Source organism: Hydra vulgaris, chromosome 10, assembly GCF_038396675.1.
Source record: "Hydra vulgaris chromosome 10, alternate assembly HydraT2T_AEP".
In the NCBI taxonomy this organism is placed as follows: Eukaryota; Metazoa; Cnidaria; class Hydrozoa; order Anthoathecata; family Hydridae; genus Hydra; species Hydra vulgaris.
In genome coordinates this window covers 31011330-31155091 of record NC_088929.1, presented here as the reverse complement: position 1 = coordinate 31155091, position 143762 = coordinate 31011330, and the positions used below count along the sequence as shown (strand labels likewise).

General features: G+C 27.7%; 4 protein-coding genes across 4 annotated transcripts; all 4 read left to right on the top strand.

Moving 5' to 3' along the window:
* Positions 1-12840: 12840 nt before the first annotated feature.
* LOC100200872 (uncharacterized) lies at positions 12841-40802 on the top strand. Its single transcript, XM_065807767.1, has 5 exons — positions 12841-13097; positions 19480-20216; positions 38737-39024; positions 40082-40186; positions 40324-40802. Exons 2-5 carry the CDS (start codon positions 19493-19495, stop codon positions 40767-40769), a joined length of 1563 nt encoding a protein of 520 aa, XP_065663839.1. The 5' UTR covers positions 12841-13097; positions 19480-19492; the 3' UTR covers positions 40770-40802.
* A 33857-nt stretch (positions 40803-74659) lies between these two features.
* LOC136086274 (zinc finger MYM-type protein 5-like) lies at positions 74660-75331 on the top strand. The gene has a single exon (XM_065808565.1). The coding sequence runs from the start codon at positions 74660-74662 to the stop codon at positions 75329-75331; it is 672 nt and encodes a 223-aa protein (XP_065664637.1).
* Positions 75332-102385: 27054 nt separating this feature from the next.
* LOC100202023 (elongation factor Tu) lies at positions 102386-122890 on the top strand. The gene is made up of 11 exons (XM_065807766.1): positions 102386-102750; positions 103209-103252; positions 106582-106615; positions 109304-109438; positions 109835-110001; positions 111302-111406; positions 111553-111624; positions 111711-111851; positions 117439-117631; positions 122185-122336; positions 122511-122890. The coding sequence occupies exons 1-11, from the start codon at positions 102717-102719 to the stop codon at positions 122769-122771; spliced, it is 1338 nt and encodes a 445-aa protein (XP_065663838.1). The 5' UTR covers positions 102386-102716; the 3' UTR covers positions 122772-122890.
* Positions 122891-123112: 222 nt separating this feature from the next.
* On the top strand, positions 123113-140177 carry LOC100203277 (probable tRNA (uracil-O(2)-)-methyltransferase). Its single transcript, XM_065807765.1, has 12 exons — positions 123113-123498; positions 129364-129469; positions 129556-129793; positions 130024-130092; positions 130188-130295; positions 131197-131268; positions 131821-131921; positions 133782-133842; positions 134328-134450; positions 135825-136110; positions 137743-137859; positions 139201-140177. The coding sequence occupies exons 1-12, from the start codon at positions 123159-123161 to the stop codon at positions 139401-139403; spliced, it is 1824 nt and encodes a 607-aa protein (XP_065663837.1). The 5' UTR covers positions 123113-123158; the 3' UTR covers positions 139404-140177.
* The last annotated feature ends 3585 nt before the right edge of the window (positions 140178-143762 follow it).

Below are 143762 nucleotides of genomic sequence, written 5' to 3'. Positions count from 1 at the left end.
AAATATAAACCTTCTGCGGCATTTTTGGGCGTTAATATGAAAGCAATTCCAATACCTAGTGTAAAGAGAAAATCTAGACGAGATTGCACTTTTTGTTTTATGTCTTTATCGTCCATATATGAATTATACATTTGATCAAAGAAATCATACACAAGAGACAATGGAGCTTCATTACTTTCTAGCTTTCCGATCACGTTGGAAGGAAATTTAATGCTTTTGACAAGCTTAGAGAGACGGTTCCAAATTGGGTTAGATTTTATCAACGCCATAACATCAGCAGATGTATTCTTTGGTTGAATTTCCTTCAGTAATGTACTTTCTTCGTCTACCAACTTAATAAGAACGTTTTTTGATAGCTGGAGACTGCTCGTTGATTTATAATAACTAAACCATCGTGTAGATACAGGCATGGACAATGAGAGATAAATAATTGCTGCAATTCATCTTTCATCAAACTTTGCTTTCACGATGTGATGATTTTTTACATACTTGATGATTTTCTCTGCATCTTTGACTGTTTTTGTGGCCTCAGTTGTAGAAACTATGTCCTTCACTAGCAAGCGTAGTAGAAATTATGTCCTTCACTGTGAGCTAATCTTCTCAATAACTTGAAAGGTTGCCGCGGCAACTGCAGATGAATTTCGAATGATTCCGGATGTATTTATTGAGGTGTAAAATTTCATTTATAAATTTAATTTATATTTATCGAGGTGTAAAATTACATTTACAGAAGTAGAACATTTTGTGTATTGATTGTCGAGCAGAGATCCTGATAAGGCTTTAGCATTCGGGATGACAGATGCGTACAATGGATTGAGCGACTTAACGAAATCCTTAAAGACCTCCAATTCGATTAAACGAAATGATATACCCGTACGGTAAAAGAAATTAGTAATCTTCGTGTCGCTAACATTTTTGAGCTCTTAATTATTTGTTGGATGTACACGCTGCGTAGTTGAATCAGACGTAGACAAAAATTGCTGAGAATCATTGATTAGATGTGACGATTCGTAATCACGCTTAGAAAACAATCTTTTTTCCTTGACACTGGCGTTTGGACACGTTGATCTTTTTTGCGCTACAAGGTATTCCTTCGACCATTGAACATATTTGCTACATGCTAAACAAGTGCCAGAACGCTTCTCTTGATCAAGGTTTGTCAAATAATTCAAAATCTTGTTGTTTTACATTTTAAAGATTTTGAATGAAAAAAATGCACAATTTCTTAATTCTAAATTACCTTAAATTGTAGTAAGAAACAAACGTTTATATTGATTGATCATATGTAGCTCAGACCAAAAAGAAACAGATAAGTAATGAAAAACTCGTAAAAGTAGATAATTATCTACTTTTTACGAGTTTTTCCAATTGTCTGAAATTATTTTTGCATAATTAAATTATGCAAAAATAATTTCAGACATTTAATTTAGATAATTTAAATTTTTCGTTTCCGTTAAAGTGTCTGCGCAGACGTCGGCGCCGACGTCTGCGCAGATATACGCATATTTTGTCTGCACAGATCTGCGCAGACACATTTTTTATGTGAATATACAAAGATCTGCGCAGACACCCTAATTTTATGTGAATATACAAAAATATTTTTCCAATTTTTACCAAATTTGATTACAAAAAGTAACACTTTTTCGTTTAGGGTTAGAATTAAATACTAGTTACTTGCCATTATAAATAATAAAAGGTTATCAGTAAAAAATAATATAAATGTACATAAACATATCAACATTAGCCCTTTAATGCATAGGTGCCTTAACCATAATCTATTTTTACAATTTTTTATATAATCATATCAACATTAACGATTTGTACTGTTATTATATAGCTAAGAAACGCTCTTTTTCAAATTATTTTTTTAGCTTTGATAATATTCTTCAATAATACGTCAAATAGTAAACAGTTTTTATTTATTTTTATCTAAAAATTTAAACAAACCGCATTAATTCATAAATAATAAAATAATATACAGTTTTATTAGGTGACAAACATGATGTCGTATTGTTTTAATGCAAAGTATGATTATTCAGCTATTTTAATAAAACTAAATTACTAATTAGTAAATAAGGTTAGTGGGTTTAGTAAATACCAGGGCCGTAACAACAAAAAATATATGGGGGGGGGGGGGCAGAACTACCCCAAATTAGTTATAAGGACTTTTTTTTTATATAGTCATTTTTTCAGTCAATTTCTTCAAAATTAATTATTTGAAAAATTATTGGGGGGGGGGGGGGGACAAATACCTCTTCTGCCCACCCGGTTGCTACTGGCCTGCATACATCGACTGATTTAAGCAGACCATACCAAAAAAAGGGTTAGAGTTTGGAGGAATTTTCCGCACTTTGTTCCCGCATCTTACACGTTGAAATATTGCATTTTACCCGTGTTCTCAATAATATTGTTATATAAGTTGCTCAATCAGTAATATAACCGCAGTACTTATGCGATAGTTGTCGTTACACGTTAGCGTGGTACTGCAATAAGAACCTTCAGCACATTAAAAAGAATTGAAACACATTTAGGGACAACGATGGTGCAAGACCGTTTGTCCAAAGCATTTGACACCGTTAATTATGAAATCCCTATTAAAAAAATTAGAACTCGTGGAGAAAACAACCTAAACAAGCTTTGGTTTAAAGACTACTTGACAAACAGGAGACAATTCATAACCTGCGAAACAAATGAAACCAAAAAAAACCTTTTGAATTACAAGGTTTCCAAAGGTTCTATCCTAGGACTATTAATATTTCTAGTGTATAAAAAACACACATTATTAAATCTCCTCAAGGCCATAAATATTTATAAACTAAAAATTTACCAAATATTGTTTTTTGTGTTTAAAATACGCATGGAAATGCATAAAAGACGCATGGAATATCTCCACTTGTGTATACCAAGGAGGCATAATAGACTGGAGAGAGAACGAAGTTAAATACACAATTTTTCAAGAAACAAGGCCGGGTGAATAAAAAAAGCAATTGCTTTAACTCAGTATTTGGTTAGTTTTACGTGAATAAAAACTTCAGGAGTTTTGCACAAATATTTATTCACATAAAGTTAAGCTATTTACTCAGTAACTGCTCAGCTTTACGTAAATGAAAACTTAAGCAAAATTGCTAAAGTTTTTATTCACATAAAGCTGACCAATTACTGAGTAAAAGCAATTGAGGCCTGTCCATAAATTACGTCAACAAAATAGGGGAAGGGGATCTGAATTTTTTTGACATTTGTTGACAGGGGGAGGGGGAAAGGTCAAGACAAGTTAACGTCAACTATGTTACTTTTTTCATAAATTTAGTAACTTAAAAAAGGAAAATTAGGCAGCGTTTGTAGTCCTGTGTTACATACTCGCTACACCTTCAGTATTTTAATAAAGCTATTTATGTTCCTGCTTTTTAAAAACCGTGTTGTGCTTCAAAAAGACCCGACACTTACAGAACTAAATAAGCACGCACAAGATGTTTACTCGTAGCACTATTTTTTTTTCAAAGTTGTTTTTGATTAGTCTGCAATGCAAACAAAAAAGATTTATGCAAGTACTTGGTCTGCACTATATTATTTAAACGTTTATACCAAATGTCGGCAACCTGTGGTTGATGCGGCTCTTTAGCTCCATGCACAAATATTATTATAATATTGAAATAAAGACTTGGTAGATGATTTGAAAAAAGATTTGAAATGAAGATGTTGGTAGCTCTTATAATATTATTTGAGCATGGAGCTAAAGAGGTGCATCTTGACATCGAACAAACCACACGAGGCTTGCAAGCCGCGGGTTGCCGACACCTGGTAATAACGTTTTTTTTTTGTTTTTTTTTTTTTAAATATTTTGCCGTTTAAAAATATTACAATAACCAATTATATTTTACAATTTTTACATTAGTAACGACAGGACTTCTAGAAGATCATGTGGATCTTGTCATGAAGCCCTTTACAATATATGGTTAATTTTTGATAAAAATACAATGTCTTAAGTGAAATAATCATAATAATACAACTTTATGCAAAAACATGTAAAAACCAAGATAAAATTTTAAAAAGCCAAGATTAAAAAATAAATAAAATATACAAAATAGAACAACAACGAATAAACAAACAAACAAAACAAAAAAACAATTAAAAGTAAATCAAAATATTTTCAATTAAAAATATAATTCTTTTAAGTTTTTGTTTGAATGAGGCAAAAGTCAGTTGGGTAGAAAAATCAAAATTTGGTAAGACTATTTTGTTCCAGAGATAAGGACCTCGATAAGAAACAAAAAACTGGACTTTGCTTTTATGGCAAAAAGGGGCAATAAGATTGTTATTAATTCGAAGATTATATTTGTTTTTAGGTTTCATACAATAAAGATTTTGTAATACGTTTGGCAACAAATTTTCTCTACATTTAAACATGAAACATAAAATGTTAAAGACATTTTGTTGATATACATTTAAAATATTCATTTCTTTAAAAAGTTGTTTCGTATGAAAAAACCAATTTTTAAAATTTATTGCGCGAGCTGCGTGTTTCTGATGAAGGTAAAGAGATTTTAGTTTTGTTCTATGAGTGCTTCCCCATATAATATTCGCGTAGTTTATATGACAATGTATAAATGAATAATATAATTGTGTTAACTGGTGTTTACATAATACATTTCTTGCTTTATAGAGAATTCCAATGCATTTAGCGATTTTATTGGAGGTATTATCAATATGATTTCTCCAAGATAGATTCTCATCAATATATACTCCAAGAAACTTAGTAACTTTTTCTCTTTTTATTATTATATTATCAATTAAAAGGTCTGGCATGATATGAGGCAGTTTCTGTTTTTTTGAAGATGAATAAAAAAGTGTCCATTTAGTTTTTTCTATATTTAGAGACAATCTCTTTTGTTTGAACCAAACAGATACTTTTTTTAATTCATTTGTCATATTAATAAAAAGCATATTAATATCTTTATGAGACAAAAACAAGTTAGTGTCATCTGCAAAATTTATTGTTGTTAAGTTTGATGATTTATGAAGATCATTTATGTATATTAAAAAAATAAGTGGACCAAGTATGGATCCTTGTGGAACACCACATGTTATATTCATTAATAGATGAGATATAGAATCTTTATTGTAAACAAACTGTTTACGGTTAGTAAGATAACTTTCAAACCATAATAGGGTTTTATCTTTAATACCATATGAAATACCATATGATATTAGTTTTTTTAACAGAATTTGATGATTGACAGTATCAAATGCCTTAGACAAATCAATAAACACTCCTAGTGTAAAACAAGAGTCTTTAAAAGAGTCAGTTATATTGCGCGTTAGTTGAAGAATGGCATGCTCGGTTGAATTATTTTTTTTGAAACCAAATTGGTTTTCGTATAGAATTTTATTTTCAACAAGATATGAGTAGATTCGGTTGTACATTATTCTTTCTAAAATTTTTGAAAAAACTGGAAGAACTGAAATAGGGCGATAATTTGTTATATTTGTACGATCCCCTGTCTTAAAGATTGGAGTTACTTTTGCTATTTTTAGTTTATCTGGAAAAGACCCTTGTGCAATGGATGCTCTGAAGATTTTATAAAGAATATCTTTTATAACATCGTAGGAATCAATCACAATATTTGTGTTAATATCATCATACCCAGTAGCTTTATTACGTTTTAATGACTTAAAAGCAACCTCAAATTCATTAAAAGTTAACTCAGTATAATTTAGATTAGAGCTTATTGATGTTTCGAACTCATCAACAGATTTATCTTTAACGAATGAAATACTATCGCTTAATTTTGTACCGATAGTGGTGAAAAGCTTATTAAATTCAAATGCAATATCATTTGAGTCATTTATTAATTTGTTATCAATTTGTATAAAATTTGGAAGTAAATTTTTATTTGGTTTAAGTTTTCCAAACACCTCCTTCATGATTTGCCAGACGCGTTTTGAGTTGTACTTATATTTATTAAGCAAGTTTGAATAGTAGTTTTTTTTTGCACTTTTGCGAAGCTTTTCAAATAAGTTTGTATAAGTTTTATAATTTTGTTTATGTTTTTCAGATTTTGATTTTAGGTATTTTATGTAAAGCTTCTGCTTAATTTTTGACGATTTTCTGAGACCTTTAGTAATCCAAGGAGATGATATTTCTTTATCGCTTAAAACTATTTCAATTAACGGAAAATTGGAATCATACACTTGGTGAAAAGTTTTGAAAAAATTGTCGTAGATTATGTTGATATTATCATTAAAGTTAATATAACCCCAATCTACAAGTGATAGTTGTTCTCTGAAAGAATTTAAATTATTATTATTAATAAGCCGTTTTTTTATAAAAACTTTTCCCTGCTTTTCTTTTTTTAAATTAACACATATAGAAAAAAAAATCGGGAAGTGATCGGAAACGTCGGTTTTTATAATTCCTTTTTTTAGCGACTTATTAAAAAAATCGGTTGTTAAAATGTTATCAATTAATGATGATGAATGACTTGTGATTCTAGTCGGGCGATTAATTAAAGGTATTGTTCCAGTTTCAAATAAACCATTAAAAAATTTTCTCGAACTTTGATTTTCATAATAATCAAAGGAGTTTATGTTGAAATCCCCTATCGAGTAATTTTTTTTCTTTTCAAGATCAGTTTGCTTTATGTTTTTTAGTAAAAATTTGCCAAAGTTTTCAATTCTTCCAGCTGGTGGCCTGTAACAACAGCTTATTAGTATATTTTTTGAACGCTTATTGATAAGTTCTATTGTTAAAATCTCTTTGTTTTCGTCAGAAACGCACATTTCGCTTCGAACTTTATACAGACGGTTATTTTTAACAAAAAATAAAACTCCTCCTCCTCGCTTATTAGTACTTCGTTCTAAAATTACTGGATCAAAAATTTTAAATAATATAATGTAGTTTAAATAATATAATGTAGACCATGTACTTACATATATCTTTTTTGTTTGCACAGTAGACTAAAACTTTGTAAACTACTAATTTTGGCTCTTCTGTCTCATTAGGTTGCTGACCCTTGGTTTATACAATTTGTTAAATGCATTTTTCATTTTACTAAACTCTATTAGAAATAATTGACTTTTACTGTAAAATTGAACTAGTTATCAAGTGAGGAGGATTGAAGGAGGAGGATTGACACATTGAAGTGTTGCATTAATTAAAAGTGTTGCTCTAATTTAAACGTGTAACGTGTATACATTTTTGTGAACACTTAAATCTTTATTTTTTTGTTCGGAGTAAGTTTTTGTAGTTATAAACTGGAAATATCTTCTTAAGTTAAAAGTTTAATAACTTTTTTTCTACACCTTTTACTTTTATTCACTTTTTTCCAGAGCAAGCATTTGCAATTTTAAATAGTTCTCTAAATAGCTTACTATTAATCTCTTTGTGTTTTAGTTGTAAACTATTCTATTCAAAATATAGTTGTTATTTTTTTTTTCCATTTGAATTTTTATTTTTTTGTTTGGAAGGGAGGGAAATTAACAAGATTTAAAAACAAACAGGAAAACATCACGTTGAAACTTTTTTCGTAATTCGTTTAAGTGGATGTTCCAAGGAAGTTAAAATATTATGGGGAGTTTATTTGTTTCGCCGACAGAGGTTAATTTATTTCAAGGGGAATTAATCTATTTTGAAATATATTAACTCCCCGGGTAATTTTTTACGCCACGGTTGTTAATTTATTATGGGGGTTAATTTATTTCATGACACCGGCCTACAGTCTTAATTGTAACATTTTCTTAATTGTAACAATTATTACACCGCGTAATTACCATAATTTTAGTTAACCAATCGCATTCTACTTTAAATAAAAATTATCCAATGATATTGTTTTAAAACGACATAAGCAATTGAAGCATTGCAAATAAAAAATGGAAGTTTAAAAAATTTAATGTTATTTTTTTATGTCGTGTGTTTTCAACGACTAATAATAAACTAGCAGAAAGCAACCCGTAATACGGGTTATTAGTAATTAAATCATTAATAACAATATGACTTGATATTTCATCTAAAAATATAACTAAGTACAAATTTATCTTTAAATAATATTTTAAATTGACTAGTAATCTCAATTAAATTGTCTTAACTTCTAAACAAAGTTAAAATAAATATAAAATAAAAAAATTATTAAAATATAAAATAAAAAAATTATTTAAAAATATAATTAAAATAAATATAAAATATTAAAAAAAATACTTTCAAAAATGGGTATATGGAAAATACAAATCATAGTACAAAAAAAGTCTGCTTTTTTTGTCACTAGTAAAAAATCCAGCTATTTTTGTAGCCATGTATCCTTATAAAATATTATTTGAAATAAATTAAGTATTGGAGTTCATTGTATTTTTAAGTTGGGTTCAGATATATGATTGTTCATGACACCAACAACACCAACTTAGTGTTATCATTCTTTATATTACGATGCAATGTTATTAAATGCTTTTATTTTTTGAATTAACTTTTTTTGTATTTTATGTATTTATCAGGTAGATTTAATAAAATAAAGATTTTATTATTTACTTTTTCCTAACAAAATGGGGCATTAAGGTTGCATTTCTGAATATCTCTTTATTTAATTTAATATAGCATATTATATTATAATATAAAAATATTTTGTTATAATTTGTGTTATTTTATTATATATTTGTTACAATATAATATATTTGTATTATATATATATTGTTATAATATAATTGTTACAATACATATTATAAAACTTTACAACATGTAAGTTTAATTTAATTATGGTAATGTGTAATATGGGCTAATAGGTTGATTAATACACTTCCCTATCCTCTCTTAAAGAGGAAGAAGGTTAAAAGTTGCTTGTGGAAAAAACAAATATATTCAAATAATTTCCTTGATCTGTCCCTGTTAGGAACATAGAAAAAAAGTGTTAATCTTACTTTAATTAGTATAGTCATTAGTCTAATATATTATAAATACTTAAGCCTAATTTAAAAATACTTTAATGTTACATTATTTTTTTTTTTAATTTATGCATTTTTTACTATGTGTTTATGTTTTTGATTTCTTTTGATCTACATAAACTAGTATTGATTCTTTTATATTTTAATTTAAAAGATTATATAATTTATATTAATTAAAAAAAAAAATTTTGTTATGTTTGTTTGACCATTAGGTTCTGCACTACTTCATTATTTATATTTAATTTGACTACTGTTGAAATATGGTTTTAATTTAGTAATTTTTCATGAATTGAAATTTACTTTATTGATCATTAGCCAACAATTTAGGTAATAAAATTAAATTCAAAACCATTAAGGTAAGAATAACTTTGTTTTCTGGAAACACCATTAAACAGTTTATTACGATTATTATCATGTAGTTGCTATTTTGAGTAAATTTTTTTTATGTATTTGTCATGGCAACAATAGTTTATATTATACTTAAAGTAAAATTAGGATTATAATAAGAATTATAATTTTTTTTGCTTTTAGATAACATCTCTTGTTAACACTGCTCTCAAAAAAAGTTGGATATTCTTCTTTTCGAGGGGTATTATACTAATACCAAGAAACTTTAAAATTAAAACTATTCGTAGCCTTTAAAAAGTTTATTACGTTAACTCATAAATTTTATAATTACTTATTTTTAAACAGATGTTTTAAATTAGGATGTAATTTTAAAATGCGTAAAAGAATAAGCATAAAGTCAAGTCTTTCAAGTAAAATTCATTTAAATGACTTATTGTCAGTATGAAATACACACAATAGTAATGCAATATTTTGGACTGAGACTCTTACTATTATTCCAAATCCATGGTTAATTTTATCACTTTGGGTTATATTAATTATTTATTATATTCATATTACGTAACAAGTAAGTTACGTCTTGTTACGTAATAATCATATTACGTAACAAGACTTTAGAAAAAAAAAATAATGATGAACCAAGCAGAGTATGATTTTTTCCTTGTGCAAAATCTCATGAAATGTTAGACTAATAACTATACTAGTTATATTTTTACTATTATTCAATACCAGTGTCATATATCTTATATTGCACGATTTACTATAGGAAATGGGATATGTGGTAGATGATTCCTTTCGGCTGATTTATTCTATCCCACTGCGTATTACTCACATTTATTTGATTCATGTGAACGAAAAATTTGTAAACGACATTTATATAACCATTATCTTTATAACATTAACATGAAAACAAAACAAAAAGTAGATGTAAAATTAGTTTCACTTTGATGTTTTATACATTGGGACGGAATAATCTGCTACAACAGTCTTCTCCGTTTGAAATTTACCGCCAGCGCACAAAAAAGCGCTGGCCGGACAGTAATTATTTGTCTGGCGTGCGTGATTTAAAAAAAAATTTGTTTTTTGTACCTCTTTAATTAGAATTTGATTAAGAAAAAAGATTTATTGCAATTTAAAAACGCGCTTGAAATTTTTTGGCGAGCGCTTAAAAAAGCGCCACCCGTAGTATTGGCGGGCGTGTTGGGCGAGCGTAAAACTGCAAGAGCGCGAAAACGCTCGTCAAACGGAGAAGACTGCTACAATAGTAGATTATTCCACCAGCCTGATTTGTTCTATCCCACTGCGTATTAATCACATTTATTTGATTAATGCGAATGAAATATTTGTAAACGAGTTATTGATCATTATCTTTACTAAATAAAAATGTAAAAAAGAAAAAAAATTCCAAACTTAGTTTCAATTTGATGTTTTACAAATTGGGATGGAATAATCTACTACTTTAATAGATTGAATAATCTACTACTTTAAATGACTATTATCTTTTAAGTTTTAAAATTTGTTTCAATTTGATATTTTACGCATTGGGATAGAAAATTCTATTACTATAGCAGATTATTTCATCTGCCTAATTTATTCCATCTCACTGCATAAAAAACTATTTTCTAACTACGTTCGGTCATTTCTAACGGCTATTACTTAAAAACGCATTCTCGTTTTAAGTTTTACGCAGTGGGATGGAATAAATTAGGTGGATGGAATAAACTACCACAGAGCACATTGGATGCAAGTTTGATGTTGCAATACGTAGTTTTCTGGTACAATATTTTCACGGACAATAAGTTTATTGTACGAAATATAGGGTAGATTAGGGTAATATGAGCACCTAAGGGGAGAATAGGAATATTTTAAAAAATAATTATGTTAGATTTAAAATTGTTGCGAATAAACAATTTTAAGGGATCCCTACTCATGATCCACTTAGATATTTGACCAACCGAAATTTTTTTTTGAAAACACAAAGGTTTTTAAAAAGTAGCAAAAGTGCTCATATTACCTACTTTAAATTGGCTCAAATTGACAATTAGAACTAATTTTTGGAATATAATGATTCGTTATTAACAAAATTTATCATTAAAAGATCAAATTTTAAGCCACTTTTTGTTGAAACAATACTACTACGTTTTCCGCAAAAAAAAATAAAAAAAAATCAGTTAGCTATTTTTTCAATTTTATTAACTCAAACCTTTGAACAATAAAAATTCAAATTTTTTGAATATAAATTACCGAAAAATATTTAATATTGTTGAAATATAATAATTTTTTACTGTGTTTTTTTTGTTTCTATTCATAAAGAAATTAAAACCACTGCTATTTTAGGACTTTAAACAAGGTAATTTCAATTAAAAACACTGGGTAATTTGAGCACGCTCATATTACACAAAAATGGCATCTTTAAATGAAGTCAAAACTAATTGTTTCCATGCATTGTTTTTTAGACTAATATGGATTGGATTTTTAGCTAACATATTTCTCTTTATAAAAAATTTTTTTTTTTAATTTTGGCACCAAAATTTTGCGCTACAGATTTATTCAAGCGTGATGATATTTTTTTAACAACGCCAAAAATTAAATATTGTTTTAATTATTAGATTCAAAAAATACAAAACAACTTTAACTTCACTGCTTACATCTAAGAAATCTTTAAGTATGCTCATATTACCAAGGTGCTCATATTACCCTAATCTACCCTAAGCGTATTTACCAGCTTGTCGTTTGACTGTCGCGTAGTTCCTTTCGTATTATGTTTGTTTCCATACAGTTGTCTTCGAATATGTAGATGTTTTTGCATTTTAGTTTGAAAGAATTCTTTAGAATTTTGTCTTTAAAATCTAAAAGTTTCAGGACGATTGTTCGGTGTTTTATTTTCAATTTACCCTGTCCTATGCGCTCTTTCAATTTTAACAATATGAATCCCTAAGTAATCGTTAAATATTTTTTTAACTTTTAGTTCTCAATCATTCCAGCTTTCGTTGTCTTTTTTGGGAATACCATCAATCCTAAGGTTGTTCCACCTCGGTTGATCTTCGATCTCTCTAAGTTTGTTGTTTATTTTTGAAAGCTCATCGCCGTTGTTATTTGATTTGATATTCGATAAGTTATCTTTTGTAATAGAATCAATCGCTGTTTTAATTTTTTTAATGTTAAAATAGGTGTTCATGAAAGTTTATTTTAATTTCATCAACTTCCTTCATGATCAATGCTATTTTGTTTGAGTTCTCTAAAATGTTACGTTCCACTTTATCCAGGCGATCGTTTATTATTTTAGTGTTTGAACTAACGATGTTAACAAAAGTGTTTTCCTGGTGTTTCAGCATTTCTTCAGTCTCACTTTTGAACTTCTTAATCATTTCCTTGATCAACTTTTTGACTTCCTCAAGCGTAACAGACATGATTAAAAAAACTTTTTACAAATATATATACTTTTTTTTATTCGTTAAATAAAAGAACTAAGAAGCGATTTTTTTTTTTAATTACAAGCTGTTAAAGTGCGTCTGTTCACTTAAAAATCCAAAACGCAAAAAAAAAAACTATACTTCAGAACTTGCCGACTCGAGTCGCATTAGCGATGGCGGTGCATACAGCTTTGGCGATGGCGATACACACAGCTTTGGCGAGTTGCTCCTTACACAGTTACACAGCTTTACACAGCTACACAGCTTTACACAGCATTACACAGCTTTACACAGTTACACAGCTTTACACAGTTACACAGCTTTACACAGTTACACAGCTTTACACAGTTACACAGTTACACAGCTTTGGAGAGTTGCTGCGAGCCCGAAGCACTCTCCGTTCAGAACGTCCTGGTAAGTAAATAAAACGTTGCTGGCAAAATTGTTCTTAATTTTTTAATTAATTGCTTATGGTTGTCAAATTGACGTCTACGGTGGAGTTTTATTTTTCCCCGAAATGTTCCTCTTAATTCTAGTCAAATATAAGTATTATTTAACTTTCGGCATATTAAGTGTGGTATCTTCTGTCGCTCGAGCAAGTCTATTTGGTTTCTTAAAAAAGCGTAGTTTATGTAATCCGTTACTTTTAACGTAACAAAAATTGACAAACTGTATCATATTCAAAGTACTATAGTATGTTTTTATGTATATTCTATATACGTATTGTATATATGCATTATATATATATATATATATATATATATATATATATATATATATATATATATATATATATATATATATATATATATATATATATATATATATATATATATATTTATTAGCCAAACGGAAACTTATAACGATAAAAAGTATTAACTTGCTAATGAGATCATGATCGGATGATCTTCATCTGTCAAACTATTTAACTTATAACTTAAGAACCTCTAATATCAAATGGAATGAATTTTTTTATAGCTTTTTTATATTAACATGTATATATACATACATGTTATTTTTTATTGCTTTTGTTAAAAATGTATTTCAGACAACAGGCATTTACCGTTTAAGTGCCGGGTCCATAGTTTTTAAAAGAAAAATATTATTTTAAAATTTGATGCATAGAATTATTTACTAAGGTATAAGCCATCAACTGATTACAAAAAGTTTGTCTGTAGTTTAAGATAATTGTATTAAAAGATAGTAATCTGTGCTCTAAAAGCATAAGAGATATACTATCATAATTGTTCTAACCAAAAAATACTTTAGCACATTTGTTGAAGCAATACTGAAAGCTTGCCATTATTTTATCATTATAATTTTGCCACAGAGGAGCACCATATAAACAAATACAATATGATTTAAATAATTTAGCCTTTACTCTGGTAGAGTATAAATGAAAGCATCTAATTAGAATATTTGTACGCGTGTAAAGATGCTTCACCTCTTTGGTTATACCAAGATCATCAGTTTAATCATTTTTTATTATATGACCAAGGTATTTAAAAGATTCAACAAAAGCAATTTTACAGCCTGGTACACATAATTCTGGGAAAGATTTTGATATAATTTTTGATATTAAAAAACATGTTAATTAAAAAAGATTTCTTATTTGTAAAGCTAATTAGTTTAAATAAATCTTGGTATTAAAAGACATGTTAATTAAAAAAGATTTCTTATTTGTAAAGCTAATTAGTTTTTAAAGAGAAAACCAAGAAGATGCAATTAGAACTATATCATCGGTGTAAGCAAACACATTCATGAATATGCCACCTATATTACATCTAATACACATGTTTGAGATTGATAAAGTAAAATAAAAAAAAGATGCTGTTTAATCCTTTTTGTCATGAAATTTTAAAATCTTTAATGTTACTGTAAAGGAAAATTTTTTTTTTTACAGTACAAATAAAAAAAATTTTTACAGATAATTTTTTACCAAATTTTAAATTAAAAACACTAAAGATTCTCCATAAGAACAATTTCTCTTTATCTTAACCAAAATAGTGATAGCTTGTACAATATTTTTTGAATAATTCCTGGAGGTCAAAATAAGTTTGATGGTTATTGAGATCATTACTTGATCGATAAAATATGTTAACACATAATGCTTTTATTGGCTTTTTATTTCCATCTAAATTTATACAAAAATATACTTTGTGTAGTGTGGGAGTCTGATTTGTAATTGCTGCTTGTAGACTAGCGTTTGCTCTTTTTATAGTTCCTCCTATTCCATCACATAGACTTAAGTATGAGACATTGTGAAGAGTTGATACTCAGCATTTATTTTGTGATCTTTCTTTAACGATATAGTAAATTTGCAAGACATGGCATTAAACACGTGTATTACAAGACTCTATTCAATTTTTGACAGTGTTTCTGATTTATTATTTAGTTTTTAGTTTATTGTTTTGCACTAAGATCTCTTGCAATTTTATCAATTATGAATATTATAGGATAGCTTTGTTAATATTGATGATTTTAATTGAACGAATAAAGAGATAATAATAACAACGAAAAGACTATAAGTTTTAAAATTTTAAAAGTCAAAATTTTTTGTAAATTAGTAATTTTATACAAGTTTTAAATTTTAAATATGCAATATAAAAAATAGCTGTAACAGACTATTTGCTTACTATAGATGTATAGAAATAGCTAACTCTCTCTCTCATTTGTATATATATATATATATATATATATATATATATATATATATATATATATATATATATATATATATATATATATATATATATATATATATATATATATATATATATATATAGTATATATATATATATATATATGTATATATATATATATATATATATATATATATATATATATATATATATATATATGTATATATATTTATATATATATATATATATATATATATATATATATATATATATATATATATATATATATATATATGTATATATATATATATATATATATATATATATATATATATATATATATATATATATATATATATATATATATATATATATATATATATATATGTATAATATGTGTGTTTAGATAACATGTCTGATATATTACTTTAATAGCCTGCTGCCAGGGGCTTCAGTACATACATAAACTATCTAAAGACTTTGGATTATATTGACTAGGGGTTTTTGTAGAAAATTATATATATATATATATATATATATATATATATATATATATATATATATATATATATATATATATATATATATATATATAATTTTGAGTTGCGTAATGTTGCAGTTACTGTGTCTAGAAATGAGGTTTTGCCAAATCTCAAGTATCTGGTTTAAAATGTACCTGGTTTAAAAATGACGGATTTACATTTCAAGTCTTAATTTTGGACTAGTTAGATAGTGAATTTGTAACATTAAAATATTTTATTTTAAGTCTAGTAATCTTGTTTTAAAATATCTCATTTTAAATTTATAAAGTAACCAATAAACAATGTTTTAAGAAGGTAATATATTTTTGCTAAATCGTTTACACATATTTAAATTTAAATTTTGCAAATCTTTTTTGTATTTAAAAGTTCTTTTTCGTATTTAAAAGTATTGTATCTTGTTTGTATGTAAAAGTTGGTTTTAAAATTAAATATAAAGTATTTAAAAGTTGGTTCAAAAATAAAATTGCAATTTAAAGAAATCATTTAATATCAAAGGTAAATACTTATGATTATTATATTTAGAGTAATGTTTTTACCTATTTAATATTACCTAAGTTTTGTTTTGCAACTTCTGAATTAGATTAAAATATAAAATTTTTTGAAGGAACTAATGGTTTTACTTAATTCCTGAGGTGACCATGGCTTTTCGAAAGGGATTTTTTTTTTACAAAGCAGGGTTTTTTTAATAGTAATTTTTGATATTTTAGGGTTTTTTGGTGCTTTAGCCCCCACTAAAAAGTCACACCATGGTCCATGACTCTAAGTGTTATACTTTAATACAGTTTACATATATTATTAGTCTACGAAAATGCTGAAAGTTAAGGCTACAATTACAGGGATGAAAAGTGAAAAAAAAAAGTTTGTGGTGGCCCATGTAAATAATCAATGACAGATCCAAGCAAAAAACTAGTGGTTCATCCAATACGGAGGTAAATATTTTATAAATAAATGAAATGTTTGTAGTAGATAAAACAGAAAGCATTTTATTGTATCAACTTTTTTAGGATGAAGGCAAATTGCAATTGAACTAATCAGAAACAAGTGTTTGACAGATGTAGGTGCAGCCCTTGCAAATGCTTTACTACATGACATTAAACATCTTCTGAAAAATGACGTTGGTATAAAAGATATTTTATTTGACAAATGCAAATTAGATAGGGCCAAGTCAAAAGTAAATTGTTAGTGGACTCAGAACAAAAAAAAACAATAAAAAACAATTAATTTGTTTTGGGGTTGATAGCAAATTCGATCAGGTAACTAAAACAAGTAAAATAAAAAACTCACCTCAAGGAGAAGTACTAAAGAAATGCATTGAACCTGAACGTCACATTTGCTTAAGAAGATGGAAAATCAAGTGGAAATAATTTGACTCATTAGACGATTCCTGTTTCTGGTGCTACAGACTTAGTTCTTGCTATTGAAATGTTCAGTGTTTTACAAGAATATAACAGTTTGGAGAGTATACAAGCTGTTCTTCTTGATAATACTGCTACCAATACTGGACCAATAAGTGGCTTAGTGGTAAAACTAGCAGAGTTTTTAAAAAGAAAACTACATCTAATTGGATGCACCTTACATCAAAATGAACTTCCATGGATATATTCGAGAAGAAATACTAATAGACCTTAGTTGCAATCAAAGACTTTTATTTAAATGCTGCAAAGGAATAGGCTTTGATAAAGTTTCTGATAAATGGGCAACCGTTTCTTTAAACTGTTTCTATTGTTCAGGTTTGCGCTCCAGCGTGGTTCGAAATAAAAAAATCTTCAAAATTTCACGAATCCCTGCGCGTTATTTTTTTTACTATTACTAGAATAAATAATCTTCTGTTTGATGGTGTTAAAATTATTGTTAAAAAAACATAAACAATCCATTTTGTTAAACCTAAAAATATTCTTTATGCCATGCTAAAAGATAATGACAGCAAGATATGAAACTTTGGTTTTCAAATCCTACTGGCTCTAAGACAAAGGTATTTTTTTATAGTTAACTAAAAGAAAGTTTTGAAAAAAATGATTCATTAAATTTGGTAATTGGCTTCAGTTTGTATTTATAAAATAGTTAACGAAAGTTTGAAAAAAAATTCTGTAAATTAGTTTTAATGCTAATCATTGGTATGAGTTGGTTGACATCAGTATTACAAAAGTTACGGAGCAAATCCAATATATGATTGGCAATAATGTTAAACCTGAAATTGCAGATTTTTAGCTAAGCTACTAAGCAGGAAGATGCGTAAACCATATATTTCAAAAAGGCATTATTACCATTCTTATGATGGTATTTTTTAATTAAAAATATTTTCCTAAAAATGTATATACGTGTGTGTGTATATATATATATATATATATATATATATATATATATATATATATATATATATATATATATATATATATATATATACACACACACGTATATATATATATATATATATAAATATATATATATATATATATACACACACACGTGTATTTAAATATATATATATATATATATATATATATATATATATATATATATATATATATATATATGTATATATATATATATATATATATATATATATATATATATATATATATATATATATATATATATATATATATATATATATATATTGAAATGTTTTACATTTAATAGGTTAGTATAATTTAGTCAGTACATTATATAATATTCTGTATTTATTACTGTATTTATAAAACTATTATTACTTTTATTTTCTATATATCTACTATAGCATATTTATGTAAGCATTTTCTTGCTTTTTTTTGCTTATCTTAATCAATGCAGTTTTTTTTAAAAAAAAAAGAAGAAAAAAACGAAGAATAATAAATGAAAATATTGCTGCCCCATGCCAAACCCTCAGCCGATGTAGCAGCATTTCGCTGCGAGTCAGGCTATTTATTAATCAATGTATGTACTGAAGCTCCCAATAGCAGGCTATTTCATTATGACATCACACTGCTCACCTAAATCAGAAGTATAAGATATATATTAACTTTTTTTTCAACTTTACTACTATTATCATTAATTTATCTTTGTTTTAAAAGTCTTTTTAATATTATTTATAATCATAGTGATAGTGATTCTATTGTAGTAATGGTTTTATGGTTATTGTCATAAATTTTGCAAATGTTATGTTTATTTTTATAATTTCTGTCATAGTTATAAACTTTACTATAATATTTTTTACCATATTTTTTATCATTAGTTATAGTTTTTTATTAAAGTTATCATAATATAGTTACTATTTGCAATGTTATTTTATTCATATTATTATTTTTATTGTTATTATTATTGTTATTATTATTATTTTTATTATGTTATTATTACAATTATTAATATTATCTTTATTTATTAGTGCTTTATTTTATTTTATTTCTTTTTATTTCTTTTTTTATTTCTTTTATTTTAAATTCTTTTTATGTTTTATATATAGAATTTTTTTTTTGTGTGTGTCACTCCATTGACTAGTTTTTAACTATATGAGTGATACCTAAACTTATTTATGTGAGTTTATAATATATTGTTGTAAATTTGTCATATTTTATAGTTAAATAAATGGAAATATATATAATGCATTGATTATTCATTCAAAGTGTTTTTTTTTAGTTTAAAATATACAATGAGTTTAATAAGTTTGAAAGATGAACCTATTCCGATTTCATCTTCAAAGTCTAACACACAGTATGATGTTCAAGATATAATTGACAAAGAGCCTATAAAAATAACAGATGAAGACTTTGATTTTTTGTTTGGTGGTTTAAATACTTCAAAGTTAAAAGTAGAAGATTCAACAAACTCTTTCTCAAAGAAGTTGGTGGATAACACTAAATTTAATAATGATCAATTAAGCATTTCTGATGCTCTTAACAAAGCTAATAAAAAAATAAAAGATCTTTGTGAGCAGCGTAGTAAGGATTGCAAGAAGATAAGTACTTTAATGAATCAAGTATCTAATCATACGCGATTAATCTCAAATCTTCAAAATAACATCTCCGTGTTAAAAAATGTGAATGGCATTACGCAAAATGAAATTTCATCAGATAAATTAATAAATAAAGTAGCTAATCATTTTCAAAGGCAACTGAACATTGAAAGAGCAAAAAGAGAGCTTTTAGAAATGAGATTGGTTAAAGTTGAAAGTTTACTTCTTGGTTTATCATCAGGCTGTACTGACATATTACAGCAGTCTGAGATTTCAAATGATAATTGTTCAAGTTTTAGTGGAAGTTGTGGAGCAATTTCTGCTGAAAGCAGTTCAGTATCAGAACCTTCGAAGCATAAAAGAAGAAGACCAAGGCGTGCTCCAAAAAATAAGGAAGGGAGAAATGATTTTTCTTCTAAAGGTAACTTTTTTTTTAATGAATTGATTTTCACTTTAGCTTGTAATGTTGATTTAGTTGTAAGTTTATTTAGTTTGTAAGTTTATATAATTTGTAAGTTTATTTGATTTGTAATGTCGATTTAGTTGAAAATTTAGTTTTATCATTGAAAGATTAGTTTTAATGTTAAAAATACAATATAACAAAAATTTAATTGTTTATATTGAAAAACCAAATAAATTTTATAAATCCAGTTGTGGTGAATAAGTTAAATTTGTTTAATTCAATGCTTATAGTCCTAAATTTTTATATTTTACTTTTAGTACAGTACTTAATTTGTTTCTTGTGAAGTGGCTCTTAGTGCACTCAATTAGTGAAAAATTTATATGTTTTGTGCTATTTGGGGTAAAAGCATGAAACTTGGCCTACATGTTAATTATACAGACCCACTTCCAAAATAGCTCATTAAAAGCGCAGCAAAAAATACAAAAACAGAATATGTTAAAAATAAATAGGTAACCAGAGGCAGGGCTTTAAAAACCTAAAAGTCAGGGAGTAAAACTTAAATTTTTGTACCAAATTGTATTTTTCAATTATAACTAAATGTTCTTATGACCTAGTTAAACCTTAATAAAAATTAAAAAAAACAAATTTATAAGTAATACTAAAATATTTAAAAATATAAAATAAATAATAAAATATTAAATAATTATTCAAAGTATTAAATAAATATTAAAAACACAATGTTATCAAAATTTACCCCTTAAAATTTTAAATAAACTTTAAAACCCATTATTTAAATATTTTGGTAAATTATGAATTTATCACTGCCATATTTGCAATGTGCAGTACATGGAAGTAATACTTTTACACATTTACAAAGATCTCTACAACCTTTCTCTATTTTGCAGCCACATTGTATAAGTTCACAGCATAATTTTGGAATCTTCCTGAATTGTCGTCCAAACAATTTCGTAAATATTGTCTTTCATAATCCAACCCCACTCACATGGATTAAGCAATGATGGCATCTTATACAATGATTGTATATGAAGCTTAGTAAACAGCTCTAGAGATATGCAGTATGTATATTGTATGGCGTCTGGTAAATGTCCTTTTTTTTGAAATTAAATCTTTTCTGCATTCATTTACACTACTGTAAAAGCTTGTTGGGTCATATAGTAGCACAAAAAGGTTTTCAATTAGGTGTTAAATACTGATGATATCTTCCTTTGGACAATCAGAAATTGATTGCAAGGCATTAGTGAGATCTTCAAAATTTCCCAAGTTTTCCAGGAAAGTTTTTTTCTTTTTTCCAGCAAAAAATGAAACTTGATTGCAACCTGTTATTGGGTGAAAAAGAGGTAAAAATTTCTGTTTTGGATCAAGACATTTTACAAGATTGTGCAGTGAAATGAAGCATTGGTTTTTGCCCGTACTAAACCATATCCATCATTTTTCTAAATGAAGCTTATGAAAAAGTCCTAAACCTAAAATTAGAAAACTATGATTATGTGATTTTTAATAAAAACTATTTTCATGACATGAAATATTTCCTAACTTAAAGATAATCTAAAGTACAAATAATAAGTTTTACCAATGACAGCAACATCAGTGGTAACTAAAAAGTGGTAGCTTATTTCATTTTATTGGATTGAAGATAGACTCCTTACACTCCTTTATTCTGGTTTGGAAAAAATGGTTAAATATTTTTCTCCAAAACTCACAATTGAATAAACAGTATTTACCACTTCTTTGTCTTTGATATCATGGGTATCAAGCACCAGAAGATCTAGGCTTTCTTCTTTAAATGGATTACCCATGTTTGAAATTGATGACTTTTATTTTGCTCATGATATTTGAAACTTTTATGCTGGAATAATGATATTCCTGTACCGTGAAAAGAGTCTTAAGCTGTTGTGGAACTTGGATTGTGGTCTATATTATCCAAAGTAGCAGTTGTGAAAATGTTAGGATCAACCATGGTGGGCAAACCAGTTTATTTTCTGTGAAGTAGTTCAAAACTCTGTTACCCATTTGTGTTGATAATTCCCTAACCCGGTTTTAAGATATTGATATCCCAAGTTTATAAGGTTTATCAACAAGTGTTTTTTTGCGAGTTTTCATATATGAATCATTATGCCTACATAAATACTTATGGGACTTTATCAAGATTTTTATCTCTTTTGAATCTTGGTTTTTTGTTGATTTTGACAAACACCTTTCATACACTGCAAAAAATGAGTTCTTGTTTTAAGCAAAAAAAAACAACTTGTTTTAAGCAATTTTTTACTTAAAACAAGCAATTTTTTACTTGTCAGTATGGTAAGCAATTTTTTACTAAGGAAGAATTTTTTTACTAAGCAAGATTTTTTTTATTAAGCAAGTTTTTTTTTAAGGGTCATTTCATATAAGATTGCCATAATTCAAAAATATTTTAACTGAATATAAGAAATAGACTTTTTTTAAATTAAATTAACAGACATTACATTAGTGTATCTAATGCATTAGTGCATCTAGCGCAAACAAACATTAGTGCATCTAAAAAAAATTTCTCCACTTTGTCATTTGTTTTTATGCATGTGTAGGAGATGTTTTAAAATTTGGTAGCCATTTTTAATATTTTATGATGTAAAATACATGGATTTCTTAACATGGAGTTGTGTTAAACATTGTTTTTTTTTTTTCAATTTTTAATTCTCAGAATAAACATTATTGATTAAATAAGTTTGTTATTAGTATTATTAAGTGATATTATTATTATCTCAATTATTAGTTGGTATGTTACTAAAAAGAAACAAAGTGTTTTTCATTGTCATGACCGTGACTATTATAACAAATTTAGTTTTTTTATACAACCTAAATTTAATTTTTTTTTAATTATAAAATATTTAGCAAAAGCATTTTAGTTGAAATGAATATATATGTAAAAACAAATTTATAATATCCTTTTCTTGAAAAAAGTAAAATGCAATATCTTTTTTGTCACGACTGCGACATAATGGATGCTTAGATGTTTAAATGCGTCGTTTTGATGTTTAAATGTGTCATTTCAATGTTTAAATGCAATATATAGATGTTCAAATGCATCAAAGAAGATTAAATTCAAAAAACTTTAATTAAAACGCATGTTATAAAGAGTAATATAAACAATTAATATAACTGTGTATTTAAAGGTTATGAACTAATTTAAAATATAACTTATTTGACATATTTTACATAAAAGTACAGGAAACATAAGTATTAAAACAATGCCCAAGTCTCACAAACAAGTTTGTAAAGATTATAGAGAAAGGAAGAAAACTTAATTAAAAGAAAATAGAAAAAGAACAAAGTTATATTCGTCGCCAACAATCAATTCCAGAGCAAGAATTGAAAAATAACAAGCTTGCTAAATTAAGATAGCGTAAACACAGAGATCTTCAAAAAGCTCAAGGTATCATTGATATTCCTTGTTCTTCTTCTAGTCAAATGAAAGAACCTGTCTATCATTCAAGTTTGTCAGAAGCACGTGCTATGAAACGCATTAAATTGGCTTTACCAAAGTCGCCACGAAAAGCAGGTTATGTCATTAAACAGATAGCAATAGAAATAAACATCTCTTTACCAGATATATCAAAGATAAAAAAGCGCATCCGTTTATCTTCTAATGTATTTAATCATGTTTTACAACCGCGAAGAAATATCTCGATGGACTCCAGGTATAAAGTTTTATTTTATACCTGGAGTATAAACTTTATAAAAATTAATGGTGAAAAATTTCAAAAACATTACTTGTTACTTAAATTAAGGGAATGTTATACCCTGTATGCAGAAGAATTTGGTAGCGAGATAAAATTTTCCAAACTTTGTGCACTTCATCCAGCTCAAATGCTCACATATTCAGAGACGCCTCTTGAAATCTGCTGTTGTCTAATTCTTGAAAATTTTATTAGTATATGCAATGCTTTATCCTCAAACCTTAAGTTTGAACTTAATAATACAAACTGGGTAAACAAATGGATTCTTTGCAGCCCTCTCACTCCAGGTTGCCTTTTACTGTCATGTAGTTTTTGTGCTAACTGTTCTTACAACCACCATTCAAATAGCAAAATGAAGAATGCATTGAAGTCAGTTACATAAGTTGGTAAGGTTACAAATTGTCTACAGCAGGGATTGATCAAACAGTCTTTGTATGCAACATATACAGAGTTTTTGAAAATGCTACCTTAGTTTTGGATTCACCATTTAATTAAACGTCACAAAGCGTCTGTTTATCGTCACCAAAAAGATAATATTATGGATGGCGAATTATTAGTACACTTTGATTTTAGCCAAAACAATTGCTGTACTCATCAAGAATAAGTTTAAAGTGCTTATTGGAGTCAATCTTAAATAACAATCTTCACTGTTGCTGTTTATGGTAAAAATTTGAAAAATATGGTTGCTTATTTGACCGATAAAAATGATTACAGCAAAACATGCACCAGTGTTTTCCTTGAATTAACTTTAAAAGTATTTTTCTTAAACAGTTCAATTTTTATATCTTTTATTTTTATCTTTGACGGATGCATAACATTTGTAATATATTTTTTAAAGGCTTATGCAACCAATTCAGTTATACACAAAGTAGCATTGTGGAGTGATGATCCATCTTCTCAATTTGAAAACTACTTCATGGTAAAATTCTTGAAGTATTGTCAAGGAACATTTAATATTCCAACTTTCGAGTGGAATTTTTTTGCTAAAGCCCACGGAAAAGGACCCATTAATGAAGTAGGAGGAACTTTAAAAAGAATAACATGGCAAAAGGTTAAAGCAAGACAAGTTGTTATTCAAAATGTGTGGTTTTATGAAGCTATATGCAAAGATTCGACGGTAAATTTAATATATTTGAATGAAGATAGAATCGATCAACATTATAATCAGCTAAGCGATACTTTACTGCTAGCAGAAAAGGTTGAAGATATTCAACTTTACCATTACTGGAAAGTTAAGAATAAAATTTTTAGCATGAAACAAGTATCACAACTATCAGACAAATAACACAGCAAAAACCGTTATTTAGTGTATTGATTTGTTTAGTTTATTTAAGTGTCTTTAATATTGCAATTTAATAAAATGATTTGTTACGTTTTTTTTTATTGAAAACTTGTTTGTGTTTCTTTTATTTTTCTAAGAATAAATATAAACATTGTTTAAATTGTTTATATATTTTTAAAAACTTTGGCAATGCTAAAATATACCTTTAAAATACCTAAAATGTAATGTCATCTGATAGTACAATATTTTGTCACAATTGCGATGTCATGACCACGACTTTTTGACCATTTTATGTAAAACATGAACAAACAAAAAATTGTATTATAATCAATATAACATCCTATAAAAAATAATTAAGAAGATTAAATGTTAAATTTGTTGAAAGTTTTCTAGGAATAAACAAAATTACTTAAACAAGTCCTGTTTCTGTTTTTGTAGCTGTCACAATCGCAACTGATTTGATTTTGCAATATTTTTTTACTAAGCAATATTTTTTTACTAAGATTTTTTTTTAATTCTTGGTTAATAAAAAAATCGTTGCTTAGTAAAAAATTGCTTACCATACTGACAAGTAAAAAATTGCTTGTTTTGAGTAAAAAATAGCTTAAAACAAGTTTTTTTTTTGCTTAAAATAAGAGTTCATATTTTGCAGTGTAGTATTGTAAATTATCAGTTGACTGAATTCAGAATCATGTATGTACACAAAAGAATTTTGTGACATATTTCAAATAAATAAAATCTTTCAAAATTTTGTACATTGTCATTTCTTAAAAAGAATTTATTTTTGCACATCATACTTTATATTTATTTTACCCCCTGGATTTAGAGCGTTTTAAAGCCCTCTAACTTTTAACAATTAACTTTTTCTACATAGTGTTTTTATATTTTTTGCTTCATTTTTATTGAGCTTTCAATTGGTGTATAAATTATAAGATTTAAAAAAAAAAAAAAATTTATTATTATGGACAGGTGGTAGTTGGAGACCATCTATGGTCATTTTGAAAGTGGGTCTGATTCTTAAAAAGAATATTTTAACCTTATCATCATTTCCACCAAGTTTCATGCTTTTACCCTAAATAGCACAAAGTTTGCACCAATTGACTGCACTATCTCTGAAGTTAAGATTTTAAAAAACTGCAGAGCCATGTAAAATGATAAAAAAAAAATCTGTAAGTTTTAATAGCTTGGAACCTATTTTTTTTTCCCAAAGTTAATGTTCTATACTTTGAAAACTCTTATTGTAATCTTCTAATATTAAAAGTAAAAGGACGCATAATAATTTTTTTTCTCTTTTTTGCATACTTGAAGCTTATATGAACCTGTTTTAAAACTGTAATAGTATTTTGACTTTTATCAAATATATTGTTAAACACAATTTAAGAACTACAAGATGGATTATATAACATATTAATTATCTATAATTAAATAACTCCAGTTCATATAACCGTATTATTTCAAATGATGGGAAGTGGCGTCAATTACTTAGTTCACGATACAAGTTAAAATATAACAGTCTTCTCTGTCTTAAGAAAGTTTTAGTACAAGGTGTAATGACTTACTTGGATTACAATCTATGAAAGAAAGTAGTCATCAAGATACTTTCACCTTTCAATTGTGAGACCTGTTCTTGAGGAGATATTAGGCTGTGTTTCAGGAGTAACTTTTTGTTTACAATGTTGGCTAGGTATTTTTGTTGTAGGTGATTGTTTATAAGAGATGCTATCCTTTATTGGATTCCCAGTTGAATTCTGTGGGTTTGAAGCTACTTTGTTAGTGTCCTTTAATTTGTCTTGTTTTCTATTTCCAGAATTGTGGATATTGTTACTTATAACAATTTTGTCATTGTTCAAGTCATCGGAGTTGGACTGGTTGTTGTTGTTGTTGTTGGATTGGTTCTGTTATTGGATTTCGATCTTGTAACAGAGTGAGATCTTTTGTTGAAACCATATCATTTTTTCCATTTTGAAAATTGACATGTGCGAAGTAACTTGTCAATAATAACTTGTTGAACTCTGTCAACAAGTGGATCTCATTTTATTCATATGTAACATCTGTATTGGATTTTGGAATCCTGTTCTGTTAGGAAGTTTGGTAAAACCATACCTGTTATTAATGAGCATTGAAAATTCATCATCCTCTGATGGAGTGTTTTGTAAGTAGCAGTACGCAGAAGTCCTCTCACAGAGGATAGAGCCATTTGCAATGTTACCTCCTGTCAATCTTTTCCTTGACTTAATGTTTTCAGGACCAGACTAACAGCTTTAAGTATTGTTCTATTTGTTCATTCACATTGACCATTGCCTTGTGGGTTATATGGAGTAGTTTGGGTTTTAATGACACTGTTTCTTTCTAGGAATACTTTGAGTTTTATACTTTCAAATTGTGTCCCTCGATCTGTGTGTATAAATGATGGTGCATCAAATAAGGAAAGGAGACTGAGAAGGTGTCGTATCACAGTGTCAGCTGTTATATCCTTACATGGGAATGCAAATGGGTAGCACAAATATTCGTCTACTACCACGAGGATGTATTTATTAGCTATGGTAGATTGTAAAGCCCTGATTAAATCAATAGATAAGCTTTCCAAGTTCTCGTTGCCTGAATAAGATGACCAGTGGGAGGTTTGTCGACACTTGGTTTGAGTTCTATGCAGATTGTACATTGGCTTGTTAGTTGTTTGATTTTATTGGTTGAGTAAGTTAGATTTTGGTTTTTGCAATTATGTACTATTCTTTTAACTCCAGGATGGAATAGTTGGGAATGAATATTGTAGAAAATTTTGTTGGTATTAAAATGTTGAGTAGAGCAACATTGAGAAAGGTATTGGCTACAGTATTTTGGTTTCCTAGTCTGTATGAAATTATATAGTTAATGTCTGCTAATTCTAAACACCAGCGAGTTAGTTTTTCATTTTTAATTTTTGTTTAACTCTGTTTATTGGAAATAAGGGTAATACAAGAGTTGAATTAAGCGATCATGAAATGAAAAATCCGGAAAAATATCTGGTCTTCAAAATTTTAGTTTATGCAAAACTGTGTTCTTTGTTTTAAGGGTCGAATCAACTTAAATTTGTTAGTGAAAAAGTTTTAAAAAATAAAATAATAACCTTACGACTACAAAAGTAATAACACTCTATTAACTAATGACATTATAAAAGTAATAAATATAATAGTGTTACTCTTATAACTTTTAACTATTTATCTTATAACGCACTTTTAATTTTTATAATTCATTCACAAGCAACATAAGTAATCCCAAATTTTAATTGAAGTAGAAAAGCATCCAGAGAAATAAATTGGATATTCAAATAATATTTAAAACTTATTAAGGAACTTAAGCAACTTTATAAAAATCTAGTGTATAAAAAGTTTAGCATTATAAAAAGCGTTACTAATGGTCCATAAAAACGTGCGTGAATTTTAAAATCAACTAATGAAAACTTTTTGTTGGTTGATTTTAAAATTAACGTGCGTTTTTACGGACTATTAGTAACATTTTTTATAATGATAAACTTTTTATTAAACACGCTTTTATAAAGTTGTTAAGGTGTATTTGTTCCTGAGGTTTTTAATAACATTTGAATATCCACATTATTTTTTCTAGATGATTTTTTACTTTGATTAAAATTTGGAATTACTAATTTTGTTTAAACAAAAAAATAAACTTTAATAGTTATAAGTGCTTTATAAAAGTAATAACACTATTGTAATTTTATTACTTTTATAATGCAGTTAGTGACTAGAGTGTTATTCCTTTTGTAGTGGCAAATTTATTATTTCGCTTTGTTTTTTATAACTTTTGCGCTAAAAAACTAATAATAATTTGCTCCTTGAAAACAAAGTACACGACTTTGCATGAACTAAAATTTTGAAGGCCAGATATTTTTCCAGATTTTGTAAATTGCAATCACTTAATTCAACCCTTTTAATAGATATTTGGTCTATAATTATAGTAATATATGAGCCCATGAGATGCATAGTGGTATAAGTCACATTTTTCAATATTTTGAGTTAGTGCCACCAATGGTTAGCGTTTTGTTTATTCTATTACATGACAGAGTGGTATAAGTCTAATGATATAGATAATGATGCTATTTTTAATTACTTCCTCTAAAACAGTTTGATGATTTATGATATGATGCACTAAATGCCTCTGTATCTCAAAACTAGATAGGAGTGACTTATACCACTATGCATCTCAGGGGCCCATATGGTACTAAATTGTTTCCAACTTCTACAGTATTCTACTATGGCAGCCGCTTCTTTCTCAATAGTTGCGTATTTTCTTTCAGCGTTTGTTAGTGTTTTTGAGAAGAAGGCCATGGGTAGGCTGCCTAGCTGTAGTAATCTTTAAAAAAAGAGCAAATTAAAAAAACTTTAATTTTTTTAATAATTTGCTCTTTTCTTTATTTACTTCTCATTTGGCAATTTTAACTGCATGTAGAAAGTTAAAATTTTTGTCATGCTTTTGGGCATCTTTTCCAATAATATTTATATTGTCAAGATAAGCATTAGTGTTTTCAAGTTTATTTGTCTAAATAAATTCATCCATTACCTGCTGAAAAATTCGAACAGCATTTTTATCATTTGGTGCAACCAATAGGTAAAAATGCTGTACATGTTTACCTTTGGGTGCAACCAAAAAGTAAAGTTTGATCTTGTGTAATCTGCCATTAGCTTCAAATGTGGCTTATAATCTTCAGGTTGTATTTTCACCTGATTATAAGTCGATTTGAGGTCAATTGTGCTGAAGACTTTATGAGCTGCTATCTTAAGTATCACATTGTTGATTTAGGGTGTTGGATATGAATCAAGTGGAGTGTGCAGATTGATTGTATTGAATAATCAATCACAAAACAATTTTTGTTTTCTGTTGATACTACAAAACATTGCACATGCAAAAGGCCATGACTCACTTGATTTATCTCTTGTATTAACATACAGTTTATCTCATCTGTGAAGAAGTTATTTACGGAAACTCATTGTGATGTTGTAGTGACCGGATTAATTTTATTGATATCAACTCCAGGTATCAATGCGCAAGTAATACACTTCATACTTTTTATTGCAAGACAATTTTATGGGCTCTTTGTTTCCATTAAAATTGATAGTAATTGAGGTATGTTGTGTTAAGAGGTCCATTCTGATAGTTACTAATGCCACCAAGTTGGCTACAACAAGCAATTGCATGTTCAATTTTTTGCAAGCTAATGACAATGAGTGTTGGAAGTTTCCTTTAACTTTTAATGTCAAATTATCTGCCAATAATAATTTCAATATAGGTTGAGTATCATAAGAAAAGTTCCATGAGAAGTTCTGATACAATAAATGTTTTATCGGAACCAATATCTATCAGTGCATGTGTTATATTTTTATTTATAGTGACATTAGTTAGTCTACCAGGTGAGTTGATAGCTGCTATAACCATAGATCTTATTGTGTTATCATTTTTCTTCATTATATTCTTTAACAACTGTTGCATTAGTGTAGATTTTATTTTGCTTCTTTAAGAGGCAGGCAGTTACCCAGTGGTCCCTTATTTGACAATGTGTACAGGTGGAAAATTGTGCTGTCCATTTAATTTTAGGATGTGGATCATTACCGCACCAGTAACAATAAGATTTTGCGAGGCTATAACTTGCGAAAAAAGTTGGTAGCATGTTGTTAGCTGTGGTTGTTGTTGTCAAATTAAGAGCATCTTTGATGGTTGATTCTATTGTAAGCGTTGTTTTATAAAGTGCCTCTACGTTGTCTTCTGTAGCTTTGTCACATATTAGTAAATTATTATATTGTTCTGCTGATAGAGGTTCTGTTGGACATTTTCCATTTGGCATCCATACTAACTTTATATTTGATAAAAATTGATTTTTTGCTTACCTAAAGCTTATTTGAACCATACTAAGTTTATTTATTTCAAAAGAAGAAGTTTGAATATCACATCTCCCTACTTGACGAAGAAAATTGTTTCTTTATTGTGTTAAATGCCCAGGTTTACCTAATTAATTACATAAATATGTTAATAATAGAAGAAATTCTAACAACTACCAAAATGTTAACCCCTTCTCCAGCTTTCTTATTTTATTGGCAGATGAAAAGAAATATTTTAATTAAAAGTAATCAAGATTTTAAGTTAAGAGAAGCTTCTGCCAAAATAAGGAGATACGAAACAAAAGTATATAATATATATAAGTATATATATTTACAATTAGCCAAACATCAGTTGTTAAAAAGGAACAAAATATATCTTTTAAGAAAATTTAATTACAAACAAAACAACAAAAAACAAACAAATAAACAAAAAAAAACATAACAAAAATTCTTATTTACAAAAAAGAACAAAAAATATTTTTTTCAAAACAAATCAAATTTATATTATTTACAATTACAAATATCTACAAAATAATAAAACAAAACAAAAAAAATGTAATATAAGCAAAAAGTTAAAAATTAAAAAACATTCAACTACATCTAGAAGTAGATTAACAAACTGCAAAAAATACTAATTGTAGATGTAATTAAATTGTTTACCATCACTCCTATTTTGCCTTCTAAAAAAGCCACTCCACCGATAAAAAGAGGGGCAGACTTTGTCCCCATTTATTTTGGGCCCACACCCTAAGAGATGTGGGTCCTTTATTTGTTCTACAAAATGCTAAAAAACCATTGCAAGATAAATCTAAAATGAAAAAATGCAATTATAATATGTAAAAGAAGTATAAAAGAAGCAATGAAACAAATCTATTTATTTGTTGCCGCTATTATTGGTGATGACAGGATTGGTTTACCAGCTAATGTTGAACTTAATTAAAAAAATATCATTAACACAATTACCTTTAGAAGCTGTTTTTGTAATGTTAACAGGAAACACAATTAGTTTTACCTTAAATGTGTAGATTTCCAGTTTCTCCTCAACTCTTGACTTATCTTGATTAATCAAGTAAACTTCAAATCATAAAAATTTACTAAATTTAAACCATGTTTAAACAGCAAACAAACAAAAGAAAATAGAACTAAAGAAATGCAAAATATACATAACACAGCCCTCGGAATTAGAAAAAATGAGGTCAGCAATTTTTTGCCAACTTAGAGGTTAAACTATTAGAGGTCGGCAAAAAAAAATTCACACAAAAGTTTTACCGTAAACATAGAAATGAGGTCAGCAAATTTTTGCTGACCTCAAATACTTTTAGGTTGGTATTGCCAAATGCTGCCCCCAATTCCAAGGGCTGCATAACATCAAATAGTATAACGCATCATGATTTAATATTTTTAATGACTTATCTGGTAATGTATGATTGCCAACTTTAAAAACACTTAAATGCAAGGAGGAGATAAACAGTAACTTATCAAAATTTTTAAAATAAACATTATTGCATAATATTAAATAAAAATAGAGCTAATTGAAAATCAGGAAACACCCTCATATAAATAAAAATGTATGTGCATTGCACAAACTATCAATCAAGTTTTATTGGACAACACATTTCTCTTTTTATAAATATTGCATTATATACAGTAAATTCCCATTAAATTGAACCTCCAAAGGACCAGGGAAAATGGTTTGATTAAACGAATGTTCAACTTGAGTGGAAACAATTGTTCTTGCTTTCAAAGGACTTTAAAAAACAGTTCGAGATAACGAAAGCTTGTGTTCAGTGTTCTACTTACTGGGAATCAACCGTAATTATATTGCAACAAATATGAAATGTATATAAATGTCCTATACTTCTTAAGGTTGTAATAAACTGATGAAAATTTATATATCGCTTAGCAAAATGCTTAAGATATTTGCTTTTATTCTCAAACAAAGTATAATAAAACTTGATCCTTCTAATTAAGACATTAAAAAGTCTAATTAAGTAAATTTTGCTTTATCTAAAATTATTTGCTCATGTGTTTTTCAAACATTCAAAATATTTATTGATGAAAAATATGATATATGGAGAAATGTTTATAGGGTTAATTATATATTTCAAAAAATGAAACGAGCATTACACTTAAATTTCTTAATGACACTAAACTTGATGCTGTAGACATTTATCTATTATAAACTATTATTTGTACTAACTTTATGTGATATTCATAAGTCTTTGTTCTAATGTTTATAAATAGAGAGGAAATATAAGTATATATATATATATATATATATATATATATATATATATATATATATATATATATATATATATATATGCAGTGCTTTTTTTCTCCTAGAACGCACCGGCACCTTTTTTTTTACATATATGTTAACTTTTTTTTTCCCCCATTTTTATATAATAAACTTTTTTTTTTAAAAAAAAAAAAAATTAAGGGAAAAGACTACAGTTAAATGAAAGAGAAATGATTCATGGATTCCATGAATAACTTGTAGAAAAAACGTATCTTAAAAATTTAGTTCATTTGGTACATGCTCTTCATACTATCCCCGTTTCCTCAAGTGAATGCGAACAAGGATTTTCATAGATAAATCTAATTATCACACCAACCAAGGCTTCATTAATGACCTAAACAGTTTCAACGCTTTTGTTCATCAAATTAGACCACTACATACAAGCTTTTATCTTTTAAAGTATGTTGATTTGTGGTTGTTTAATAGAAGGCATTCAGCTGTAGACATTAAGAGCCAGGAAAGGAGACGATGATTTGTCCAGCAAAAATTGAAAAAAACTCGGCTATAGAAGTTTATAGTTTTGGATAGTTTGATTTTATTTGATTATAGCTGATTTGTGCTTCATTTTTGACATGTTCAAAATAAAACAGGTGAGTCCTTGCACCTTTTTCTCCAGAAAAAAAGTACTGTTTATATGTATATATATGAATATATATATATTTTTTTGTTAAGTGATTTTCTACTAATTTATTATTGCTCTGTTTTTTAAGAACATTGAACATTCTATTTTGTAGAATTATTTTAAAAATTATATATATATATACATATATATATATATATATATATATATATATATATATATATATATATATATATATATATATATATATATATATATATATATATATATATATATATGTATGTAATTTTTAAAATGTATTCTACAAAATAAATGTTCTTAAAAGAACAGAGCAATAATAAATTAGTAGAAAATCACTTAACAAAAATTTTTCATTTAACGCTGTTTCATCAATAAAGACCAATCAGAAAAAGTTTTCTGATGAGTCTTTATTGATGAAACACAGTGTTAAACAATGTTGATGAAACACAGTGTTAATATATATATATATATATATATATATATATATATATATATATCTGTGTGTGTGTGTGTTTAAATATCTGAACTTCAAGAACATTTCAACTTCAAGATAAAAATTTATCTTAGTTCTTGAAGAATCATTAGAATTATGCATAAACTTAATTAAAAATTGAAATGAAAACTGAAAAAGATGAATTTTAAAAAGTCACAAATAAAATAGGTAATACAAAAAAGTTGACTAACTGATGATGCCTCCAATTAAATATCTAAAATATTCAAGTTTAACTTGTAATCAGCATCTTTTTTATAAATTATAAAGACTAACAAATCTTTTATAATAAATAATAAAATTGTATGAAATTTTCATATTATCAAACGAAGTTTAAAAACTTTATTGATAATTGCTTTGAAAATAATAATTTAAAAAATTATGGTACATTTAAATATTGTCATCAACTGCAACTAATTAAACATATTTTATTTTTAAACACTGGAAAAGTAAGTACATAATATTAAGATAAATACAAAATATTAAACTAAAAGTAAAGATAAACTATAAATTAATTAAAACCTAGGATTAGTGATTATCTGTGACATTAAAAAAAAATATATACAAATTAAAACACTTTTATTCATTTCAAAACATTCTCAACAAAAAAGTTTGTAATAGTATTTAAACTGTAGCTGCGTTAACAGCGAATGAGTTAAAATCAATTTAACTGCTTTCAACAATTTAGAAATATACAATAGTTTTCTAAAAAAAATAATGACAATTTAAAAATATACAATAATTTACTAAAAAAATAATGACAATTTAGAAATATACAATAATTTATTAAGAAAATAACAAAAAATTAAAAAAAAAAGTTAGTTCCAAGTTGTTGTTTTTATTGCTAAATGTTTTTCTAATTCGATACTATTTACTTTTCTTGAATTGGAAGATTTCCAATGTGTTCCATAAATTTGCTATTCTGTTTATAATAAATTCATGGTTTGGTATAAGCTTAGTTTGTTATCTGCTCTATTTTATATTGTGACCTCTGCATGATTTTGTGAATTTTTCTTATAACTCATTCAAATACTTTACATGCTATCAATGTGATTGATACAGGCCTGTAGTTCAATGTGTTTAGCTTACGTCCCTTTTTAAAAATTGGAGTCACATTTGTTGCGTATCATTGTAGAGGTAGGTTACTTGTGTTGTAAGTCTCTATTTAGTCTTTCAAGTCGGTTTAGAATATCTATGTAGTCAATAAAATTGTTGTTTAGATCAAGTGTGTTTAGATCAAGTGTAGTGTATTTGCTATTTCTGGCAGAATGCTGCTTTCGTTTACAAAGGCGCTATGAAATTGGTTGTTTAAAATATCTGCTATCTTGCTTTAGTTATTTGTTTCAGTACCATTAGTATTCAAAATGGCTTTTATCAATTGCTTAGTATTCCTTTGACTGTTAACATTTTTATAAATAAGTTTTGGATTTGATTTTGATTTTATTATCAGGTTTCTTTCATAATCTTTTCTAGCTAATATGGCTTTTTTTTCGATACTTGGTTATTATTTTGTATCCATTGACTTTTTCTGCATCTTTCCATTTGTTTGCTAGATTTATGTGCGTTAGATTTTTTTCATTTGTACTAGTGCTCAAAAGCCATTGCTAAACCATGGATTTCTTTTACGTTTTGCATTAACATCTATCTTGTTTTTTCATATATATATATATTCAATTTTATTATAGTTAATATTTCTTTATATTTAATCTAAAAAAAAACTGTAGTGCAAAAGTTTTTTTAAATATCATAACTATAGTGTAACTATAGTAACTATAGTGTAACTATAGTAACTATAGTGGCCATTAAAATTGTTTTGGTTTGCAAAAAAGATTGCATTTTATCAACTACCTCTAGATCGTAGTAAGGTTTACCTTGTTTCAGAAAGAATTGTTGCTTCATTGGGAGAAAAGCTTTAATGTAATCAGATGCAATTATTAAGCCCAAGAAAGATCTCCAGGGAATTGTTTGATTGTGAGGGCAACAAACAAGCTATCAATCAACATTAAGCATCTCTCACACAAGAAAAATGATGCAGAAGCTGTTACTGTTAAAAAGAAGATATAAACAATCGAGTTATTGTTAAAACTTATTCATTTTATAACAATTTTGTTTGTTTTCTACTAGAAAACTCAACCCCACTTGTTGTTTTATTTACCAGCAACAGATTACATATGAATTTTTATTTGTAGGTCTTACGGCAAAGGCGTTGTCTTTAAAGTCATTTTGATTGCTACAATGTCAGTTTTTATACAGTTGGCTATACATTTTAGACTATAAAAGAAAAACTAGGATTCTTATTTCCAAGAACCCAAAAAGTGATGTTAATTTTGGACTATTTCAAACTCTGATGGTTGAAGAATATTATTATGGTTTGAGTATTATTTTTTTGTCTGAAAAGAAAAGTCTTTTTGAAAATAGGGAGAACACAGGACATTCTTCAGTTAAGTACTGAATGTCATACCATAGTTTAAGTCACTATAAGCTGCATCAGGTATAATAGATGAATAATTTTCGATTTAGATAAGTTCACATATTGTTTTCAGCTTTGTGATAATGTTCTATTCATTTTCTGCTTAAGAACTGAAAGCCAAAATATTTGCAATATACAAAAATGAAAGGCATTCATTGAGCATGATGATATCTTGGTTTCACCCAACCTTCTTATTTCCGATCTATTCAGCACACTCCTGATAGTCAGTATGAGGTAGCAAGTTCTTTTTATTTTTGTTAGAAACTATTCTCTTCAGTGACTGTATAGGTGGTTTCATAAGAGCTTGCAAACTTCTGTCTTTGCATTTTAGGCTCTTAAAACTAGCTTCTGTGTTAGTTAATTATAATAATAATGTAATAGTTAACCATCTTGAATCATTGAATTTTTCTGGACTTGATGCTGCACCAGTAGTTAGCCAAATTGAATCTTTGAATAATATTAAGTTGGTGTTTTTTGTACGTGATGTTGCACTGAACTTATATTTTCATTTATGTGATTTTAAAAAGCAAAATTAATTTTTACTCAACAGCTTTTCCTTTTGATGACAAGTTTCACTTTTATACCCAGAGTTACTAACTGTAGTGTCAAAAACAAGGTTCTTTCATAAAATGTCTTATTTGTGAAGTTAAAGTAGCTTTTGCTTGCTCTTTACTTGTTGTACTTGTGATAACTGGAATCCCAAAAGCGTCTTCATCAAAATCTGGCATGCCAGACACCAGAATCACTGATCTTTTCTTGTTTTTGAAGTCTGAAACTAGTTTACCATCCCAATGTAGAGTTTAATTTTTAGTGTTGTAAATTTAACTTCAAAATTGCTTCCATAAATGCTGATTGTTAGCCAGATTAGATTGAGTCTCTGATGGTTGATATTATTTTGCTTTTAACTGGATTTCTAGGTAGATTTAAAGTAAGTGTAGTTTAGAAAGATTAATTTCTTGTAAGATTTAAAGTGAGTTTTTGTATGGATTACTGTACTTGTTGTACTATGGTCAAAAGAATTATAAAGGATCTTTAGTTAAATCAGGTTCAATCTTAACAACTTTAGTATCGAACCCGTTCTAGTTACTCAAATCAGAAGTATACCATGTTTATCAAATTTTTTAAAGAGTCATCCATAAATTATGTCATACAATTTTCGACCGTTTTTGGCTCCTTGACCGTTTTTGACATTTACCATAATTGTTTTTTTAATCCTACATCTGTCTTTTTTTCTAGAATAACATCTACCTTCATCATCAATATCATCCTACGTCTGTCTTGTTTTCTGATCCAACATATGTCTTCATCATCAACATTATCTTACATAAATTATATTGTTCTTAATTATATATGGCATAATGATGTAAAGTTACAGTTAAATTTATAATAATTATTGCCTAGCAAAAGATTTGGTGGTAGGGGCCATCTTGTTTGAGGGGTCTTTTATACTCCACATTTTTTCTTCTAATATTTAGTTATTTTTTAATAAAAATAAAATTTTATTTTTAAACATTTTTCAAGTGTTCTTTTGATATAATAAAAAAGTTCTAAAATATTTCTTAATTTATTAAAAAACATTTATAAGGATTAAAAATTTTCACGAATTACATAAATCAATATTAGTTGAATTAATATTTAAAAACAAATTGATTTAATACAAACAAAATATTTGTAGCATTATTTGTTTATTATTTAATAATATTTGTTTTATCATGTAGTTACATATTTTAGTTATATGTAAAGTATCTGTAGTCTGTTTTGTTATGTAATTACATATTTTTGTTTTAATAAGGTAGTCTCCAAAGTTTGCAAAATGACATGTCTTATTATTCTAATGATATCAATACTGGAAATGAAAGTTCTCAAATTTTTTCTCAAAACTATCTCAGCAATCCAAACCAAAAAAGAGATAAAAAAGAAAACAAGCCTGCTGTCAGCTCAAACCAAATGAACCTGCATCCTCGAAATTTAAAGAAAAAGTCAAGTCAACATTCAACATCAGATGATGGTAATTCAAATTACATGGATGAACTTATGCTACTACAAGACTTTCAAATCAGTAGCAATTCAATTGGTCATGGTAACCTTTTCATTCAATATTCGAATTACTTTTGATTTGTGTGAGATATTATTGATGAATGAAAAACAACTAAATAATCTTATATAAAATTTTAATACTACAGGGTGGGGTATATAAGACCTACTAATTAACTTTTTTTTTATTTTGTTTATATTTTATACATTAAATATATTTAATGTATAAAATATAAACATATAATATTAAATATATCATTCTCAGAGAAATATGGGCTGATAACTTTATTGGCCTTAACACCGCATTAAACAGTATATTTGGATGGGTGCAACTGGTGCTGGTGTGTTGCTCTTGGGTTTTCAGAACCTCAAAATCTACAATTTTGTTTGTTAACATAACCATTTAAATGGAAAAGTGCTTCACCCGATATCAAAACATTTAAAAAATCAATTTGTATGATTCATTGTGTAAAACGAATGGCGTATTGTCGTTGGTGGTCTTGCGGTAGTGTTTGCACAATTTAAATTTTGTATTGGTACATCTTAAGATCCAATTTTAAATTTTTACGCAATGTCCTGGAAATGCCTATTTGGCTGGAACGATGACTAGTTGATAAAGATGGATTACATGCACACTCTGCTTCACAGTTCTCACGTTGTTTTTAGTACAAATATTTTGATTGGCACCTCTACCAGGACGGTAAGACCACTTTAACCGATTTTCAAAACGACCGATCAAACTCCTGATCACGAAGACTGTGGGAGCTGGTCTTGAATTAAAATGTTGCCGATATTTACGCTGCGTCATAACAATTGTTCATTGACAAAAATAGAAAAGTCGATAATTTTAACGCATTTAATGAAAATGTGTACTGCATGGTTTCATAATGAGCTCCCAAACAATCAATTGTAACCTAAAAAAAGCTAGAAAAAATAGTTAAATCAAAAATAAAAATGTTATTTGTGTTTGTATGTTATTGGTAGGTCTTACTTGATCCTCCCTGTTTAATTGAAATTTTTATTAAATTTGGTTTTTTGCTTAGTTAAAATATTTTAGTAAATAATTTTTATTGTTTTAGTTGATTTTATAAATTTTGTTTTAGCTAAAAAGGATAAAAATTTAAGTGAAAAAGAAGTTGCAAAAGGCTACTTTGAGAAAGCTCAACAGTACTTGTCTGAACAAGCAAACTTTAATAACAGAATTGCAGGTTTTAAATTTTATAACAATGATCTTTAAGTAGCTTATAAGTAAATTTAGATGCCTTAAAAAGCAGCCACTTTTATAGTTTGGATTAGGCTGATTATATGAAAGGAACAAATACTCTTTCTTGTGTAATTTCTCCAGGTAACATTGGGTTGAAACTGAACGATCGTGTTCTTGGAAATATACCGATTGAATGGAGGATAAAAAAGCGTGATATAACCAAAACTGAAATCATTCAACACAGTGGAACCTTTTACACAGACAATCGAGGTTATCGAGTTCAATTGAAGTCACAGTTAGATCGCTTACATGGAGATATTTATTTTAGTGTTCGAATTCTGCAGGGTTTGTTTGATGAAAATCTTGATTGGCCGTTTCAAAAAAAATTTTGCATATCGGTATCAGATAAGATGAAATCTAGTAACAGGGAGTCATGGATAATTCCGCAAAATGGCGTTTGGATAAAAGCATTAAATAAAGCAACTGTAAAAAAAGATTGTGTTGTAAGTGAATGGAAAGGACCTTTCAACGTAAGTCAATATTTAGAAGCGAGAACTATTATTTTAAATGTATCAATGAGTGAATGATATTATGAATATAAGGGTGTTTAGTTAATAAAATTTTAAATTAACACATAAGATAACTTCAAAAATATTTTTAAAACATAACGCGTCATTTATTCGCAATTTTTAAATTTAAAGTAGCATTTTTTGTTTTTGCTAAAACTACAAACATTGTATTGATTATTTTCCCAAACAATGTCGTAAATGAGGAGTTGAGTCCGATAACGATGTCTACAACGATGAGTCAGCATAAAACAGGTTAAACGATCAGGACGCTTCTACGAATAAAATAAAGGGAGTGGGGTGAATCCTTAAAAGTCCCCAACTGGTACCTAAAAAAAAAAGTCCCTAAAACCAAAATTCACCCGACTGAAACGCGTCAAATATACCACTATATTCGTCAAAAACTGACTATAACTTAAAAATCACCTTTTTTTTAAGGAAGAGGGGGGGGGGGGGTTGGAACACACCTAAAATCGCCTCTGTAAACGATGATTCGACATAAAACAGCACTCTTTAAACTTGAAAAAGAGGAGTTAATTTCTAAAATCGACTAAGTAATTCTAAAAATTTACTAGTATAGTTAATCTTACAGGTAAGATAAAATGTTTAAGTTCCGTATTAGCATTTTTAAACAGACCATGCAAACATGTTTTATTACGAAGCTGTTTCAATATATTTTAAATAGGATTTCGATGAGGTGATTAAGCAGGTCATTAGGGGTAAGTTGACGAACTGCGGTTATCTTCAGAGCCTTTCATCAGAAAGTGAAAAAATTACACAGAACCTTCCTAATTGACCATTTCATCATTCACTATTGTTAGGATTCGCGCATGGGAGATGTTAAGATTTATGTGTTTTTTGGACAAAAATGTAACTTTTCAAACATCGCTTCCTTTTTACTTTTCAAAGAAAACAGTGAGTGGTATGAAAAAAAATTGTAAAAGTTCCAGTCACAATTGGTTTACTATTTCCAGTCAGACTTTTTTTCAAAGTTGCCACTTTTTCAGGATCTAAAGACTGTTTATTGAAAAAAAACGCTTTCGGGGTAAGTTGGCTCATAGCATTTACTCATAAATTTAATAGTAAAAATATTTCTATTAATTTTGCTCTTAATAGTACATTAATAATCATTTTGTTTAAACACGTGTTTCCTTAATTTCATTCCGAAAATAAGGAAACACGTGTATGGTATGCAAGTTACTATTTCATTTTTAATACAAAAAAAGTATTTCTATAGTTTAACTTCTCTATGTAAAGTAAATATATACTAATACATCAGTATATCATAAAAACTGCGGAAAGTAAAAATATTTCAACTCCAAAAAAAAGAAACCTTTTAGAGTATACCATAAAAAGCATATCAGATTAGTAATTAATGACATATTCATTGTTCCTAATAACTAAAGTATATCTTTAAGGGAAATTTATTTGTGACCAGGCAAATTTAAGTTCCACAGTTCTTCAGCATTTCTTATATGAAAAGTTTTTTTGCTGCACGGTAGCTATACGAGCCTGCATCATCCAAACGTCGCTGTAGAGTGATTTCTGAAATATCAAGTTCCAATTCGCAATTTGTATCTCTGGCGCAAGCAAATAAACTTTTATCACGTAATACAACGATCAATACGAAGAGTGATTTTCTTTGGTCATTTCCCAAAATGCTTAATTTCAACAGTTCCTTTGGTTTTATATTTGTTAACTAATGGACTCATAACTGCTATTTTATACATTTTGCATAAATCACTCTGTATAGCTCCGCCATTATAATCATTAATAATTTTTGTATATAATAGTGTTTAAAAATACTATTTTATTTATTATGTGCCATTCTGTAGTCTTGCAAAAATAATTTTACTTTAAGTTTCTACTAAATAAGATTAGTAGTGTTTTATGTTACACAAAAGACTGGTTATAAACATATAATTTTTTTCTTTATTAAAACCACTATTTAAAATGAACAAATCGTTCGTATTAAGATTACGGTGTTTTGAAATGTTTCAATTTTTATACTAACTTGTATCTATATAAAAAAAATAGTTAAAACAATAAAGAGTAATATTTTCTTGTTTGTTGTCATAAAGTGACAACAAACAAGAGAATATTTCACAATTTTAGCAAACAGTAGAAAAAATTCAAAAGACTTTTAAAATAAAATTTGATTTATAAATATTTTAAACGCTTTTATTTCACGGAAGCATTTTCTGTTGTAGTTTCCTAAGTTTCGGAGGACAGTGTATGTCTCTGTCTAAATAGTGAAAACATTATTTCTGCAATTGACAATGATTTTGCAATGATGTGTTGATAATTACTAATATGAGGAAGACTAATTAGAAGATGAACTTATTTTTTAATAAGGTGCTCCAAGAAGACCTAACAATTATGTCATAGAGCACCGCAAGTATTCAAAAAAAAAAGCTAACACCTCTTTACTTAACGATGTTAAGAATCTCGAGCTTTTTGATTCTAATGCCAGAGCTTTACCCGCCGCGCCAAGGCTGCACGTTAGCTGCTGCTATTTGAATAGACCAAATTGATTAGTTTTAAAAAATAAGTTTTTATTTGTTATATTACATATAGCTTAAAACACTTATTAAAAGAAAACCAGGTTGTAAAATATCATTTTATTGTTTAAATCAGTTTTAATCAATAAAGTCGATTTTCAAACGATAATAGCGATAGTAAATACGATATCCTATTTAGCGCTTTAATAATTACTATCTTTTTATTTTAAAACCTTTTTTTTGTTTTTTTATTTATTTGAATTTTTTTGGTATATAGTTAACACTAAAAATTTTTAAAAATTGATAAATCATAAATGATAAATTTTCAAAGCACTGGAAACTTTGAATTGAGAAATTTTTAGTTCAAAATCTCCACACCCTAAAGTGTAAAATTTTTTAAACTTTACGATTGCACAACAAAAGCTCCTTTTAGAGCATATTTTTATGTTTTGGCCCATGTTCTAGATAATTGTATTCCAGATGTTGTTTGATGTATTAGTAAAGTTTTACTCGTAAATGCGCACTGAAGTCACTGATATGCACATGTGCTTGCGCGCTAAAATACCAAGCTTTGGTTAACTTGGTACTATCTTACCAAAACTCTAAGATATTTTCGTTGACAGTCATCCACGTATCCAAATTCTTTGTCGGTTGTGCACAGCAATGCCAGTTCATTAAATATATTCTTATTTGGTAAGTTTGTTTCTAACTAAATCCGCGCTTGCTTGAGCGTCAACTTTTCTGTTACTACCTTAATCTTTCCCTCTATACTGGCATAACAAAAGAGTTTTATTTTCAACTCTGATGGTAGAATATGTTTCATTGTATATAACTTCATATTTTTGATCAGAAAACATACTTGTTATCTGCTTCATTGGTTTCAGGTACAGTATAATGGCTTGCGCCAACAACTGGTTTTCATCTGTCATTTGCACTTCTTTTTTTGTAAAAAGAGTTGACGCATTTCGGTCAGACAGCTCGGCCCTAATCACCCAACATAGCTTCACTAATCGTTCTAACATGTTTAACGTAGAACTCTATCGAGTAGAGCAGTCTTTGATGACTTACAATGATTTTTCATCATCACAAAATTTTGATGCAGTTTCTTTGCTACTCAATTCCTGCATTGCTAACGTACTTCACTTAAAAAGTGCCGTTAATCGCCCTGCAGCTCGACGCAAATTTACAATTTCCGAAAGATTTAGATAAGGTTCAATTACTAATTTTATCGTGAAAGCAAAACGCCGCTGACCCGATCATTCATTAATAAAATCCTTTGCTAAATATATTTCAGCTTTGATTTGTATTTATTATATTGAGATTTATACTTGAACTTGAGATTCTTTATCAGTATTTTGGTAGTTGAACGTGCTTTAATAACATAGTCTAAATCTGTGTATTTCAACAAGCTAAGAAAACTAAACTTAAACTTGGGCGTGTATCACGAGTAATGAAGTCTTCTATTTTCTTATCCATTACTAGTTTTCTTTCTTTAGTCATTTTAGGTCGCAAAACTTTAACGAAAAGGATATGTTTGGTCGATTTGGTCTGCATAAGACCCCACACATTCGATACTTATTATACAAAGTTAGTAATAAGTTTTTATTGCAATTATTTTAAAGGTAAAGTATAAAGCAAGAATAAAATTGATGAATAAAGTTTTCTTAAAACATTTTTATTTTATTTTTTTTTTCAAATCCCTTTTTTTTTTAAACAAAACGGGTATCTTTTTAAAAAGAAACTGAAAATATGTTTTGTTTAAATGAAACTTGGGTACTTTGAAAGAGCTTCAAAATAATTATATTTTCAATTGTTCAAGTCTTAAAAGAGTTTTGTCCAACTAATGATATATAATACATCATTGTGTCTAAGAGACAAGTTTATAAACGAGTTGGAGGAGTTCTGATTTACGTTATGGAAAATGTTGTACATTACTTGAGGCTTATTGTACGTAACATTGTACATAAGTTTGTTTCTGAACCAGAAACTTAAATAACTATCCGATTATTATATATTTTTAGAAATTTTGATGGTAGTAAATAAATCATAACTTCAAACAAAATCTTCAAGATCTTCTTTTACATGCTAGTTTCACTTCTTTTACATGCTAGCTTCACTCTATTGCCTTTCTCTTTGTTCTATATCGCTCTCCTTCATCTCAAGACTGCACACTTTTTGACGTTATTTCTGATCATATTGATCAAGCCCTCTCTCTTTATCCATCAGCTAATATAGTTGTTGTTGGTGACTTTAATGCTCACCACTCTGAATGGCTTGGCTCTAGTGTCAGTGATTCGGCAGGCATTAAAGCCCACAACTTTTGCCTTTCTCAATCCCTAACTCAAATAGTCAACTTTCTAACTCGCTTTCCAGACAACCCGAATCATTTACCTTCTCTACTCGACTTATGTCTTGTTTCTGATCCTAGTCAGTGCTCAGTTTCTCCACATTTACCCTTAGGTGCTTCTGATCACAGTTTGATCTCTCTAAAACTAATATCTCATTCTTCTTCATTACCTGAATCCCCCTATTATCGAACCTCTTACAACTACAGTAAAGCTGATTGGGATTCTTTCCGTGATTTTCTTCATGATGGCCCTTGGGTAGAAATCTTTCGTCTTCCTGTCGACAAATGTGCTTCTTACATAACTTCGTGGATTCAGGCTGGCATGGAATCTTTGTTCCCTCTCGACGATTCCAGGTCAAGCCTCAATCTCCTCCATGGTTTTCTTCACACTGTGCTGCTGCAATTGCCAATCGAAACCGTGACTTCCATATTTATCAGCAAAATAATTCTCCAGAAAACAGGCGTCTGTTTATTACTGCTAGAAACAATTGTAAAATGGTTTTGTCTAACGCCAAAACCCGCTATTTTCAGGTCATGAAATCTCGTATCTCATCTCAAAAATTAGGCTCTCTTGACTTCTGGAAAAGCTTTAATAATATCAATAATAAGGGCAAATCTATAATTCCACCTCAGAATTTGTCACTTCACCTAAAGACAAAGCTGAATTGTTTGCTAAAAACTTTTCATCAATATCATCTCTTGATTCAACTAGTTGCTTTCTACCTGATATTGCCAACAAACAGGTTGATCTATTGCTTTACATTCATATCACTCCAGCATCTGTATCTAAAGTGATTTCCTGCCTAGACTCTTCTACAGCTTGTGGCCCGGACAACATACCTGTTATTGTCTTGCAGAAGTGTTCTCCGGAGCTGTCGTCTATACTCTCAAAACTATTTAACAAGTGCTTATCAGAGTCTTGCTTTCCAGCCTGCTGGAAAGCGGCATCTGTTATCCCTATCTTCAAAAATTCTGGAGAGCGATCTGATTCGTCTAACTACCGTCCTATTAGTCTTCTTCCTATCATAAGCAAGGTTTTTGAATCTTTAATTAACAAACACTTAATCTCTCATCTTGAATCTAATCACTTACTTTCTGACCATCAATATGGATTTCGATCTTCTCGTTCTACAGCTGATTTGTTAACAGTAATAACTGACAGGTTTTCTCGTGCATTAGATAAAGGTGGAGAGGTTAAGGCCATCGCTCTCGACATTTCAAAAGCTTTTGATAAAGTTTAGCATGCTGGTCTTCTCCATAAGCTTTCTTCTTATGGTGTATCTGGCAACATCTTTAAGATCATCGAATCCTTCCTTTCCAATCGTAGCATAAAAGTTGTTCTCGATGGACAACACTCTTCTTCTTATTCTGTAACTTCAGGGGTTCCTTAAGGTTCTATCCTTGGCCCTATACTCTTTTTAATTTACATTAACGATCTTCCAGATATTCTCTCATCTAAAGTGGCATTGTTTGCTGATGACACTACCATTTATTCTTGTCGTGATAAAAAACCAACACCCTCCGATTGCTTGGAGGGGGCATTTGAGCTTGAAAAGGATCTTACTTCTGCTACAACATGGGGCTCACAGTGGCTGGTGAACTTTAATTCAGATAAAACTCAATTTTTTTCAGCCAATCGTTATCGCAATAATTTAGATCTTCCTATATTTATGAACGGTGATGTACTCGATGAGTCACCTACTCTTAATCTTCTAGGATTAACTCTTACTTCCAATCGTTCTTGGAAACCATATATCAAATCAGTTGCAAAATTAGCATCTGCTAAGGTTGCATCTCTTTATCGAGCTCGCCACTTTCTTACTCTGGATTCTATTCTCTACTTCTATAAATCTCAAATCTGGTCTTGTATGGAAAATGTTGCCATATCTGGGGCGGATCTTCTAATGATGTCCTTTCTCTTTTAGACAAGGTGCAAAAACGCATTGTAAACATAGTTGGACCTGCTCTTGCAGCCAACCTTCAACCATTATCTCATCGTCGTAATGTTGCTTCTCTTTCTCTTTTCTACAAATACTATAATGGGCACTGCTCTAAAGAGCTAGCGTCTCTTGTGCCATCTACTAAAATTCATTATCGTGTTACTCGTCATTCAATTAAGTGTCATCCTTTTTTTGTGACTGTTCCTAAGTGCTCCAAAAACGCTTATTCGTCTAGTTTTTTTCCTCGAACATCAGCTCTTTATACTCATATAATTTGTAATCTTTTAAGTCGTCTGTCAATCGTTATCTTGCTCTACAATCTTCATCTTTTCTCTTTCAGTAACTTCCAACTTTATTTAGTGGCTGCTTGCAGCCTTGTTGGAAGCGAAGATGTTTAAAAAAAAAAAAAGTTTAATATTGGTAAATTGTTATAAAACAATGATTTTAAACTTAAAAAATGAATAAAATAAATTTTAAACTTATCAAAGATGGTTACAAGTCAGTTGATAATGCTACTCGGGCAATAACTAACAGGCGTGTACCCGGGTACCCGTCAGCAGCTTACAAACGGGATTGAGAAATCAATAGTTGAAAGTTAAAAAAACTGCGAAAAAAACGTCTAAAATGTAGTGAAAATAAAACTTGGACAACGTGGAAACTTTGTTATTAAAAATAATTAAAAAAAAACAGAAGCGACGCACAGTGTCTCAAAGAGGTCAGAAACGGTTATTAAACATATTATACATGTTTTCACGGGTTTTTTGGGTCATATGGATTCATATTATTGAAGGAGTGTCCATATTTTAGTTTAAATTTTAAAAATGGAAACGGGTTAATTTTGGTGAAAAATTTTATTAGGATTTCAAATCTGCAAAACAAAAAATTTTTCAAAATTATCTCTTGTGGGTCCTTGATTATTACGTAAAAAAGTTTTTGGAAGTTTTTTGATTAAAAAAGATTTATTTTAGGTAAAAAAACATCAATAAGTGATCGTAAAAAGCAAGTTTTTGTGAAAGTTGTTTGCAAAAAATTATATAGGTGTTTGACGGTTTTACTTGTTTTTAAAATTTAGCTAGTTCCATGTTGTGAAGAATTTAATGTGGATTTTAATTTCATAAAAAAAAAAGATCCAAAATTTACTTGCTTTGATACGCCTTTTTTTAAATAGTTTATCAAAATACGACTAACGAGGATGAACAATGATAACTTAAAAATGAATTCGTTTGATGAAGTTTTTTATAACTTATATTTAGTATGCTGAGTTTTAAAATCTAATTTTTTAAAAAAATTACCGATTTAAATATCTGTTAAAAAAATTCGTTTAAAATACCAAAACAAAGATGAGATTTTAAGGCTTTAAGAAAAAATTGGTATTACTAATAATTATTAGTAATACCAAAAAACTAGAATAATGCAAGAACTTCGATTATAATCGAAGTTCTTGCATTATTCTAGTTTTTTGGGAAAATATATATTTTTCAATTAATTTGATAAATAAATATTTTTTTCCTGTAAGCTAGAACTTCAGCCGTTAGTTGTTCGCTATTTTCTGATTTGTATTTCTTGAAGCTGGTATAAGATTTTACAGGGTCTGGTCAAATTAGAAGGTAGTTCTAAGTGATTTCTTATCACATTAACTCTTTTTTAAATTTTTAAAATATTGAATTTTTACACTGATTTAATTTAGCTTTGCGAGTTTTTTTTCTTTAAGGTTTTTTTTTAATCTTCCTAATAAAATTCAATGGAGAGTTCTTATGTTTCTGCAATCTGAACCTCATGTTCCCGAAATTTATGCGTTGTTGGAAGTATTATATACTAGGAATATTTATCAACTATCAAATTTGCAGTTTCATAGCAGAACAGTTTGAATTTGACACTGTCTAGTTCAAAACCCATACAAACTGCTGGATTAGGATTGTCCTCAACCTCGGTTATATCAAAGAATAACTCAAAAATCTTTAAAAACTTTTCTTGCAGTAATTTCATCATTTCCATTTTTTAAATCCGGATTTGTGAATATCAAAAAATATTCTAAGTTCTTCCCTGCATCTAGTTTGGATGATCATTTTTCTGTCCTGCACAGAAATCTTGTGTCCAGTTTGCCTTGCTTGGTGAAGCTTTACATCCATTTTTAGCCTATATGTAATATTTAATCAAATGTCTTTATCTAGCAGTAGAGAGTTGACAGTCCAAGTTGCAACACTTTATCATTGCACACGCTTTTACATACGCAACATCCTTCACATAAAAGTTAAAAGTCAGAGAACAATTTGATGAACTTGTTAATTTAAAAGAAACTCCCAAACAAATGCAATACAAAGTTTAGATGTCTTTGACTAAAGTTTATTTCATATATATTTGAAATTAAAAAAAATAGCCATAATTACCTGAAAATTCATGACACATTTTTTAAACATAACTGTATAAGGTGCAAATATGTGTGCAAGTACAGCGCTAGATTTAACGGTTGGATATCGCCACCCCTCGGACATTTTTTGAGATCTGCTAGAGAAGGGCAACAAAATATTGTTGAATTTTTTATCAAAAATGAAAAATGTTTGGTTGCCCCACAAATCAGATTTTAAAAACAGTCATGGAGCGGCGATGTCCGACCGTTAAATTGAGCCCTGCAAGTATGTGCTAAGAAAATTCAGTAGTGAGAAAAGTCGGGCGTGACGAGAGTATTGGTGTTAAGCATGTCTACTATTGTTTATCGGTATTACTAATGGTAGTATAGGTTTTAAGTCTTGTTAAGATTCGGTAGTAAACAATAGTCGGTATTGTTCGGGAGTATGAAAAAAGTTTCACAGCTTTGTTTTATTATTTATTTTATTTCAAATTGAATACATCAATGAAAACAATATAAAAATATGTTTAAGTTAATAAAAATTAATCAATTTTAAGGTCTGGATTCCAGACCTTGAAATAGATTTCAGACTCTGGAATATCTTCTTCAATTTTCCATGTTTTAATTGTTACTCTTGAGATATTTTCTTTAATGTAAACAAACTTTTCCACTGTTTCTGAATTTAGAAGAATTCTTTTGCAACTGGCAATACTTCCAGCTTGTGAAATTACATAATGTAAGCCATTGTAATGTAGCATAAAACCTTTTTTGCTACATTGGAGAGTAATGGTAACTGTGGTGAATGAACCCTCCACCACTCCAGAATGTCATAGCTCTTTTTTGGGAACCCTAATCTTTTTTAAGCATCTAGTTATGCATCCAAAGGGTTTGATATTGATGTGTCCAAGAACCCAGAATGTGGACTGTTATGTTTTATCATCTCAAAATGGAGCTTTTCTGCTGGGGTAAGTTCTTGGTCTAGAGATGGTGCTAGAGTTTGAATTGAGTGATAAATTGTCACCAGTTGCACTTAATTTTAATTGTTTAATAGTTTGACACTCTTTTTTAAATCTTGACAATAAATGACCTTTAAATTTTGTGTCTAAAAAATGCAACAATGAATTTTTGGTAATATTAGAACCACAGTCAGGGAACCTTTTGTTGAGATTTGCAAGAATTTTAGAAACAAAATCAGCTATTCTTTAATCATTGGCCAAAATAAAGTTCTTAATTTTTTCTTGGATATCATATCGGCCAGGAATTATGAGATGTCCTGTGGATCGTTTCTCTGCAGAAATACACTTTGAGAAATCACAGATCACTTTTAAAATTGGCACAATTCTCTCAATGGGACGATTGCCCTCAAAATATCACCAGTTTTTAAATTACTAGCAGAAATAATGCCAAAGCCTTGTTTAAGGTGCAAAATTGATTTCTACATTTAACCACTGTTCCAACTGGTTTTACATGGAGTAATGGTTTTATTAAAATTAATTTTTTTGGTTGTACATTTTGGCAAGCATTGATAATTCTCTGTTGACTTGCAACTGACTTGTGTGGTCTTGTTGCCAATAATCTACAGGCCTTGAATACATCTTTAACTTCCTTAACCGCTTTAAAGCTTTCGATAACACTAAATGGAGTAGATGTGCTGGACACGGTATGTTGCTGCTAATTGAGTGGATTTTTTCATTCCTTAAATAAAATAAAAATGGAATTGACATTATAAAATAATTTTAGTTCCCATAATTCAACATTTGATGTTTTTTTAATGATATTGCGTTTTTTATTATTAATTTTTCATTGAGATCAATTGGCATGGTTTTGTACCACTACCATCTTGGGGAGAAAGTGCGAAGAGTGTAATCAGAGTTTGCACGCAGGTATCGTGTGTATTAAATCAATAAACACTATTTGACAAACAATAATAAGGAAGTAGACTTAAAATGAGCCCCTGAGATGCATAGTGGTATAAGTCACTCATTTCTAGTTTGGTATAAGTCTGACTAATATCACTATGGCTGTGAACAGAAACTGCTGTTTAGTGAGAAGCATAACAAAAAACAGTTCCAGCATCGTTATCGATGTCATTAGACTTACACCACTCTGCCATGTAATAGAATAAACAAAATGCTAACCATTGGTGGCAATAACTCAAAATATTGAAAAAAGTGACTTATACCACTATGCATTTAAGGGCTCAAATAAGACTTGACATTTATATACATTTTCACTTGTGGGTTTATAAAAACTTTTTGAATACTCAGTAAAGCAGCAGTTTATTACTTTTTTTGTGGCAGTAAAACCCCATCTAAAACTTAAAAGATTAAGATAAAAATGCAGAAAATTCGTTGGCGGAGGGGAGCTCACCGTCGCGACATTTTTGTGGATGAAGCAATGTGGAAACATAGGTAATATATATATATATATAAACATATATAATATATAAACATAAATAATATATATGTATAAAGTATATATGAATATAATATATATGAATATATATATATATATATATATATATATATATATATATATATATATATATATATATATATATATATATATATATATATATATATATATATATATATATATATGTATAAATGTATAAAGAGTTTGAATATTTAAAAAAATACAACTTTGTGATGGAACTTTAAGTTTCATGGCCTTCGGCAATCATCAGCCATATTTTATTCTTTAAATTAAGAAAAAACCGTTAAAAAATACAAAATACAGAAAATGACAAAAAAAACATAACAAAGCAATGTAATGAGTTCTGACGTCAAAACAAACAACTTTTAATTAATTAGAAAATTGATCAACTACCCGTGTCGAATAGGGCGAGAAGAAATTTGTTTCGAAGCCTGCACTTGGATAGATTTTCACTTTTTTTGTTTAGCAGATTTTTATTTTTGGAAAATAGAATTTCATATTTTTCGTTTGTGCATAGTTTGCAGGACTTCGTGGTTGGGTTGTAAGCATTGCATTGCTTAATTATTTTCCATTTAACAACTGGGTTTAAGTTGGCATCTTTTAATTTCCAAAATTCTTTTGATAATTTGGTGTCGTTTTTGTATTTTAGAATGTTAAATAATTATATATGGTTGGCATATCTAATTTTGAATGGTGTTTCACTTATACCGATGTAGGATTTATTGACAGAAGTGTTAATAGGATTATTGGAACTTATATTGGCTTGGTATACAATGTTTTTTGTTAAGCATTGGTTTGATAAAAGGCAGGTATTTTTATTAAGGCAATTGCAGTTGGTTTTAGGTGGAATTTCTTTGTTGTTCATAATTTGTTGATTGTGTGCGTTTAAAAAAGACTTCATATTCGGCATACAGCTATAACTTATTTTTATCTTGTTTCTGTTAAAAATTTTGTGGAGTCTATAATTTATTGGGAAGTGTTTGTTGATCAAGGTTAGAAAGCTTTTTCCTATATTAGTGCTAACATTTTTCCTGAAAGGAGGGTTGAACCATATGATGTTGCGTTTACGGTTTTTGGTATGAGGTAAATTTAAATTAAAATCTGCTAAACAAAAAAAGTGAAATGCTATCCAAGCAATTTTATTAAAAGTTTATTTGTGACAGCCTTTAAGGTGACATTTTAGCCCTGTTGTGCAACTTTGTTTTGTGCATATTTGAGTTGGGCACAACTTACATCGAGCAATGTCTTTGCCATGACCGTCTTTTATAAAATATTCCCAAAAAGGACTTGCTCGAAGTGTTTTTTTCACTCTTTATAAATCTTGTTTTGCTGATTATTAATTCACTTAATAAACTTAAAAACAATACTGAGTCTGTAAAAATATTTGTATCTTGTTATAACAATCATCAAATTAATTAATGTTAATTATTAAAAACTTCCTTCTAATACAGTACAATCTCTCTAATTCGAATCTCCTTAATTCGAAAACCTCCATAATTCGATTAAATGCAAAGTCACTGTGAAATGCGTTTAAGAAAAATCAAGTTTCTATAATTCGAAAATCTGTCTAATTCGAACTTTTATTTTTCCCCATAAAATTCGAATTAGAGAGGTTCTACTGTATAACGTTTAATAAAATTTTAACAATTATCTTTAATAAAATGGGAAATTAATGCATATTAAACTTTTTAATATGACAGTAGTTGAATGAAATACCGAAATATACCTCGGTAGTGACGGTAGTTAAAAATTTCTCCCTTGAAAGTACGGTATTGTAAACAAAAAAATATTGCTTGAACTTACGGTAGTGTCGGTGGTCAAAACACGGTATTTAATGAGGGTTAGAGAGTTCGGTAGCACTACCGCTATACCTTAGTATGTGCAGCTAAAGTTTTGCATATTCATTTTCTCTTTATTGAAATGCTGATAAAAAAAACTTTATGAAACTCCTTTTTAAGCTTACTTTTAGTAAGTATACATTTTTTTGAATTTTTAAAAGCTTTTTTTTTAAAAAAATATTTGTGTTTTAAAAGTATTTTCCTTATTTTACGAGATAAAATATCATAACTAAGTAAATTTCCATTTATTTTTCCATTATATAGGCTTTTAATTGGTCTGAAAACTTATGTTAAAAACACGTTAAGTTGTCCGTAAAACTCGCTTCTAATTTAACAAGTTAAAAAACAACTAAATAAGTGAAAAAAATATTTAAAATAAAATTTTTATTTAAACAAAAAATCTAACTTTTTAAGAATAAGATTTAAATTCCTAAGACAAAAATGTAAGTATGTTAAGGCTCTTTATAACAAACTAATAATCTGCGATCAGAGCCGTGGCTAGGCTAGCCCACACACCCCAGTTAGGAGGGGGCAGCAAATTTAGGAGGATCATTTTCAAACTTAGAGGCCACACAAAATATAAGGAGCTTTTCTTTTTAATTTGTTTGCTGGTTTATAAATTTATATTAAGTAATTTCTGAAGCCTCACGTGAGTAATTTTGATGAAAACAAAGATTTAGTAGTTGAAATCAAAACAAATCAAAAAGATTTAGCGATATGTTGTTGCTATGGCCCACCTTCGTGGCATGCGTAGTTTAATTTTTTATTATTCCGAAGCAAAACTACGAATGCTCACGTGATTATTTTTCTCTTTCCTTTCTCAGACAAGTAGAAAGTCACCTTTAAAGATAAGAAGTTATACAACTTAACAGGTGACACTAATTTGCATTTTTTATAATGATTTATTTGAAAATGGGGCAATTCTTTAATTAACGTACAAAATCACCTGCAACATCATCTTTAATAGACAATATCATAACAACTAATATTTTTAATAAATCTCTGAAAAATATCTCTTTTTCTCATTTAACGTAGCCGATGTAAAATTATACAAATAAAAAGTTGAGCTTTTAAATCGCTTTTTTACTTGAGTAAGATCAAAGTTATTTAAAGAAAAAATGTCTTTGCTTAATTGGAAGCAAGAAAAAGCTTCTGGAGTCACTTTACTTTAGCGGAAGCAAGTAAGAGCTTCCGCTAAAGTAAAGTAGTCACTTTTCTAGCTTATAAAAGGTTTTTTAAAATGTCTCATTAAATATATAACGTTAATTGTTTCAAATATTTAGTTATTGAAATCAAAGCTGCAAATTACCACTTAATTTCAGAAGACGAGGTAACAAGTGAAAACAAATTAATTTTATCCGTGTGTACATTAATAAAATCAGCGTGTATGACGTACTTGCAGGAAGAGAAATTATAAAAGCAAAATTAATGGCTTTTTGAATCTTGATAAAATAACTAGTAAATAAATTGGTAAAAGTTTAATAAAGTTTGATAAAATCTTTAAAAATTGGTGCTACCATTTTAAAAGAATTACCAAAGGCAATTTAAACACAGTGTAGTTCTCATAATTTGAATTCAAATCAAAAATACCAATCTTTGTCAACATTTTGGAAGTATACAACAGTTTATCAATTTTTTCATTTACCAATCCAAAAAGAGAGCGGTTACTGGAGCATGTCACAAAGCTCTGTAGTAAATCAACCAAAAGTAAAAAAATTGCGATAGGGGTAGACAAAACAAGATATTTAGAAATAGACGCAGCATATAAACAGTTTTATCTGACAGATACTTTTTATTATTTTATATTATATTATTAAGATCATTTTTGGCAAAGGCATTGGAGATTACTTTAGAAATACACTCTGGTATGGAGCAGTTCAATGCAGATTTTAGTGAATGGACGCCCAAGAAAAAAAAGGGGCTTGCTCATTCTTTAATGCACTTGCTGCATTTTTTTTTCCTAATATTTCATCTTCGGTATAAATTCGTATATTAACTTCATAATATTAGAAATGTTCGTGTTAAATAAGCCGTATTGCAGTCGTTAGAGTTCTGGTTCAGAACCAAGATGTTCGTAGTTCGATATATATGTATGAGTGCAGTATGACTGCAGATTGACTTGGTTCATTAGCAATTATGAATATCCACAACGAAATACTTGATTATAAGGAATCAAAATAATTTTTTTCTTTTTTATCCAAAAAGAAAATGTGTTAAAAAAACTTTGTTTTTAGCTAAAAAAATTCAAACCAATTTTCCAAATAATATTACTCTTTGTTTCAACACTCATTTTCTAACAATACAAAGCATAAATATGACATAAAATATGGAAGCAAGTTATCAATTAGTTCTAAACAAGATTGGGGTTATAATGCAATTGACCATTCTATATTATATGCAAATTTAATTGTTTCCACGCAAATTGCATGATGCAAATTCAAAAACAATTGATGAATATATTCATCCTTATACTTAAAATGAATATATTCACTCATAAGTGCTCCATAGGGTGGAGCGATTTTGAAAATTTTTGAAATTTGATTTGCCTGAGCAGCAAATCAATATCTTTTGGTGAAAAAAGAACCTTACTCTTTTTTTTTTTAGTTTAGATGAGTTCTTGAGGTTCCTCTTTGGATTCTAAATTTTTGATAGGTCCTAATATTGTTTAAATTTGTTTTTTCTAAACTATATCAACTTGATACTTAAAAGAAGCAAAATAATATGCTGATTTTAAAAATAATATTTGTTTTTATTAAAAAATTAAAATTAAAAAAGTAGAGTTATTTTTTTCATTCAAAACCCCCGTCCTCAACAAAACGGGGGTTTTAAGGTATATTTTTACAAGTATTTTTTTTACTAAAAAATTTTTTTAATAAAATTATTATTTATGAAACAAGCATTTTTTTCTGCTTTTTTTGAGTCCAAGGTTGATATGGTTTAGAAAAAAAAAAATTCAAAAATATTAGGACCTGTCAAGAATTTAAATTCCAAAGAGGATCCTCAAGATCTCATCAAAATCAAAAAATATTTTTTTTCTTTTATCTTTTAATTAATAGACATTGATTCGTGTCTCAGTAATATTGGTTTTTAAACTCTTTTTTTTTTTGCTATGAAAATCGCTCCACCCTAGTGCTCCATGTGTGTTTTGAATTATGTTTATAAAGATAATTCATAATTCTAAGAAAACGCTCTGGTATTCAGAAAACAAAAATGTGCGCAATGCCAAAAATTTTAAAAAACAATGCTGAATTTTCCTATAATCCAACTATGATATGTGATAAATTAACAAGTTTTTTGTATCAGTTGCCCTAAATCTAGCTAAAAAAATGTGACTAACAAAACATATAATTTCAAAATCTTTTAAATTATCCTTTGAAGATTTGAACAATTTAAATTAGTTGGTTATGATGAATTGTTGTCAATGACTTATGTGAGCTCTTAAAAGATAAACTATTTAAGGGGGTACCCCCTTCTAATTTTAAATCTAAGCATTTTTACAAAAAATGATTATTGGTAACATGCTTATATTAAATTAAGAATAATGGAATAACTTTTTTTTTAAATCCACATTGTTGCCATGGTAACCACAAAATACCCCTAAAATGACCAAAAAATGACATTACGCCGGCCAAAATACAAAGAAATTGACTCATTTCCACCTTTCCATATTGAACCATAATATTGTTATAAGGCAGGTCTATGATATGAGTGGAACAGATTTTTCATAACTTTTTCTCACCACCACAACAGGACGACCGAAGTTTAAGGTCAAGTTTTTTATCATTTTATTGACCCAAAACTTTATTTTTTAAATTTAAATAAAATCCATTCCATTCATATCATAAAGTATAATATGGACAACACTTCATGAAAATTTCATAAAAAATATCATACCGTTCTCCAAGTATATTGGCCGGCGTCCACAAATTGCTATTCTGAGAAAAACTCGATTAAAGTAAAAACTTTAAATACAGTAATATTTTATTCATAAAATAGGTAAAAATAATAATCCTAATTTTCAAAATCCACCAGGTACATACAAGTCACCATCTTTTTCAATTATTTTGTCTTTTTTTTTTTCAGCTTTTTGGCACGTAAAAATTGTCGTCTTGACTTAGTATCAGGGTTTATTCGATATTCCGCATTTTTTTTTCTTTCATTATTTAATACTTTGCATCCTGCAATCATATGAAAGCCTGGTTCCATGTTTAGTTCTTTAAAAATATCAAATGATGCTTTTGCTCCAATATTAAAGTAAGCAACAGCATCATATACACCAATTTCTAATTGGGTAAGCTAAACAAATGTTTGTTTTGGTATACGGTTCCAAATCATTCTATTAAACGATTCATTAGCATTTTGTGTTTTGCCGTGCAAACATTTTTGTAACTCACTGTCTTCACTTAACTCTTCAAATATATATCTCACTTTCATAATAACGTCCATTGGTAAACCCGGTCCTGGCTTACGTGTTGTTGTTTTATTTATTTTATCAGCATTGTATTTGCACCAGCTGTCTGAACCAGTAGGGCAGTGTGGAAAATGTAAACTATTATTTTTCGATGAAGCCACATAAAATAGCGATGTTAACACTCCTGCCTTCATTTCCTTTAGGTTACCTGCATTTTGTCTGATTGCAACTCCAACAAAATTTTGTAAGCGATCAATTGTCGCATCTGTAAGACGCCCTTCACCACCAAGGTCTTTTTCTCTTTTCTTTAAATTCTGCAGCCGTGTTCCAACTCTCTTTTGATAATGTCCAACGCATTCCAGCTTTTCAATTTCTATATCAGGGTATGTATTTTTAACATTCATGTAACATTTACTGTCTCCATCATCTAAATATTGAATATATCTTAACTGGTGATTATCAATAGAACGCTGAAAAACACGTTTTGCTCCTTCTGGCTCCATACCACCAGCAGAACCTTGGTATTTCTACTTACAAACATGGGAATTTCTCCATTGTGCATAAGCATTTGGATTAGACTTTTGAAGGTCTTGATTAATATTACAACCTTTACAATATCTAGACATGACTTCAACATCTAACACTTTGCCACTAACAGTAGAGATAACAGAAAAGACTCCATTCAGCGATGAATATCCTCGTTTGTGCCATGTATCATCGCAAGATACACAAATATCAGTTGGTGCCAAAGATGTTTTTTACAATTTATTTGCAGCATTTATCATTGTTTGTTCCGCTACAGTTTTAACAGCTGTTGCAATTATTTTCAGTAGTTTTTGGTCATAGGCTTAGGTAAATTCATAGAAGTGCAAAAAATTTTTATGCCTGCATATCCATGGCCCAATATTCGCATGCAATAAATTATTCGTTTATTAATATTAAATCCTTTTTTATTATTATCATTGATAGAGGTGTAGAACTGATAAAGATAGTTGCAATCTTTTTTTTTTGACACTTAAGATATAACAAGGAAGATAAACCATGTTGTTTATTATATCTCTCACCTAATGAGAGTGTGGGACTACCACATTCTGGACATAGTCTGTGTCCAGAATGTGGTAGTCCACACTCTCATGTGTCACAGAAAAGAACTAAAACAGAAACCAAAACAGCAACATCAATGATACGAAACCAGATATACAAGGTTTCAAAACAAAAAAATGCTTATGATCTTATACAATAGAGAAACAGCTTTATCAGCGATATGATATTTCTAAGTGAAACTGCAATATAATATTATATATATATATATATATATATATATATATATATATATATATATATATATATATATATATATATATATATATATATATATATATATATATATATATATATATATATATATATATATATATATATATAAATTATGTTAGTAGGCAACTCCACTGTTACTTACGGGGACAATTTTACGCATTTATCAAAATGTAGTTTAGCTACTATTTATATAAAAAAATATGAGGCACGACTTTAATTTGAAATTTAAAACATAAAAGTAACAAAATTTAAAATTTTTTAAACATATGGCAACCAAATGATCACTTGGTTTTTGTTTGAACTTATTTATTTTATCAAAATAACTCACTTGAGCGTGGAATTTGCGTATGTATTGTACAATTAGAGTGCTCGATGTTCTTAAAGAACAGACCAGTAAAAATTAGTAAAAACACTTATCTAATTAAGGCTGTCGAAGAAAATTAGGTAAGTGTTTATATATATATATATATATATATATATATATATATATATATATATATTATATATATATATATATATATATATATATATACAGTGCCGGTTTTAGCACTACCAGCGCCCTGGGCGAGATTTCTACGGCGCCTCTAGCTCAATTTAACCCCATTCAATTATTATTAGGAAAAGATAAAGGTTCACTGAAGTTCATGCAATATTATTATTTTTTGATCTCCTTTTTATTTTTACAACAATATACCAACTTGTCAAAAATGAACAGTTACAAAATAATTTTATTCAACACAACACACATTGAAATAAACTACATTCGCAGTTTTGTAGAACTTATTTTAAGCTAAATAATTCAAAACGCGTATAAAAAGGGGTTAATTTATTACGATGGGGGTTAGAAATATTTAAGCCCCCGGTTAATTCATTTCGCTATATTTAAAAATAATCTGGGTTCTGAGCCAGAACTCTAACCACTGCGCCACGGCTGCTCAAGTGTATCTTCTAAGTCTTCAACTTTTCGAAACGAAGCTGACAAATTAAGTGAGTTTTCATTATTTTGTTCCAAAACACAAGTGCTGTTAGCAGCATTTAAATTAATTGTTGGCAACTCAATACTAACATTATCAGAAACACTATCAATGTTCACAGATTTATTAAGATTTCCCATAAATCCTTTCCTTTTACGGTGAGTTTGTGTACGTTGCACTTGTTTACGTTAGAAAAATTCATAAAGAAGCTGTTCAAGCTTGTACATGCCAATTATAATACACATTTGGGTTGAATAAAGGTAAAATGTAGGATGTATACAGTTAAACAAGTGCGTTGCTATGGCGTTGCTAGGTATATCACGTTAAGATAGTTTATTTAAATAGACAAATTAAGTTATAGGTTAATTTGTTACTTTTAAAACAATTTTTATAATCATAAACAGGTAAAAGTAGTTGAAAACAATTTTTTTTTCTTATGAAAATATTGAAATTTTAAGGGGAGATTTATATTGTACAAAAAACAGAAAATTTTTCCAAACCATCTAAAAATAGCCTTGGTTATACCAATTTTCAAAGTAGATGATGCAACCAATGTTAACATTTTAAAATCTGAAAAAGAACAAAACCCTACCATTACCTCGATTGGCAAATGGGACACACACGCTTCGGAAATAATACATTCATAAGCAGAGACGCAAAACTATGGAAAAAATTATAGACAGTGTATATAAGGCCACATTTAGAATTTCCTACTCCAGCCTGTAATAGTTATTCAAAATTTGCAATTCAACGCATAGAACGTATCCAGAAGAGAGCTACAAAAGTACCTCACAGCCTAAAAAATTCCGGTATGAAAATCGCCTGCAGGTTCTTAATTTAGATACTTTAACAACCAGAAAAACTTGTTTCGACTGCATTCAATATTTTAAAATTGAAAATAAAATTGATAGAGTGACTTGGCAAGTTGAACCATTGACAGTAGAACCTAAGTATGGTCACCGTAAACGCGTGCGTAGGGAAATAACAGTTAACTGTGAAATACGCCACAACTTTTTTACAAACAGAGAAGCAAATTTGTGGAACAATCTTCCGGATGGTGTTGTTCAGCAAACTTCGGTCGATCTTTTTACAGCTCATTACAATAGGTTTTTAGATAAAAGCCACTAACTTATTTAAAATGTTTAACCTGCTTATACTGCGTATAGCAGGGCTTGTATTCATGCTCTGTTCCAGGAGTTATCTCCTTGCATTAAATATATACTATACTATACAATATAATTTAATATATTATAAGTGCAGTATATTATGGAATTCTAACTTTAGCTTTAATTTCCAGACTGTTGAAGTCTCAAATTCTTGAATTGTATTATTAAGTAGTTTCAATTCAATTGAAACTTGAAATTGTTTTCAATTCAATTGAAACTTGAAATTGTTTTCAATTGAAACAGTTTCAATTCAATTGAAAGCAGACGCGTTTAAAGCTTAGAAAATTTTTAGCTGAAACTTTTTTTTATTTTTGTTGTTATTTTTACTATTATTAAAAACTTTTTTCTTCTATTTTCTTGGTATCGTTCAAATTCTTGTTATGGATATAAATTGTATCGAAAAATTATTCTCTGAAATGCTTGAAAAGCAAAAAATCGACATCCTAAACGAAACTAGAAAATTATTAAAAGAGCACGAAAAAATATTTGCTTCCATAACAGCTGCAAACATGAAAATTATTACTGAACGACTTGATAAGAATGATAAAGATAATATTGATAACTCAAATAAAATAATCGCCATTACAAACGACCTTGAATTAACAAATAAATCCGTGACGTTGTTAGTAACTGAATTCAGTGAAATGCAGAAATTCATTCAAGCAAACGATGATATTATCTCAGGTAAATTAGAACTACTGAAGAAAAAAACAAAAGAAATTAATAACAAGATAAAAGATAATAGTGAGATCACAAAAATAAAGAGTAAACTTAGAGAAATAGAAGACCGCTCAAGAAGAAATAACTTGAGAATTGACGGATTAAAAGAAAGTGAAAACGAAAATTGGAATGAGACTGAATTAAAAGTGCAAAAATTCTTCGAAGATTTACTTGGATTGAAAAATATAAAAATTGAACGGGCACATAGGACTGGGATTAGAGACTCGAAAAAGATTAGAACAGTTGTTATTAAACTTCTAAATTATAAAGATAAAGTTGCTATTTTAAAAAACGTCCAAAAATTAAAAGGAAAAAAAATCTACGTTAATGAAGATTACTGCACAGAAACAATATTAATAAGAAAAGATCTAAAAGAGCGAATGAAAAAGGAACGAGAGCTTGGCAAGTTTGCAATAATATCTTACGATAAACTAATCGTTCGAGAGTGGATTCGAAAGGAATAGTAATTATTATTTTTCTTATTTTTATTTATATTTGTTATCTTAAATTTATATTTTTAAAATGGAAACTAATCGATTATTTAGGAATAATTTTGATAATAGCGCTCTGATTAATATTGACATAAATAATCTTGAACCTTTCCTAATAAACAAATATATACCGTTAAAAAATCAATCAAATATTAAATTTTATAATGATGAGGAGGGATTATTAAATATAAGTCCTTATTACTATAGTTCAGATATCTCATGTATTACTGCTGACATAAATTCAACTGCATTATCTATCCTACACCTTAATATAAGGAGCCTCCAAAAAAATTTTGAGAAATTTAAGCAATTTTTATTCAGTGTCAAAATTAACTTTCAAATTATATGTCTAACCGAAACATGGTGCCGCGATAAGGAAATTGAAAACAATTCTAATTTTCAACTTAATAATTATAAAGTTTTGCATCAAATTAGAGACTCTGAAAAAACAGGTGGAGGATTATGCATTTTTATCCACAACTCCTTAGATTTCAAACTACGCAAAAATTATTTTGCTGTTACGCATGATTTTGAATTGTTATCAATAGAAGTTGTAAACAAAACTTGCAAGAACGCAGTTGTACACGTCATATACAGACCGCCTTCTGGTAATAAAAAAGCATTTAACAAACAAATTAAAAGCTTAATTATAAGCGAAGAATTATGTGGCAAATGCGTTTACTTCGTAGGCGATCTGAATTTAGATTTACTTGAATACAACAAAAACAAAGACGTCAGAACTTTTTTCAATATTATGTTTCAAAATGGATTTATTCCTACTATAAATAAACCTACTCGAATTACAAAAAATACTGCTACTTCAATTGATCAAATTATAATTAATAATTTCAAAAACGTAAAAATTAAAACTGGAATATTTATTACAGACATATCTGATCATTTTCCGGTTTTTATAACAGCACAAAAATCGTTAAATCAACCTTCTAAAAAAGTAAAAACTAAAAAACGAGTAATTAAGGACGCTTCTCTTGTGACATTTATTAGCCTTTTATCGACAACAAACTGGGAACCCGTTTTGAAAACAAAAAATGTTAATGAAGCTTATGATAAATTTTATCATATATTTGAATGTCACTACAATAAAGCATTCCCAATAACAACTAAATTTATTAAATCAAAAACTCTACAAAATCCCTGGATAACACCCGGAATCATAAAATCTTCGAAAAAAAAGCAACGATTGTATGAGAAGTTCATTAAAAAAAGGACTTTTAAAAATGAAACAAACTATAAAAACTATAATCGCCTTTTTGTGACGATTGTAAAGCGCTCAAAAAAATTTTACTATAGTAGCCAATTGCTAAAATACAAAAATGATATACAAAAAACTTGGAACATAATAAAAGAGGTTATAGGTAAAAAAGATATGAATAATAATTGTTTACCAAAAAAACTAATTATAAATGACTGTGAAATTATTAACGACGCAATAATTGCTAATTCGTTTAACCATGCATTTGTTAGCACAGGTCCAAGTTTAGCATCAAAAATAAATAAAAGTCAAACTTGCTTCAAATCATACCTAAACTCTAATAATAATATAATGGACAATAATATGCTAACAGAAACAGAATTGCTAGATGCCATGTACTTACTTAAACCAAATAAAGGTAATGGAGTTGATGATGTAAGCAGTAATGTAGTAATTAAATCAATGCCTTATTTAAAAATTCCGCTTTTGCATATATTTACGCTCTCTTTAAACCAAGGAATCTTTCCCGATAAACTTAAAATTGCAAGGGTAATACCTATACTAAAATCAGGAGATGAGACTAGTGTCTCCAATTACAGGCCTATCTCCATACTATCATGCTTTTCAAAGTTATTAGAACACATTATGTATAAAAGATTGTATTACTTTTTAGATGTAAACAATATTCTCTATAGTAAGCAATTTGGGTTTAAAAAGAGCCACTCTACTGATCAGGCTATTGTTCATCTTGTTCATGATATTTTTAAATCATTTGATGAAAATAAATATACATTAGGTGTATTTATTGATCTCAGTAAGGCTTTTGACACTGTCGATCATTACATTTTATTAACAAAATTAGAAAACTATGGTATTAAACATACAAATATTGCGTGGTTTAAAAGCTATTTGTCAAATAGAAAACAATACATTTCTTATAATGAAGGTAAAACAACCAATATGAACATAACATGTGGGGTTCCTCAGGGATCTATATTAGGGCCACTCCTATTTCTCATTTTTATTAATGATTTAAGCAAAGCTTGTACCGAACTAGATACAATATTATTTGCAGATGACACAAATCTATTTTATGCACATAATGATATAAATATTCTGTTTAAGTCAGTAAACAAAGAGCTATTAAATCTTACTGAATGGTTTAATGCAAACAAATTATCGTTAAATGTAACCAAAACAAAATATACTTTTTTCCATCGTTTTCATGACCGAGATAAAATTCCATTGAAACTTCCAAAACTTTGTATTGCCAATCAGGACATAAAAAGAGAAACCACTTTAAAATTTCTCGGCGTGCTTCTTGATGAAAATGTGACGTGGAGAGATCACATACAATATCTCGAAAATACAATCTCAAGGAACATAGGCCTGCTATGCAGAGCTAAGCCTTTTTTAAATCCAACTTGCTTAAAGCTTTTATATTTCTCGTTCATTCATTGCCATCTTAATTATGCAAATATTGCTTGGTGCAGTACAAATAAAAATAAAATAAAAAAACTATTTAATAAACAAAAGCATGCAATCAGAATCATTTCCAATGTGGGCCGTTATACACACTCCCAAGCATTATTTGTTAATTTAAATATAATGAATGTTTATCAATTAAATGTCTATCAAGTTCTTATATTTATGTTCAAAATTAATAAAAATATATCTCCTAAAATTTTTTACCCATTATTCAAAATAAATCAGAATAGATATCTCACCAGATTTTCAAATAACAGTTATATCCAACCCAAAAGTTATTTTGCGGCGACCGAATTTTCAATTTCTACTAGAGGGCCGAAATTATGGAATAAAATATTAACTAATGAACTTAAAACAATTTCTATGCTAAATGAGTTTAAGAATAAATTAAAGCAAAAACTACAGATGATCGACGTAGCGCTCAGCTTTTTCTGAAGTTTTAATGAGGCTTGAAAATATATATATATATATATATATATATATATATATATATATAAAATTATGGTTTATAAGAATTATTCACATATTTAAAGGTATATGCTGGTGTAAAAGGAAAGCTTCAGGATTATGCGTATTTGCTTGCTTGCTTATTAGTAATATAGTTTCTTTGTACAAATTCCTTTTTTTTCTTTTTTTAAAATTTTTCTTAACCAACACAAAAACAAAAAGTTAAAGTAGGACTTTAGGACCGATGATTTTTATTCTATTAAGTCTTTATAAAAATGCTTTATATTATATAGTGTTACGTTTTTAAATTTTTGTTGTCTTATATTTACGGTATAGACTAAGGGGCTTGGTGATAAGACCAATTATGTCTTCTTCTTGCCCCTGCTATTTGTATTTATATTATGCTTTACGACTTTAATAAATTTATATGGCAAAAAAAAAAAAAAAAAAAAAAAAAAAAAAAAAAAAAAAAAAAAGTAAAGACTTTGCTCTGTGCAGGAATTGTAAGGACTTTTTAGATTTTATTTAAAACAATTTGAAGCAAACCGACTTAGTAAAACCTTAAAAAGGTTCAAAAAGAGACTTTATAACAGTCTTAATTCTGAATAAACATAAAAAAAAATCTTCTTCTGTTTGTATTTAAAAAAAATTTTTAAAATACAAGCAGAAGAAGTTGTATTAAACAAAAATAAACCTACATTTATTTTATTTTATTTAAAACCTAGATTGTCTAAAATACGTTTTTTTTTTTAAATTTTCTATTAAAGTTTTATCGATTCGCCTTAACTGCGTTGAGCACGTATGTATTGAATTTTTAATTTACGAGTGGTTCCCAATTGTAAGAACTAATGTTTCTCTCATTTTTTTTATTTAACCAAGACTACAATTTAGAATTATTACAGATGTTATCCACCGACGTTACGTCGTTACTCTCTCTGAAGTTATATTGCTGAAAAGAAGCACCTAAAATCTTCAACCGTATAAACTATTTCAGCTATTATGTAATCGTATTAGTAAATGAAATATTATACAAACTAGATGTCATACTTCGATCCGAAAAGTAAAGCCGCTTTTGCCTTTTTTGCAAATGGCGGATTAAATTTGTAAACAAATATTATTTAACTTTTCTTTTCTTAAATGAAGTAAATATACTTTAAATATAAATACTATTTATGTAAAAGTATTAAGAGGAAATTAGAATACTTGTAAATTAATAAATCATGTTTCCTAAATCATTTCCGATTAGAAAGTGATTAAGTTTTTGAATTAATAAGTGAAACGACAGACGCGTTTGAAGCATTTTTATGAATTATAATACTTTTTAATAATCATAGGCTCATAAATATACTTTTATTAGCATTTTATAATTATTAAAACGTGTTCTTGAATTATCTTCAATTTTTTGGGAACTTTTGATTTGCCTTTTTAACTTTTATTTCACACATCGGCTTCAGCTTTTGTCTTTTTTACAAATGGCGGACTAAATTCATAAACAAAAAATGCGGCTTCATTTCTCGCCCAATAAAATCCCGCAAGTTAGACATCAGAGGCGGATTTAAACACCGTCAAGTGCTGCAAGTGACGGGGTAAAAAAATAAATATAAATAGTGGTATTATGACGTCTATCACCCGCCTAATACTAATTGCCGATTTTTATATTTTTGTCATATTTTGTTAGAAAATACATTTAGGAAAAAGTTCACAGTGGTAACGATGTTTAACAGATGTTGCAAAAAATGTTTTATAAAAATTGCTAATGTAAACTATACTTTGCAGGATATGAAAAAATTGGATAAGGTAATTGGTTTACGCTATTAAATGTTGCAATCTGATTCGTTTAAAAATATAACTTCTTTTAAAATCGTAGTGTAAACTATACTTTGCAGCAGTTATTTGATTGGTTGCAAATTTACTCCGTTCTATCAACAATATATTTACTTAAATCATGTAATATAGGATTTTTAAAATTGAATGTGAAAGCAGGCCAATAACTTAATTAAAGATGTTCTAAACCAGGGAGGGCCAAATAGCGGCTCGCGAGCCGCATGCGGCTCTTAAAACGTCATTGCGGCTCTTTTCAACAGTTTTATCGATTTACTGATAAAAACTTGAATTATACATAGCCGTTGTCACGAATTAACCCCCATAATAAATTAACTTCCGCAGCGTAAAAAATTATCAGGGGAGTCAATCTATTTCGAAATAGATTAACTCCCCTTGAAATAAATTAACCCCTGTCGGCGAAACAAATTAACTCCCCATAATATTTTAACTCCCTTGGAACAATTTATACAAATTACGGAAAAAGCATTTCAATTTAATGTTTTCCAAATGTGTTTGTTTTTAAATCTATTAATTAGTATAGATATGGATATAATAACAGTAGCACTATATATATCTTAAGCATTTTTAAATATTTATACATTCGATATATATGTATATCGAATACTACTACCTATCTACTATCTATAATTTCTACTAATTTATTGCTCTGTTTTATTAAGAACATTGAGTACTTATATATATATATATATATATATATATATATATATATATATATATATATATATATATATATATATATATATATATATATATATATATATATACATATAAATATATATATATATATATATATATATATATATATATATATATATATGTATATATATATATATGTATATATATATGTATATATATATATGTATATATATATATATATATATATATATATATATATATATATATATATATATATATATATCACTTCTACAACATAAAATTACAACGAAAAAGTCTGAGTTAAATCTGAGTTATTATCTGAGTTAAAGTTAACGTGAAAGTATTATCTGAATAATCTCCACTTCTAACAGCAAGAAGTGTATTATTCAAGAATAAAGAAAAAATATACACTAAGTGAGACCAGAGTATAATGGTACGTAGCTGTGAAACATATGCGATAAAGGTGATGTCCATCAAATGATGTTCTCTATTTGGAAAGAATTGAAAAGGCAACAATCAGATAGATGTGCGGCGCAACTGAGAAAACAATAAAAGTAGTGTTGATCTTATATAGGATTAGGAACAATGAGTGTACCTGACGGGTGCATCAGGGAAGATTAAGGTGGTTTAAAGTCGCAGTTGACCATGTAGCAGCGTCCAGAGCTTAGAGTTTCAGGAGAAAAAGTTTAAAGTTGAAGCTGGAAACTTGGAGATGGTGTGTTACAGGCGATATGAAAAAGCTACAGTTAAGCAAAAAAATGCTTATGATCTTATACAATAGAGAAACAGCTTTATCAGCGATATGATATTTCTAAGTGAAACTGCAATATAATATTATATGTATATATATATATATATATATATATATATATATATATATATATATATATATATATATATATATATATATATAAATTATGTTAGTAGGCAACTCCACTGTTACTTACGGGGACAATTTTACGCATTTATCAAAATGTAGTTTAGCTACTATTTATATAAAAAAATATGAGGCACGACTTTAATTTGAAATTTAAAACATAAAAGTAACAAAATTTAAAATTTTTTAAACATATGGCAACCAAATGATCACTTGGTTTTTGTTTGAACTTATTTATTTTATCAAAATAACTCACTTGAGCGTGGAATTTGCGTATGTATTGTACAATTAGAGTGCTCGATGTTCTTAAAGAACAGACCAGTAAAAATTAGTAAAAACACTTATCTAATTAAGGCTGTCGAAGAAAATTAGGTAAGTGTTTATATATATATATATATATATATATATATATATATATATATATATATATATATATATATATATATATATATATATATATATATATATATATATATATATATATATATATATATATATATATACAGTGCCGGTTTTAGCACTACCAGCGCCCTGGGCGAGATTTCTACGGCGCCTCTAGCTCAATTTAACCCCATTCAATTATTATTAGGAAAAGATAAAGGTTCACTGAAGTTCATGCAATATTATTATTTTTTGATCTCCTTTTTATTTTTACAACAATATACCAACTTGTCAAAAATGAACAGTTACAAAATAATTTTATTCAACACAACACACATTGAAATAAACTACATTCGCAGCTTTGTAGAACTTATTTTAAGCTAAATAATTCAAAACGCGTATAAAAAGGGGTTAATTTATTACGATGGGGGTTAGAAATATTTAAGCCCCCGGTTAATTCATTTCGCTATATTTAAAAATAATTTAACTCCCGGGCTTAATTTATTTCGAAATAGATTAACCGGGGAGTTAAAATGTTTTAACCGATAGTTAATTTTTTGGGGAGTTATTTCATTTCGCGTCACCGGAAGACATATTGTTTGAAAAATGGATATAGAGAAAGGTGACAATAAAGCACTTCACAATAAAAGTAAGAAAAGAAAAATTGAAGATGAGAACAGATCATTTCATGGCGATTGGACAGAAAAATACGCATTTATTAAAAAAGAAAATAAACCTTGTGTTTAATTTGCAATACTTAACTAGCTCATAATAAGACATGCAATGTTAAACGTCACTATGAAACAAAACATATGTGTTTTTCTGAAGAATACCCAATAAATTCATGTCATAGAAAAAATAAAATCGAGTTGCTTAAAACAATATTTAAAATCAACAAATGAATATTTCATCTTCCAGCAAAGAATCAAATGTTACAACATAACCAAGTTTTATTATAGCTTGGAACATTGCAAAAAGTAAACATCCTTACAACATGGGGAGTTTGTAAAACAAAATCTTTTTGATGTGATCTCAGTTTAAGATTCTAATAATAGTAAAATTCAAAGGTTAATTTCAAATATTTCTGTTTCTTGACATACAACTGAAAGAAGAATACTGAGATTGGTGTCGAAGTTGAACAGCATTTGTTAAATGACTTAAAAAATTGTGAAGCATCTAGTTTAGCATTGGATGAATCAACAGATATTCAAATAAACCTCAAATGGCAGTATTTGTTAAGTATATAACATCAGGTTGTGAAAGAACCTGATGTTACATACCTAATGAAAGTACTTGTGAAAGAAGAGTTGCTAGATTTAATAGAGCTAAAAGACACAACTTGTGGATTTGATTTAAAGGAAGCCCTTGACACTGTTCTGGTGAAAATCAATGCTCCTAAGAACAAGCTTGTTAGTGTTGCTACAGATGGTGCAACAACAATGGTTGAAAAACACATTGGGCTTATGGGTTTACTAAATAGTGATCCTACATATTCAGAGTTTATCCCAGTTCATTGTGTGATTCATCAAGAACATTTAGCAATAAAACATTTTAATTTTCCAATTGTTTTTAAATCAGTGCTGGTAATTGTAAATTATATTTGATCTAATGCAAAAAATCACAGACAGTTTAAAAATTTCATTAGTGAATCGGATCTTGCTGACAAACCAAGTGACTTGTCGTTTTACTGTGCTGTAAAGTGGCTTTCAAGTAGTAATATTCTTTATAGGTTTGTAGAACTATTAGAACCAATTAAATGTTTTTTGCTTGAAAAGCAGAAGACATTTGAAATCTTTGACGATGTGAATTTTTTGCAAGATCTTTTATTTTTGACTGATGTAATGCAACATTTACAAAATCTTAATTTGTCGCTTCAAGGAAAAGAAAAAAATATATCTGATCTTGCTCAGACTATATTTAGCTTTAAAAAAAAATTGCTCTATTTGAGAAAGATCTTACCTTAAAAACTTTTAACCATTTTCCTCAAATGAAGAAGATGATTCATAATCCTTATCCTACAATTCAGTATGATGGTCATAAGATTGAATCATACTAGGAAAAACTACAGAATTTATTCGAAGACTTTCAAAACAGATTTGTATGCTCTTAAATCATCATAAGTATTTTTAGTAAACCCTTTTTTAATTGATATTATTAGTGATGGTTGTCCAATACCAGAAAATATACTTGAAGAAACATCTCAATTTGAAATAGAGTTACTAGATCTCCAAGAAGTTCAAAATTTTCAAATGCTGCATAAAACACTAGCTTAAGATTAACATTAGATTTTTGGAAAATGGTTCCTGTAGTTAAGTATCCTCAACTAAAAAGGATTAGTATAAAACTTATTTCAATTTTTGGTTCAACATATACATGTGAATCTTTATTTTCGACTATGAAATTTGTTAAATCAAAGTATCATTCCAATCTTACTAGTGAACATTTGTTACAGTTGCTTAGAATATCAACGACAAGCTTGAAACCAGATTTTAAAAAACTTACCAGTACCGTTGAAAATCTTAGTGCTTAATAAATTTTTAGTAAATTATGCAAGTTATTATACAAGAAGAATGTATGATCTAATGGTCTTTTACAAAAAATAATTGATGTTATAAAAAGAATTCTCTCTGTTATGTCTAATATTTTGCTGAATGATGAAAAGATATTTTTCAATGGTAAAAGTAAAAGTAGTTAGAATTTAATTGAAGTTCATTGAAATTTTTTTTTATTGTGTAGTCGTTTATTTATTTGATATTTTGCAGTTTTTAGTAACTTATGCTATAAATGGTTATAAGCAAGTTCAATTTAAATAAAAACAAGTTTAATTCAAATACATTAAAATAATTTTTTTCTCAAAGAAACCTTTTTATCTTCAGATTTTTATATCTTGCTTACAATTATTTTAATAAAGAAATTTATGGTTGTTGTAATTGTGTTAATTCATAAAAAAATTATGATTTAGAGATGCTTTCTCAATTTTTTCTACAAATGGTTTTCTAGTATGAATAAAAAGGAATCGGATTTTATGTAGCCGAGTTTACATTTAAAGAATAGCTTTTACCAGTGGGGGGCAAGAATTTAATGCAAAATTTGCATTGAATTCTTGTAATTGGTAACGCAAAGGCTTCTGGGATGTGTAGTACAGCCAGATTGTAAACTTAAACAACAAAAAATTTATAAAAAATTACAATTTTTACTTTGTTTTAGCATGATTCAATCAATTTAATTTATTTTTCTTTTCATTTACTTTAAATTCTTTAAATGTAGTATAGAATACTGATCAATGTCTGTCGGATTTTGCGTAGCTCCAAATTTTCAGCATAAACGATATATATATTTATATATACATATATATATATATATATATATATATATATATATATATATATTATATATATATATATATATATATATATATATATATATATATATATATATATATATATATATATATATATATATATGCATATATACAGGCTGTTTCTTTCTGTAGGTTCATCCGGTAGCTTCCTTATGAACCTACAGAAGGAGAAACAGCCTGTCGAAGTAAAATTTAGATTATTAGAATATTTTTATTAATTTATTATTGCTCTCTTTTTTAAGAATATATATATATATATATATATATATATATATATATATATATATATATATATATATATATATATATATATATATATATATATATATATGTATGCATAATATATATGTATGCATAATATATATGTATGCATAATATAAATATGTATGCATAATTTTTTATTTTAGATGTAAACATTAATAAAACAGTTTTAAGCAAAAATAAAGCATGAATCATTACAGTTTTCAAAGAAAACTGCAATTATACTTTCCTATATAATCTTCAATCAAAACATGCATCATATTTGATGGACTACTTTATTGATATACGAATTTATTATGTTAATTTTCATAATCGTGACTTAGCTTAATAAGCTAAGTCACGATTTACCTATAGGCCCGGATTTACCTATAGGCAGACTAGGCACTGCCTAGAGCCCCAAGATTTTGGGGGCCCCCAAGCATCAGGAGATCCAATTCCAAAACAAATAAATATTTGAATTGAAAACTTTTGATAAAAAATTAACAATTGTATTGAAAAAAAATTGAACTTTATATATTGTGAGTTTGCACATAAACGTTCATAATTTTAAATTATTAATTTGAAAAACATGTTTTTTCTACGGGCGCCATCTCCTAAAAATAACTTTTTTTAGTGAAAACATACACTCCTTCCTTGTTTATTTATAATTTGTGAAATTATAATGTAAGGTATAATCATATTTTCAAATAGAAATCAAATTTCAACTTCATAAGTTGAAATTTGAATTCTATTTTTACAGAATAAACTAGAAACTTAGATTAAAAATGATTTTTTAAATATAGTACAATTCAATAAATTAATGTAAGAATTTAATTAGTGCATTATTTCATTCATTTCAGTAAAGAAATATAAGAATATTTGACTTTTTCCTTTATTTTAGAAAAAACTAAAAAATGAAGAGAACATATGAAAGCGGAGCTCAAAAACGTAAGAAAAAAGCTGAAAAAGATGAGGAAGTCAAAAAACTACCAAAGCTTGATCAGATTTTCATTAAAGTAAATGAAAATGCTACTGGATTGGAAACAAATAATTTGTCAGCAATCACTGAAACATCAACTCTAGCTTGTTGTGAATCATCTCCAATAAGTGCAATAACTTTAAATGATCTGAGTGCTCAAATTAATAGACAGAGTGATGCCGGACTATGGACTGATTTCTCTAAGGAGGATGTTGAATTATGGATTCAAAAGAGGCCTGAAGTCTGTCAGAATATAAATGACACATTTTTGGCTTCGAAAACGTCGTATGCAGAAAACGATCGCTATTGTTCAAAAAACCTTTTCACAAGCAAAAAAGCCAATGGTGAAAAATTTAAACGAGAATGGTTAATATATTCATCATCGCTAGGTAGTGTGTTTTGCTTTGTGTGCAATCTGTTTAGAGTTTCTCAGTTCGCCCTAGCAACGCATGGATTTAGAGACTGGAAGAATTTGTTTTCATCGTTAAAAAGTCATGAAAATTCATCCGAACATAGAGAAGCTTTGATGAAGTATTTAAAGCGTAAAAATAATTATAGTGTAAAAGTTCAGCTGAACTCTGAAATCAGAAAGGAACGAAATTACTAGCAACAAGTTTTGAAACGAATAGTAGCAATGATTTGTACTTTAATAGAAAAAAACTTGGCTTTCAGAGGATCCAACGAAAGTTTTGGCAAAGAATCCAATCGCAATTTTATAGGATTACTGGAGCTTATTTCGAAGTTTGACCCTTTTCTATCTGAACATGTGGAAAGTTATGGAAATGTTGGATCTGGAAAAACTAATTACTTGTCAAAGACTGTTTGTGACGAACTCGTTGCACTGATGGCCAAGAAAGTTTTACAGTCGATTAGCAACGAAGTAAAAAATTCAAAATATTATGGTTTATCCGTTGATTCTACACCAGACATTAGTCACAAAGATCAGCTTTGTATTATCTTGAGATATGTTGATGATACAACATTTGAACCAGTTGAAAGATTTATCAATTTTGTGCAAGTTGAGGATCACTCGTGAGAAATTAGCTGAAGTAACCATCAATTTTTTGGATTCAACTCTCAGCTTGGATATATCCAACTGTAGATCACAATCATATGACAACGCGCCAAACATGTCTGGAAAATATAAAGGTATGAAGACGAAAATTTTGAATATCAATAAGTTGGCCACCTTTTTGCCGTGTGCTGGATATTCATTGAATTTAGTGGGTTCATCTGATGTTGATTGTTGTATAGAGTCAATTAACTTTTTTGGAATAGTTCAACAAATATATAACTTTTTTTTGTCACCAACCAAACGATGGGCTGTTCTAGAGAAATTTTCGGATAGGTCTGTTAAATCTTTGTCTAAAACCCGATGGAGTGCTCGTGCAGACTCTGTGAATACAATTTATCGTAACTACGAAGACATAGAAGATTCCTTGAATGAAATTGCTGAAGATTCAAGTTTTGACTCGAATTCGAGAGCGGAGACACATAATCTGATTGGAAAGATGGACGAATTTGAATTTGCATTACAAACAGTTTTTTGGAACACCGTCCTGAGTCGAATAAACTTAGTTTCAAAATGTCTAAAAGATTCAAAAATTACCCTTGACACTTGTTCAAATTTATACTCATCTCTTGGTGATTTTTTTGATAAATTAGTTGGCGATTATAATGTCATTGAAGCAGAAGCGAAAAAGTTGCTTCCAGACACCGACTACACAATCAAAAGGCAACAAACAAACAAAAGATTTCCAGATGAATCTCAATCACCACAAACCAAATTGACTCTTAAAGTAACATTTCAAACAAATATATTTGAGAAAAGTTTGAAAATACACAGTGTAAACTTAAAAGAACGGGCTAAAGCTTATCAATATATTTTCGCACTACTTGGATTTTTGACAAATTTAAACATATTACATGAGGGTTTAAAAACTAACGTCCAAAAAATTATAGAGCAATACAGTGAAGACATCGATGAAGCTTTGTATAATGAACTAATTTATTTACATAAGTATATATAGTTAACCTGCAAAAGTGAAGATTTACCTATAAGCCATTTATCATTATATAAAATTATTAAAGAAAAAAAATTGTGTTTCCAAATACCGAAACAATTTTAAAAATCTATTTATGTTTGATGCTCACTAACTGTTCTGGAGAACGAAGTTTTTCAAAGTTAGGACACAAAAAATTATTTAAGATCAACTATGATACAAAATACATTAAATAGTTTTTCATTGCTATCAAGTAATGTAGATTTGATGAAAAAAATTAATTTTGACGAATTGATTGAAGAATTTGCTAAGGAAAAGTGTAGAAAAAAGTTAATGTAAAATTTGAAAATATGACATATTTTCACATACCGAAGTCCTTTTTTTAAATTTGATTGAGTGTCAATATTTGAAGTTGCTTTTAAAAGTACATTTTTGATTCTTGAATAAAGGATTAATATATCATTTTAAAATTTGAATCTGCCTAGGGCCCCAAATGGGGTAAATCCGGGCCTGGAAGTAAATATATTTTAAATATAAATACTATTTATGTAAAAGTATTGAGAGGAAACTAGAATACTTGTAAATTAATAACATAAGCTAAGCTTATGTTATAAAAATTGTTTGTATTATTCATAAATAGTAAAATATTATATTTAGTTGAAAAATGTTTATTCATTTTTTTGAAATGTACTAAATTGAAACTACAAGTTCTCGATATGCTTAACAATTTTTATTTCATATTTAAGATGAGGAAAATAAAAATAACAAATATATTTATAAAAACATAAAAAACAAAAATAATGAAAGCATATTAACACTAGAAGGAACGTTTGAGTTGTTTTATACTAACAGAGCTCAATAAACAATTAATACAGCAGTTGTACAGGGTGATTTAATCAAAAGTATAAACTTTAAAATTGAATAAAAATTGTAGATCAAATCGGATTATTAAGTCCGATACACCATTTTAAAGATAAATCAAAAGGAAATTGAGTGATAAGAATTTATTTTTTATTTTTTATCAATATGACCTCTATTTTTTTCAATTAATAAATGACATCTTTTTGTAAAATTCAAAAACGTTGATTCCAAAGCCGAAGTGTTTATTTTTTGGATTTCTCTCGTGATGTTCTCTTTTAAATCATCCAAAGTCTTCGGTAATGGCTTATAAACTTCAGACTTAAGATAACCCCATAAGAAATAATCACATGGATTGAAGTCTGGTGATCGTGGAGGCCATTGTTGCTTGGTAATGAATTTCTCCCCAAATTTACTTTGTAACCACTCTTGAACCATATTAGCCGTATGCGGAGTAGCCCCATCTTGTTGAAAGTAGTATTTTTTGTGACTCTCAACTATATAGTGCTTAGGCCAGAAAAAAATTTTAAGCATATCCAGGTAATTGTGCTGATTTACCGTTCCTTCGAAAAAGTAGGGTCCGTAGATTTTTCGGCAGGAAATGGCACACCAAACCAAAACTTTCGCATCGTGCAACGGTTTCTCTATCCAATCCTCAGGTCTCTCATTCAGCCACATTCTGTTATTTTGCTTGTTGATCGACTCAGTAAGGTAAAAATAGGCTCCATCTGTAGTGATCAACCATTTGTGAACATCCTTTTCCAAGTCCAGCCACCATTGAGCAAAAATGACCCGTTTTTCATAATCAAGTGGCAATAGTTCATGAGCACTCTGGTATTTATACGGTTTGAGTTGTAAATCTTTGAGAAGAATATCACGGCAAAGGCTGTATGAAATTTCAACATCAACTGAGGCTTTTCTGATCGACAATGTAGGATCTTCGAAGAAGAGTACTTTCAGCTTACTTACGTTCTTCAACTCGACCAATTTTTCTGTTAAAAATATGCGTTTTTGAATATCGTATCTCATGGCTATGCTGTTATTTTAATTTTTTTGAAATTATTAACATTAAATTTCCTTTTTAATGAGCTTTAAAATGTACTATCGCATGTAATGTATTTGCAATCAAAAAATTAATTATGTTAATTTAAAGTTTATACTTTTGATTAAATCACCCTGTATAATTTTGGGCTACTAAATAAAATCTCTAAATATTAAAACATTTACATAACTTGAATATAACCTCATTTTAGTGTTGTCAAAAAAAATATTTTTTCGTTTAAATAAAACCCTGATTACTGTCTACCATACAGTTATATTATAAACCTTCAGGCATACTGCAGAGGATAGTTAAGAATTGAAACGTACATATGTTTAAAAAAAAAACATGATCATATAACTAATATTTTTAGTAAACCTATTAGTAATAGGTTTACCTTGTTAAACAATGTAACATTGTTTGTAAACAGTATAACAATGTAACATTGTTTGTAAACAGTATAACAATGTAACATTGTTTGTAAACAGTATAACAATGTAACATTGTTTGTAAACAGTATAACAATGTAACATTTTGAAAACATTTAATATATAAGAGAATATAAGAATATATAAGAATAAAAATAGCGCTTTATGACATTTTTAATGTTTGTATTTTTTTTATATTTTGAACAATAAAAAAACATTGGATGCTGTTTTTATGATTCAAAATATATATCAAAAATACAAACATTAAAAATCCCATAAAAGGTATTTTTATACATATATAATATAATATAAATCAAATGCTGTTTTCTTGTTTTACCAAGAAAAATGAGTCTAACGACAGTAGATGTTAGACTATAACAGCCGTTTTTCATTAAAACGTTTTAGTTGGTTTTTAAAATCATTTACAGAAGTTGCATTAATAACATCTTGATCTAGGATATTCCAAGCTTCTTCAACATGGTTAATGAAGAAATTATGCCTAGAATGTGAGTTTCTTACATTCTACATTATATTGTCTACTTAATTTCTGATCGTGCCCTCTAGTATTAGTTATTCTTTCAGGTTTGTTATGCCAGTTTATTTTATCTATATTGTTTTGAAATCTAAACATCTGAATTAGATCACCTTGCAACCTTCTATCAACCAATTCCGAAAGTTGCATATTTTGTAACCTATGTTCATAATTAATACCTTTTGGGAAACAAATTTTAGTTGCTCGTTATTGGACTTCTATAAGATTAATATCTTTAGCATAGTATGGTTTCCATATTTGAAATGCATACTCTAAGTGAGGTCGCACGAGTGATATGTTAAATAGTTTCATAGTATTTTTGTCGATATAGTTGAACGCGTGTTTTATTAACCCCAACATACTATTAGCTTTGTTAACAATATACTCAATATGATGTTCCCATTTTGAATCATTTGTGATATATACACCTAAGTCTCGTTCTAACGATGTCTCTTTATGATATTTTCTAGAGGTTCCTAATTCTTCAATATTGCATTCTATTTATTTTTTGGGTTATCATAACCTATGTGCATTGTTTTGCATTTATCACTATTAAAGCTTAATAGCCATTTAGTCAACCATTCGAAGAGATAATCCAAGTCATCTTGAAGGGAATTATTATGCGAATTTTTATCATTTTTATCTATTTTTGCTATCACTTTTGTCTCATCTGCATATAGTTTAGCTTTGTTATTTAAACCCTGTGTTAAGTCATTGATGAAAATTACAAAAAGTAAAGGACCAAGAACTGATCCTTGTGGTACTCCACTTTTTACAGTTTCCCATTCTGATACATATTTCCTTAGAATTACTCTTTGTTTTCTGTTATTCAAAAACGACACACACCAATTAAGTAATAACCCCTTTATATCACTTGACTCCAATTTGAGAATTAATCTTCTATGTGCAACCGAGTCAAAAGCTTTTGCGAAATCTAAAAAGGCAATATCAGCACAGATACCTTTTTCTTTAAGATCAGTAAGCATATCTAAGGTTTCTAGCAGGTTTGTAATGCAGCTTTTTGTTTTTATAAAACCATGTCGACCTTTGGTTATTAAATTGTTATTAACAAGGTGTTTCATTATTGTATCTCTGACAAAACTTTCCATTAGCTTGCATACTATTGAGGTTAAAGGGATGGGTCTGTAATTATCAGCCTTTAGGCGATTTCCTTTTTTAAACAACGGTGTAATGTTTGCGACAAGACAAAGTTCTGGTAGTGTTCCCAACTCTAGCGATCAATTGAAAATAATGCATAACGGTTTGCTAAGACTTTCTGCACAATTATTTAGGACTAATGCGTGAACTTTGTCACTTCCTGGAGATTTGTTTACATTAAGTTTAGATAATCTGTTTGCTATATCAGTTTGAAAAAAGGAATCGGACAAATTGAATTTGTTACACTTTCACATAATGGAATAACTTTAAGATTTTCATCTGTAAATACAGAACAGAAGAACCTGTTTAAATAGTTTGCTATAAACTGTACATCATTAGATAACTCGTTTTTATCGGTAATAAGTGACCTTATGTGGTCCTTAACTGTAAGTTTACTATTGATATAGGCATAAATTTGTTTTGGGTTTTGTTTTGATTCTACCGCAATTTTCTTTTCGTATGCTTTTATGCTATTTTTAACTAGATTTTTTACTCTTTTTTTTTTTCTTTATACTTTTGATTTAGTTCTTTATTTTTAAAATCTGATATTTTGTAACGATACCAAAGGTTTCTCTTCAGTCTCATTTTGTGCTTAAGTTGTGCATTCATCCATAAAGATCTTTTATTGCTTCTGATATTTATTGTGTTCGATTTTAATTTAGGTATACATTCATCGCAACCCTTTTCGTAAATATTATTGAACTTTAAATAACTTTGATTGACGCCTAAATTTTTGAATTTCTCGCTCCAATTATGTTTATTCAAAAACTCTGTGAATTTTATATAATTTCCTTTTCTAAATAGTAGCTTTGTGGTTTCAATTGAATTTTCTATATCCATTTGATCATTTGGCATGGTGTTGAAGTTAAAATTCAGAACTTGATGACCTTTTTGGGTGTCACCTAAAGTCTCTGTGTGAACTAAACTTGATATTCGAAATGGGTTTGCTGTTAAAATTAGATCTAGAAGATTTGTATAATCATTTAACTTTAGCTGAAATGTTGGATTTATTGCGTTATATGTTGCGTTAAGTAAGTTTCTTGAATACAATCGATAAATAAAGACTCTTTCGGTCCAATACTAAGACTTTGAGACTCGTTATTCCATTTGCAATTTAAAGATGGAAAATTAAAATTGCCACAAATCAAAACATTAGTGTATTTTTTGTTCTTAATAAAATATTCATAACCTCTTTTGATAGAATTAGTTAAAAGACAACAGTTTTCAAGATCATTGTTTCCTGGTCTCTATATACAACCACATAAAATCAATTTACCACATACTTTAATAGAACACCAAATTTGTTCAACTTCTTTGTTATTGAGCACATTGTCTTTTATTTCAAAAGCGCTTATTTTATCTGAAGTAAATATGCAAACACCACCTCCTCTATTTTTCTCACGATCTCTTCTGTAAAGATTATAACCTGGTACATTTGTTATTGATAGATTATTCCACCATGTTTCTGTTATAAAAATAAGTTCTAGCTTTTTTACTTTTATTTCAACAATAAGTTCAGTTAATTTGTCTCTTTCTAGCGATGTTGCATTTGTATATAAACATTTTAAATAACTGGGTTTACTTGAAATACTCAAATTATGAGTTGTCTGAACGTTTATGGTATTGAATTTACTTTGAGATTGAACCCTCTCACTGTTTATATTATAAATTAAATTTACTTGAACTAAATCATTGTTTGATGAGTTAATTGGGTTTTTAACACTTTTTCGTAGCTATCTTCTTATTTTTATCCCTTTATCCTTTCAGATACCAAATCAGATAAAAATCTTCTCTCTCATTGTTTTCATTATTTTTTTCTCTACATTTTTGTCTTTTGCTTTTTTTAATATTGAATTTCTTTCAAATTTATCTTTTAGTATAACTATAAACGGGGCTTGTTTGTCACTGTTTGATTTTAACTTTATAATACTTTGTATGCTTACTTTAACTTTCAATTTGTCAATAACTTTTTCAATAGTCTTTTTGTCGTCTACTTTAGCTTTGCGTCTACTTTTTCTTCTTTGTCTTCATTGTCTGAAGCTTTTATTCCAAATATTACAATGTTATTTTCTCTTTTTTCTCGTTTCTTCGTTTTGCTTACAACAGTATTTATTAAGAGCATTTGTTCAGGAGATTTCTTTACTTTATCTGCCCATGTTATGTTTGCGTAAGTAGGTGCTGATTTATTATTTTCTAATTCTTCAACTCGTTTCATTAATTTTTTATTATCATTGTTGAGTTTTTCGATCAAACTTCTCAACTTTTTTAGTATCTGCTCCTGTTGTGCTTTGTAATTGTTAAATTCTGTGACTTGAACACTTACTATTTTCTTTAAGCTCGAAAAGTTTGCTCGGTTATTTGTTGTTACTTATTAAACACAACAAAGATTTAATTTCAATATCCAAATGTTTAAGATATGTAAAACTTTGTTTCTTTTTTTAGTATATTTGTTTCTTATTTTTAATATATTAAAAGATTTTATTTGTTGTTGTTTGTTTTGTTTCGACTTAAAAAACGTCTGCCATTTTTAAAGCGGCAAAATCAACAAAAATATATATATATATATTTTTTTTGTATATATTTATATATATATATATTTTTTTTGTATATATATATATATATATATATATATTTATATATATATATATATATATATATATATATATATATATATATATATATATATATATATATATATATAAATTAGGGGTGTCCACTATGCAAAAAATTTTCAAAACCACCCAAATTGAATTTTTTCCCATCTAGTGTTTGTGTATAATGTAAAAAATTTTTTTATCCAACTTTAATAACTATTATAGAGCCCCCTCAGAGCCCCTAAAGACAAGCCCCAATTTCCTGTTTAAAACAGTATCTTTTTTAGTTAAAACACAGAGAAATAATTATTGTGAATCTCATTTTTCAAGTATTTAGAAATTAAATCACAGAAATCAAGCCAAACAAAAGCAGCTTGCATAATATATGTTAAATTATCCAGTTTAACCAAGCTAGTACTGCATTTTTGGTTAACAGTTATAGTCAAAGTATCGGACGGAACCCCAAAACTAAATTAAGACTGTCTATCTGAATGCTATTAATGTTGTTTCATTGTCCAAGAGTTTTTTTTTGTTAAAATCAAGATATTGCTGCCTGTGGTTTTCAACGCCCTGCAGCAACCATTCTCTTTGTTCTGGATCACTGGTTATGATGGTGGCAAATTCTGAAATCAGTTTAACTCCTCTTTCTGCGGTATCATTTACAACTGTTACCGTACAAACAAATTTTTCAGCTTCTTTGTATCCTGGTTGCTCTGTCCACTGTTCAATTGGTTTAGCAAGCCAATCTGTATTGATGCCAGGAATGCTGAACAATAAGTGAGATTCAGGTCCCAGAAGATTTGAGAAACCTGTTTGACAAGTGATTTGACGAAAAACTGGCTTTAACAAGACGAAAATTTTCGGGTACTGGAATTTCCAAGAGTTTGGCTGCCATATCTTTTTTCACAGTGGAACTAACATGTTTGCTGAAGAAAGCAAATAGAACTACCTCTTCTGTCAAATACCATCGGTGATTGGTTATTTTAGTAAGAATGACATCAGCAACTTCCTTGTCTATTTCTTTGTAGTCCATTATGTCGTGGATGAATTGCAGGTCATTCATAGGTGCATCAGCACCAATGCTAGCTTATGCTAGCTTTTGTCCAAGCTGGTGTGTGGAAAAGAGAAAGATATCTGTTTATTCTAAAAAGTTTGGTCGTCATCCTCTGATCATAAGGCAATTGTTTAGAAAACATGAACATTTTGTTCGCATAAATGTTACATGCCATCCACCGAGCTTGGTGGATAGCTCCTGGTTTAAGAAAGTGTACACCCTGTGGTGGAGTTTGCCCAAAGATGATCAGTGTGTTCTCAGCACATTCACGATAGTCATCTCTTGGAAATGTTGTAGCATCTTCCTTAGCAAGTTGATCTGTCAAATGCTGTATGGTCTGTTTTTTGAGGTTTTGCAACCAGGTGCCTTCAACAGCTAAAGTTTCGATTGGCAACTGTTTATCCAATGCTGGCCAAGCAGTTTTAAATTGAGCAAAGAATTTATTCTCTGGACCAAAAATGTTTCCTAATAATTTCTTCCAAACTGCTCCGACAAAGATTTCAAAAATGTGATGTCGACAGGCAAGATAGAGAAGTTTTCGACCTAAGTTTTCTTCAATCAATTTAGCAGCACCATTGTGGATGCCACTATTACTGGCAGTGGTATCAAATACCAATGCCACAACATTGTCGCTTAGATCCCAACCCTCTAGGAGATCCAATGTTGCATTTGATTGAGTCTCTCCTTTCGAATCAACGAGAACGGGAACACCAAGCAATTTTCCCTCACTGTATTGTGGAGCACCCGACACAAGCACAGCTAACTGTTCATGTTTCACAACTAGTATGTCTTTTAGCAATTTTCCGTCCCAGTGAAGGGCACCAAACTGGGGTGGGTTGAGCCTCACATTATCTATAACACTCTCAGCAATCCTCTGTCGATTTAACATTCTACTTCGACGAGATGTCAATCTGGAGATATCAAAATTGTCCAAGTTTCCATTAGCAGCTTTAATTACAGCAGACACAATCATAGTTGTTTTATTATCAGACAATTTCAGCCTGTCTGCTGCAGAAGTGATTTCCTCGCATTGCATAATTCTTTTGGGGAGGTGAAGAGTAATAAATTCAAGTCCCACCCTAAACCGATATCTACTTCAGCAACAGCAATATTTTCATTAATATTCTGTTCTTCGTCATTAACTTCCATGTCCTCATCATCCTGATCATCTTGTCTACCTTCTTTTTCTACTCTTTCTTTTTCTTCATCTCTAAGTATGATTTTCCGATTATATCTGACTTCTTTCATTTTTGCTTTAATCTCAAAGATTTTGTCATGCCCGTCCATGGTCGCCTTTCTGTCTTTTTTTTTATCTAAATAGAATGCAACATCATCATCTTTCTTTTGGGCAGTCAGTAGCCTGGATTTCACGATTTCCTGTATGGCATCAGGTGATCCAATATCAAAAAGACTATCCAACTTGGCCAAGAAGTTAACACGTTTTCCGCCAGCATCACTTTCGCGATTCTTGTTCTTCAACCAGCTGTTTCACTCATTCCAGAGACACATAATATCTAACACCGAATTTTGTCTTGTCTTTGTCTTGATGCGTGCCATGTTCCAGAAAGTTACAACAGCGTCGATTACTATATAGCCAATTTCTTGATTTGTTACATGAGACACACAACAATTCTTCTACTTTTTTATATTCCATTGGCACTTTTCAACTCATCCTTACTTTACTTTACTAGTTATAACAACACGTGTCTTTGATTTTACTTTACCTGTTCCTTGGTTACTGCAATCAAAAACTATTGATATCTTCAACATTTTGCACTAGTGTATTGCGATATTACTACCGAACTATTGAAGTATCAAAAAACACCGAACTATCGGTAGTAATGATATTGTAAGTGCGATATCAAAAAACTCAATTTCAATATCGAGTGTTTGAAAGTGAAAACATTTTATCCAAAAATGAAAATTGTTCCTATCACTACCGAAGTCCCTTTTGCCATTACCGAACTCAATATCAAAAAAAAAAAAAAAATTGGTAATAGTAATAATACGAATTTTTTGAAATAAATTTAATTAAAAATATTTTGTCCTAAATTATAAAACTTCAGAGCATAATAATTTTACCTGAACATTTGATATTTTATTAAATTAAATTATGTAAATTTAATTTAAAATACTTCTCCAGTAAAATTTAAAAAAAAATTGAACTATACAGTACAATCTCTCTAATTTGAATCTCCTTAATTCAAAAACTTCCATAATTCGAATAAATGTCACCGTAAAAATGCGTTTAAGAAAAATCAACTTTCTATAATTCGAAAATCTCTCTGATTCGAACTTTTATTTTTCCTCATAAAATTCGAATTAGAGAGATTTTACTTTAAGGATACTAGGGACACTTCCTGTTACTTTATGTGAGCGTGAGAGGAGTTTTTCAGTTATGCGTCGGTTAAAAAAAAACTAAACTACAAGAACAACAATGTCAGAAAATCGACTTAATGGTTTGGCATTAATGTACATCCATCAAGAAATTGTTCCTTGTATTGATTATGTTAATAACAGATTTTCTATAAAAAATCAACAACTTGATTTCAATGATTAGTGTTTTTGCTGCTTATTCTAACACACTCCAACTACATTATATCGAGATATTCTTGTCGATTATCACCGCTCTACATATAACAGCTAACAAATAGGCATGGAAACCCCTGGAAAGGCCAAGACATCAATGATATCCTTAACAAGACAGGTTATTTGTAACCCTATACTTTTGTTTGGGATTAGCTATATGATTAGTAGTCATAGTTCAGGCAAATACTGACCTTTTCTTTCTGACATTGACAATCTCTTTCTATCATTTTCTAATTTTGCAACAAAATAAAAAAAAAACAATAAAAATAATTTTAAATAAATTTTCTCTCAATCAACCTAATAATATTTTTAAGTTTTTGTGCCATTAAATCCAGTTTTTTACTGTAACTATTCAAAAACCGTTAGCTTTTTTTTCATTTGATCAAAAATGATCTCCTTTCTTGTTTATAAGGTTTAACTTAGTTTAACTTTTTTTTTAAATCTTGTAATATAAAAATATATATATAACCTTCTATTTGACAATGCTTATAAATCTGTTTGTATTTGTGTCTTTCTCTTTTCTGTTATTATTTTTTCTTTTTTCGAATGTCCATGTCTGGAATAAAATATATACCTAGGCATGCTGATGAGCCCTGATATTGGGCAAAACAATCATTTATTGTTTTATATTTTTTATTGTAATGTGTTAACCCAAAATGGTAAAGAATCTACAGCTCTATACTCTTTTAATAAGAAACACTTTTTGTTAAAAAAAGTAAGGAAATATGGATAAAATTGTGAAGTGCAAATTCTATTTTTTAGGCATGCTTGCTGAAAAAGTCATTAAACCTGTAAATCACCCCACCTTAATACAGGGTTCCTACTCCTCCTTAAAAACCTTAAATATCCTTAAAAAATAAAAACCTCCTTAAATGTCCTTGAATAACCTATAAAAAGTAAAATTTTTTAACATTATTTTTTTTTAATCATCTAGGAAATTTTATTAAAGTGAATGGATTTATGAAGAAAATAATAAGCTCTTTGATAGTTTGCAAACCTATATTTTTATTATATATATGTTTATATTTATATATGTGTATAAATAAAGTAATATACTCATTTATAATAATTTCTCTGTTTATATTTAAAATTTATTTAAAAAATAAAATTCTGTGTTAAATGTGATCGTTTTCTACTTTTTCTTTTAAAAAGTTGTCATTCGCGACTAAATCTCTTTAAATATTAGGAAAATATCTCCTTAAAATCCTTACTTTTAGCCTCAGTTTTATTAGTGGGAACCCTGTAATAGTTGGTCTGATTTGATCAATCAAATCGAAAAATTGTCCCCTTCCTCCTTTACTACATAGCCCGAATCCACCCTTGCTTTAGCTCCCCCCCCCCTCTTTTTTTTATTTTATACATTGGCCTACGAGTTGAGTACAACTTGGCGTAAGGCACTTTTTTTTTTTTTAACTGGGTAAATTAAAAACCTGCGTCCGCCTCTGGTCATCTAGTTTATATAATATCAGTGCACAAAGGGTACAAAAAAAACTTTGTAAAAATGAAAAAATGATTCCCACAATCTTTTAGGCACTATCCAGCTAAGAAAATGTGAAAGTTTCAAAAAATTTGAATCGTCCAAAAAAAAGTTATCACGTTCTGAAATTTTACCTTATAAAATGGCTTAGAAAGGCCAAAAAAAAATTTCTGGATTATTTTATTCTTATTTCTTTATAAAAATATATTTTCTTTCACTATTAGTAGCTATGTTTAGAAACTTAATTTAAAAATTAAACTTTAACAAATAGGTTTTTTTTAAAAATACTGGTCTCATTCTGTTTCTCTCATCTGTCCACAAGTAGGAACTGCAATTTATCTTCATGCATTATTTATAATAAACAAAATTTAGTTTTAAAACATGTCAAATCCTTTTGCGAAATATCTTTAGAAAATATTGTCAGAAAACTAATTGCTAAACCTAAAGAAAGCTGTTGTTGCAAAAGCTAATGTGCTAAACCTAAAGAAAGCTGTTGTTGCCAACAACAAATTCCGGCGAGTTCTCCGTGGTGGAAAAGTGAAGAAACATGTGAAGAAAACCTCCGAAATTCAATTAGATCATTTTAAGGACGTTTTCAACAAGACAAATCAGTTAAAGCAAGCTTCGGACATCTATCAGTTGAAGAGAATGAAACGAAAGAGCAGAAACAGAGCTTTAAACAATGCGCATATTGTCAAATCTTTTGAGCAAAAAGCCGCAAACAAATTTTCGGAAGGGCCTGAAAAGGAGTGCAAAATTATCGAACATGAGAATGGCAAAATTCTTTCGCAATAAAAAAGTTTGAAAGACCGATTTTGTCAAAAAGAATGCTCGAAAAAGCAAGGAAAGATCTTGAGCAAATGATTAGCTTCAAAGAGAATATAGCTGGAGGTTTTTTGCTGGATGAAGTTGACAAAGTTTTATTCGAGAGAATTTCTCGCTAAGAGCTGAACGACCGAGAGAGTATACAAGTTTTGCTTTCTGTTAAAAAAGGGAATGGAAGAGTAACAGCAACTGTTGCTTTTATATTTTGCGACAAACCGTCATCGTACTATAATGCTCTGCCCATTCAGTGCTGGACCGGATCGGATACTTACGCTTTTCGGAAAGATCACAAGCGTAATACGAAAATCATAACCGTAAATCCAGCATAAATTCAGCACTTAATACGAAACCCTAATTTATGCTAGATTTACGGTTTATCTAGGCTGTGATATATCTTATCTTACGACTAATTATGGACTCAGTTGTAGTGTGATTTATCCATACTTCTTCTGCCATAAACCATTTTAAAAGGGAAGTCAAAGTTCCCCTGATTTGATTGATTTTACAAAGTATCCAGCTCGGGATGAAACTTTTGAAGTTTTTGTTAAAAATCGAAAACTTGTTGCGAGGAAAAGCCCATTGATTGATGTCCCAAAGGAGTTAATTGTTCCTCCAATTCTACATTGCAAAATAAAAATTGGGAATGTGTTATTTGAAAAGTTCCAAGATTTTTTTTTTTTTTTTTTATTATTTCAGTTTACAAGGTCAGTCGTTATACAATAGAATAAACTATTAAAATACTTTTACAAATATATAAATATAGCAGACTAACAATATAAACTAGGTTTCCGAAAGAAGATCACAAGGATCTTGTCATCGGGACCTTATAAAATATAATGAAATATATAGTTTTTTACATCTTTTTTAATATTTACAATATTTTATTTACAATAATTGTGAAGTGCAAGGTATTATGAAGAATACATATATATTAATCTTTTACACGAGTTAAACTGTAAATAATATAAACTAGCAAAATATTGTAAACAATATAAAATACAAAACGTGAGAAAAAAATAAGAAAAAAAAAGTTCTCAAGTTAAGTTAAAATAACAAGAAATTAAATTTTTTCAAGTGAAATAACATTTTACATTTTAAAGACTGGAGGAGATAGATTGTTTTTCCACATTTAAACAAAACATAAAGTTTTCAAGACGTTGAGTTCATATATATTTAAAATTCTCATTTCAATAAAGTAAGGTTTACAATGAGAAAAACGATCAGCAAAGTTAATTATGCGAATTGCCCGTTTCTGACAGCGATAAAGACGTTATAGTTTACTTTTTTCAGTACTTCCCCAGGCAATATTTGCATAGTTTAAGTAACAATGAATAAATGAGAAATAGAGTTGTCTTAAATTTGTCTTATTGAGATAATTTCGAGCTTTGTATAAAACTCCAATGTTTTTAGAGACTTTAAAGCATTTATAATTAATGTGTTGATTCCAAGTAATGTTCTCATCGAGATAAACACCTAGAAATTTGGTGACGGGATCTCTTTTAATTTCAATATTGTCAATAAAGATTTGAGGCAAGTTTGAGGGTAAGAAATAGTTTTTCTTAAGCGAATGAAAAGTATCCATTTAATTTTTTCGGTGTTTTGTGTTAGTTTATTAGATTTGAACCAGTGGGATAAATGTTCAAGTTCTTTATTTGCTGTAGCAAAAAGCTCGTTAATCACTCTTAGAGACAAATAAATTAATATCATTTGCGAACATGATGCTCATCAGATTAGTTGCTTTATTTAGAACGTTTACGTAGATTAAAAAAAAGAGTGGTCCAAGGATTGCATCTTGTGGAACCCCGCATGTTATATTTAGACAATTGTTTTGATAGCTGTCATTACCAATAACAAATTGTTCTATTCGATAGTAACTTTTGAACCACCTTAACACTTGTTTATTTATTCCATAGTATTTCAGCCTTTCAAGTAAAATGTGATGGTTGACCGTATCGAAAGCTTTCGATAGGTCAATAAAAATACCTAAAGTATATTTTGATTGTTCAAAAGATTTTGAGATTTCATTTACAAATTGGATGATGGCATGCTCCGTTGAGGTATCCTTTTTAAAACCAAACTGATTAGCGTATAGTAAGTTATTTTTGTCAAGATGTTTGTATACTCTGTTACGCATAATTCTTTCAAAAACTTTCGAAAATATAGAAAGCACAGAGATGGGGCAATAAGATAACGAGAAAGATTCGAAACTCTTTTAAGAAATAGTGCAAAGATGGAACCTTAACGTGGATAGGAGGGCTGAGGATATTGTCTACTCGAAATTTCATGGGAATGATGTTAAGAGATTGTGTGAATCTCTTCCCGATTTCGCCACAATTCCACTCTAAACAAATATTTGCAGTATTGAGAGATATTGATAAGTGGTCGAAAGCTGTTTCTACGACAAAAGTAAATATTTCTTCTAAGAAAGCTGCTGTAATCGCATGCAAAGAGGTTCATTCTGCTTCTAGAGATTGTTGTTTGACAGCTACCCTAGCCACTGGTCTTGAAACGGTTGGCGGTTTTGGACCAAGCCCTTTGATTCACATGATGGTGATGCATCTCGGATTTATTGTGCACAAAAATAAGTTTATCGGAGCAGGATCTGAAGAAGGAATAGAAAGTTTTCACAGTAAATTATCGAACGAAATGACTTGGCATAAGTTGTCCGGAGAAAATCGGTTGATGAATGCCCTAAAATGGATGTGTATTAATGTTTTGTTATCGGATTCCGGTCTAATTTTGTAATATTTTTGACAATCGATTTCGATGTTTCTTTATGATGTAGTTGATAAACTTGTTGTTTAAATTACAGCGGCATCTCTGTTTTGAAACATACAAAAAATTCAGATACTCACTCCTATTCAACTTAGTAACACATCGTGTTATATATATATTTCAGCTACTTTCGAGATAATCCAGAAAAACTCTTTTCTGGCCTTTCTAAGCCATTTTATAAGGTCTTTATAATTTCAGAACGTGTTAACTTCTTTTTGGACGATCAAAATTATTTGAAACTTTTACATTTTCTTAGCTGGTAGTGCCTAAAAGATTGTGGGAATCATCTTTTCTTATTACGAAATTTATTTTTACATTTCCTTTACTAGGAAATTGGCTTTTATATCTAAATCATTGCCTTATAGGGGGCATGGGTCGCAATATTTAAGTGTCGATGTTCTTCACCTTTCATTTTTAAGTTAACTTTAACTCTCTATATATTACAAAGAAAAGTAATCATTACTTCTCTTTGTAATATTAATATTTGAGAATATAAATTAAGTTACAAAAGTGTAATTTTATTTTGCGTCGCCTTTTTGACAAATTCGACATAATAAATTTAAGAAAATGCTTCGTAAATTTTATGACTCGACCGTACTGCTCTTTTATGTATTTATAACCTATATAAAGTATTATTAAAAATAAATCACAACAAAATGGAAGGAAAGACAAATTTATGAATTTAATGCTTTAAACTTGAGTCAAGAGCTACTTTATATTCAATTTTTAGCTTATCAGTTTTAATATTTAAATATTTGTATATACATTTAGTTAAAATTAAGTTCTTATATCTTTACGAGTTACAAAGCACAATAAAGAATGCGTATATATATATACTATAGTTCAGCTATTGTAGATTGTACTAAAAATCTTGGTAAAATTTTTGCTGTACATCCTCAATACAATTCTTAAAAATATCTCAAGTAATAAACTATTATTTTTAAAAATGCTCACAACACAAATCATGAGCCAAACATTGAAGTTTTGCAGCTGTAAATATGGATTGGGAATTATTAGAATTTAAATTTTCAGGGTTTTGATTTTATAAAATTTATTTGAAGCATTTTTAAAAATAATTGGTTTACGTAACCACAAGCTAAAGATCTTTTTAAGCTCACCAATCTGAAAAGACTATTGAGTAACTTTACACGGTTTGCTCATCCATTTTACTTTCAAAGTTATGCTGCTGTAAAAATGTATATGAATTGTCAAATAATTTAAATTTTTATGTTCAATTGATTAGAAAAATAATTTAACCCGATTTAAAAAGAAGAATGGCAACTTGTCCAATATAAAAATATATGAAATGTTTGGTTTCATGTGTAACATATGAACCGAAATTTCTTCCAACAATACAGTGCCAAGTAGGGTTGTATTTTTTATCAAACTCTTTCTTAATAAAAGCTGCAATATCTTTTTCTATATTAAATTTTTCCATAGCATTTGTGGCACATTCTATTGCATCTTGTTGCATATCTTCCGACATATCAGCATTTTTGACAACAGCTTTGCGATCAGTCATCTAAAGTACAAAAAAGATGAAAACTATTTACAAGTCGAATTACACTTAGGATGCAACATATTAATGTTTTATAAATATATATACCATATCAATTTTTTAATATTTTTTCAATGATATGAAAATATATGTAAGGCACTTAATAAAATAGACAGTTTTCAGCATTCTTTTAGCTTTAAGCTAAGCAAGATTGTTTGCTTTAAAGATGTTTAATCTTATTTTTTTTATAATTTGCTTAACATTGAACCTACTATACATTGTTTTAAAAGGCACTTTTATTTTTTAAAAGCCTCTGGGTGAAATCTCAAGCTATATCTGCAGATATAGCAATTTTTTTATATCTGCAGATATAGCAATTTTTTTAAATCTGCAGATATGTTAATTTTGTTATATGCAGAAATAGCAAAAACGGTAATTCAAATCAGAATTATTAACATGATAATTAGTCAATAAAATATCCAATCCTGAGTACGTAATTTATAATAGATATATAATCACGCACACCTAATAGTAATGATAGCAAAAAAATTAATGCATACCTTTAATTAAATTCTCTTTAGCGTTATCGTGTTACCACGGGAAAATCTTGCTAACCTCTAATAAAGCTTAATTACAATGTTTATATCTAAAACAACGATTTTTAAAGTAATGAAGACATCAATATAAGAAACAATAAATGATTGGTTGTTACAACAAACCGTTTTAGCAGTCCGTATCAACCCACAAGCCATTGCGAAAAAACTCTTGTTTCTTGGAAATGACTTTAAAAAATCGGACTGATAGAATCAACTATACAGTTTTTATCAATGATATATTATATATAATATATATGTTGTGGTGCCTTATTATCTTAGCATCATGTTCTTCTGTCTTTCTACCTAGCGGGGTGGAAAGGCAAAAGCGCATGTAAAATTCTCCAAAAAAGAAGGTCACCAACATTATATATTAGTTAAAAATATATATTAGTTAAAATTATTAATTAATTAATTTATTATAGAGTAGAGCGGGGATAGTCGAGCATAGGAGTAAGTTTTGCAATTAAAATCTCAAAAACTATCACATGACAAAACATCTAATGAATGAAAGCTAGAGAATTAGAATGTTAACACAATGCGCAAGTAAAGATTGCTGAAAAGCAAAAAAAAAAAAAAAATTCACTATTTTTTTTTTGTTCTTAATTACATTTTAAACAACATGTCGTTATAAAATATAAAGTTTACAAGATTACAAGATAAAAATAATAAGTAAAAATCAATAAAAAATTTACAAAATAAGATTGATAAAAAAATAAAAGAACGCGGGGATTCGTCGAAGACCGTTAGGTCTTGTCGTCGAGAACCGCTAACACAAACGTGATAATTTCTCGTAATATTCGTAAAAGATAAAAAAGATAATTACAAATTTTTTTCTTTACAAAAAAATTTGTTGAAATTAATAAATTCTGATGTATATACTATATATCCAATTTTAAAAAATTGCATAAAAATCTTAGTATATATATAAATTTTAAAAGTTTTTTGATAAATAGAAGGTTAAAAGGGGATATACAAATATATATATATATATATATATATATATATATATATATATATATATATATATATATATATATATATCTGGCCCGTAGCAATCGGGTGGGCAGCAGGGGCATTTGCCCCCGCCCCCAATAATTTTTCTAATAAATATTTTTGAAGTTAGTTTTTTAGAAAAAAAGCAAACGATTACAAATTCAGAAATAAAAGAAAAAAAGGATAGAGAGGAACTTATTTGTTATCCGTATTTTTGGCGTAAATTCCTTTGAAAAAATTTTTTGACCTACTACTATTTGACCTATCCAGTAGTATTACCCCCCTCCCCCAATATAATTTTTGTTCCTACGGGCCTATATATATATATATATATATATATATATATATATATATATATATATATATATATATATATATATATATATATATATATATATATATATATATATATATATATATGTATATTAAAAGTATATTACCAAATCATTAGATGTAAAAATTAATTCTTTAAGTTTTCGTTTAAATGAGTTGTAGTTACATTGTTCAATACAAACTTGAAAAAAAAATTTTTAAACTTTTTTATTCCATAAAAATAGTCCGTGAAAAGAAATGCAAAACTTTCTATAGTTTGTTTGAAAATATGGCTGCTTAATAAAATTATCAGTGCGTAGAATTTATTTATTTTTATCTTTTGACAATTACAAGTTATGAAAAGAAACCGGGGAAGAATTGATTTTACATAAAAACATAAAACATAGTAAACATTAAGTTGATATATATTTAGTGCATTCATTTATCTTAATAGAGGTTTTGGATGGGTAAAACGTTCACTAAAATTTATTAAACGTGCTATGTGCTTCTGATGAAGATAAAGAGGTTCAAGTTTGCTTTTGTTGGTACAAGCCCATGCAATATTTGCATAGTTAATATGGCTATGAATAAAAGAGAAATATAATTGAGTTAGAATTTTCTTTTTCAAAAAGTTTCTTACCTTATATAAAATTCCTATACTTTTTGAAGTTTTGTTGCTCAAATTTTCAATGTGAATTTTCCAAGTAAGGTTATCATCAACATAAACACCTTAAATTTTGTAACATTTGTTTATTTCGACATTATCAACAAAAAGGGATGGCATTATTTCTTCGATGTTTATAAATTTTTATAACTGCCATCAGTTAAGTGTTGATATTTTTCCAATTTGTCGGAATTTGAATTAAAATTAGCCGTTTTTTCTAAGTCTTACTGTTCTCTTTAAAACCTAACTAATGTGTCACCTAGTTTAGTAGGGCTAAGTTAAGCAGCTTCGAAAAAAGTAAATTACACTGAACTATAAATAACTTTGATAAGAAATAACTTAGCGGTACATTGATTATATATATTTTTACAATTAGTAATATTTATATATTGGACTTCAATGTTCAAGATGTTTGTATAAAATAATATTTTTATATTGTTATGAAACTTTCTTACTATTTAATTTTTTCTATTCTCTTAGTTACGTGATTAAAGTGTGCAAGATAAAAAGTTTATAACTTATACACACACTTACGGTAAGCGAAAGTTTTATTGATGATTCACCCAAGTTTCGTACCATACCTATTCATTGATTGCTCAACTTACCTCACACTGAAAGTGAAAAAAAAAACTGAAAGAGAAAAAAAATGTTTTTTTTTTAATAAATATACTATTAAAAGAAAGAAATGTTGTTAAAAGAGAACAAAAAAAGTTTTGCATCGGTAACAAGTGCAAACGTTAAAATATAAACACATAAAATTTACATAATAAAAAAAATTGTGTAAATAACAACAAATCTAATGTGTTCAACACGTTGGATTTGTTTAAAGAGCAATGTTAAATTGTAATAATTTTATCCGTGATTCAAACCCCACCTCTGGGCAAGTTTTGCGACATCGGTTAGGAAGGAGGCATGAACTTCCAATTAAATGCTCTTTCGCGGTGCTCTGTGATAAGACTGTAAAGACTTCTTGGGGCATCTAAATAAAAAAAATTAAAAATCAAAATGAATTACTTGTTCTAGCGTTTTAAAACCTAGTTGAGGCAACACAAATCTCATGAACCATTTAAAATTCAAGCATCCTAGTATACTGAAAAATTTAAGTCGGCAAACTCTTGATAATTCAAGTGCAAATAAAAAATGTAACAATTAAATTACATTTACATACAACCGCTATTAAAGCAAGAGTTTATTTACAAGCACTTGTTAAAAAAAACTTATGAAACAAAATTATTTTCCTCATATTTGCACGATGAGATTATTAATTTCAAAAAATACATATTTCAAAAAATTTTAAAATTTCACATACTATGAGCTGTAGTTTCAAAGTAATTTGACTTTGTAGCATAGACGCCCATACAATTTCTTCAAGAAAAAAAATTGTATGGGCGTTTTTGTTAAAAGCGTAAAAGGGCACCAAAGTATTGCCTAAAGTTAGCGATACATTATCAAAATTTAATTTACAATTAAAAATCAAAGGAAAATACTTATAGTTAAAAAAGAGAATAGGTCATTAACAAAAAAATGGGAGAGTTCGATTGCTCTTCTCCCTCTCCTCCCTCTCCTCCCGTAAGTTTTTTTAAGAAATCAAATAAATAATTTTTTAAAGAAAAAATCGCAAAGAATAACATTTTTTTAATCGTTTTAAATTTTATTTTATTTTCCAGATAAAATTATTCGGTTCATTATCAATTTTTAATTCTAATCATTATTTACTTCATCATCTATATTGAAGTTTTCATAAGATTGATATATATGGTTCTTCTAAACTGATACTTGCCTCAGAAACGTAAGATCCATGGTTCAAACCCCACCTCTGGGCAAGTTCTGCGACATCAGTTGGAAAGGAGGCGTGAACTTCCTATTAAATGCTCTTCCGCGGTGCCCTGTGATAAAATCGTAAGGGTTTCTTGGGACATCTGGAAAAAAAAAAAATGTTATCATTATTTCGTAAGACTAATTTTAATTGCTACTGTTAGATACATAACCTATTGTAATCGGCTAATAGTTTCGAATGCTGTTAAGATATAAGTTGTTAAGAGATAAGTTGTTTTTTGTTTAAGAGAAAAATGGTTAAATAAATTAAACAATATCTGTTTTTCTTTTGGAAATTTATAATAATTAGTAGTAAATAATATAATATAACCTGTTATAAATAAATGTAAACAAAAATAAAGTTGATATTTTCAACCAATCAAATGTTTATTTATAAAATCAGTTTCTGTTATGAAGATATGTGTGCATTTACATAGTTAGAGCAAGTTTAAATTGGTTTGAGTCTTGCCCAAAAACCTTTATATTGCTGTTATTTTTTAAAAGCTACAGTTTGAAAACAAACAATTTAATTATATATTTTGGGAAAATGTTTTATATTTAACGAAAGTTTCATTTTCAATTTTTATCAAAAGAAACGCAATTTAGTTGATCCAACACTTTTTTTATTGTTAGACTAATAAGGCTTTACAGTTAGTTGTTTGCTGACATCATATTTACTAATGGGTAATGACATATTGGATCAACGTTGGCATCGTGCAGCTTCACTTTAATGGCATTGGGGTTTTCAATCCTGGATTTTTATTAGTCAAAGGGTCAAACTAGCATGTCAATAGTACATTAACTTCGACCCAACTAACTCAAAATGCAATTGACTTACCGATAAAGCATTTATTTTGAAGCTTATTACATATAGGTTGTTTACAAAGATATTGAGGTTTTAGTTTTCATTTTAATAGTTATGCAACCTGCTTATGAGACAAGTAATTCTTCCCAAGCTTAAGGTACAGTGAATTAACCCTTTTTTGACTGATGGGCGCAAAAAAGTGTTAATGAAACTTCTTTTGCTTTTTTCCCTTTAACATGTGTATTATTATTGTTTCAAAATAAAAAGTTTAAATGGTAAGAAATAAAGAGTTTAAGTTTTTTATACAATTTTATACTTTAATTATGTGAAATGTACAATGCAATATTGTTTTTGCATTTCATTGCAAAACGGCTGCTTCCCTAAGAAATGTTTCCGTTATAAAATAGTAGAAAAAATTTCAGCAACTCGTTTTAACTAAAAAAAGGTCGTACATCTATGTCGGTTACTTTCATTTCAGGTTACACTGGTACACAGCTGGTACACGGCTATTAGCCAGATAAACTTTGATAAAGCGCATTCTTCCAATTTTTTTATCTTAATTTATTTATGAAATATGTTCTTTTTAAACACCGATTCTAAACTTGTGCGTCTTTGAGGTCCACAAACTGGGGTATTGGTTATGTAAACTGGATTTATATACACACCCAATGAACACAGTCGTCAATAAGACGTCTATACAACATTTTTTAGAGCCACAAATCCGTAGGATCTCTTAAAGACAATAAATGAACTTTTTATGCACACTAGACTCTTTTATCTAACTTTAACTCCGGCGTTGAACGTTTTTTTACGTTAGAAAAGTCAGCTCTACAATGAATAGCCAAACTCAAATATGAAAAGACACACACTGCAGTGTTTAAATAGACCAGCATACTTAAATATTTCAAATTTAAGCATCCATAGTGCAATGGTCAAGATAAGAAAGAATAGGTATGAGTTTTCCTTAAAAAAAACTCAATGTAGTAGTATGCATGTAGCAAGTACGACAAAAATTTCAATATTAATGTGATCAAAATAAATATTTCTTTATTTTGTCTTGATTCTCAGGCATTATGCCAAAAGCTTTAAAAGAATTCAGTCGTCAGACTTCAAATTAAAATCCAACAAAACTAGGTTGTTCTTAGGTGGAGATTTTCAGTTCATTGATGTCTGATTTGGGAATTGTTTAGTAGATAAAACGATCAAAACATTCAGTATTAATATTAAAGTTTTTGTCATACATTACACGAGAGTATTTTGGAATGCAATCTAAACAGTTGTTGCAATTTGTAATTTCTTTATCTAAAATTACATTTAAATAATTTAGCGATTAGGACTACTAAATAAATATAAATTTCTATATGTGTTTAGTATTTTTAACAAATTACAATCAACTCTTTTTAAGAGAAAACCTCTTTCTGATGCTGAAAAAAGTGAGCTTTTAAGTTATAAAAATATATTTGCTTCAGAGTTCTATGCTCGTTTTCCCATGAAAAGTATCACTCGAAATATGCACGAGCTCATTTTTAATGTACCACTTTTTTTTAAACAACATAAAGCTATTAGATTGTTGAGTGAAGAGAAGGGAGAGTATTTGCACAACTGCTTAAATAAGGAACTAAGAGCTTTATCCAGTTAGAAATCAGGAGCTGAAGCTCCGTCTTATTTTAAAATTCTTTGAATTGCACAGCAAAGCTGATTGGAAACTTCAAGCAGCTAAAGTAAGAAAACGTGTTGTGTGTTCTGAGCAAGGAAAAAATGGTTTTTTTTATAAAAAGCCTATTTCTAGTTTGTTGTCATCAAATTTAATTTGAATATAAATAATTGTTAAAAATAGAATTTTTAAATACAAAAAAAAAAAATAAAAAAAAATAAAAGTAAATTATTTAAATAAATAAATAAAATAATATAATTATATAAGTAAAAATAAAAAGTTTAAAAAAAAAAGTAAATTTATGAGATTCAAACTGTTATTATTGTTTCAGTGTAAAAAAGCGCTTGTCCCACATGGGTTTCTTGTAGATTTCCATGAATCCCACATGGAACCCAAATGGAACCCATGTAGGACAAACATCTTTTTTACAGAAATTTTCGTTAGGTGAATCAATGGAATAGCGCATTAGTATTTATTTATTAGATTATTTATTTATTTATTAGATAATAAGCAGCTAATCTTTTTATAAAATAAAATTATCTGTAGTATTTTAAAAGTTACATAAGTTTTAGTGGTACCCGCGTAGTTAAACCTTTCAAAAACAAAAACAAAAAAACAAGAAGCCGTATGTCCTCCATAAAACATCCGTAAAATGTGCATTAAAATGAAAAAATCATGCAAAATTGAAGTTAACCTCTTCTAGTTTTTAAAAAACTAGTCGGTACATATTTCTAAAAAAAAAAAAAAGCAAAACATGTTCATACCATGTAGCTCTTAAAAAATCTTCAAAAATTGTGGCACAAAAATTTGGCCGAAAAAAACGTTTTCGTAAAAGCCGGATTTAAGCATAACTAATGTCAGTAAGGAAGGAGGTGCAAACTTCCAAGTTATTCCATTCATTCCTGAAATACTCCTTTCATTTAATATGAAGTTTAAGATAAAGTTGTTATTTGCCGTTTTGTTGTCGCCATTTTTAATGTTTATAATTGAACATTATTGGCTAACCGTCAAAAAACTAAATTTTTTAAATTATCATAAACCTATTTGCGTCAACGTATAAAGCTCGACAGGAGCTGACGTTGCGAAGACAAAAATATTTGTCACAAAAAAAAAAAAAAGATTTCTAATTTTTGTATTTTTTTTTTTGTAAAGGGCTTTTGAATCTGAGGTGTAATACTATTTTGAGTAGATTTCAAAGTAGTTTCTGGTGTTGTTCTCGTGACCGAACTATCAAATTGAACTATTGCATATTGGTTCAAAAATGAATTTTATAAATAAAATTATTAAAAAAAAAACTCTATTAAATATAACAACTTTATTAAACAGATTTAGATAAGTTGAATAAAAACAGTGTAAATAAATAAAAAAAAAAAAACTTTGTAATAAATTATAATTTAAATATAATAAAAACTATTTTAATTTAAAAAACCTTTAAAATTCTGTTTTTAATTTTAAGAAAAAATTATGTGTTTAAATCTTTTTATAAGTTTTAAAATGTTTTAACTAATAAAAAACGTTAAGATATATCATATGATTTAGTATATAGATGTAATAAATTCAAAATGACTAATCAAAACCGGCAATTTAAATAGTGACATAAAACACAAAATTAAGTTCTAAAGCATTCAAGTAAACTAAAATAACTCTTGTAAACAAAATCAACTGTATGCTTAAAGAAAAGTTGGAAAGCCGAAGACAAAACAATCAAGGCCAAGGCCAAAATTGTTAAAGCTAAGACCTAAGAACAAGGCAAGCAGTGATAAGGCCAAGGCCAAGGTCTTAATTTTTGGCCTTAAGTCAAACCATTATAAGGCCGAAGCCAAGGTCTAACAAATTTGGTCCCGAAGCATTCCAATGCGGTTGAACATTCTCCATCTGTTTTATACTGCCGAGGCTTAACGGAGAGAAGTGAAAACGGCTGCAGGACCTCCTTCAAAAGAAAGTTATTTTATTTTTGCGAACGTGAAGGACACCGTTGGATTTCGCCTTTTTATACAAGACTATTTTACGGTCTACGAAAATTTAAACATGTGCATATTTTTCGAAGCTCTAGGACTATTAAAACTATATATAACTATATATAAATTCAATAACTGTCAAGCTTAAGCATAACTAATAAGTTATAGTTGTAAAGTATTAATTAAAGCATGCATTATTTGTATTGAAAAAACCTATAATTTTTTACAGTTTTTTACCTTTACGGTAATGGTAATGTCGATAAAGTTTATCGTCAATATTATTGTCATCCAATAAATAGTCATTGTAATAGTTGTGTTTTTATATTATACAACAAATATATTAAAACATAACATTTTTAGGCATCATGAATGTTACACTTAAACTTATATCGTCGCAAGGTATTAATATTTATGATTGCTTTTGTGTGTATATTATCTTTTTTTTTATAAAAAGTATTTATGAAGTTTTTTATTAGTATTTTTATATTATAAAAAAAAAGCCAAATATTTTATGATTTAAACAACCATTTATCAAATTAAGGTTGCAAATTTTTCACCACATTAAAAATATATTTTACACCACATTAAAACATTAAGACATTTTTATATATTTGAATTCTATCAATAAATTTTTTATTGCTTCAAGAGTCTAGAAATGGCTATATGAGGTTAAAATAAATTAAACAAAAAAAAAATAAATCAGTAAATCAAATTGGTTATATTTGAAAAGAATTTGATTTAAATACTTCTAGAGTTTATGAATCTTTATATTTACAAATTTATGTTTATGAATCTTATGCTTCTGAATTAGTATTTGTTATATTGTTTTTAATGTTGTTATAAAAAAATTTATTTAGTTTTGCAATCTGGTATAAAGTCACACTCAACAGCATCAAACAAGGTTAGATTTGAACATATATTTAATTATGGTCAAAGCAGGTAAAATCAGTAAATTAAGTTTTGCTAGTAAAATCAGTGCATATTTTTACTATATATACTATATATATGCTTTATAATTCTTTCCTTAAAAAATTAATGTAAATAAATATGAAGAGTTCTTTTAACAAAATATCAACATGCATCTGATATTAGCTAGAGCTGTTCCAAAAGTATCAGTATTTTGTATATTTTACCTAATGCTGATACTTAGGCAGTGTCAGCATTTTTTCTTGTTATCGCTATCAGTAAAAAAAAAAAAATCCAATACTTTGCATCTTCTATAATGATGTATGTGATAACATTTAATATGCATAACATACAAACTGTAGTTTATGGTGTACAAGTAATTCTCTTTCAACATTATTAACGATTAGTATAATTTTCTCTAGATGCTATCAATGATTGCTTTTTAAAATACTCTGAAATCTAAAGTAAAGAGAAAATTAAAAAAAAACAATTAACAGTAAACTTAATTTTTTTAGGAATGAGAACATAAAAAAAAGATTAACCCTAAAAAAACCGTAAAAAAATTTCTTTCTTTAAATTTAAAAACATTCCACTTATCGTAGCTCGCATTAGAAATATTTAAATGCAAAAAATTTGTTAATGTGACACTTGTAAGTGACCAGGGTCCCAGCTCAAATACTATTTAAAAACCCAGCCCCGGTAATATAAGATTTAGCAGGGGTTGATAGCCAGAGCTAGTAAAAAGATTATAAAACTTTATATGTTTTAAATTTATTATTTTTTATTTACTGTTTTATAAATTTTATGTATATATATGTATATATATATATATATATATATATATATATATATATATATATATATATATATATATATATATATATATATATATATAATTTATAAAATAGTAAATGTAAAATAATAAATTTAAAATATATAAAGTTTTATAAACTTTTTACTAGCTCTGGCTATCAAGCCCTGCTAAATCTAAAAAACAAAGCTCAGTTTTTTATGTGCTGTGGTTATCTTTTGTGATTAATTTAAGTCTAATTTAAGTTTGTTTGTCCAATATTTAATTAACGCTTAAGTTCATTTACTATTTAACAGGTCCCTAATATTGTTTTAAAAATATTTCTTTGAAAATAGATCAACTTCATATTTAAATGAAAGAAGATTTTATATAAATCCAAAAAAAAAAAAAAATGTAAAAAAAAACTTATAAAAAAACTTATAGAAACTCATTTTTTTTATTTTTCATATAAAAACTGTAGTTTTTATATGAAAAATAAAAACTGTAGTTTTTCTGCAATTAAATCTAAAAAAGGATTAACACAAAAGATAACTACTGCACATTGAAAACACTGAGTTGTGATTTTCTATCTAAAAGGATTTTAAGACACCATGGTATCTATATATACATAAATATATGTAAAGAGAGAAGAAAAAATTATTAAATTATTGAGTTATTTCTTGTTTTTTTTCTTGTTGGTAGTCAATTAGTATTAAGCTCTCCATATAGGGGGCAGAAATAAAACTATAGTTGCCCATTTATTTAAACCTTTGAACCAAATTAGCAAACTTGAAAAAGCTAAATGTTTATTTTGCCATAAGATTATGTCTAAAAATTGAACTTAAACAAGAAAGCATTTCACAAGTGTGATATAGTACTATAAAATTTTGCCTGATATAATAGGATATAAAAATGTCTAGATTTAAAAAAAAAAAAACATAAAAAAATAAGTTATGAATAAATAAATTAGAAATCATCAGATTTAATTGGTTTGGGAAACTTAGTAAACAATAATAATTCAAAATTTTAATTTTTCCTTGAAATTCAGTTCAGTATAGGGCTTTTTGTTATAAGAGCCTACTAGCAATATATATATATATATATATATATATATATATATATATATATATATATATATATATATATATATATTTTGACAAAATTAACAATGTTAGACTAAATTACTGCATAATATACAAATGCTCAAAGAAATAAATAGTCTTGCTAGATTGCTTATTTCTTTAAGGAATTTAAGTTTGACATTAAATCGGCATGGTATTATATACTAATATATTTACATTATCAATATTAAAATGGTAACTTTCTTATAGGATAAAAATAGTCTCTATATATAACGAGTGTATCACAGTTGTAAGGAAGTACAACATGACAAATAAAAATTCCCATACAGTATGCCTAGATATATAACTAACTTATAGCTAATTTAATTTTTTATTAAAAATTCAAGTTAAATTGGCGTTTATACATTTAGTTTTGCTTTTAATGATCATGTGCTAAAAATATACTTGAATTAGGAAAAACTCTTCCAAAATTTAAGCCAAAAAAAAACCTAAAAAATTGCTTAAAAAAAGCAGAAAACCACCAAAAAAATGCCAAAAAAAAAGCATGAACAAAGGAAAAAAGAATTTTTTGTGTGCAACTCATACAAAACGCATATTTATAATAAAAAAACAATTAATTACTAAAATTCAAAATGGCTTTAAAAGAAATCATGGTAAAGCATGATTACTTTCTTCTATAGCGTTACTTTCAACTAAGTACGCAACTGAAGAAAGGAATTATGTTTAGAATGGTTTTTACATGCGTTTACAAAAGAATGCAAAATTTTAGTTAAAATGAATGCATTTGCAATTACTTTAAAAGAAACCATGCTAAAACATTGCTCTTTCAAAAGCAGGCTTTTTTTAAAATTTTCTTATTATCATTAAAGTGAAATAATGTTTGTTTGCACTTTCAAAAGTTTTAAAATGATTTTTTAAGTTATACTGAAATATATATAATTTAATAGAATATATAGAACTATTGTTTATTATAGTTTTTATTTTTTATTGTGCGTTTAACAACACCAATAATAATATGATATTTTAGTTTTCTTTTATTTTAATTACTTCAAGTTTATAGGTTTTTTGATAAGCAAATAAACTTAACAAACTAAATTGAGAAAAACTTACTATTTTGTATTAATGGATAACAGTCATAATAATAATTGCATATTAGTTATCATTAATTTGCGCGCACTTTGCCAATGCGTGAAAAATTGTTTTGAATTAATAAAAAATGTGTAAAATTCATTTTAAAAAATAAAGCATCTTTGATACATCTTATAACTTAATTACTAGAATAAAAGTTATTTCAATATAAATTAGACCTCTTAAATTAGACGTTTGTTAATAAATAAACATACAAACATCAATGTTTATTAAAAAAAAAAGATTTGTTACGCCCTGATTGTGTTATTTAAGGTGATATATTTTTCACATTTATATATATATATATATATTTTTTATATTTAGATTTTTCAAAGTCTGGTCTTTTGTCAGTCTATAAGTAAGTTTTTATATTGTTAATTTGTTTATTGTTATTATAAACTTTTTTGTTTAAATAAACTGTAAAGCCTTGAACATTGCAATGCTGTTGTTGATATAACTAACCAAAATGAGACTTTTGTTAACGTAGATGCTGATAAAGTTGAAAAATTTAATAGTTTTTCAAATTTGTAACATAAATTGTATGAATTTTAGTATTCTGAAAAGAAAATCTTGACAGCAGTTGTTGTCAAGAGTGTCATAATTGTTTTCAAGAGTTTTTTTTATATATAAGAGTAATTTTTTATATTTTTATATATTTTTAGAAAATTTTTTTATTATAGATAATATTGAAGTATGTTAATTTTTTTTTTTTTAAACTTTAAATTTTCTTTAAACTATCAGCTTTCATCAATATATAATATCTGATTATTGAGAAAAATTATAGTTTGTTATTTACATAGTTATAACATAAATATCATATCATTAATTTAAAAAAATTGTTATAGTATATATTGTTTACTTATAATAAAAATATTATAAGTTTGATAATATTTTTTTACAATAATTTATCAAAACATATCACTGATTATATAATAAAAATATATTACTTACAATTACTTAAAAAGAGTTTACTACAGCATGTTAAATGAATATTGAAGCCTTTCGCCACATAAGTTTAGCAATTTTTGTTTTTGCAAGTTTTATGTGCAACCAGCACATTTTTTTTTCAATTTAATCAACATAAGTAAAAGTTTCATTTTGATCAATTTTATCAACAACTGTAAAACAAAAAAGTTTAAAGTTTCAATAAAAGATTTTTATAAAGTTTAAAATAAAATTTATATTTATATATATTAATTGAAATTTTATGAGTTTATTGTGAGTGTCAATTTCGCAAAAAAAATTTTTTTTTATAATATACACTGATGCATATTCGTTTAGACGCATCAATTTTTTTCTCTTTGTCTTAATTTTTTTCTATGAATTGTCAACTGATATGCATGCAAGTTATTATCAAAATAATTGTTGTGTTGTGGGCTGATAAAAATCACAAAAAATTTTTTTCTATGTGTCTTTATTAACATGAGAGTATGTTTGATATACAAAAGCACATTTTTTAATTGGAATATATCTATAGACGCAATCAGGTTAATAACGGTAATTATTGATTTTTAATCACTTTTACACAAATAAATTGATAAATTTTAGTGTAATTTGATCTTTTGCTCTTCCAGTATCATTTTTATTGCATTTTACAAAATGCCTAAAGGAAAGTATTTGACAGATACTGAAAAAATACAAATTAATTTATATCGTGGCTCAGAAATCTCACCAGCACTTTCTATACGAGAAATAGCAAGAAAAATTGGAAGATCTGACCATGTTGTACGAAACTACATTGCAAAAGGTGACAATTACGGTGTAAAAAAAGCAACAAACGGCAACAAAGTATTAACAAATCGTCAAACTAATTGAATACGCTTCGAAGCAACCAAAAATAAATCGAATGCAACACAAATAAAGGATGAATTATTATTGCCTGTCACCAATAAACATGTTGCACATATTCTACGTACAAAACCAAACGTAAAGTGGAAGAAACCACACCAAAAACCAATGTTAAAAACCACCATAAAATTGCTAGATTACAGTTTGCTAAAAACCATATGCATTGGACTCATGAGTGGCAAAACATAATATTTTAAGATGAAAAAAAGCTCAATTTAGATAGTCCAGACTCTTACAGTTGTTATTGGCATGATCTAAGAGGAATAAATGACCCACAAACAAAACGAAATTATGGAGGAGGAAGTTTAATGGTTTGGGGTGGATTTTCTTATTCAGAAAAATTGACTCTGTGTTGTAATTTACCTAAAATGAACTCGATAAAGTATACAGAAATGTTGGATGATGTTCTCATAACTTATATGGATGAAAACATGGATGATAATGCCATATTTCAGCAAGATAATGCTGCAATTCACATATCTAGGCATTCTATGAAATGGTTTAAAGACCACAACATCCCGGTTCTTGAATGGCCAGCTTGTAGCCCGGACTTAAATCCAATCGAGAACGTGTGGGAAATGTTATCAAGAAAAGTTTATGACGCTAAAGCAGCCGGACACCAATTTAAAACTGTTACTGAGTTAAAGTGTAAAATCCTTGAAACATGGTCCGAGTTGGTTCAAACTACACTTCAACGACTAGTGGAGTCAATGAAAGGCAGAATTTTTTAGGTGATCCAGTGTAATGGAGGACATAGGCATTACTAATTTTCCGTCTTTTAATGTCAAAAATATGACTGCGTCTATAGATATATTCCAATTAAAAAATGTACTTTTGTATGTCAAACATACTCTCATGTTAATAAAGACACATAGGAAAGTTTTTTTGTGATTTTTATTAGCCCACAACACAACAATTATTTTGATAATAACTTGCATGCATATCAGTTGACAATTCATAGAAAAAAATTAAGACAAAGAGAAAAAAATAGATGCGTCTAAACGAATATGCCTCAGTGTATATCTAAATTTAATAAATTTACAAGATGTGTTATAAGGTGAAATAGTGTAATTGTCCATGTTTATATAAAATTAAATGATAAAACAAAAATTGTTATGTACCTAATACATTCTCCTAATTATAACTATATTAAAAATGTTTAATTATTTACTATAATTTTTAAAATTTTATGGTTTAGATAATCAAATAAGACTATATGCTGCTGAAGCAGTTGCAAGGAAGGCTTTTTCTCGTCAAAAACCACATATTAATATTGGAACAATTGGACATGTTGATCATGGGAAGACTACACTTACTGCAGCAATAACCAAAGGTGTTGTATAAGTTTCGTACATTATATACTTTTATGTGTGGTTTTAAAAACAACAAATTTTTAAGTATACTATATGTATATTATATGTATATAATCTATATAAAATTAAAATTTGTATATTATATATATATATATATATATATATATATATATATATATATATATATATATATATATATATATATATATATATATATATATATATATATATATATATATATATATATATATAATTTGTATATAATCTGAGATTGAGTTCTGGTATAAGTTAAATATTGCAAAAATGTTTTTAGTATATGTATTTTTCTATTTAAATAAATTAGAAATTTTTTAAACTATTTTAAATATTGTATAATTGTTACAATTAAATATTCAAAAAATTTTTAAAATTTTTAGTGCTGTCTGAAAAAGGGGGTTCAAAGTTTAAAGATTATGCTGACATTGACAATGCTCCAGAGGAGAGAGCCAGAGGAATCACAATAAATGCTTCTCATGTAGAGTATGAAACAGACACTCGTCATTATGGTCATATTGATTGTCCTGGCCATGCTGATTACATCAAGGTATGTTGGTAACATCTTAATTATTTTTTCATTCATTTCCTAAAGCTTTTAAATTCATTAAAGCTTTTAGTGAGTCAGCCACTTAAAAATTTTATAAAATGCAATAGATCAGTTAGAATGTAAGAAAAGTTTATTACTAATTACCAATTGTTAAAATACAAGTTATTTTAAATAAATCTTCTAGACACCATCCCCTCACCTCATCTCCCTCCCCCATCCCCTCACCTCATCTCCCTCCCCCATCCCTTCTCTACAAAGTAAAAAATTTAATTTTTGTTGGACAAAAGAATTTTTAAGGTTTTTTATGGAAAAAAATTATGTTTTTACTATTTTCTAATATTAATAAAACAACTCAATTTAAAAGCAAACAATATTGATATTAATAACAAAGTTGTATGAATATATATAAATTATTTCTTAAATTTAAATGGGGATTATTGAGAAAAGTGTGAAAAATTTATAATTAAAATCATCATCATATCATCATCATCATCATCATCATTATCATCATCATCATCATCATCATCATCATCATCATCATCATCATCATCATCATCATCATCATCATCATCATCATCATCATTTTCATAACATTAAATACAAATTTAGGTAGTATATAATGCACATTCTTGATTACATTTGATAAGAGATTATAGTTAATTAGGAACAATATATAATATAAGAATCTTTAAAATTCTTTAAAAATCTTTGAAGTTCTTTAAAGAATCTTTAAAAGTATTTTGTGATTTAAGCACCAATATCATTCAATCATCAAAGGTAAGAAATTTTGGATATGACAACTTTAGAGGCTCGGCGGCTAAGAGGTGACTTGATCCAGCAATTCAAGATATTTAAAGGTATTGAAAAGATTGATATTAAGCAAAATCTAGAAATGAACTCTATTTCCTTATCAGGTCCAGCATCTAACATTAGAGGAGCAAAACATAGATTGAAACCTGAATTGGTTAGAAATTGTATGAAAAGGCAATATTTTTTCAGCAATAGAGTCGTTTATGGATGGAATAGTCTACTAGCAGAAGTCGTTCAATCAATTACACTTAACAGCTTTAAATCAAACTTGCAATCAGTTGATTTAAAAGCAAACAAGATGAAAATCAAGAAAGCTTATTATTAACACTTTTTTATTTAAAACTGAACAGTAATTAATATATACCGGCTGTCATAAATATTGCCTGGCGCTTTATCTCATCAGCATTAACCATTACTATTACTATCATTCTCATTTTTTCGACATTTTTGTAAATTGAATTTATTTTGTTTAAAAAAAACTTTTTTTAAGAACATGATAACCGGTGCAGCACAGATGGATGGTGCAATACTTGTTGTTGCAGCTACAGACGGTCAAATGCCTCAAACTAGAGAACATTTACTTCTTGCAAATCAGGTATTTGTTATTTTTAACATTTTGCTGTCAATTTTTATAAATGGTTATATTCTACTTTATCTGTAATTATTATTATTAATTTTTATCATTATTATTATAATATTATTATTGTATTAATATTATTATTATTATTATTATTATTATAGATTGGAGTTAAAAACTTGTGTGTTTTTATCAACAAAGCTGATATGGTTGATGATAAAGAAATTATGGACTTGGTAAAATTTATTAATGATTAACAATGACATCTTTGAGGATCTTTGAAAGAACTACAAATTATTTGATTTTAATATTGATGTAACAGGTTGAAATGGAAATCCGAGAGTTGCTGACTGAGTATGGTTATGATGGAGACAACACTCCAGTAATTGGAGGATCAGCTTTATGTGCATTAGAGGGAAAAAAACCAGAACTCGGAATTCAAAAAATTCAAGAACTTTTAGCTGTAAGAACTTAGTTGTATATTTTTTTACAAAACTAATAAACATAGAGAGAAGTTTGTAGGTTTTGTGTTAACAAATGTGCTTTTTTGAATGTTTGGCTTTATCTTCAAATATTCTCTAAAAAAAGAATCAAAAAGTATTATTGTAATGTCAAAATGTTATGATGTTATTGTTTTTTGTGCTCAAAAAAAAGATGGTGTTTTTAAAAGAAGGAAAGTTATTTTTATTTTCTTTGTATTGAAGGTATTAAGAAAGTATGAAATATTTGAATGATCACGGTATTTGATGATCATGGTATACAAACCTTTACTTGATCTTTTGATATGAGATTTTTTTTTGTTTTTGAAATTCATGTAGTATAATGCGTTAACGTTAATTTGAAATTGGTACAGTTGCAATTAATTTGCACTGTGCAACAATATTTTGTTTATTGCAGTAGATAACATAATAAACACTTTGTGTTTATTATATTATTTTATAATTGTTAGTTACTGCATGTCTATTACAGTAATTTCTGTTAAGTGTTAAATTGTTGAATAGACTAAGATTAACCACTAAACTAATTAAAAACAAGTTTTTTTGGTAAGTTTGGTAAAACACATAGAGCTTATTATTATTTACGAAGATAATACATATTGATAATACATACATGTTTTCAATGTTTACTGTAATCTTTACATATTGTTTTTTAAAGTATAGTTTAAGTAAAAGTTAAAGATTAAGTTTAGTTCTAATTGGTCAATAAAAATAAAAGCTATGCAATTGTAAGTAAAATCAATTATTTGTATTTTTTAGAGGTAAGTAAGAAATATTATCTTTTAATCTGGATATGATTAGTTGAAAAGTTTTGTATGCAAAGGTTTCATTGTGTGTAATGTCATCTAATATAAAGTAAGAAATATGTTTCAGTATATCTTCTTTGTTTTTATAGTATATAAATAATTGGTGTAAAGAACATTGTTAGGTGTATTTCATCTTGGACTACAAAACATAATTTTCTGCAAAGTGGCAGATAATTGCTTGATTTATCCAAATAATTGTTTTGATCAAGGTACTGTGATAGAGAATTAGCAATTAAAGAATTTTTTCAAGCAATATACTAAAGTTCAACAAAATTCAAATTATCTGCTGTTGAACTCAATAGTGCTCAATCTTTAGTTTGCCATTGCTTGTATTCATCTCAAAGCTGTATTTATATTCTCCAAAAATCTCATTCAAACAAGCAATTTTTTACAAGGATAATCGTCACACTGTACATGAATGTATTCTATGTTTTCCACTGAGAAAACAATTTTTGAAAGAAAATTTTTAAATGTTTTACCAATATTTAAGGAATCTACTAGCAATTTTGGTGGTAAGGACAAACATAAATAGAATGTCTACCACTTGCATCTGTCAAAATGCATCATTTTAGTCTAAATGAAGCAAATTTTGAGTAGCTTATTTGAATTTCTGGATTGTTTTCTTTGCACAAATTAAAATTTTTAAAACGCAAAAAAGTAGTTTTTTTAGGTGCTTACATAATCTTTTTTACAAGCATAGTTTAACTAAAACTATTTGAGTCATAAAATGTTTTACCAAAATCTTCTACATCTTTTGGTAAAACTTTATACAATGGAGCTACAATAGCTAACAATCCTTTTTCACTAAAAAGGTTGTCTAGTATCTTTATTATGTAACTGAAAAGTTATTTTGTAACTCTACTATTGACCAACTTGGGGTGCAGGAACATTTTTTTTCTTTTATTAAACCCACAATTTCAAAGTTTTAAGCATTCTTTCTTTGATATTATTTGTTTCTTCTCACATTTTTTCTGAGGGAACATTGACATAAAGTTATGTTCTTTATTATCTTGTTAATGCATATAATTTCTTGCTTTCATTCTGATATGTTTGGAAGATTTAAAATGAAATTTTAGAGGAGGTATGTTAAGATCTTCATCTACTCTGTTGATCTCTTTCTTATTTTTTTGAATGATGGTATTACAAAATCCTCATTGTGTTTGCATTGACTACGTTCTTCTTCTGTAAGATCTTTGTTCCCAAGTTTATTCCAGGAGTGATATTCAAACTACTTCTAGTCATGGCTTGTGACTCTTATTGTAAATGCATCAAAATTTTCTAAAAATTAAAGTAAAATGACTGAAAGTTTAAATATGATAATTAAAATTTAAAAAGTTTGTCTTTATTTTTGTAAAAAACTTTATTTTAATATGTTTTCAAAAATAAAGATAAAAAATTTATATATGATAATAAAATATTTAAATTCTACAGCTATTTTCTAGTGAATTTTGAAGAAAGAAAACTTTTTTACTTGTTTTTAATGTTGTTGAAATATTTTAAGATATCGGTGCCCAAAGTTGAGTTATATAAATTAGTTATTTTCTTAATTTTTAAGTATGTTCACTTATACTTAAATTATATAATTATATATCAAAAGTTGAATTAGGTGATTGCATGTTATAGTATAATAATTACAAACAACTGAAAATGGGAAATCAAATGCCAAAAAGCTGCGTCAAAAGCTAACTCTATTCTCAGAATGCTTCAAGAAACTTTCATTTATTAGAACATTAAATCATTTAAGTTTTTGTACACATTATTTGTAAAACCTCATTTTGAGTCTTTTTATTGGCATGAAATCCTTACAGGAAAAAAGACAAGCTGCTAAACTAGTACCTGCTTTGTGTAAACTTAATTATGAATCAAGAATCAAAATTCTTGGCTTAACTACCCTTAAAGATAGAAGAATTAGAGAAATATTGTTTGATTATTTTAAAATCTCCAACAGCTTTATAAAATTAAATAGACTAGTCCCAATAAATCAGCCATACTGGCATCAGCTCCAAGGCTCTGCTCCTGCAGGAGCAATTAAAAATAATCAGCACCCTATCATAAAGCAAATCATTATAAACATTAGCCAAAGAGAATTCTTCTTCACTAATAGAATCACCTATCAAAATTAACTTCTAAGAAATGTTGTTAAAGGGATACCAAACCTCCGAGACATGTTGTGTTCATATTAAAGAGAATGATTCAGAAAAATATTTCTGCTAAATTTTTTTGATTAAAACAAAAGAATAAATGGATACCAAGAAAAACTGACTTTTTTATTTTAGTTGAACCTCGTCTTTTCCGTTTTGTTGTAGGCAAAAAAGTCAACATAATATATGCCGCAATCTACAGACTTGATAATTTATCAGGCGCGTTTATTCCTGAGTTTTAGTACATGACATCATTGATTTCTTTAATGTTACATAATCAATCTTTTACACAAACATAAAAAATCAATGACATCATTTACTGAAACTCTTAGTATTAAAACACGCTTGAATAAATTATCAAGTCTGTAGATTGTGGCATATATTGTGCTGACTTTTTGGTCTACAACAAAATGTAGGCGAGCTTCGACTAAAATAAAAAAGTTTTTCTTGGCTTGCATTTATTCTTTTGTTTTATTCAAAAAAAAATTTAGCTTAAACATTTTTTTTTTAAATTCTCTTTAATATGAACAAAACATGTTATGGAGGTTTGGGATCCCCTTAAAACTGATAATGTCTTCCAATTTAAAAATAGACTTGATCATTTATAAAAAAAGTGATGCAAATATTACAAACCAATTGGACTGCCGAAGTCTACAAATTATTTGTTAGATTCACAGAATATTTCTGCAGCAGTTGTATCTATAATAGTAATAATTAAAAAAAATTAACTAAATTGTTATTTCATTCTGATATTTATAAACATTTACTTTGACAAATTAAAAACTGATTTTGAAACAGTTGTTTTAAAAATATGAAAACTAATTTATAATATTTATAGTTACACAAAAAAAAAGTAAATACTTCAAAATATATATTTTTATTATTAAATAATTATATTTTTATGTAATTAATTAATAAAAGATATATATTTTTATTGCTAATTACTTTTATTATTAATTAAAATTATATATATATATATATATATATATATATATATATATATTTTTTATTAATTATATTAGTTATTAATTAAAAATTTATGTTTAATATATATTTAAGGAAAATAAATTATTTTGCTTTTTTATAACATTTTTGCTAACTTTTTTTGCTTTTTTATAACATTTTTGCTAAGAAAGTTAAGCTGCTTTGTCCTTTCCATAAAAACATAGTTTACGGTTTTCATAAACTGAAATTTTAAGGAGCAGATATTTTTTGCAGATATCACAATTCGCGGTCACTTAATGCAATGTATATATAATAAAAGATCGCAGATTGCAGCTGTAAAACTTTTGGCTCATAATCAAGAGGTTTAAAATTCCACCCTACACTTCTTGAAGTACAGAAATCAACCCATTTCCCTGTGCAGTGGCTTTTTTTAACAAGGTTTTTGTTGCAGAGTTTACAGTTACAAAAAAAAAAAATTTAAAAAAAGTAGCTTCCTCAACTCTAGTGGCCCCTTCATGAGTCTTTGATAGGTGAATTTGATAAAAAAATGTTGATATTTGTAATCAGATAAACAGTCAACACTATTTTTAAATAATAACACTATTTTTAATTTATGACTCATTAAAGATTTTTATATGTATTAAAATTAGTTTTTACTAATATTTTTTTAAATGAAAGCAAGCAGTTTTCAAAAACAAAAAAACAACAAGACAATGAATTTTTTATTGTTTATTATTCAAGTCTATTTTAATTTTCATTTAGTATAAGTATAGTATTTATAAGTATAAATTTTCCAAACTCAAATTGATCATTGTTGAATTACAGTTGAACAACTGCAACAAAAATTTGCTGTGCAAAAATTTTATAACCTGTAACATTGCACTTAAAAATATTTGCTACTTTTTTTTTTCAATTATCTATTTTAAAAAAAACTTTTTTTTTCAATAGATTATTCAATCTGATTAAACTACCCTAAGCAAACTAATGATGAATTTCTTAATAAGAAAAAAACATAGGCTTTATTAAATGGAAAAAAAATCTGACAATTAAAAAAATGGAGTATGTTGGTCATCTTAAATATAACATCCTATAAAATTTATAATCTTTGTATAAAAATCATACCATTAATGAGTAACACTCATTTTAAAAATGAAACTTTGAAAAAAAATGTTTTCGATTGTTAAAAGCAAGTTGTGCAAATGAAGTCTAAAAACCAAATATATTTTTTATATTAAATTTTATTACAAATATCTTTTAAGATTTAGTAAAAAATTGTACAAATATGATTTGCTGATTTTGGTTGAAAAAAATACTTGTTATATATTTAATAAAAGCTCTACAATGATGTTGTATACTGAAACTCTTATACAACATGTATTAAAGAGTAAAAGCTCACCTTCCATTTTACAGAGTAAAATAAAGAAGGCAAGCTTTGACTAAACAGGTTAAATTTTTTTTATATATACATTTATTGTTACGTTTAAAAAAAAAAAAACTTAGCTAAAACAGATTTTTTTTACATTTTTTAAATTTGAACATGTGTTAAAATTAATAGTTTCTTCATCAGCTTCAAAGTTTTGTTGATAACTTCATAAGCTCACCTGTCTTACCTTAATATGTTTAAATTATTTATAAAATGCTTTGTTAAAAATCTGTTATAGGCAGTAGATTCTCATATTCCGTTACCAAAGCGTGATCTTGATAAACCCTTTTTAATGCCTGTAGAAGATTCTTTCTCTATATCTGGAAGAGGCACTGTCATTACAGGAAGTATTGAGAGAGGTATTGTCAAAAAAGGAGACGAATTAGAGTTGGTTGGTCACAGTAATGTACCAATTAAAACAGTTGCAACAGGTAAACTTTTGTTCTTTTTTTTTTTTCATATTTATGATTATTCATTTTCAAAAGTTTATTTATTTTTAAGCACTAGCATACTGGTATTATGCCAACAATAATATTTTTATTTTAAACGATTCTTTTTAATTTTGAAGTCCTGGTTTTAAAAAAAATAAATCAAAATAGAATAAAGAAAACTTTTCTGAAATTTCTCATTTCTATGTTAGAAATTTTTTGTTTCTTATGTAAAAAAGCCATATGCTATAAAGATAGGCAAAACTGATCTATGTACGCTATAGTATATATATATATGTATGTGTATATATATATATATATATATATATATATATATATATATTATATATATATATATATATATTATATATATATATTATATATATATATATATATATATTATATATATATATATATATATATATATATATATATATATATATTATATATATATATATATATTATATATATATTATATATATATATATATTATAATATATATATAATATATATTATAATATATATATAATATATATATATATATATTATATATATATATTATATATATTATTTATATATATGTGGGCAATTCTACGGTGGAAAATTAAAAAGTAGTCAACTCCTAGTAAATGAGTATTGATGAATATTGATATAGACACATGAAAGTTTATTTAAAATTTAGTACTAAAATATAATTTTATTTTAATTAAAATAAAATTTAGTACCTTAGTACTAAAATTAATTTTTTTACGTCATTTTTATGTGAAAATTACGGTTTATCTGATTGTTGCATGATTTAAAAAGTATCATTTTAAAATGTTATTTTAACCATGAGTTTATCTGCATAATCAGAATTAATTTAGCGTGAAAATGGAGCTAACATGTTCAAATTGTTGTTGGTAAGATTTTATACTTTATAAAACGTATATATTTCTAGAAAATTACGAACGAATTTTTGCAATTTTCATGTAACTTAAAGTTAACAAAAACATGATAAAGTTTTGTTTTATCCAAAATTTAGTTTACAAATGTTTTTTTTTTTTTAAATTTTAATTAGAAATTATTGTTTTTTTTCATTATTGTTGTTCATCATTATTGTTTTTTTATTTGTTTATGTATTCTTATTTTAGTTGACATATAAATATACATAAATAAATAAAAATAAGAATTTCAGATAATACATAATTATACATGAATAAAATAAGAATTATAGACAATACATAACAAATACATAAAATAATTAAATAAATAAATAAATACATAAAATAGTTATACATAAATAAATAAAAATTACTATTTTTATTTAGGTATTAAAGGAAGAAAAAAAAAAATTTTTTTAATAGAATTTTAAAATAACCTCCCTAAAACCTCCTAAACTGTGATAGTAGTTTTGACGTCAAAAATATTTTAAAAGATTTAAATGTAAATGCTTTGCAGCATTTAAAAAGTTCATTCTAATGAAAATAAGGCAATACGCATAAGAAGTAAGAAGTGTAAGTAAAAACTTCAAGCCAAAGATTTTCTTATTTAAGTGACTTAAATAAGTAGGGGAAGTTTGTGTACCTCGGGCCGGATTTTTTCAATGACCCAAATCAAGGCTCCTGGCTTGTCTAAAAATGATGAAACTGATATGATCACATCTTTATACTAATTAGTTTGTATTAATATAGGTATAATGACTTAAAATATAAAAGTTTGTCATGTAGAAGGGTTTAAAAATTAGTGGCCCTAGGTACAATATGCTTGGTGGCTCTTGCTAAACTTGTGGCTTGCGGCTTCCTTAGTGAAAGAAACTTATTAATTCTTTTCATAAAATCAGAATGCCATTGCTCACTGACTTTACTATTTTTATCCCAGGAGGTTGGATATTTTTTAGCATTGGCTTTTGCATACTCAAAAGCAAGCTTTTTAAGCTGTGGCTTTGACAGTCCATAATGCATATTGCTTGCAATGACAAGGTACTCAACTAAGGTTTTTTCTTTATCTTTAGAGAATACATTCCAAACAGCACATCAGTTAAAATATTGATATTTTGGTTCAGTGTTTTTAGAACTATTCTTCTGACAAAGGTTTATATGTCTTTGGAGTGTTGTTCTGCTGATACTAAAATGTCGTGCTGCAGTCCTATTATTTCCATTATTATTCCTAGGCATCTAAAAAAATAGTTAAAAAAATCTCAAATATTTTTAAAGTGAAATATAAACAAATTACACATTTTTAAAATGTGTAAAGATAAATTTAATAAATACCAAGTTATTATCAAATAAACAAAAAAATTTTTGATCAAAATACCTGAATGATTATGAATTTAAAAAGTAAATATGCAATATTAAAATAAAAAAAAAATACTTCTTCACTACTACTACTACTACTACTACTACTACTACTACTACTACTACTACTACTACTACTACTACTACTACTACTACTACTACTACTACTACTACTACTACTACTACTACTACTACTTTATCAGAGAAACAAACATATGGCCCTAGGTACAAGACTTGATAGCCTCAAGCAAAACGTCATCTATTAACAAATCTGCATTAAGAGTAAACTTATTGAACATCGCATTTAGTACTTAAGTAACAAACAATATTATCTACTAGAACCTATAGAAAAGCATTTCCTCTAGGATTGTAAAACAATGTAAGATAAAAGCAGCAAAACTTTACTATAGACCATCAAAAAGCGTTTTCTAATTATAACTTGCCGTGGCAGTGCTCTCTGAGTATCAAAATAGGATTAAAAAAAAATTTTTTTTTAAACTAATCCCCTGACTGAGAAGCATAGATTAGAACTTTTTAGATTTCAAATAAAGTGGGGTGGTCCTAGGTACACAAACTTCCCTTATTAATAAAGTTGTAATACTAAAATAATTTTTTAAAGTTGCTTTTGGTTTTGCGAAAAAACTGTTTTGAATTTTATAACTTTCATAAATGTTATAAAAAATCACTCTGGAAGAGTGCCACTATTATTTTAAAATTTCCTCTGTTAATTGTTTTTAATGAGTTTCTTACTTTTGCAATTCTTTTGTTACGTAATTCTAACTCTTAATAATAGATATAAAAAATCCACGATAATAATCGCTTGGTAACGTAAGTGATGTAAAATAAGTTAAATATATAGTATCAAAAAAACCAGTTTATTTTCCTTAGCCGGTCACCTCTGATAAATTTTTATATATTTTTTAAATTGGTATAGAATTCTCAACAGTGAAAGTTTTTTAATACAAACCACTTTACTGATTCGCAGAAATCTGACCTAAAAGTTAAAGCAATTTTTTACCTTGTTTTCTATGTAATGTAAGTTACATAGAAAACAAGGTTAAAAAATTGCATTTTCAGTAATAAGTTTGCCCTCTTTTGGTCAGACTCAAAACTTTTTAGTTTATTTTATTCTTTAGACTAACAGCTTTTATACAAAATAGCCTAAAGTTTAATCTACAGTTTAAATACGCAAATATTCTATAAAGTTGTTGCACGTGTAACTTAAGTTAAAAATGGACTTGCCAATATATACATTCTTTATTTTTATATTTATTCTTATCCAGTCATCCTGAACATCCAACTCGGTGAAGTTTTTGTATTTTTTGCCTATTCGAAATGTTTTTTAACTTTAGCTGGTGTTAATTTAAGACTATTAGGTGGTTTTCAAAAAGGTAGTCCTAGTTCCTTTAAGTGTTCACAAATTTACCCGAATTTATGCGGAGAATATGTTGATAAATTATAAGTAATATTTGTAAAAGATAAAAATTGTGGCTCCACATCATATGACAGATATACAGAAGATTTTTGTTAATATTCTGTAATAATATGCCAAGCCATTGTATATATATTGGGTGTATATGTATTAATATATGCTGCTATAAATATTGGGTGTGTGCAAAAATAATTAGACACTTCCTTTTTTAATATTTTATTAATAAGAGAAAACCAAGTAAAACTTAAATTATATATGCACCATTATTGCTTATAATTGTTTGCCAACTTGTATGCAAAGAATTGATGCCCTGTGATTGGAACTCTTTGGGCCTGAAGGCAAGTTTCTAGTCTCGTTTTTAAAAACTTTACCTCATAGATTGTTCAGGAAACACAATAAATAATAATCAGACTAATTTTATTCTGTGTAACAACTTTATTATTTTCATTATCACTATTTTCAATATTATCTAAAATTCTAGATATTTCTTTAAATTTTTAGTTTTTCCAGAGTTCCAAGAAGTTTTTTGTGAATATTAATGTGAATATATATGTGAATTTAAATATATATATTTTAACTTTTTCTGTAATTGCACAAATAAAAATATTAAACAAAAAAAAAAAAAATTGAAAAAATCATCAGCTTAAAGTTGTATTAAAACAAATATAAGGGAAATAAAATTCGGATTTTTTATGGATTTTTTTTGTTGATGATGTTTTTTTGATTTTTGAATATGATCTGGATAATCACTGAACAGCATTATCATCTAGATGCTTTTTTACAATTTGGAGATGTTTCACAAATGTTTTTTTTTAAGGTTTGGAGATGTTTCACAAATGTCTTTTTTTAAGGTTTGGAGATGTTTCACAAATCTCTTGAACAAGGTCAAGCTGGTGATAACCTAGGAGCATTAGTTAGAGGCTTAAAGCGTGAAGATGTGAAGCGAGGAATGGTTCTTTGTGCTCCTGGAACTGTTAAAGCATACACAAAATGCAAAGCTCAAGTAAGCATATTGTTAAAATATACATAATTTACTTAATAATTACTTGTTATAAGAGTCTAACATAATTATCTAGCATAATTTATTCCAACTTAATTGTTTAGAATAACTTACACAAATTAATTACCATAATTTACTATATCATGAATAAACGTTTATTGCTATTTAATTTATCAGGTATATATTTTGAAAAAAGAAGAGGGTGGGCGTCACAAGCCTTTTGTATCTAATTATACTCCACAGATGTATGTCAGAACAGGTGATGTTGCAGCCACCATTACTCTTGATGCTGGTAAAGAGTTTGTAATGCCAGGTGAAGATGCTAGCTTTTCATTGACACTTATGCATCCTACTCCTCTTGAAAAGGGTTTGCGTTTTACAATGAGAGAAGGTAGCAAAACCGTTGGTACAGGTGTTATTACAGAAGTTATTGAGTAGATTTGAAGACTAATTTTAGCAAGCGAATCTTTTTAAAATACTTCAAGTGATAAGTACAATACATGGTTAAAAAAAAATATGTACAACTAAAGAAAATACAAGCTGAAAATGTTTTTTAATTTTGTATTTCTATTATTGACTGCTTATTTGTTTTTCGATTTTTTAAATTTGTTAAAAAAGTTATAAAAAAAAAACTACCAGTATGAAAAAAGAAAATTTTTTAGCAAAACTTTAATACAAGGTCTTTGATGAAAACTTGATTTTGTTATATTATAATAGAAACATTCATTAAAATTTTAACCTTGCTCATCTTAAACTATTATTTATTTTTAAATATTGATAAGTAAAAGTTTTTTAGGTTTATTTATCTGTCTTATTAGCTTAGTGATGTTTGTCATAAAAGAAAGTGTAGACTTAAATTGTACAGTAAATGATGTGCTAGATGCCATAGATGTTTGGTGTGTAAAACCTCATGTTTTAAATAGAAGGCTTGCTGGTTGTGCATACATATTTCAAAGAGATTTTAATTGTGTTTACTTGGATAGTATATTGCCCTTTACAGAATTAAAATGCTTTATTAATGAAACTTTTCTTAATGAGTTAAAAAAACTTTTGGAGTCATGTTTTAAAACAAAAGAGTTATCAGGAAAATGTATACTTAGAAAGCTTCTTCCAAAGTGTTTAGAACGATATGAACCGATGGTTGAATTTGTTATAATCAGCACAGGTAAGTTAATTTAAGTTGTTAGAGAAATATTTAGAAAAATGTAAATTTACATCGTTAATACTATTAAAACTATTTCTATTTTTTTAATTTTCTCATTAGAGTATTATTATCACTTATAAATACATTGCCAGATAACTTGCTTTTCAAAGCAAAAATGTATATATATCGTAAATATAATTTCTATTATATTATATATTTTGGGTTTAAACCGTTTATAAAAACATTTTTTTGGTTTAACTTTTTTGGTTTCCAGAATAAAAAGTTCCTAATTTATTTAAATAATAGAAAGTATATATCAAAAAATAGTATTTAGCAATGGTTGTGGAACCACAACTTTTGCTATATACTATTTTTTGTATAAAAAAGAGTCCAGTAAAAATTTTACACTTTGTGCTAAACACTTTGAAAATAGTTAAGAAATGGCTCAAATAATAATATTGGGATCGTCCATAAGTTATGCAACAATAAATTTGTTTAAAAAACAGAAGTAGGAGATCTTAAGCACTTTTACGCTGTGATTTTCATTAAACTTAATGCGAAGTAAACTCTGCGAAGGAAAACTTTAGATCTTTTTTGTTTTGTTTGTTAGTGAAATTTAGTGTTGTGTAATTTATGGGCAATCCCATTGGGATTACTCTTTTCAAATTACTTATTGCTTAATTCAAAAAATACCACAATCAGTTGTATTGAGTATGTACGATTCGGTATACCACCATCAGTTTATACAATTCCATTAAGAAAGCCATAAGTTATAGAAATTATAGATAAATATTATATTGTTTAAGAAATTATATATAAATATTAGAACTTATAATTTAAATATAGAAATTATATATAAATATAAACTATATATATAGAAATAGTAGAAAGCCACAAATTATTCCTCGTGCATTATGTATTTAGAATGAAAACCGTATATATTTAGAAACATGAAGCTCATTGTTTAAATAAATAATTTAAATATTGTTAACCTTAATAACCGTAGTAAGTATAAATATAAATACATATTTTTCAAATTAAACAATGTTTATGTCTTCTAAAAAGTACAAAAACATTTGTAGTTAATGAGTTAGTGCATCTTACATTATTCTCTAAATCTTTATTGTTCTTATGTTTTCATGGTTTTTAAACTGTCGTTGCTGCTGAGGCCAGTAATGTTAAATGTTTATTAAACAAAAATATGACTGAATTGTAGTAATGGTGATAAATAAAATATATTTGCAGAAAAAAGTACAATGTTGCGGTGGTAGAATGACAGAAGTAGATAACAAAGGAATTTAAAATAAAAGCATGTCCTTTATGATTCTTTCATTAAAAAAAGAAGTATGTTATGTCATGTTGACCATGTATATCAGTGCATTACATCTCTGCAAGAAAACGGTTTTTACCTATGTGGTGTAATTTCTGATAATTTTTCAATTGTTTTTGCTTTTTCAAATTTTGATTGATAATTACAAAAATAACCACAACATTAAAAATCTTACAAAAAAAAAAAACAGTATTAAATATTTATCTTTTGGGTAAGTTTATCCTTTATAAATGTAAAAAGATTTCATTCAAGATGTTTTCGCTTCATTATTAACATTTTTATGATGTCATGATGTATATGATAAAAATCAGTTACATTTGTAAAATTTGAAGGAATTTTTCAAGTTTTCTAACAAATCACTTCATTGAGGAAATAATGAACAAAGTGTACCGCTTGCTCTTACAATGTTTGATTATAGCACTTCTGCAGCTAATAAAAATCTTTTTCATATTAATATGATGTCTTGAGCCTTAAAAAGTTAAAAAGTATGCGGAAGGCATTTAATTAAGGGTCTGCATCTCGTAAAAAATTTATTTCAATAACAATACCAAGACAATTCCATTATAGTCTTGAAATGTTTCAAGACATATCATTACTTTTTCAAAGTGGTCTTGTTACATAAAAATAATTTCAAGAAAATCAAAACTTGACAAGACTTTTCAAGACCAAAAATTAAGTCTTGAAATTGTTTTCTAAATTACAAGACTTCAAGTGCATTTTTCTTTTAAAAATTTGGAAAGAAATTAGTTTTTTTCTCAAAATATTTATTTATCATATTTTTTCACAAAAAAATCATAGAACTGTTTTCTGTATGTAAATATTTAGTTTTAACTTGAACTGATTAACATTCATTATCACTGATTAATGGTTGATGAATCAGTACTTGACCCAGGGATGACATTATCTTCATATATTTGATATTTGCTCCCACAAACAGCAAGTTTCTTTGAAATAAAATACTGAATTGTCTCAGTATTTTATTTCAAAGAAACTTGCTGTTTCTTTGAAATAAAATACTGAGACAATTCAGTTTTTGCGTTTAAATTTGGCTAGCTACAGAACGAAAATAGATGCAATGTTATTAAAAAAAGCATGAGCAAGTCTATTTAACTTAGTTATTATATATTTATTTAGTTATTTAGATTATTATATATTCTTGCTTAAATGTGCACGGAACTAAAACTCTAATGTTTAAAAACATAAGAATCACAAAAATAAATAATATAAAAGATAATTAACTTACATGTTATTATGTTATTTATTATAATTTTTTTTTAATGTTTTATTTACTTATTTAAACCCTGAATTTAAAATTCTAAACTTAATTTTTACGTTCTTAATTTAATGATTTTGCATTTTTTTTCCCCCAATTTTGCTTCCCCTCCCCCGCCTCCCCCTCCTTCCTTCCCCAATCAGCGTGACGTACTTTATTGATAACCCCTCAGTACAAGGTTAAATTTGTGAACTCATCTTAGAAATCTTTCAGGTTGATTAGTCTTGATTTAAAAAACACCAAGAAAAGTCTTGTTATTTCTTGAATTACTAGTTATTTTTTAAGGTTGGTCTTGATTCATTCAAGGCGTTTCAAGACAAGACTGAAAGGGTCTTGTCTCGTCTTGTCTTGGTATTGTCTTGTCTTGTCTTGCTAAAATGAGTTTAACAAGACTTTTTATTTCAAGATGCAGACCCTTACATTTAATATTAGTGAACAAAAGTACAACAATTTTTGTATTGGAAATGCAACAGTATTTGGCAGGGATGCAAAGTTCTATCAATATCTGGTTCCAGAGTCAAAAAATAGGGAGACTATTAAGTTCCAATTATGCTATAAAAAATTATAAATTATTATTGATTTCATTTCTTTGCTTAAAAAATAACTATTTCTTTTAGATTGAAGGTATATCTACTAATATACTTTAAAAGGCAAATTTGTTTATACCAAGTTTACATGCAGTAGTGGTAGAGCGTTTGAAGGCAAGAAGTTCCCAGTTCGATTACCACACTCTACATTACAGCTTTGTTTCATACTTTTCATATGACTTTTGTACTTTTTTTAATCTGTAAAACCATATCTTTTAGTATAAACAATATTGTTAGGAAAACATATTAATTAAAGAAAAATGCTTTCTTTTACTTGAGCATCTATGCAGGTTTGAGTGTGCAAACATTTGTACATAAGCATAATTTGGTATCTAGCTATCAGTGCACATCAAAAATTTTGCACACCGCATATGTTGTGATTCACATCTTTTATATTCTTAAAAGCAAAGTATGCTATAGGCGATGTATGCCATAAAAACGCTGCATATTTTTTAATAATTTGTTGGAGGGGTTGTCATGTGTAGCTAAATTCTATATGTTCATGCTTTTACTGGTTTAAAGTTACATTACTGTTGGCTAATCAATTTTGAATTAATAAACATAGAAGTTAATAACGTCTCATTAGAAAATGTTTATACGCTGATTTAAAATTTTAAAAATCCCTGGAGTAACATCAGTTTTTACAATAGATGGAAATCAGGACTCTGGTTAAAAATAGGGTCTCAATAGGGTCTATTGGACTCTGACTTTGCAGCCTTTAGTAAAAATAATGTAAGTTAAAAAAAAAAAAATTTTTTTTTACTTATAAAGAAGTTCAATATAAATTTTCAGAAAAGCCATAGATGATATTTTTCTGGAATTTTATATATTCATGTGAAACTAATGAGTTAAAAACAACATGGAAATTTTACCAATCATAGAATAAAAAAGACAACATGGAAATTTTACCATAGAATAAAAAATTAAAAACTAGAAGCATGTTGAGATTAAAAGATTAATTAATGGAAATTATTAATGGAAAAAAAAATTCATTTAATAAGAAATGGTAGACAAATATATATCCAGTCTTGAAGTTAAATAGCATAGAAAGTTTCAGCAAAAGGAAAAAGTGGAAAAAATTGATAAATATAAGAAATGATGTTTTTTTTATATATATATATTCATTATTTTTAGTTAATCTAGTCATTATTAATTTAAAGTAACTTAGGTAAAATACTTTCTTGACTTGACTAGTCTTAAAATATATGATTATACTTACACCTACTGTTATACTATGCTTACATTTTACAATTGTGTTTACTATATTTATGTGTATATTTATGTAATGGGTTGCAAGTAGAAGTTAGGACAAAAAAGAGATTTTAAAGAGATATTACTTCCTCCTTCAACTTGTTTCCCCGCACAGCGGCCTTGTTCCTCAAGGTTCGTGTTTCGGAGTTAAAGAGTTGAGAGAGGGTTATAACCACTTTTCAAGTAGCCTCCTCATCTGTAGTGGCCTTCTCGGCCTTGAGGAGGTGAATAACAAAAAAACAAAAAAAAAAAAGCCATATCGTCGAACAGAATCAACAAGAGCAGAAACCTGTTGTGCAAGGTTTTGTACGCTTACCATGTTGACTTTTTTGAGGCATTTCTCGATCTTTTTGTGCAGATGATCTAAACATTTTGCCTGTCAATTCTTTGCATAGACCTTGCCTTCCAGAATGCTCCAGAAATTTTCAATTGAACACAATTCTGGAACATTTGGGGCATTGTCTTTTTCTAGACAAAATTCACCTTTTTGGATTCCAGGTAGGAAATGACAGATTTTGCATAATGCGCTGATACTAGGTCAGGCCAAAATATAAAGGTATTATCTGAATGGTGCTCTGCAATCAACAGCATTAATCTCTAAATACACTCGCTCAAGGCGACCTGCTGGTTGATTACCATACCGCCTGGGAGGAAGAAAGGCTTTGAAATGCTGTGCTCTAAAAAGCAAAGCCATCAAACAGTTTTTTTTTATATTTGATTGTAGGGTTATACTTAACACTTGCAGGAGTTACTAAAACACCACTGGTGTAGAAAGTGCCGTTGTTGTTGATGAGCGAGTAAGATAAAGTAGAGTATGAATCATTATCCAAAATGCAACACTTTTTTTGCAACCTTTCACACAGCCGACATCTTCTTGGTCTAATCTTTGTTTTCTGGTCCTCTGTTTGCTTCCTGATGTTTATTCTTGAATGTATAGAAGGCTTGTTTTTAAGTGTCAGGGAGATGTATTGATGACAGCATTGAAATTGTAAAGCTGCTTGGCGTTGAGGCCCACCAAAGAGCCACTACCCTTGAATCTTTGGTGGCCAGATTTATTTTTAGCTTGGTCAATAATCCGGCAGATGGTACTTCTTGGGATTTTTTCAGCTACAAAGTGCTTATAGGTGAATGGTTATCCCTCTGATCTATTGGCTAGATAAAATTCGTACACACGTTTTTATTGTGTCTTATATTCGCTGACGCAATTTGCTTTCATTTTTGAAAATGATTTCTAAAACAAATACAGATAATGATCAATATGAAATTTGCTACAAAATAGGTAATTGGCATTACAAATAATTTGATATGACATTTTTTGTCTGCTAAACTTTGTCCCATTTTCAACTTGCCACTTGTTAGTGCACTAATATAAGAATTTATTTCACATAAGTTATTTAATAAAGTATTTATGAAAAACAGTTTTTATTTGCTAATACTTTTTTTAGATTCATCTTTTTTAAATGCCTTATTTGTACCATTATGTGGAGTTGAGGGAAAAGAAACCTTTCTTGAGTATACCTATTGTTTAGAATTTAATCAACAGACTGCAAGGTTTTTTTTTTCACTTTTTTGCTTTTTATTTTTATTTGATTAAAATTAAAATTTTTTTAAATTTTAGAGTAATGTTGTTTTTATAGTCTGAGTTGTTCCACACTTAATAAATGTGATACAAACTTATCATCATCAAAAGTTATGTTAACATCAACAGATTGGTTGTCATTTCATCTTTTACCAAAAATAAAAGCATGGTCATTTGCAGCTAACCAATCCAGTATGCCTCTCCGGAAAACTCAATCACTGTCTCTCATTGATGTTGAAGAATATACAAAATTATACAATGAGTTAAAAAATAAATATGCACCATATTTTGTGCAGGTATTTTTTTGTTACTATTTAAAATTAACCTCTCCACTACCTTGTTCAAATTAGTTTGAGTGCACTAATAAGAATAAACTTTTTTTATTAAAAGAAACATTTTACTTTTTGCTAAAACAAGGTTTTTTGCAAAAAATTGTTTTCTTAAATAAAATAAAATTGATTCTTTTAAAGCAATAAATTGTTATATTACATTAGTAAAATCTTTTATTTATATGAATAATGTAAAGATTTGGCCTGAGAGCACAGATCCTTTAAAGTTTGTGTTTGAAGATATTGCTATAGCCACTTACTTGCTAGTCAGTATTTTTGTTTTGTTTATTAAGTTGAAATTTTTTTATTTTCATCTGGATTTGTTTAAGAGAAGTTTAAAATAAACAAAAATCTTTTTTAGTTGATTTGGAAAGATGAAAGAGACAAACTATGTTTAAATAAAAAACAAACATTTGTTGATCTTGGTTGCGGAAATGGGTTGCTTGTGCACATTTTGTCAAGTGAAGGAGTAAGCTTTGATGGCAAAAGTTATTTTTTTGTTTTGTTTTAATTTTTCTGATTAAATTGTATTGGTTAATAGTATAAAATTTAAATGATGCAGTTCCAATTCAAATTGTTAACCCCTCCTTATATATACTCCTAAATTGTTAACCCCTCCTTATAATTATTTTTTTAGATGTCCTTTAAGTTAATAATTAACTTGTGTTTTTTATATTTTTTTAAATTTATATTTTCATACTTTCAAGCTATTAGCAATATAAATTTATTTTATATTGCTAATAGCTTTATATTGCTAAATAGATTTATATACATAGATGCACCATTCATATCATCCTGGTCTAAATATTTAAACAATGGACAATTGAAACATTTCACATCCTCTACTGAAGATGCGCTAGACCTTTTGTGGAGTTTTGCTCAGCAGTTTGAGGATTTTTTCAAGAGAATACATAAATGCTTATAAAATTGTCGAAAATGAATATTTCTTGCTTTTAATTTATAAAAGCAGAGACTCTTGCTCCATACTTTTATTATCAGTGTAGTGGCAATTTTATCCAAAATATATTGTAGCATAAATCATGTTAAATAGATCAACCCTATTTTTGCTTCGAGATCTGCATATGCAGATCTTGAAATAACTGATAGTCTTCAAACTTTTACTTGCTGTATTCAGACATGTATTTAGGAAATAAAACTATTCCAAATAACACTTGATTTATCTTCTTTTTCTTTTTTTGCATTGATTTTTTGTAGATTATATATATAATAAGTATATATAATGAATAATATATAATAATGCAGTAAAATAAATATTATTTTATATTGTTATTCTATGCAATCAATGTTATAATCAAATAAAAAATTTTCAAAAATATTAATTATATTGTATATAATTTTTTTAATTTTAGCATCCTGGACAGGGGGTTGATCTTGTAAAACGCAAAATCTGGAGTTTGTACAGTCAAAATACAATTCTTAAAGTATTTCTTCAATAGTTTGCTTTTTAGTTATTTTCTTAATTGTTATTTTCCCATCATAAAAATGAAAAATGCCTTAAAATAAAAAAAGGTTTTCTTTATGAAGAATTTTTGTTGTCTAAAATAATTTTAATAATTTATAATAATGGTTATATTTTAATTTTTTGAATAAACAAACTAATTTTTTTTTCCTCTCTATTTGAGAGAAAAATCTAATAAACAGCATATAAATAATTCTTTCAAATCATAACTTTATGATTAAGTTTTCCTTCTCCTAGGAGAGTTAATTAAAAATTTATACACAAGCTAAACTGTTGGTGTATTTTTTTCCCAGTGAAGTCTCTGTATTTATATATATATATATATATATATATATATATATATATATATATATATATATATATATATATATATATATATATATATATATATATATATATATATATATATATTTATATATATATTTATAAACATAAAAAGTTTTTTAAAAGAACTTTAAATGTTCTTAATTTACATTTATTGTGTTGTTTTATTTAATTTTTTAAAAATTTATAGGAAAGTTCACTACAACCAGATAAACTTAGGGTTGATGAAGATTGGATAATTGGCAATCATTCAGATGAGCTTACTCCATGGATTCCAGTAATTGCATTAAGGTAACAGTTTAACAGAAGTTAGTTCTTATTAATTGTTGTTTTAAATGTTTATGTAATATTTATTATTACTTATACATTCCTCAGAATTAGGGTTGGCAATGCCAACCTAACTGTCAATCTAAAAATGTCTGAGGTCTCCTATTTTTTGCTGACCTTGTTTCTATGTTGTTATTGTGAAACTTTTGTGTTAAAAATTTTATGCTGATCTGATGTCAACCAAAAACAGTTTAAGTTTGGCTTTTTTATTGTCTACCTTTTTTCCAATTTTGAGGGCTGCTTGTAATTATTGTTAATTTTTGAAATATCTTGATTTATAAAGTGTAATAGTGTCATGTTGTTGATTTATAAAGTGTAATAAAGTGTCATGTTGTTGAGCTATAACAAAATTAATAAAAACTTTAAATATATACAATTTTAAATTTTGATTTTTGACACTTTTTTTAATAAGAAATGTCTATAAGAAACACTAGTTTGAAGTATGCTAAGGAAACAAATCAGAAGCATAACCAGATTTGAATAAATTATTATGTTTTCAGGAAAACAGAAAATATAAGAAAATATTGCTGTTTTTTTATATCCAACAGTGGTTGCTGTGAGCAACCACTCCAAAAGTGGTTGCTGTGAGCAACCACTATTTAAGTTTGGAATTATAAGAAGGTAAAGAAAAGAGTTGACAAGACTTAAAAAAAAAAAGTAGATTGTATGAGTCTGAAAATAATGAAAATAGATAAGAGTTGAAAATATTATAAGAGTCCAATGAAAATAGATAAGAGTTCCTTTATGTTTGAAAAAAAGTTTTACTTAGCTGAAAAGTGAGATAGTGTTATAGTGATGATTACAGGTCTATTTTTATGATACATTTTGGATCTTGTCTAAAAGTGAAAAGGTATCATTAAAAGAATTAAGCCTAAGTATGACAACAGTATTTGATGCAAAGAAATATAAGAATTTACAGAGGTAGAGAATGGAATCAGGATTAATAAAATGGTGACCTCATAAAGAAAAGCAACCTGGGTAGGTGCTAACTATGCAATGGATTGTATATACAGTTTTCGTGAGAGGTTAATAGTGGAATATAATCTGAGAAGCCGTAAAGTAGAGGGTTCAGTAAAAAGTGCAGTTGTCCATCAGTATGGGCAGTATCAACAATGTTGTGATAATTATTAGCAGTGAACAATTGAGTTTTGTTTACTGACTACTAACTTTTTGTTTGAGTAAAAAATCCACTAGCTACTGCTCTCACTAAGCTGTCACAGAAAGAAGGTTTAATGTCAGCTGCCTATTCTGAGCAATAAAAATTTATATTTGTTTAAAAAATATGTGTTCATTCTTCTATTTAGTATACCATTTTACCAGTATTGTCTTGCAGGTTCTTTAATTGTTAATCAAATAGTTTCAGTAATTTTTCTTCAATTACTATAATTATATTAAGTTATAAAAAATACATTAAAATAATATAGATTTATTTATAGAAACATTTTCTATTACATTTTCAAGAGTCTATTTGTTGTTGTTGTTTTTTCAAGTAGAAATATTTTTGAGACTATTTTCTTCAAACTTTCTTTGAAATTAAGATCAAATGTGTTATTTAATAGAATGAACAAAAATTAACTAATTAAAGATTTAAGTAATAAATAATGTTAATTGAAGTTGACCATTAGTTTAAGAAAAAATTAAATAAAAATAGTTGTACTTTTTTTCTTAACCTAAACTACAAATTTTTTAAAATTTGCGTTATGAAAACGTTGATCACATATTTGTGTTTGTATTTGGGAATCTAGAATTAATGTTTTTGTGTTTGATCAAATGTATTTGACCTCAACCCTGATGAAAAGGTTAATAAATTCTAAATTATTTTAGATCGTCATATTCAACAAGATATTTTGTGCTTCCATGCTGTTTTTTTGATTTTCACAGCAAGGTATTTTGTGCTTCCATGCTGTTTTTTTAATTTTCACATTTTAAGTAAGATTAGAGTATATATGAGAGTATATATTATGGTTAAAAATAAAATATTATCAGTTTAAAGTTGTTGTTATCAAGAAGTTTAAAGGTTATTTCAAGGAAAAACATGTACAAAAGCTTACAGATAATATTTGATATTTGGTAGATGGGTTTTTTTCCCATTCTCTTTATTACAAGTGTGACTGGATCTTTAGATTTTTTAACTATAGCCATAGTAGAAAGAAAAATAGTTGTGTATCTTCTTTATAATATGCAACTCCATAATACTGGAGAATATAACATAAAACAGATTTATACAATTTTTGTTTAATAACATAAAACAGATTTATTTTTGTTTGTTAAATTATTTTATTGCTATTTATTTCATTTAAAATTTGGATTACCTTATTTTCATTACTTTTAGTAATAAAACCTTTTTATATCTTTTTTTTTTCTTTTTAGTTTCATCGCACTGATCAAAAATGTTCGCAATATTTAACATATTTAAAATACATATTTAACATTGGTGTCGAGTGTGGTTTTAATGTCAATCAAGATATCTTGAGAATTCCATCAACAAAAAGAGTAATTTTGTATTATTATTATTTTTTGATTGTGTGCTTATAATTTGATATTTTTGGTTGTATATTGTTGTTTTTACAATGTTATCATGGTGTAGACAAGATTTTGTCACAGTATAAGTAAAAAGTTTAAAAAATGTTTAAAACCTCATTATTATGTATGTTTGAGAAGCCTAATTTATTTCTAACAATTTTATTCTCAAAGTTGACTAGTTTATATATATATATATATATATATATATATATATATATATATATATATATATATATATATATTGAATAAAATTAACAACACTTTTAAAATGTTTGTTATACATGTTTCGAACTACATAGTTCATCATCAGTAAAATTTACAAAAATCATTGAAAAAACCGTTTTTATAAGGATTCTTCTGATTGCTTTTTTATTTTGGATTCTGCTGAAAGCAAGTATGAATTAGAAATAAAGGAAAGCTTGCATATAAAGTGACAAAGGCCCTGTTTAAATAAACAAGTCAAACATAGAATTCTTGAACTATTTTGACTATTATGATGTTGATTTATATATAAAAAAAATTTTTCCACTACTTGTACCTATTGCTATTTTTTTAAATTGAGTTTTGAGACTGACATTTTATTATTGTATTTTAATGGTCTTTTTAACCTTTTGTAATGGATTTCTTAATAGATTTTTGTAATAAAGTAATTTATTTGTATCTTTATAAAAACGGTTTTTTAATGATTTTTGTAAATTTTACTGATGATGAACTATGTAGTTCAAAACATGTGTAAAAAACATTTTAAAAGTGTTGTTAATTTTATTCAAATATTTATTTCCATTGTGCTTAACAGATCATTTGGTAATATGTGTGTGTGTGTGTGTGTGTGTGTGTGTGTGTGTATATATATATATATATATATATATATGTATATATATATATATATATATATATATATATATATATATATATATATATATATATATATATATATATATATATATATATATAGAGATAGATAGATAGATAGATAGATAGATAGATAAAGAGATAGATAGAGAGATATAGATATATAATTTATGAGAAAAACTTATTTTGAAATAACATAAGTAGTTTTGTTTGCATAAACTCTTTATTTGTAGGCTGGTAATAATTAAGTTCTTTGCAAAGCTAAGAGTCTAGTACCAAGAGTTTTAGTCTAAGTTTTTTTCGAGCCAGTAACATTGTCTGGGGTATGGGGAAATAATAAATAAAAGATATTTTTATGTTGAAGTTTTTATGTTGAATAATTTATTTTAAGTATTTGTTTTATATTTACAAGTTTTATTAGGATTAATGTCTTTTTGAAAATCTTTTTTTTTTTTTTTAATTTTAAAAAACTTGTTTGAACTCATCTTTAAGATTTGTCAAATTGGTGGAGTTAGATCTTATCCAATTGAAGATCAATCAAAATGGGAGTTAAAGGCATTGCAGCTAACAAGATTTTCTTTGACACCTGAGTTTATACCTCGCAAAATAAACAATGATCCAATGAATTGTAGTCATATTAATAAAGATATAGTCGATTTTATCAAAAACAAAGTTTTTCGATATTTGTTAAACTGTTCAGAGTGTTTACCTAAAATAACTTTCGATAGTGCACAACTTACTACAAAAGGATTTTCATGGAATGAATGGAACTCTGGTGGTGAGTAAATAGACAGTTTTAAAGTTGTTTTTTTAAGGTAAAAAAAAAATTTTATTTGTATTAAATATTTAGTAATTTATTATATAAAATTTGTTATAATTATTTATTATAATTTATTAAAATTTATTATAATTTATTATAATTTTACTAGTTATCATAATAGATACTAATCTATTTAACTTAATCACTTTTGTCTTTATTTTTAATTGATCTCTTTCTTTTCAAGACTTCACTCTTATTCTTATATTTTCTCGATGTTTCTGATTAAATTGACCATGCCCTTTACCTTTATCCCTCAGCCAATACTATTGTCCTTCATCTATCTGCAAATAATTATGCTTCCTATATAATCTTTTAATAAGAGTTTAATCTTAATTCAGGTAACGTTTTATTCTTGCTCATTGGTTGATAAGTCAAGCCTCATTCTTCCCCATAGTTTTCACCTTCCTGTACAGCTGCCATTTTCAATTGTAATCATTTTTTTCACTAGAAAACTCTTGAGAACAAATGTCTTTTTATTATTACGACATATTTCATTCCTTCATTAACATATCTCAATCCTCTCATTCTTCAGTTAACTTTTTAACATGGTAATGAATAAAGTGGTATTGAATTTGTACCTAAAGAAGCAAATCCTCCAAACTGTTCTGAGCAGCAAGTTATTGAAAGTTGGTCAATTGCGAGCAGCAAGTTATTGAAAATTGGTCAATTATTAAAGGAATCTTATTAAATTAGATTCAGGAAAAAAGATAAGAAAAAAAATGATGATGGTGTCAAGTACTTGCAAAAATATTTAGTTTCTATCTAAACATCTAATAAAAAATGTAATAAGTTATTGAAATAAATAGTTCTATAAGATTGATTGTGTCAAAAAATTGCAAAAATCTGTTTTGTAGTTTTTGAGTAATTGCCAACTAAAGAATGCTCAATTTAATCGCATTCAACCTATTGCTGACAACACAGCTGTATACTCCTGTCATGAAAAAATGTTATCACTTAGCACAGGCAGCCGATCTTGAATTTGATATCTCATCTATAACAGCTTGGAGTTTGCGGTGGCTTGTAAGTTTTAACAGTTCAGTTCAGTTATTTGCTGCAAACAATTATTAAAATATTGTTGATGGATTGCAACATTGTCACTAAGTCATTTTATTTCATTTCGGATTATAATTCACAACTGATTTCTCATGGAAATTATATATGCAATCTATTGCAACATTAGCACCTGCTAAGGTTGCTTTTTTTTATTATGCTTGCCATTTCCTTACTCCTGAAACCGTTCTCTTCTTCTACAAATCCTTTATTTGTCTCTGTTTTGAATACTGTTGTCATATTTTGGCTGGTTCTTCTAATGATGTCCTTTCTCTTCTAGACAAGATACAATAGTGTATTACAAATTTAGTTGTACCTGTTATACTGTCATGGTTGCAAGCTATCAAGCTATGCTCTTATTTTTCTGACAGAAAACTTTTTGTTTTCTGTTAGAGAAATTATTCAACCTTGCTGCTTGTTGGGAGTGTATTAGTTTAAAAAAAAATTGTTTGTTATTATTAGTTACAAGATGACTCTTCACATTTTTAACTTTACATGATTGACTCCTTCTGGTCTTCATTTTTTTGGTTATATTTTTAGGCAATATTCATTTAAATAATCTTTCGTTTTTGTTTGACTCTGAAATACTACACAGCTTAAAATCCCAACATGGTGGTTTACAAACTCTTCTCAAAAATCATAGAAATATTTTTAAAGGTAATATTCATTTAGCAAATTATTTGTTATTTTATTTATGTTTGTTCATTTAATTTTGTTATTTATTATTTTTACAAAATGTACATTAAACTTCTTTTAATAACACAAGTATCAATATAAAAAAATCAATATGCTATATTCTATTTGTAAGCTTAAATAAACCTTTGTTGGTCATAACAAAATTGCTGATAAAGTAATTTTCAATTTCACGGTTGTTATTCTTTCAACATTTCAATTTTTTTTTTCAAAAACGGTTTTTACATGACCATTAAAGTTTTAAAGATAAAATTAAATTATTTTTAATTTGACTAAAAGTACAAAAAGCAAATTAAAAAAAATGTTTCACATCCAATTACACTCATGGCCAAAGTTGAGCGTGTAAAAAGTGCGTCCTGCTCCTAAGTGCCTTGTAGCTTTAGATCATGTTTTTAATTAAATGTCTTTATTGAGTAGTTATAGGAGAAATATGAGATTTAGCTGAATATATAAGTATAATAAGTCAGGCGAGGTTGAGTTTTGGCTGATTGATTGAATATTTCATATAATCACGGATGTATTTGTAGGAAAAAAGATAGATAAGAGCTTACCAATTAGAGCAATCCAACATCATTTACCATGCATTTTTTTGACCTTGTATTAAGGAGAAATTCCTCGTTAAAAATAACAACTCAAATATGACAAGATATTCCATAAATAGCGAATGAATTATTTATAGAGGTAGAGAATGGAATTAGAAGTATAAAAAAGCCTTGATAAAGGCAGGCAACCTTAGCAGATGCTATCTTGACAACAAATTGTATATATGGTTTCCATGAGAAGTTTATTAAGTCTTTTCGAAAGAATATTTCGAAAAGACTTAATAAACTTACAAGAAGCTTTAATACATAGGATACGGCACGGTATGTGTGTGTGTGTGTGTGTGTGTGTGTGTGTGTGTGTGTGTGTGTGTGTGTGTGTGTGTGTGTGTGTGTGTGTGTGTGTATATATATATATAAGCCCCATGCCCCGATATACGCGTTTACGACGCTTGTTAGTACAGCTGGCTATGGGTAAAAGTGATTGGTTTTAAAAAAAATGGTTCCATTTTAAATAAGATTAAAAACAAATTTCATCAAAAAATAGCTTGGGGCTTTAAAGATCAAATTAAATTAGATGTCTTATTTTCATGAAGTTTTGCAGTTTTATAAAGACTCATCTCGTGTCAATCTACTGGAATGAGTGAAAAAATATCGATTTACTTATAAATTGGCCTAAAGTTCAATTATTTTAAAATAAATAATTATTCATTACGAGATAGTGTCGTGAATGAGTATTTTAATTTGTATCTCTGTCTTTCTTTAGTTGTTAATGGTAACGTATCTATTCGAGATTATCGCTGTGTTGAAGATTTAAAAAGGTCAAAAAAGTCTTTGTCTAAAAAAAAGGATACAAAATCTTTCAAGTCCAAACTGTGTTGGTTTTTCGATGAACATCCTCAAGGCTGCGTATTATCGATTCAGCAATGTTCTTATGCACACGGGGTTGACGACCTATGTGGAAGTTAGCATTTTTTATTACTATTGAAGTAAAAATACGTTATTTCTTCGCTCAATAATCAGTTACAAGATTGATTTAAAATCACTGACGCATAATAAAAAGACGACTATCTGCATATTTATTAAGAACAAATTGAAGACGAGTGAATAAAGTCGTTTTTAAAACTTTTTACGAAGAGAATGGTTTTAAGTAACGTTCTTTCCCATGAATAATAACTCAAAAATATGCTAAAATACCATTTCCACAGTGGATGAAGGAGTTATTTTAAACATAAATTTACTCACAACAATAAATTACATACTAAGGGACATAGATACACTCATCCATTAATAATTTTCCATGCTGAGTTTGATTTTTACGCAAAGCCGGGCTCGGGGTACAGAACTTGGAGTTGGTACCCCTTACGTGCGAGTACGTGTCAAGTTCGACACGTATCACTTCAAGTACTCAATGCAACTATGTATTTATTGGTATTTAATTTATGCAAATAAAAAAATTCGTAAATAATGGCAATATATTATAAACAACCGAAGCGTCTCACAGTGAATCGGCTCATACAATCTAGCTGGACAAAAGGTCGTTGCAATGATATATCAATGTAATTATAAAGATATCTTGAAGTGTTTTCTTGACATAATTTATAAACCTAATTACAATTTAATACATTTTAAAAAAATATGCTACTTTTAAAAGTAGTTGGAATGAATTATGTAATATATATTTCATTGTGCGCTGTACTAACAACAAAAAGTATTTATCTTAATACATTACCGAAGCCATAATAGCTATTTATATCGACTTAGTGTTCAAAGATATAATTGTTTTTATAACAATAAGTTAAAAGTAACTTATTTTACTTTTAAATTATTGTTATAAAAGTAAAAGAAACCAAATGTAAATTAAAGTTTACTACTGATATAAAAACGAAACGAGTTTGAAAATGAAAGTAACTTGTTTATAAAATTTACCCCCTCTGTTTTTTAATTGTTTACGCATTCTGAATAAAATAAATTATTTTTTCAAGATGGCCGAATAAGTCCCGATGTCGCGTTAAATAAGTAGCTCGTTAAATAAGACAAATAGTTCTGCGCATGCGTAAAAACACTGAAACACGTAAAATTGGGATCCTAAAACCCAGCGTTAAATAAGTAACATTGCTTATAAACAAAAAAGATGGCTGACCACGATTACTCTGTTGAAGATGTTAAAAATATCTTTATGATGAAACAATTAAGAAATGAATGAGTTTAAAACAGCATAAATCATTTCTAAAATATTCTAAAAAATTTCAGTTTACTGGTATGTATTAATATTAAGAGTAATTTTGTATTTGGACTTTAACTTTTTTTAAAGATTTAGAATTTAATCTGTGATAAAATGTAAACATTGTATACAAATGTAAACATTTGCGGATCATTTATATACGCTTGTAAAAATTGCAGTTATAAATCTGCAAATAAATAATCTTCAAATGAACATATACAAGAGTAACCGTGCATACACGTTTTGCATACACATGTCACATGTGTTTACCAATGTTTACATGTGTTGTAAACGATTGCATATAATTTATATACCATTCTAAACATTACAGAAATAGTTCTGCAATGAATAATATTGCATAAACTTATACAAGTACTCAAAAGTAACCATTGCATACACCTTTGGCATACAAATGTAAACATTGCAAACAAAATTCTGCAAACTAGTCTTCAAATGAACATTTGTTTTGAAATAGTTTGATGAAGGTGTGGAAACACTTGTTTTTTATTTTTTTCTCTTAGGTGGAAGGCTGTACTATGTAACTGTCTTTAATAAGCTGCAAGCTCTTTTAACAGATGAAGAAAAAAAACATGCTTTTAGAGGTCTGCACGACTCTAATCATGGAGCTCATTTTGGCCTTAATAACACAAGAATTAAGCTAAAAAGTGTATTTTATTAGCTAGGTAACAGGGTTAAATATTTCAATTGGATATATTTTTTATCAAATTTTCTCATATAATAATTGTCTTCTTTGCATTAAAAATGATTTTCAACATGGTTCATTTTCTAACTAAATGTAATTGTAATTATAATAATAATTTTTTCCAGCACAAAATGCTTATCATATTGTTTGCATAATGTTATCTAGGTATGGTTAGTGATATTACTAAATGGGTGAAAGAATGCGACAAGTGCCAGAGCATGGAGAAGATTAAAACTTGTGCTCCAGTACTGAAACCAATTAAGGTCATCTAATTGTGGGAGTTTTTAGGTATAGACCTCATTGGTCCCTTTCCACTTACAACACAAAGTAATAAATACATTTTAACTGTTACTGACCTTTGGAGTAAGCATGTCGAAGTATTTTCAATACCAGAAAAATCTGCTTTTTTTGTTTCTAAGTGTCTTGTTACTTTGTTTTATCAATTTGGCCCTCCAAAAAAAGTACTATCAGACCGAGGTAGAGAATTTTTAAATAGCTTGAATGAATTTTTATTTTATTTTTTCAATATTAGGCATTTAATAACATCTGCTTATCATCTACAAACAAATGGACAAGATGAGAGAACAAATCAAATTATTAGGCAAGATCTTTCAAAAGTAGCTAAAGAATCCCAAGATAATTGGGATACTTTATTAGAACCAGTATTATTTGGTCTCCATACATGTGTACAATCTTCAACTAAGTTCACTCCATTTTTAATGTTTGGCAGGGAGGCAACACTTTTTCCATCTTTAGCTCTCAATGGTAATGATCCTGATTTTAATGATGATAATACTGACATTGCAGAAAGTAATGCAACTGAATCACAGATTCAAGAAATAATGGATTCCCGTTTTGCAGTTCATGTCGTAGTGAATAATAATATTTGTATTGCACACAAAAAAAATACAAAAGTACCATGATAAAAAACATTTAAACGGTTTCAAGTCATTTAACTTTAAAATAGGTGGCAAGGATTTAGTAAAAAATTACAAAAAGATAGGTTGCAAAGGTAACTGTATGGAGCATGATTGGCTCGGACCTGCTATAATTACCGACTTTAAGCCAACTGGAGCTGTTGTGTCCCTTAATGGTAAAGGTTGTAAATCAGCTGTAGCTATCCCCAATATGAAGCCTTACTTGGAAGAAAATCTAAGTTTTATCTCTTCAAATATTTTAAAAGTACATAATTATTGTTTGGAAATCACTGACCAAATGCATATAAACAAAAAACCATGTGATAAAAATACAAATTCTACTTCCACAGCATTAAAGATTACATCCACATTAATGTATGATTTAGAAAGAAAGAAAATAAAAGTTATTAAAGTGAAAACTTTTCCTATATCTTCTAGCAATTATAATACTAATAATAACTATAGTAATAGTAACTATATTTATAGTAACAAAATTTTAGCAGTTAAAGAAGAAAAGCCAGTTGATAGTGTTGTAGAAAGTGTTAAATCTGATAGTATAATTAAAAAAAGTGAATGTAGAAGTTCAAAGTTTTCTTAAGTTTTTTGTGCAGTTACTAGTGCCAGTAATTTTTATTTAAAATTGTCAACACAGTCTAAAGAAAAAGCCTTAGATATTTTAGGAAATCCATCTGGCTGGCTTGAGTAAGTTTTCACCTTGATTGATATAGCACAATGTTTGCTTTTATATCTGTTTCCTAAAATATCTGGGTTTCGAAGTTCGTGTATTATTAGTTGCTTTAATTCAGGTGGTTTTTCAGAAAATTACAGTTTTATACAGATAATCAATGTTAGAAAATCACATTAGGTGCTTTTAAATAATGTGTCCTCTGATGTTGTTTCCCATTTGAAGTGTGTTCAGTTCTACAAATTCACTTTTTATTTGTTCACATAAAGATGATATACCATTGATAGTGCACAGAGTTGCACGTTCATCCTTGAATTGTCAAACAAGCAGTCCTTTAATTGTCGAAGTAATGGATTGTCAAACGCATCCAAATGGAAATGATTGTGGTCATAAAAGGTCTGCCTTTTCTATTGATTGCAATCGTTTTGTAAGTGCAGACAAAATGATAATAATTGGTCGTCATTCAAGTTTTTCTGGATATGGATTATAGTTCCTGTTACATCATTAGTGTTTATGTATCTTGTTGTTCCTGCGGTTTTTTTAGTTTTTGTGACATAATACACATAAAAAAAGTTTTTTTGTTTTCTATCGTCGGTTTGTTTATGTATCTTATGTTTTAGTTAATAATTTAGTTTAATTTAGTTATTTAATATATTTAAAATTTCAGTTAATAAGTTAGTTATTTATTTTATGTTTGTATATGTCTTATAGTCGTTTAAAGTTATATAATTGGTTAATTTAGGTCAACTATTGCTTCTTCTTTATTTCGTTATTGGCATGATGATTTGTTTTCCTTACT

Coding starts and splice junctions, on each gene's coding strand:
- LOC100200872 (XM_065807767.1), top strand. CDS start 19,493: ATGAGTTTAATAAGTTTGAAAGATGAACCTATTCCGATTTCATCTTCA. Junction 20,217..38,736: donor AAATGATTTTTCTTCTAAAG/GTAACTTTTTTT, acceptor TGTTTTAATAAG/GTAGTCTCCAAAGTTTGCAA. Junction 40,187..40,323: donor CTTTAATAACAGAATTGCAG/GTTTTAAATTTT, acceptor TAATTTCTCCAG/GTAACATTGGGTTGAAACTG.
- LOC136086274 (XM_065808565.1), top strand. CDS start 74,660: ATGAAGAGAACATATGAAAGCGGAGCTCAAAAACGTAAGAAAAAAGCT.
- LOC100202023 (XM_065807766.1), top strand. CDS start 102,717: ATGAATGTTACACTTAAACTTATATCGTCGCAAG. Junction 110,002..111,301: donor GCCATGCTGATTACATCAAG/GTATGTTGGTAA, acceptor ACTTTTTTTAAG/AACATGATAACCGGTGCAGC. Junction 122,337..122,510: donor ACACAAAATGCAAAGCTCAA/GTAAGCATATTG, acceptor TTAATTTATCAG/GTATATATTTTGAAAAAAGA.
- LOC100203277 (XM_065807765.1), top strand. CDS start 123,159: ATGTTTGTCATAAAAGAAAGTGTAGACTTAAATTGTACAGTAAATGAT. Junction 130,093..130,187: donor CTATAGCCACTTACTTGCTA/GTCAGTATTTTT, acceptor AATCTTTTTTAG/TTGATTTGGAAAGATGAAAG. Junction 134,451..135,824: donor GAATTCCATCAACAAAAAGA/GTAATTTTGTAT, acceptor CTCATCTTTAAG/ATTTGTCAAATTGGTGGAGT.